The sequence below is a fragment of the Eupeodes corollae genome, chromosome 2, assembly GCF_945859685.1.
Source record: "Eupeodes corollae chromosome 2, idEupCoro1.1, whole genome shotgun sequence".
Taxonomy (NCBI): Eukaryota; Metazoa; Arthropoda; class Insecta; order Diptera; family Syrphidae; genus Eupeodes; species Eupeodes corollae.
In genome coordinates, this window is record NC_079148.1 from 67426634 (window position 1) to 67530471 (window position 103838).

The window sequence follows — 103838 nt, forward strand, 5'->3', positions numbered from 1 at the left end:
ATAAAACCTATTGAGGACTAGAAAGAGATGGCATTTTAAAAATAATTTCTTCCACCAAAACTACAAGAGGGAAAGAATAGCTAAGTAGGTGGAATCACTATTTTCTATGGGAATATGAATCGACTACCAGTGCATATCTCAAAGTTCGTATTTCTAGGTTAAAGTTTTGAGCTTTTCTTCAAAAGTCAACGTGTAACCTAACATTAAACAAAAAACCAACACAAGTTCATGAAAATAAACACGTCTAATACGTCGAACACACCTTCTGTCATCGAATTTACCTCCCCACTGTCATTCGTATTTTGACAAGTAACTTTTTTTTCCCAACGAAGTCACCTGGTTCACCTCTTTAACAACCCCGTTACCAATTTCTTGTCTTTTCGTTTCGATAAAAATAACTCCCCACTGCACTTTTATCCATATCCACCAGACCAGACCGACCACCACACAAATAAAAATTACTCCGTGCCGTGTGACCGTGTAAAAGAAAACGTGAATCTCACGCAGTGAAAAACTAAATCAACAAATTTTCCGCAAAATTAAATTCCCAATTATTGTGAAAACCCTTCGATTATACTCTACAAGGTTAATTAAAATTTCCCACTCGAAATTCTGTTGAAGCGAAAATAAAATTTTCATTTTGCATTGAATAAAAAAGATACCTCGAAAAGGACGGATAGTTGAGCACCAGCGCAGCGCCAGGCCAGCCACAGCGATAGCGAACGAAGATGACAGATAATTTTTTGATGCGTGTTTTCCTTTTTTAGCTCCCCGCGGCCCGCTCTATCTATCTATAATTCTGTTTCTGTGCTCTGTCACTCTGTCAGTTCTTCTCACTTTACTTCTCATTCGTTCTCCGTTCTCACTTGCTTTCAGCTAAGCTGAAGCTAGTCTGTCGTCATTTTTCGCCATCGTTGGTCAGGTCATTTCGTTTATTAAGTTTTTATTTTTCGCGTTATTGTTGTTGTTGAAACTCAATTTAAATTCTCAATTAGTTGTTACATCAAAATCCAAAAACCCATCGCTATGCGGTTCGCGAATTTCCAAAAATTGTGAATCCCATTTAAGTGCGTGACCGAGAAAACGAGAAGAAAAGTGCAAAGGAATTTCTATTTAAATAATAAAATAAAGTTTCAAAAAAAGAAAAAAGATACGAAAAAGGCAGCAGAGAAACACAGACAAGACACAGAGCAGCAGAAGAGAAGAAACAACGAAGAAATGTGTTGCCAGTGTTACCATCAATTTCTATCCGTTGTATGTCAAAACGAAGAAAAGCAAGAGCAAGAGGAAAATAATAAAATTTGTTATTTTGCTAAATAAAAATTGTGCAAAGTGTGTTATTAATAATAGTTAAGCAAAAAAGAAAATAAAACAAGTGCTTTGTCAAAGAAAATAAAACAAATATTAAAATAACACCTGTGTTTTTGAAATACGCGTTTTACGTCTTGGGTATAAAAAGAAAGAAAGAAAAAAAGTAGAAAATCTGCATCTACTTTTGTGGATTGTAACAAATTGCCCATAATGGAATCGAATGATTCAACGGGCGACGGGGAGGAGGGTGTTTATAATTCAACATTATCATCATCAGCAGCAGCAGGAAATCAAGACGATAGTCCAATGGCAAGATCAATGCCATCATCGTCGTCAGCTGCATCAGCGTCAGTTACAGCTTTAGCTTCAGCACCTTCATCGTCTTCAGGAGGAGCAGCTTCGTTTTCTTCAATTGCAACACCTGTTCCGAGCACCAGTCGTGGTGAATCGGACAGAATCGCAAACATGATTCGTTCGGCATCGCTCTATAAGCGTCAACACGAAATCGGAGCATTGGTCAATGTGGAATGTTGTCGCAACGGACCTACGCCCGATTTGGATGCGATTATGTATCATCTGTTCAGTCCCAAAGAACCCATCGACAATACCGATAAGATGGACTGGATACGTTGGCTTATTGCCGGTGGCAGAACACTTGAGGAATTTGTTAAATTTGGTGAGTAATCCGAATGGAGTATTTTTATCGATGTTATGATTGCTTTGTTTTTGTTGTTTTTAAATTCGTTTTTAATGCAGGGGTTTTTAGTTTTGTTGATCAGAAAAGTAATAAATACATTTTTCTGTGAGAAAAGAGCTTTCAACTTAACTAAAAATGAAAAAGAGCAAGTTTTGAATATTGAATGAAAATGAAGCAGAAGATGACAAAGTTGTTCCCAAGTGTTTTGGATATTAAGTAAAATAGATATATTTATGTCACTGATTGTACCTCGGTATGATAAAGCGATTTTCTTTAAAGATGTTGTTTATTTAATCATCTGTTTGGCATTGAAGCTATGATAATGAACTTCGAATTCTGTCGACATAAATTTGAAGGTATTTTGAAGATTTCACAAGATTACGTAGGTACCTTTTGTCATCTCATTTCTAAAAATCACTTTCAATATTTTAATTTATAAAAGAACAAGGATAAAAGATAAATATAATTGTGTTTGTTGTGTTTGAATGATGACATGTGAAGGAAGTTATGTTTGTGAAATATCTACGATTCTTTTAATTTATTGAAATGGTTGTAAATATGATAGATACTGCCAAGACTGCTTAATGAGTAAGATTCATCGGACATGTACACAATTTTCTATGTAATTTATATCTCTTTGTCGCAAAGAATTAGGCGCTAGGTATACTTTGAGAGCACTGTTGCGCGTCACCTGATCCGCGGTCTTCCTCTACTGCGCTGTCCTGTGGGTTCGGATTCGAAGACTTTCCGGGCCGGAGCATTGGTTTCCATGCGCTCTACGTGGCCCAGCCATCTTAGTCCTTGGACTTTTACCCTTCTGGCTAAGTCTACGTCGCTGTGCAGCCCGTACAGCTCGTCGTTCCATCTTCTCCTCCACTCCCCCTCGATGCATACCGGACCGTAGATCACATGAAGAACTTTTCTCTCGAATCGACCCAAAATGCTTTCATTCGCTTTTGTCATAGTCCATGCTTCTGGGGATGATAAGGGTCTTAGATAGCAACACTTTGGTCCCTCGAGAGAGGACTTTACCACTCAATTGCTTTCTTAGTCCAAAGAAACAGCGGTTAGCAAGAGTTATTCTGCGTTTTGATCTCAGCGCTGGTGTTGTTTTCTGCGTTTACAGCGGAGCCTAGGTAGACGATGTCCTTGACTACCTTAAAGTTACGTCTGTCGATGGTGACGTTTTGACCAAGACGTCGGTGTTGTATGTCCTTTCTTGACGACAGCATGTGCTTTGTTTTGCCCTCATTAACCGTTAAACCGATTTTTGCTGAGTTCTTCCGATTATGTCAATGTCATCAGCATATGCTAGTAATTGGACAGACTTTTGAAAGATAGTGCCTCTAGTGTTGACGTGTGAGCTCTGCACTATTCTTTCAAGCACGATGTTAAAAAAATCACATGACAGCGCATCACCTTGTCTAAAACCTTTTTTGACATCGAAAGGTTCTGTTAAATTGTTTCCAACCTTTATGGAGCAGCGTGAATTCTCCATGGTCATCCTGCACAAACGGACGAGTTTGGCAGGTATGCCAAAAGTAGACGGCTCGACCCTGTAGATGCTATCATATGCGGTCTTGAAATCGATGAAAAGATGGTGGATGTCGATTTGGTGTTCTTGGGTTTTTTCCAGGATCTGCCGTAATGTGAATATTTGATCAACTGTGGACTTTCCTGGTCTAAAACCACACTTATAAGGACCTATCAGGTTTTTGAAGATGTGCTTTAGACGTTCACATATTACGGCCGAGAAATTTTATAGGCGATGTTAAGTAGACTGATTTCTCTATAGTTGGTGCAGTTTAGAGGGTCTCCTTTTTTCAGGATCGGGCAAACAATACTTAGGTTCCATTCATCGGGCATGCTTTCTTCCGACCATATCTTACAGATAAGTTGGTGCATTCTCCTAACCAACTTATCTCCAGCTGCTTTAAAGAGCTCGGCATTCAAGCCATCCGCTCCAGCGGCTTTATTAGACTTCAACTTAGATATGGCAATCTTTACTTAGTCTAAGTCGGGAGGACGGGATTGTTGGCTTTCGTCGTCTATGTTGAATGGATCATCCTGCCTGACAGCGGATTTCAGTTCGTCGTCGCCTTTATACAGTCTGGTCCTTCCATATCCTCAGCATTGACTGTGATTCCACTATGATGTTTCCACTTTCGTCTTTGCAGCCTTCGGTTCTAGGTTTATATACCTGTGAATTTCGTTTCACCTGTTCATAAAACGTTCGAACTTCATTCCTGCTTTTAAACCTCTCAACATCTTCGACCGCATCGCCCAGGACTATTTCAATATCGTAGCTAGGACTCTGCTCATATGTTTTGTCTATGAGCTCGAAGAACATATTTTTGGTGTTGTCGTCTTTCTCTTCTGTGAGGGCCTGCGCGCATATTAGGCTAATGTTGCCGAATTTAGCTTTGATGCGTATGGTCATGAGGCGCTCATTGATGTACCTATAGCTCAAGACTTCTTGGCTAAGTCTGGCTCCAATGACGAAGCCGCATCCTAATAAACGCTATTGGTTTTTGTGGTAGCAGTCACCATAGTAAATATCGCAGTTTTTCATCCTCTTTTTGCCCGGCCCATCCAATCGTATTTCCTGGATAGCGGTGATATCTGCTTTATAGCGGTCTAGTGCCTCCGCTAATTCTTCGGCCGCACGTGATCTGTTAAGAGACCTAACATTCCACGTGCGTTGGTTGTCAACAGTAAATCCGTTCGTATCCGAGGCTTGTTTTGGCTTCGCAATTATGTAAGCTTTTACGTGGCCAGGAAGTCACCTCGACGGCACAACCCCCAACCTAGAGGGCAAGATCTTAGGTATAACTCCAAGAATGGGGAGCCGGATAAAACCGTTCCTTATAGGCCTGGGCACCGAATAAGTCAAAGTAGCCCTATAAGGTGTTCACTAAGTAGTTCTTACTGGTAGTAACTTGGGATTATTGAAAATATTACTTAAAAAGTGCCATAGCATGAAATGAATGAAGTACATAACTTTTTTGATTATCGGTCGTTGTGTCTATACAAAATAGCCAAGAAGTCAAATTATTCATACATAATTTGAATCGGTTATTTGAGAAACAACATAAGTCAATGAACATTAACTTTTCAGGAGCAACAAAAAACTGTTTTATATGATAAAATTCCACAACACTCAACATTTTGAGTATGCAAACAATTTGGCTTAAGTTACGTACAGTAGCTGTATAAACTTATGCTAGAGTATAACAGCATAGAGAAAGTGAACCACAAATGAACTAACACCATCTCTCCAATATCAACAAAACTAATTTGGATAAAGCTAGATGCTAAACGGTAACTTATTTCTCTTGGTAGATTACACACTAGCTCCACTGTTGGTTATATTTATGTAGGCCAGCATTTCGACTAAAATCTCCTGCAATAATGGATGTTTTAGAGGAGTATATAGTTTCTCATCTTTTATTTTCAGCTTTCTTATAAATTCCGACATCTGCTATGATAATAATTAGCTATAATATGTTATAGCCCCATACATATACTCTAAGTTAAACTACAATATTTAATACTAATGCATTTCGGCCCTTAAACTTCCAAAGGGATTAACGTGTAGTGAATATCCTTAGATTCATGTGATATCAAAACGCACCAAGTCTAATTGTTCGCTTTTTAATCTTATCTTTTCTTACCGTTTATTTCTTAAACAAAGCAAGTATATGAAAAAATTTAAAATAAAGTCTACCGCTCACCTTCTGATGGTAAATCCTTAGAATCCTAATAAAACGTTGTAACTATTAAAATTCTTATTTTTAAAATATAAAAGATAAAGTAATCAAGTTCACCATAATGCATTAAAAAACAAACTGTTGCTGTTCTCCTGTATTTCAAACTTACTCCAATAAATACATTCTAAGTACCACGCACCTGCAAAAAATTTGTAGTCTTTGTTCGTTTGTGAATATTGAAATAGAATCAAAATGGACACCGATCCTGATCAAATTACATTGCCAATGCTCTTAAATTTTCATAGAGATTTGGCATTGCAGAAAATCTATTGAGTACAGGATGTTCGCAGTTGACTTATAGTTTCAGGAAAACAAGTTGACTATATGACTATTAACAAGCAAGAAAGGAAATTTATTTATGAGGAAAAATATACAAATCCAATGAATACATGACTGAATAAGTTCTTAAACATAAAGTAGAATTATACAAAGTAGTTAAAGTGAGATGGTATACTTAAAGGAAAGTGTTGCATTAAATACTTCATTTTAACAGGCATATGCAATATTTCATTTTGGATCATATTTAGAGTCCTGAAAGGAATAGAAACAATACATTTTATTTCCTTTTAATGTCCCCAGATATGTTTTACCTATTTACAGGTCTTTCTTTTGATGAATAATTCGAAATGCTAAAACTATAATTGTAGATTTAATCAGAAAATGAAAAAGAAACCAGCATTCAAGCATTTTGCAGGTACCCTAAGTTTGTATGAGACCACTTCGAGGTTCGGATTGGTAGGGTCGAAAATCTTAATCATAGCGAGAAGTAGGATCCTACATAAAGATATCTACAAAACATAACAAAGGATATGGTAATGTGTGAGTAGACTGAATGAACTCGCTTTCTTAGATACCAGGACATTTTGGTGACCTTTACGGAAACAGATTCCTTAGCAAAAAGCAACGATATCATCAATGGGTACAGAGTCATATTTCGGCATAGGAGAAATGGTTATCAAAAACAAGATCAAATCAATGAAGGAGAACAGAATATCAGATTAAACTAAAATAAATAAATTGAGTGGCGCAGTAGTCCGTTGAGAACTAGGGCCTAGTGACTTACAACTCTCAATCATTCCTGTGTGCGAGTACTGGTGTCAGGGATGGAACGGACCTACAGTTTTAAGCCGAATTCGAACCGCTTATTTGAGAAAGCACTTTTCATGACAAGAATTACTCTTAGAGAATTTGTCAATTTCTCGCAAGAGGTTATAGTGGCTGTCCAAGATGGAAACGGACACACTTAGGCTAGTTTAATGGCCCATTGTGCTACGACATGAATCTTGAAGCTTCCTCCCAAGATCAATGGAACCAGCTTGAGTCCCATTACGAAACGTGAGAGGCTGATTATACCGATATGATTTAGATCGTTTAGATCGTTAAAGAAGAATTCTCCTACTTAATTCGTGCGTTTTCGAGCCAGAGCAGGGCATGTGCAGAGAAGATAAAGAACCGTTTCTTCCTCTTCCTCGTCCATACAGCTTCTGCAAAAGTCATTTGAGAATACGTCTATTAACGTGGCGTGCTTTCTTATTAGACAGTTTCCGGTTATGACACCTATTATCGAGCTTTTATGCGACCTGCTTAGAGAGAGCAAGCGCCTTGAACGTAGCCAGTGTTAGCTAGATGTTTTTTGTGACTTGACACGTGGTAATGTTGTTCCACCTGGTGCCTGCCCTCCTCACAGCGTTTACATTAGCAGCAGTTTACAAGTAGCGATTGGTATGCCAGTACTTGCAAAACGTGGTAGGATGGGCTGTACTGTACCGTTCCTGGCGAGTTCATCTGCCTTACAGTTACCTGGAATGTCTCTATGGCCCGGCACCCAGCAAGGGTAAATATTAAACTGTTGCGCCATCTCCATAAGAGATGATCGACAGTTATGGACTGTGATAGAGTTTGTAGAGACAGAGTCCAGAGATTTGAAAGCGGCCTGGCTATCAGAGAAAATACGGATATCAGATGTTGATATCACGTTTTCTCTGAGCCAGGACAAGACTTCCTTTATCGCTAAAAGTTCCGCCTGAACTACGCTACAATGATTGGGAAGGCGGAATGAGAGACTTTATTTCAGTCGTTCAGAGTACACACCACCACCAACCCCTTCCTTGGTCTTTGAGCCATCTGTGTAAAAATGGATTGACTCGTCCTCCAAGAATGTCCTATCCTTCAAAAAGATCTGGGAATTTCTGTCGAATTGTAGTTGGGGGATGGTGTAGTCTGTGTGCTTTGAAATTGATTCTTAATACCTTAGAATTACGGAGTGGCCAATGTTGTTGTTAGTCCACTGCGACGAAGCTTTGAGGCGAATAGCAGAGCTTGCAGCTATTCGTCTGCTAAATATGTCAAGAGGTATAAGGTAGAGCAAGGTGTCCAATGCCGCAGACGGGAACGTTGGACTTTATTTAGCTTATCCCACCATACTGCCACACCTTACGTTAAAATCGGTCTGATTACCGATGTGTATAGCCAATGCGTGATTTTGGGTTGTAAACCAAATTTATTACCAATAGTTTTTTTTTGGAAGAAAAGAGAGCTACAGTAGCTTTTTTGACTCTTTCCTGTACGTTGCGTTTCCAGTTTAGTTTTTTATATAAGACAAGACCCACGTATTTAGCCTCGTCTGAGAATTTTAATTGGATTCCTTTAATATAGGGAGGGTTGACAAATTGAATTTTGTATCTCCTCGAAAATAAGACCAGATCGGTTTTGTGTGGGTAAACACCCAGTCCACACCGATCAGCCCAAAGTAAACGGTGATTTTTTAAGAGCTTGAGAACTTTTTTTTAAAAAAAACGCATTAAATTTGCAAAATCTCATCGATTCTTTATTTGAAACGTTACATTGGTCCATGACATTTACTTTTTGAAGATAATTTCATTTAAATGTTGACCGCGGCTGCGTCTTAGGTGGTCCATTCGGAAAGTCCAATTTTGGGTAACTTTTTCCATTTCAGCATTTCGGCCGGAATAGACCGAATTTCTTCGGAAATGTTGTCTTCCAAAGCTGGAATAGTTGCTGGCTTATTTGTGTAGACTTTAGACTTGACGTAGCCCCACAAAAAATAGTCTAAAGGCGTCAAATCGCATGATCTTGGTGGCCATCGTACCGGTCCATTCCTTGAGATGAATTGTTCTCCGAAGTTTTCCCTCAAAATGGCCATAGAATCGCGAGGTAAACTGAGTGCGAAACTTTGTCACAATCGCATTAATTGTTTGCTCACTTGGTCGATTATGTAGACCATAAATCGGACGTAAAGCGCGAAACACATTTCGAACCGAACACTGATTTTGGTAATAAAATTCAATGATTTGCAAGCGTTGCTCGTTAGTAAGTCTATTCATGATGAAATGTCAAAGCATACTGATCATCTTTCTCTTTGACACCATGTCTGAAATCCCGAGTGATCTGTCAAATACTAATGCATGAAAATCCTAACCTCAAAAAAATCACCCTTTATTAGTCTGTCCAAGGCATTTTGTAAGAGTTCTTTTAGAATGTTAAGATGCTTTCCTGAAACGGCTATAGCAACGTCGTCTGCATATGCTATTACTCTGAAACCGTCCGCATACTGACTAGTTAGGATTTCATTCACCACTAGGTTCCAGAGGAGAGGGGATAGAACACCACCGGTGTCCCTCTACTAACGAATCGTCTGCTAGAAAAGTTGCCCAGTTTTGAGTTAATTATTCTGCTAGTAAGCATTAAATGAATTAACTCCCGAATCGAACTCTCTACATTTAGAGATGTCAGTGCAGATGTGATTGCAGATGTGTCCACGTTGTTAAAGGCACCTTCGATGTCAAGGAAAGTAACCATAGTGAAATCTTTATTATGGAAAAAATATTTGACGGTGCGTACTAAGGTAAAAGTGTAACGCTGTTTCCACCGATTTACCTTTACAGTAGGTATGTTGAGACGAAGACATAAGTCTTGTATCGATACTTGCCCTTAAATGGATATCAATCAATCTTTCCAAGGTCTTAAGAAGGAATGATGATAGACTTATAGGTCGTAGATCTTTAGGATTGACTTGGGAGCATTTACCTGCTTTGGGTATAAAAAAAACTTTAACTTCTCTCCCTGCCGAGGGAACATGGACCAGGTAAAGACAGTTGGTAAAAATTGCCTCAAGGATTGGTGCAAACCCGTAAAAAAAACTTTAGATGGCATAGGCAAGGATTGAACCCAAGACCTTTGGCATAACAGTCAAACGCACTAATCAGCATTCCACGGGTACTACTAGACAGGTTAAACTTTTATTTCTTAATTATAATGATAAACGATATCTACTTCGAAGTAGTTGGTATAATATAAAATTAATAACGGAATTTCTCACTGGACAACTCGATATTCCTAATTGTAGGTTTCATCATCAGTATGAAGATAAACCATTTAGTTGTGTTGGGTAAACATAATGCCATCAATCACAAACGTCATAGTATCTGGGGTTATCGATAACAGCTTTCCCTATGTCAGTATGTTCTTAATGCTCAAGTTTCTCGAAGGAACTAATTTGGAAGGCGTATTGTGGAATGAGCATACTCATCCAGGCTCTTAAAGGCTAAATAGATTTCAAGGTTACATTGCATCAGTACCACATTGATGTATATTTATTCAATATATTTAAGCAACCACTTTGGTACCTATCGATTAATTGAGTTTATCGTAACCGAATTAACTACGTCTTGATGACAGTTTAAAACTTAAGGTTAGGTTTAAAACTTTAGGTTCTAAGGCATTAGGCCCAAGTTCTTAACAGAACTGTTGCGCCAGTTATGAAGGTGAAATTTTTGAACGGGAAACTACGTTAAAGCGTCTTCTAACAGATTTTTCAAGTCAAAACACTAAAACTTTCCTTACTTCTACTTTTGACCTTTACATATTCTTCACCATTTCAATTGAAACTTGTTTGCAAAAGGATTCATGTTGCTTTAACAATATTTATACTTTATCAAATTAGGATCTTATGTATGTTAGTCTCAAGCAAACATTTTCCGAGAATTGTTTACCTTACCTTGAGTAGTATATGTACATACCTACATAAAGCATTACAGAGAAAACGAAAAATATCCTTGTATACCTATCTACCTATCTATCTATATATGTATATTATGGGTAGCCTACCTGTCTAGCCAATATTTCATTTTCTGTTTTCATCTGTTGACAAGTTCAAAAACATCATCAATTCTAGTACCTAAGTTATAGTTATTGAAATTGTCACCTTTTTGCACTATCAAGTATCGAGTACATAAATATGTATAAGATCTATCGCCTTCAATATAATATTTGCATCAACTGCGGGTAAAGTGAGTAGAGGAGCTAGGTACCTATTATTTGCAATTTCATTTAACTCATAGAATTCTCAATCGAAAAATATATCTATGTACATATATCTTTTGTTTTGAAGGAAATATTTCTTAAAATTTTGTCCTCCTTTAGAATAGAGATACATATACCTGCGGCAACTGTGCAAGTGCATCATTTTGTTGATGTCGATGTCGACGCCATCCACTGCCATAGGTCATTTCAGTTGCCAAAAAATATAGTAAATTGCACGTGTTTTCATAACTCAAACAAATTTTACCAATGCATGCATAGCTTAAAGATGTGAAAACCTGAGTGCCCATCATCATCATCGTCATCAAAGAAGAACAAAATGTCAACAAAAATAAGGAAAGAGAAAAGTTGTATGTCTTTCATACACATGAATCTGCTGTTGGCTATGAGCAGGGTTGCCTATAGTCAAGAAATTAGGAAATGGAAGTTTTATTCACAGAAGAAAGATTGGTGATAAAATTTAATTGTCGTTGCTAAGGGTTCCAGCATTAATTGAAGCATTTGGCCAGTTTCCGACAATTTCCATCACAGAGCAGAAGAATAATGTAGGAGTCAAATAAGCTTTGCATTCCATTTCTTTGTATTTGAATTGTTCGATAATGAATGGTTGAAAAATAGAATTCCTAAAAATTGACAACAAAACAAAGAAATTCGTTTTGTCTTCTGTCAGTTGTTTCAAAGGATTGAGAGTTAGTGCATAGAGCTGTTATGCTAGGGGCTCGGTTCAAGCTTATTAACTTCCCATAGGGAGTTATTGTACTAGGTCCGATTTGTCAAATTGAAAATTTTGACATTTCTCGACGTTTCTAGAAAGATGTCTGTGTGTACGTACGTTCGCGACGTTATTTTCTTCATCCATAACTCAAGAACCAGAAGAGATATCGACTTCAAATAAATTTTGTTGTACAGATAATAAGGCAGAAAGATGCAGAAAGGGTTCTCAAGAAAATTGCGTGGGTGATTTTTTTACCATAGCAGTTTGAAAAAGGTGAACATTTTGGTAAACCCTAAATATCTTACGAACCAAAAACGCTAGAGACTTGAATTAAATTTTATATAATAAACTTTAATGTGATATCAAAGAATTATATTTTTTAAAAAAAAATCCATTTAACGGTTTTTTTATAAATCAAAAAAACTGAAAGAAAAATTTTTCACCTCCAAAATTTTACGACTAAAATATGATTTCATCTCCAAAACAATTTCGTGCAACGAAGAATAATGTTTTTGACATCTGATAAAATTTTGAGAAAAATCGAATCGACAGTTTTTTTTATAAAAATAAAAATCTAAAAAAAAAAACATTACTCAAAGTTGGTAAAAATTGAATATCGATTCAAATATCTTTTCAAAAACTTGACATTTAGGCTTCAAACCTTTTCCATCTTATATGAAATATTGTTTTCAACATTCTGAAAAATGTTGAGAAAAATCGAATTGACAGTTTTTTTACAAAAAATAAAAACCTAAAAAAAAAATGAATAAAAGTTGGTAAAAATTGCCTTTCGACTCAAATATCTTTTCAAAAATTGTAGATATTGGCCTTAAACGACTTTTATCTTTCAAAAAATATTGTTTTTAACATTCGATAAAATTTAAAAAAATAGAATTGACAGTTTTTTTGCCAAAAATAAAACTTTAAGAAAAAAAACAATACTAAAACTTGGTAAAAATTTACTTTCAACTCAAATAACTTTTCAAAAAATAAAAATATTGGCTTCAAACTTATTTTATTTCACAGAAAATATTGTTTTCGATATTCAGTAATTTTTATATAAAAATCCAACAGTCCGTTTTTTCATAAAAAATAAAATCTACAAAAAATAGTACCCAAATTTGGTAAAAATTGATACGAGTACATATATAGACAAACTTTTAAGAAAGACAAATCGACAGACGGGATGGGAAGTTATCAGTGTGGGTCGCATCCCAGCCTCTTTTTTTTACTGGTACTGCTTCTTGCGAGATATTAACGAATCCCCCAGAAGTAATTCTTGTCACCAAAAAGTGCTTCTCAAATTAACTATTTGGATTCTGCACAAAGACTTTAGGTCCCCTTTATTCCCCACTGGAATGGTTGAGAGTTGTAAGTCATAAGGACCTGATTCTGTACGAGTTGTGCCAATAAACTTATTTAACTTATGACTAAACAAAATGCTGTGGACGATCTCTATTCTATTTAAGAATTGAAATACTTGACTAATTTTCTACAACACGGTAACCCTATTACAACAGAACAGACTTGTTCTGGTTCCTCAGGGTTTTCATTTCATCATCTTGGTATGGTTAATGGCTGAGTTTGAGTTTTAGTTTTAGTATGTGTGGTTGAGTGGAGAGTATTAGAGCATTGAACCTTCTGTTAGCTGATTTTCTTTACTGGAATTCTTCTTCCTCATAGCCATGTTTCGAGTTGAGATTGAGATAGCACCTGAGTTTTCGGGGTACACCATCGTCGTTGTCGTACTCGTATCGTATACAAAACCAATACACCTTGCTTTTAAATCTCTTTTTTTTTCGTCTTATTCTGTCCCTGTTTCTCTGCACCCTGATCTCTGACTGTATTTGTATTTTATTCTTTATCGTCTTGCCATTCTCGTTTTATCAAAATCTACCTATCTGTCCAGTTCATCCATCCTACAACCATCCGTTCCGTCTACCTGCTGATTGTTTCAATTTTTTTTTTTATTTCTTAAGCCTTTATTCGCATGTTGGTAGTTGGCACAGAACCAAAAGAAACCACCTATAAATGTTTTGACAAGCAGCAGGAGGGAAGTGACGCACGGCGGCGGCGGCGGTGGTAAGGCGGTTGATTTCTTTAGTTTTTCTATAGTTTCTATGGTTTTTTCTTAGATTTTCCAGAAATTACATTTGAGTTGCCCCCGAGCTCATGCGAACGTTCGTTAAGCCAATGTTAAGCCTTGTTTAAGAGGGGAAGGAGTATTGTAGAAATCCAAATCCAGGCAGTGTGTGGCTATTGATTTCCTTTTGACGACAGTAAGTAGGGTAGTAGTTGATTGTATGTTTCCACATTTAAATGGGACCTGTCATTGTCAGTATATTTGAGCTGTTGATGACCTCTTCACCATGTAGGTACCTAGGCATAAATATATTCCGGTCCGGACAGCTGCTGCTGCTTCTGATTCTCCGGTTGCCTTTGCTGCTGTTGTTGTTAAGAAGATTGAAATTGAAAATACATGACACATGAGTGTAGTATACGAACAGCTGACTTTTACCCACTTGGGATTAAAACATTGATTATATGTATGATAAAGATTTAAATTCCTAAAGAAACCTTGAAAAGAGAAGTCAAGGTTATTTTTATATACATAGATAGGGGTTAGGTAGAAAAATGTAGTAAATTACATAAGAAAGATGATAATGTTGGATAATAAAACAAAAAGAGAATAATTATTTGAGAATTATTTATGTAGATATGTCAATTCCATTCAAAATGTATAAAGAAATCTTAACGTAAATAATTGTGTTTGTCCACCATAAAAGTTTAAAACCTGAAAATATCGAGAGAACAGTCAACAACAAATTGTCCATAATTTTTCCAGTAACAACTTTAAAATTATTGCTAAGCACTAAATCATTTGGTCTTCAGCAGAGATTCCATAATTTAAGTTTAAATTATGTTTCTAACATGTTTTTCATTTTCGGGAAAATCAAGGGAATGAGTTCAACTAACCAAAAAAAAATTTGTGAAACAAGATCTATGAATGTTTCAAAGCCCAAGACTAAAGAGAACTACGTTCTAGTAAATATTCTCGTGTTGTTTGCCCCAATTTTTATTAAACCTATTAAAAATTTTTACAGGGTTCCCATTTTAGACATTGTATAAAAAATATACGAGTGGAACAAGGCTTTTCATCGTTTAAGAGAAAGTAAAATTATTGCACTTGATATTTTAAAGGCTTTGAATAGAGTTTGACATCAAGCTCTCTTATGAAAAATACGTGCATTTGTTATTGATGAATCCCTTCTTCGTTGGGTTAGAAACTACCTTTCGGAACCGTAGCAGTAAAAATTCCAAATTTTAGCTTGTTAATTTTCTTTATTAAAGAACTTGTAAATAGTGCTTTAAATTTCTGAAACATATATTAATTATACTCAATGAAATTAAAATTGTAATTATAGTTTTGCTACGTTTTATCCCTTGTGCTAAGAACGCAGATTTCAAAAGAAAGACTGGAAGGTTAAGTTTAAATGAGTGAATTAAATTACTTCATTAATAGCGATAGCATTACAAATATATATGTTCTACTCTTTCTTTTTTAAGTACGAATTGAACGTGGGGCATTGCCAGGTGCGGCAACACTCCCCCCTGGTAAGACGGACGTCTCGTTCGGATTACCAATTCCTAGCTGACCCACTTCGAGAACTGCTAACTTGGTGGCCTGGCGCGTGTAGACACCATCTTTTGTCTTAATAACAGCCGACCGTAGTTTGCCATCTAAGCTTGGTAAAGTATTTCTGGGACTATTTTCATCTACAATAATCACTATATCCCCCACTGCCTTTACCCATCGTTTCCAGAAGTGATTTCTGAAGTTTTCACGCGCAATCCAGTTCTTCCTCAAAGCTCCAGCACTGTCATCTATTTCACAGAAGTGTTTAATTCCATTAGAAGAGCCAAGAAGGAAATGATTTGGTGTTAAAGCCTCTTCAGTCTCGGTATCGACTGGGACATAGGTCAAAGGCCAAGAATTGATAATGTGTTCGACTTCGGCCACCATACTTAGGAGTAGCTCATCGCGAGGATGACTCTGGTAGTCAAACAGATAAATAGAACCTCCCAACGTTTCTCCAGACGTCTCCCCACAGCGACAAACATAGGCCCGAAGTAATCGACTCCCACATAAGAAAATGGGTTCGTAAATGTCTTGCAGGAGGTAGGTCGGCCATCAATGGAGGTTCAGGTTTTGCTTTACGAATTTGGCACACCTGACAGGCGAGTTCGACTTTTTTCACCGTGGCTCTAAGTGATGGTATGAAGAATATTTGATGGATTTCGTTGACAACAGTTTCAGAGAATCTATGCTGAAATCTTTTGGGGGAATCCGGTGATTATTAGGCAGGATGATAGGTCTTTTGCAAGCATTGTTGACGTGCTCTGCTGAGTCTATACGACCTTTAATTCTAATTACGTTGTTTGAGTCCATGCATGGGCTGGTCTTATATAAGGGGCTTGATTTTTCCAGCGTTATGTTTTTTGCGTTACCATACTTGTTTTTCTTGAGTACAGATCACTCTTTTGAAAACGATTGGGATTAAAGAGAGATTGGGATTGGGGTTAAAGAGACATCCTCCAATAGTTCCTTGCCCCATCTTGCGAGGTTAATAAAACGAAGCACATATGACATTGATCTCTTAAGTCGCGTCCATTTAAAAAATCTTTCACAGTCAATGATGTGTGATGGATCGGCGAGTTGATTAATAAGTACCCTAACCTCTTCATTTGTGGAAAACTTATAAATTGCTCTTGGCCAATTATCTTCTGGTTAGTATAGGAATAGAGTTCCCTTGTACCAACGACTATCGGACTAAAGATCAAGTTTGGTATGCCATTTTGTGGCCTCATCGGCAACATTTTCACCGGTTGGGATCCATTGCCATTCTTTGGGATTAGGTTCTTCTAGGATCTCACCAACTCTAAAAGCTACAAATTGTTTGAATCGCCTACAATTGTTCTTTATCCAGCGGAGTGCGGTTTTCGAATCTTGTTAGGTTGGGTTAGGTTAACGTTGCTGCGGATTTAGAATCCATACACTTAGGCCAAAAGAAAAGGCTCATTGTGATACCACATGAATCTAGAGAATTACTTCTTACTAGTCAAACTATTTGAGCTTTTTATAAAGCGAAGAAGATATATATCCTTTTTAGCTAGTTCACTGGGATTATCAAAAGAGTAGTATCCCAAATGAAGTTTGCGTCTTAGTGAAAGAGCAGGGCAAGTGCAGAGAAGGTGAAAGATTGTTTCCTCTTCTTATTCGTCCATACAGCTCCTGCAGCAGTCATTTGAGGCTACGCCAAGTCGTATTGAGTGTCTGCATATAAGACAGTGTCCCGTAAGGACACCTATTAGGGAGCTAATATGAAGTCTGCTTTAAAATAACAAGTCTTTAGAGCGCTTTAGGTCCATTGAAGGCCATATGAGTTTTGTAGCTGCGCATGTTGGTAAATAGTGCCACCTAGAGTTTGCTATCGCAAAAGCTGTTTCTTTTAGCAGAAGTTTACATGTAGCTACCGGTATACTTATCTCCTCCCTTTCAGGTGAAATAGGAATGACGGCACTCAACATAGGTGAATGTTAAATTGCTGCGCCATCTAAATAGGAGACGATCGACAATCGAGGGCCGTTTGAGATTTGGTTGAGACACCGTCATTAGATTTAATAGCAGACTGACTGTCAGAGAAGATGCGGATATCAGGAGTTGATATCACGTTTTCTCTTAGCCAGGAGAGAACCTCTTTGATCGCTAAAATTTCCGCTTGGAAGACGCTACAATGATTAGGGAGGTGGAATGAGATGCTTAGATTAAGCTTTTCTGAGTACATCTGTATAAAAATGAATAATCTTGCTATCCAGGAGTTTTTTGTCTTCCCATTCATCTCTGGATGAAATGGATACCTGGAAGTTTGTTCGAAATAGGGGTTTAGGAATAGTGTAGTCTATGTACTTTGGTATAGAACCAAAGAGGTTCAAAATGATGGAGTGCCCCATATTGTTGTTGGTTCCATGATAAGATGAGGCGTCGAGTCTTATCGCTGTACTCGCTGCCACTCGTTTACTGAAGATGTCAAAGGGTGTCAGATGACTGCAACCCCGTACATAAGTATTGGTCGGATGACCGATGTGTAAAGCCAGTAGGTTATGTGAGGTTGAAAACCCCATTTGCTCCTATGGCTTTCTTGCAAAGGAAAAGAGCTGCTGTAGCTTTTTTAACTCTTTCCTGAATATTAGATTTCCAACTTAATTTTTGTCCAATATCAGACCAGGATATTTGGCTTCATTGGTAAAAATGAGTGGTACACCTTTTATTGAAGGAGGTACAATTACTGGGATCTTGTATTTCAAGGACGAGGTCTGTTTTTTTGAGCATTAATACTAAGTCCGCAGTGATCCCAGTATATTAGGATGTTCCCCTGTGACGGCGATAGCAACATCATCGGCATATGCAACCTGTAGCTTTCCCTCTCAAGGGATACTAGTAGTTCGTTAACCACTATGTTCCACAGGAGAGGGGACAGAACACCACCTTGCGAATTGCCTCTACTGACAGACCTTTTTGTGCAAAAATCTCCCACCTTAGACTTGATGATCCTGCTTTTTAGCATTAGATTAATAACTCACAGATTGAGTATTCGACGTTTAAGGTCGTCATAGCAGAAGTGATAGCGGATGTGTCAACGTTGTTGAAAACGCCCTCAATATCCAGTATATTCCTTTTGCTTTGGGAGTATTCGATAGTTCTTACCAGAGTGTGCAAGGCTGTTTCTACCGATTTCCCTTTGCAGTAAGCATTCTGAGACATCGATAGTCTCTTATCAATGCTAATGATATCAATCAATCGTTCCAGAGTTTTGAGAATGAATGATGATAGGCTAATAGGTCTTAGGTCTTTAGGGTTGACATGCGAGCATTTGCCCGCCTTGGGAATGAAAACTACCCTTACATCTCTTCATTGCTGAGGTATATAGACCAGATTTATACAACTTTTGAAGATCATCTCAATGATGGGCAAAGTTATATCAATGGTATATTGTAGCTCAGGTGGTACGATTTGATCTGGACCTGGCGATTTGTAAGGTTTGAAACTATTCAGAGCCCATGTCAATTTTCTTTTGTAACCAGACCTTGAGGAAAAGTTAAGTTATTACCTGACCGAGGACTGTTTGTTGTATTAACGGATTCGGAGCTATCCGGGAAGTGGGTGTCTAGTAGCAGGTTTAGCGTTTCTTCGTAAGAGTTAGTCCATGTACCATCTGAGCTTTTAAGACAACTAGGCATGGTTGGATTTGTCGAGAGAATCTTCCTTATCCTTGATACCTCCGAGGATTCTTCTATGGATTTACATAAGGATCTCCATGAGGATCTTTTGGCTATTCTCAATTCTATAGGAATCCCAATCTTGGGGATGTCTAGTCTTTTTTGCTCGATTGAAAAGCCTTCTACAACCTTTCCTGAGTATTTCTAGTTCAGCAGCTCACCAATATGGTTTCTTCTTTCCCCGCACTGTTGTTAGGGGGCCGGCTGTTTCCATGGCTTTATTGAGGGCTGCTGTAAGTTAATCGACCTTTTGATCGAGTTCAAGAGCGCACAAGGGCGAATCAGAAAGTTCTGGTTTAATCAGATTTTTCATAGTCGCCCTATATTTTGGCCAATCTGTTTTCCTATAATCCCGGAATTGGATCGGTTTCGGGGTCCCTTCAATAAAAGTGAATTGGATGTATCTATGATCGGAGCACGAGTTCTCCTTTGATACTCTCCATTTCAATATTTTATTTGAGAGAACGACATCTTCTCCAGTTTTTGTCAGGCGGAGAAGAAGGGAGGCCGAAGCCGTTTTAGATGTAGTATTTGCAGCATTTTGGCTACAAAATAAGCAGATCAACCTCCACCATTGTTAAATCCAGCTCATCCAGATCAGACGAAGAGGAACCTAATAGTTCATCTAGGTGATAGCAGCACTGGGATCCCCTACGTCTGGCGACACAGCCTTCGAAGGAGGTTGTGGAGGCTCGCATGAAGCGTCTACCACATCTCTTTTATAAACGCGGAGCGTGACTAACTCGAAACCGTATGTTATCACGCCCTTATCTCGCGCCAGAGAAGCCACAGAGTCTTTATTGATTACGATAATCGCACTTCGATAAAGACCCTTTGGCTACTCCAGTTTCGCGACCTTCCAGTCGTGACAAGGGAGCTTCGGGTTGCTGATCCTGATCATTTCACTAATGTCATCTGGACAAGAGGGTTCTTTCGGGATCCATGCGCGAGCTCTCGGCCTGCAAGGAATATCTTCCTTTGCAACGACCTCGAGTTTTGCGCCTGGACAGACTTCTCCCACCATGCCGACAGCTAGCGTATAGAGATCACGCGACCTCTGATCGTTACAAGCGATGAGTTTGATATGACCTTGATGCCAACCCCAATCGCTTGTTACAGGTGGTGGACCCGGATGCTCTCTCATGACTTTGAGAAAACCAGCCGAGAGTCCCAGTTTCACCATCTTCCAACGGTCAGAGGTAATCGTGCCATCAATATTGCTCCTATCAATGACCGCGACTATGCTCTTTTTAAGCTCTTTAAGTACATCACTAAAAGGTTTAGTGAGAGTTACTCTAGCTATGTTGGGAGTGCTGGTGTTCTGCACTTTGGGCTTTTTAGGGACGGGAGTGGACTCCCCCAAAGACCTTTGTCGCTTTGACGTGTAGTCGTAGCGACTAGTTTTATCTAGAATGGTTTTCGCCCACTCCTGCCTCTTGCTAAGGATGGGATAATTTCCATCCTCCGATGTAGAACCAGTGGATTTTAGAATCCTCATCGCATAGCGCCGTTGTTTATAAGAGCTCCGAGGAGCATTCTGGAGAGGTTTACTCTCTTTAGTAGTGGAAAGATCATTGTTCACGAACTTTCCACTACCGACCTGAGAAAGCGTTTTCGTCAGTGATACATCCTGTACCGCACTAGAAGATGGGCTGTGACTTGACAAAAGCCCTTCTCCAGTGTTTGGCACAGGAGTAACGACAGCCGACGCGACGTTGCCGACGAACTGCCGTCCGGTGTAGATACAACCTGTACCGCACACGAAGATTGGCAGTGTCTTGGCGCAATTCCTTCTCCGATGTTTAGCACAGGTGCAACGACAGCCGACGTTGCCGCTGAACTGTCTCCCGGTGTAGCTGGAGTACCGGTACCGGTTTGACGTTTTTGCTTCGGGTTTCGGTTTCGGTTTCGGTTTTGTTTTTGTTTTAATTTATACACTAGATTCCCACTAGTAGGCGAAGTAAAGGGGGAGTCTATCAGTGCAGAGATTCGCCTGGTATCCGGATACTCCGTTACCGACTGAGCTATTTTTAGAAATTGGGCCCTCAGCCTGGCTGATCATCGGCACGGCTCATATAACACCTTAGATCCAACCCAATTGGGAAGTTGAAGGGAGGGATATGTTTTGGAAAAGCAGAGACGAAGAGCAATGAAGCCATAAGCGTTCCAGGAAGGAAATAGGGTATTGACAGACAGTGATGCACTATACATACAGTCAGGGAATAAGGAGCCATCAGCCAGCATAATAGCACAAAGCCGACGTAGAAGGCGGTAAGGAGGCGAGTGATCTTTGGTTTCAGGGCTCTTCTGGAGAAATAATTCCCGAGACTCATTGACTTTACTCAGCTTCTACAACTCGACAAGTTCGACGCTCAGGTAGAAGAACTTAAAACTCTTATAAAAAGGTATCCGAATGACTTATCTATTTGAGATTGAACGCCACCATTTGTGAATTTGGACTTTGAATTTGAATAAAATATTGGTTTTTCGTGGCCAATGAAACACGATGTGTGTTTTTGTTTTTCTTTGCCTCTAGAACTAGCTTAATACACTTGACCTCTAAAGCTTCTTACAAACACAAAAAGTGAGTTTCATGTACCAACAAATTTATTTAAAACTGCAACTATACTTAAGGAAGAATTATTTCTAAAATATATAAAACATTAGTAAAAGTGGTAGATTTTCAATACAAAATTAATACATTTTTTTGTCCAATGGAACGCGTCGTATTGACAGCTTTTAACTAAAAATAGATTTATTAATTTGAAATCATTTAACAAATATCAAATATGTCTTAGGCAAATATTTTCGTGCCAACTCATTAGCAAACTAGAAAAAATGTAATTTTTGATTAATTTGAGTAAAAATAATTTAGGACCAAGAATAACGTAAAGCGTTTCGTATTCGTCGTGAGGTGCGTCTACGATCTTCGCAAATCCAAATAGAAATATGCTTAGCTTATGATGATGATGACAACTGCACGAATAATACTAGGCTCTCAGCTGTGCTGATGATGATTCGTTTTTGCAGCCGATAGATGTGATGTGACTTGACTGCGATTGGCATAAATCTTTACCGAGAGAATTAACATGTTTATGTTTTTTTCATTGCCAAGACTCGAGTTACCCCTACATTTGTTTTTGTTGTTGTTTTATTGTATCTTTTGTAGAAACTAAATAAATGAAATATGCGCGAGGCCATGAGTGTTTTAACGAGTGAAACTTGTGTGTCTGATTTTTCTTATTTAAGTTGATTGACCGCAGAAGCATTTCTTTTTTCATGTTCCAGAATTTCGCAGCCAATTTTGATTTTAACATATGTTTATAGTCTGGTTATGTACAGTTACATTTTAAAATTGAAATTTATAAAGTTCAATTTTTTGACATTTAACAATAAATGAAAAGAAGGAGATAAAGGCTGGGTTTAATCTCGTGTTGGATAGGGTATCTTCGATAGGTGAATTTTTAGATACTTTTTTCGAACGAGTCGGATAGCTGTATTGAGAAAGCTGTCAAATAATAAAGACACATTTAAGCTTCGAAGTCAAAATTGTTGTAAAAAACTAGAACAAAATATGTCAATTTTGAAGTTTAAAAAAATAGATCATAATTATCTTCTAAAATTCGGAGGCAAATAGGTTCTTTGTATGTACATGTACATGTACAATGTACAGAATATCCTCAAATACAACACCATTTAACATTTTGTATCTTTTTTTACCAACATAATAGAAAAGGCTGAAATCAACTTTCAAGTTTCTTGAAATTCAACCGTGTGTTGAACCAGCTGTTCTGTCAGATACCTACATACCCCAGAAATTCTTGGATACCTTTGGATTCCTTTTTTGACATCTACATATCTGTCTGAGATTGAAAGCAGCCAAAGGCTCTTTCAATGGGGGCTTGGGAACTTTCACGGTTGATAACGGTCATTACGTTCGAGGTGCATCTGTCAAATTGGTTGTCATTGGGAAAATTTAGACGACATAAGTGTCTTCCAATCTAAACAGCTGGAAAGTATATCAAAATCTTTCTTACTATGAAGTCAAGTTTGCTTATGTCAAAATGTTAGCTGATCATTTTTCATTCAATTGAAAGCTGAACTTTATTACTCTGTGATTTATTTATTTAGTATACAATTTTATTTAAGGTTTTGCGTAAATGGGTTCCTTTTCATATTGGTTAAGGAGCAACGACATCGAACCTGTACAAAGGCCATATTTTTTGATAATAATTAGTAGATAATAAATTTGTTGGTATTTTCTGCCAGTAATAGTTTGTCAAGTAAAGTTACAAGTTTGAAATTAATGACATCTGAAAATTAAAAAGCTTTGAAGGTCCTGTGAATTAAACAAGACTAAACTACATGTCACACAACTCATGTTACAATTGATTTATTGTACAAAACGTTTGGCTACCGCATAGTTTCACGTTACGTGCCATTTAATGCCGCTAGCCTACACCGATAAGCCTTACAACGTTAACACCTAGCTATAAGCCTTCATTTGACGGAAAGTTCAAGTTCATACCACATCATCAGTGGTATGATAATTTAGTCTTTGATGAAGTGACATCTAGGGAAGATAACCCTAAAAGTGGTCGCCCGACACCTTGTGGGGTGCAATCAGTCGAGCTTTATCTACAATTTACCTACAGCATTCCTAAAAATGATTTTTAATTCCACTTCGGACTTCTTTAAACTTATATTAAATATCGATGACACTTAGTCATTCGATTTGAATATTTACTGATATTGGGTTTGTATAGTTTATATCAGTAAGTCAACCCCTGGCCCCAGAGGAAGGACAACCGTCCTGTGGTTACCATCAATCGTAAAATTTAGTTTTAGAAAGGAAGTAAACAGTAACTTGTTGCGTTCGCTCACAAGTTAATAATTTTTTTAGTGAAGTTCTAAGCTGTGCCTTTTTCAATAAATATGAATGAAGTATCATTCATCATCAAGCTGCACTGATTTCTCCAACTTGCTCCCCAGGAGCCGCCACGTGGAGGTGCAAGTAAACACCTCTTCCTTCCAGAATCAGTTTGACTCCCCCATTTCGAGGATAACAATAATCGCGTTATTATCGATATACGGACACAAACGTTGGAAAAGTTATCAAAAACTTGACCTCCACATTAGACTACGTCCGAGCCAACAGTGGATCAGTCATATTCCAAAAATCATGTTTATAATTAATGCCAGAAGATTATCTTCGAAATATCGGAGACATAAAGGACTTCGCAAAGCTCAGCAAAGTTTTATCGAAGGAACATTGTAATCCTTCATTTCTAAAAAAGCCTGATGGAACCTGGACAGCCTCTCCAGCCGAATCTCTTGAGCTACTGCTTAGAGCATCATGGATGTACGAACTTTCCGAGGAGCTAACATCGACTCGGACCACTCCTTCGTTGTAGCCAAGGTAGCACTTCGGATTTCCAGACCCAAGGCAAAACAGGGAGGAACTGGGAGAAGGTACAACGTCGAACGGCTACAATCGCCAGAGATCGCCAAATCCTTTTCCGACCGGATACAAGTAACCTCTCTCGAAGTTCTCTGCCGCCAACACAATGTATTGAAAACCAGTGGCAATCAGAGAACCGCCTCTGATGTGCCACCAACAAGGAACCCCTGGTTTGATGAGGAATGTCGCCGGCGAGGACGAGAGCTGCTCAAGAGCTCTATGAGGAGAAGAGGCGAGAGGAACACCGACTTCTCAGAAATAGGGTGCATGAGAAGCGTGCGGTCGAAGATGTCGATAGGTTCAAAAGCTGGAATGAAGCTCGAAAGTTTTATGAACAGGTGAAACGAAATTCACAGGTACATAAACCTTGAACCGAAGGCTGCAAAGACGAAAGTGGAAACATCATAGTGGAACCGCAGTCAATGCTGAGGATATGGAAGGACCACTTCTGCAGACTGTATAACGGCGACAACGAACTGAATTCCGCTGTCAGGCAGGATGATCCATTCAACAAAGACGACGGAAGCCAACAATCCCGTCCCCCCCCCCCCGACTTAGACGAAGTAAAGATTGCCATATCTAAGCTGAAGTTTAATAAAGCAGCTCTAGCGGATGGCTTGAATGCCGAGCTCTTTAAAGCAGCTGGGCACAAGTTGGTAAAGGTCATGCCCGATGAATGGAACCTCAGTATTGTTTGCCCGATTCTGAAAAAAGGAGACCCTCTAAACTAAACCAACTATAAAGGAATCAGTCTACTTAACATCTCCTATATGTGAACGTCTAAAGCCCATCGTCAACAACCTGATAGGTCCTTATCAGTGTGGTTTTAGACCAGGAAAGTCCACAGTTGATCAAATATTCACATTACGGCAGATCCTGGAAAAAATCCAAGAACACCAAATCGACACCCACCATCCTTTCATCGATTTCAAGGCCGCATATGACAGCATCTACAGGGACGAGCTGTATAGAGCCATGTCTAGTTTTGGCATCCCTGCCAAACTCGTTTGTGCAGGAAAACCATGGATGATTCACGCTGCTCCATAAAGGTTGGAAACAACTTAACAGAACCTTTCGATGTCAAAAAAGGTTTTAGACAAGATAATGCGCTGTCATGTGATTTAACATCGTGCTTGAAAGAATAGTGCAGAGCTCACACGTCAACACTAGAGGCACTATCTTTCAAAAGTCTGTCCAGTTACTAGCATATGCTGATGACATTGACATAATCTGAAGAACTCAGCGTGATGTCAATGGGGCTTTTGTGAGTATTGCGTCAGAGGCGGCAAATGGGTTTAACGTTAAATGAGGGCAAAACAAAGTACATGCTGTAGTCAAGAAAGGACATACAACACCGAAGTCTTGGTCAAAACGTCACCATCGACAGACGTAACTTTGAGGTAGTCAAGGACTTCGTCTACCTAGGCTCCGCTGTAAACGCAGAAAACAACACCAGCGCTGAGATAAAACGGTGTTTCTTTGGACTAAGAAAGCAATTGAATGGTAAAGTCCTCTCTCGAGGGACCAAAGTGTTGCTATATAAGACCCTTATCATCCCCGTCCTGCTGTACGGTGCAGAAGCATGGGCTATGACAAAATCGGATGAAAGCACCTTGGGTCGCTTCGAGAGAAAAGTTCTTCGTGTGATCTACGGTCCGGTATGCATCGAAGGGGAGTGGATGAGAAGATGGAACGGCGAGCTGTACGGACTGTACAGCGACGTAGACTTAGCCAGAAGGGTAAAAGGGTAAAAGTCCAACGACTAAGATGGCTCGGTCACGTAGAGCACATGGAAACCAATGCTCCGGCCCGGAAATTCTTCGAATCCACACCCACAGGACAGCGCAGTAGAGTAAGACCGCGGATCAGGTGGCGCGCACATGTGGAAGGTGACCTCACTTGAAGCACGAAACTGGAGACATCTAACTAGGAACCGAGCTAGATGGAGAAGTTTGTTGGGTGAGGCCCTAGTTCACACAGGACTGTAGCTCCACCTTAAGTAAGTGTATGTTGACGTAGATTATTTGGTGAAGGCAATTCTTGTGTGGTAAAGTCTTTGTACCTACATATATATCATAAACACTTTGGCAAAATGAGTAAGCTTGAGTGATCTAGTCTTGAATTTTGTATTGCCTTAAATTAATTTAAAAAAATCATAATGTGACTCAATCATTAATACGCCAGTAACAATGGAAATTCCCGAAATCACGTGAACAAGTTTGCATACAAAAACTTCCCACACCACAAATACAATGAGTCTTAAACTTATATAAGGTTGATCACAAATAATTCATCTATCTACAAATAATTCTAAACAAGTATAAAATTTCATCCCAATCGTTGGAGCTTTTCCATGAATCTATGATAATTTACATACATTCTCACCAAGAGTTCTTTTTTCGAAGAAACAAATTATTTCCTGTAATCATAGGACATAAGTCCTCCTTCGTTAAAGTTGCAACAGGTCAAATCGAAGTAAAGGAAAACTTGTATCGAACTAAAGTTCATTAGTCTCTTCGTCCATATTATCATTTTAACATTTTTTCCTCCATAGGCCTTGAAGTTGATGTTGGGTGTAAGTTTATTTGTTGTCTTTTTTTCCTTGAGAAATGTATGTTTTTCTTGAAAACTGATAATTACTACTATGAGAGCACGCTTTGTGTACACGTATTGTTACGTACCAAAAGTGAACGAAAAAAAGAACACATTTCAAAATAGAGCCCATGATAATAGGGAATTGTATGTGGTATACGCTTTGGCTTGCAGTAAAAATCGCGTGACGCTTTCTATAATACTGAAAACTGCACTGCACCTAAACCTAACCAAAGTAACCACTGTATGGTGCGAGAGCAAAAGATAAATAAATAATAGTTTACAACAATTAAGTGAATGTTTATGGTCTATATGGTTGATAGAGACTTAGCACGTTGGGTTTTTTTTTTAAGTCAGCTCATAGTTCAGACGACTGTATAGAACATAATATAAGTACTGCACACAGTGTGTAATCTTGCATTTTGTTTTACGGAATATTTTTATGGTCTACTGTCATCTAGCAATAATTTGCAGACACATTATATTTAGAAGGTAAGTGCCCTTGTGAAAGCTTTTTTTATTTTTTGTTTTTTTAATATACCAGAGTAGGTATATTATGTTTGCCCATGAGTCTTTTTTTTAACAGAAGAACTTATGTGTTCGGTTGCTAAGTGCAAAATTGTTAGATAACTATAGGTATGGCTTAAAAAAGATGTAAAACAGAAACTAACAAAATATCATTTTAGGGTGGTGTTACATATTTCTGCTACCTACCTTGTTTGGACACAAATCCCAATTCGCCAATTGGTTGACGTATTAATTATGTTGACTATTCGAATACAAATTTCCTAGGATTTTACCCGTCTGCGAAAATTATGTATTCATATTAAAATACGGAATTTTCAATTCTTCTTAGCTTCGCCATTTGGGCCAGACAACACCCGAAGCTTTGTGTACTGAGATTTTTAAGTTTAACCACCTTATTCAGTTGCTTAACGAGTCCACAAGTCCAGAAAACACTCTTGACTTGTTGATTACAAGTGACGTAAACTTCAGTGCTGATATGACCATGTGTCAAATTCTTTTGGAAATCAAAATGTGTTAAAACCATCGAAAAGGTTAGTTTGATTTAACCTGTAAAGATGTTTTTTCCCCTTGTTGTAAAGCCAAGCCAATCAATGATAACTGTAACAAGTTCAAACAATTAAGAAAGGCCTGCAACACATTACTCGATCGAAAATGTTTGCATGACCAAAAATTAAGTCAAATAATACTGTACCCGTGGCGTGACGGTGCGTAGAATTGTCATGCTAGAGGTCTTAAATTCAATACCTGCCCGTGTCACCAAAAGTTTTTTTTTGCACGGGAACTGCCAATTGCAAGGTATTGACAAATCCTCCAAGAGTAATTCTTGTCATGAAAGGTGTTTTCTCAAATTAGCCGTTCGGATTCGGCATAAAAAATATAGGTCTTTCCATCCCTGAAATGGCTCGCACACATGAAGGATTGGGAGTTGTGCGTCACTAAGCCCTAATTTATTTATTTAAAACTGCAATGTCGAAGTACGAAGAATTTTTCTTCTTTCAGGTTTTCAACGCTCATCTTCAATGACAGTCAATTTGTAAATTTTCTAAACAAGGCTTGCTAGTTAGTTCGCCACCAATTCAAGGACTCTAATTGACTTTCGAACTCGTTCGTAGCTAAAGTTCTAAAAGATCTTGACCCACACAAATTAGTTGATATAAAATCCACACAATTTTTCTGAAAAGGAGTTCTTAAATGTTTCAAAACCACTGCGTAAGCTTTGTCATCTATCCTACCCTTCAGTTCCCGTTCGAGTAGTTTAAAATCCCCATTTTTGAAGCTTATATCCGAAAAATGGTGAATTCTACTCTCCCTTTAATTATCTACCGATCAACATCTCTTCTTGAAAGGTCATGGAATCGCTTATCAACTATGAGCAATACACTTTTCACAGCAATAGTTCTATTGGTGATCTCATGAATGATGGGAAAAATCTTTACATTGTTTTGGGAAAAGTAGGATTATTGCACTTGATATTTCAAAAATATTTGTAAAGTTTGACATCATGCTCTTTTCTTTTTTGACTTACAGCCCTCATATGTGTGTTCAACTACATAACTTACGTGATATTCCGCCTTTAAAACAATTCATATATGCCAAGCCAGCCAACTCACTACAGCCTTCATTTTTATCACAATACTTACTTACTTACTTAAGGTGGCGGGGCGGACCTGGGCCTCAACCAATATGCGTCTGCAGCCAGCTCGGTCCCTAGCTATCTGTCTCCAGTTTCGCATGCCAAGTTGGTTGAGGTCCTCTCCCACCTGGGTGTACCACCTGAGTCGCGGTCTTTCTCTACTGCGCCGTCCTTTTCGAATTTTGGGATTGGAATCGAAGACCTTCCGGGCTGGAGCGTTGATGTCCATTCGCTCTACTTGACCTAGCCATCTAAGCCGTTGGACTTTAATTCTGCTAACTAGGTCAGTGTCGCTGTACAGCCCGTACAGTTCGTCGTTATATCTTCTCCTCCATTCTCCATCTATGAATTTTTCTCTCGAAATTCGTTGTCGTTGTTCAGTATCCTTTTTTGATGACAGCATATACTTGGTCTTGCCCTCATTGACCACTAAACCCATCTTCTTCGCTTCCGTCGCACGCTCCACTGACATTACGCTTTAATCTTCCAATTATGTCAATATCATCTGCGTATCGGAGTAATTGGATGAACCTTTTGAAGATTGTGCACCTAGTGTTGATGGTTGAGTTTTGCACAATTCTTTCCAGAACGATGTTGAAGAATGACAGTGCATCGCCTTGTCTAAAACCTTTTTTGAAATCAAATGCATCGGTGAGATCTTTTCCGACCTTGATAGAGCAGCGTGCATTCTCCATCGTCATTCTACACAAACGGATAAGTTTGACAGGGATGCCAAAACTAGACATTGCTCTGTAGAGCTCTTCCCAATAGATGCTGTCATACGCGGCTTTAAAATCGATAAAGAGATGTTGGGTATCGATTTGAAGCTCCTGGGTTTTTTCCAAGATCTGCCGTAGTGTAAATATTTGGTCGATAGTGGACTTTCCTGGTCTAAAGCCACACTGATAAGGACCAATCAGGTTGTTGACGAACAGCTTCAGACGTTCACACAATACGGCAAAGAGGATCTTATACGCAGTTTAAAGGATCTCCTTTCTTATGTATCGGGCACACTATGCTGAGATTCCACTCATCGGGCATGCTTTCTTCCGACCATATTTTGCAGATGAGTTGGTGCATGCTCCCTACCAAGTGATCGCCTACTGTTTTGAATAGTTCGGCAGCGATGCTGTTAGCCCTAGCAGTTTTGTTTGACTTCAGTTTAGATATAGCTATCTTCACTTCGTCAAGATCGGGTAGGCGGAATTGTTGATCTGCGTCGCCTAGGTTGAGTGGTTCTATCTCCCTTACAGCGGAATTCGGTTCGTCATCGCCGTTTTATAATTTGGAAAAGTGGTCTTTCCATATTCTCAGCATCGACTGCGGTTCTACTACGATGTTCCCCTGATCGTCTTTACAGGCTTCGGCTCGTGGCTGGTACCCTTTTGGTAAAATTTACGAACCTCATTCCTGTTGTGACATCCCTCTATCTCCTCGATCGCGCGCTTCTCATGCTCTCTTTTTTTCCATCTAAGAAGGTGGTGTTCCCCTCTCCTCTTCTGCTCGTAGAGCTCGCCATAGGTAAATTCAGATTAATGTAAAAATCGATTTTTTTGTGTCCCATGAAACATGATTGGAATTATTTTTGTTGTCATTGTTTCAGTGTAACTTAACCCTTGAATTCTTTAAGTAAATATTTTGTTTACGGATACCTTATATATATAACATATTAATTTAAAATCAGAATTACCAAATGAAAACCTCTTTAAAGATAATTATTATTATTTAAAAACTCTATGAAATCATAAAAACAAATATATACTTTTTTGCAATTTGTATGTACATACGTACGTTTGCTTATCGTTCTTTTTTGATTGGACTTATTGAAGTATTAAATGTGATTGCAATTTATATCTTTGCCTGATAAACCACACTTACTTATTGGTGTGGTCATTGAACTAACTTTCATTCTGAATATGAATAATATGTACATCAAAATACTTCAAACAGACTCTTTAACATTGAACGTAAATATTTACATTTCTCTCTTCTTTTTTTACAATTCTGAAGGAACTCTTTTTCAATTATCTGTTTTCAAAATGCGTTTTTGAAACGTCGATGTTCCCCCGTCGAGTATAATGTTCGAGCTCTGGTAACCACGCGTATACCTTTTTTCAAATAAGCTCCCTTCCTTTTTGCCATCAAAGCTTAAAGCGTAAAGTTTTATTCTTGAATTGTGGCAGACTTTTGACAATTGTCAACACACATGAAAATGTTGTAAATGTCTTGCATTCCCATCGTCACAATTTAGCTTCGATTGGTACAACCTGATGATGTAGTTTAAGCTCCTAATCTTAAAAAATATCTCAACTACTTTTTGCTTACGATTTCCTCTACATAAACTAAGTTTTCTTTCTTCTACAAAATATATTTAATCTAATATCACTGTTTTCTTTTTTATAATTTCAGTCCGAAGCTATGATAACCATGCTAAATGCGGCTTGGTTTGGGTGCCACACGTGGTTGCCTATCGATGTCGTACGTGTGGCATATCACCCTGTATGTCAATATGTCGTGATTGTTTCAAAAAAGGAGATCACACCAATCATGACTTTAATATGTTTCTCTCTCAAGCTGGTGGTGCCTGTGATTGTGGTGATACATCGGTAATGAAAGCTGAAGGTTTTTGCACCGATCATGGCATCAATAAGGGTGCCAACAAAGATCCAGTTCCTAACAACCTTTTGGCAGTGGCCGAAGCCATAATGCCAAAATTACTGTTTCGATTATTACAACATTTCCGTCAATATAGTGATAATGTTGGTACATATAATATGGCTGCACACGCATGCGAAGAATTTACCAACATGCTCATTGAACTGAATAATATGGGCGAAATAATGCGTAAGGTTATGACGAGAGCTCTTATCAATCCCGAGGTAAGAATAGAATGATTATAATTTTCATAATTTATCTACATACATACCACCTACCACATTAACAATCTCCTCCTTCATAGGTATATAAATTCTACAACGAACAACCCTGTCCAGATACAGAACATGGAAATTTCCTTAAAGCCAATAAAAAGAAGTACGAGGATGCGGTTAATCGATTTCCAAGGTGAGTGCCTTATCAAAGAGAATACATTTATTTTCTATTTGATATTAATTTCTCTTCTTTTTTTTTTTAATTCTTTGCTAATTTTATAGACCGGAACCTCCTGATGATTATAAACATTTACCAGCATTAGGAGAGAAACTCAACCACACTACATTGCTGGAAGAGTTTATATTCTGGACGTTTAAATTAGAGTTCCCACAAAATTTAGTGTGCTTCCTGCTAAATATGCTGCCAGACCAAGACTATAAGGTAGGTTCTTGGTTAGGTAATTTGAGAATGTAATTTAAGGTGCTTATGGTTTTATTACTCCCATGTGAGCAATGATTTATACCTCTGAACCGAATCTACAAATTTATTTCAGAGAAAAAGTAAATCTTTTATCGTTAGGGAAAAATGAAAGTAAACTAAATGCATCTACCAAGTTATTCATGCCAGGGCTAAGGATTTTAAGAAAATTTAAAAAAAAATCCTTGAAGATTTAAAGAAAGTTTTCCAAATGCATTAAGGGTGTTTAAATACAATTATGATTAAACTGCATATGCTTTAGTCGTGCTTTTTTGAAAAATTGAATTAAAGTTTAAACTTTCTCTTAAATCTTTCCGCAAAGTAATTTTGTATATTTTCACTTTTCTGCTAAAAATGTCTGTATTAATTTAAAGATATGCACCTTTTTAAAGTCTACTCTAATCAATTTATAAACAAAAGCCTACTTCATGGCGGTACGCGACGTGTTGAGTATTGGCTAAACTTTGAATAAAATAAGCTCAATGAGTTAAGCTGCAAATAAAATTTCAATGCCTAATCGCGAAACAGAATTTGTAAATAATCAGGCACTTAGTAAGACATATAGCAAAAATCTCTTTACGAAACAAAGTTCTCAAACTCCGCCGCTCCGCCCCCGTGCGGCAATTTGTTAATCTTCGTATACGGTTATGCCATTATATTATCGTCTGCCAAAGCTCTTATAAAAAACCCTACTATAACTTTTAAACTGCTGCGATGCAGGATCATAACGCACAAGGATTAGTGATCTGGATGTTTAGTAAATGGCACTACGACCTATTAGCCGCGAGTGAAAAGTCCTGCGGAAAATGTTTGGCAATGTATTTGAGGAAGGCTATTCCGGTGACGCTACAATTACGCTAAAAGAGCACGTTGTCAAGCTTGCATTAGTGAAGAGCGATTGGTTGAGAAAGAAATTATATGGTAGAGGAAAGCTTCATCTCTTCGGCGTAAATATAGTGTGATGCTTGTGAGATGAAGTAGATGATGTCGGTTAGGTGAAGAGAATTGTCGATAAAGTCAAGGCCCTGGTTGTAGGTAGGTAGAAATGGCGATCTCAAGGCAACGTAGCCTGAGATCCAATTAGCGCTTTAGTGCGCCGTTTTGATACCAAAAACTCGTTTGACCTTTGATTGAAAGGGAAAGATTGATAGAGAAGCTTCATAGCATTAAGAAAAAAGATTAGGTCTCTAATCTTTGTCTCAGATAGCTCATCAAGTTCTTGAAAGAATGCTTTTCCAAAGCATTTCATTCTGGTGTTTGCCAAAGTAGGACATTTGCAGAGGAAATGGATTATGGTTTCACTTTCTCTTTGGTCACTACAGCTACGGCAAAATGTGTTGTAAGAGTTACCCTGCATGAATTTCTAAAGGCCAATGTCCGGTACAAACCGCAACAATCCTGGCTATGTCTTGCCTTGGCCTGCATAGAAGATCGTTTGTACGGGTTTTATTATAGGTGGGCCATATCTTTCTAGATATAATGCAGTTGGGTAAATTGCTAGACCTTCGGTTTGATTCAGTTTGGTAGATAGAAAAGATTTTACCCTTCATAGCATCAAGAGGAATGTTAACCATTTCCGCAATTGAGCTATGAAGGGCCGATCCTTGCCTGGCTAGCTCGTCAGCCCATTCATTTCCCACGATACCACTATAGCCCGGAACCCAGATCAGGCTGACACCGAGTTAATATTCAGGTTCGCAAGCTCATCGCGACATTGTTGGATCAATTTAAATGAGGATATGGCCGAGTTAATGGCTTTGACAGCTGCCTGACTGTCTGTAAAGATAGCCACATTTCGGATTTGGTTTGGGTTTTGTTTAAGTATCTTAAATGACTCCCTTATTGCCAGCAGTTCAGCCTGAAAAACGCTAGCAAAGTCAGGAAGCCTAAAGGATTTGGCTACATTTAGGGACTCAGAAAAGATCCCAGAACCAACTCCGCACTCCATCTTTGAGCCGTCAGTAAAGATGGTTGTGTCGAAACCTATCGACACGATATCATCCTCCCAATCTTCTCTCGATGGGAAAATAACCTTAAAACCCTTACTAAGGTTTAAAGTAGGAGTGCAGTAGTCAGTGTCTACCGAGATAATATCTGAGGAAATCAATTTCGTTGTGTTGCTGTGACCATAAGGTTTTGACAACCAGCTGTTTGATTCCTTCAGCCTAATAGCGCTGCAGGAAACTATGTATTTAATAAAAAGGTCGATTGGTAGAAGATCCAAAATAACGTTTAAGGCGTCCTTTGGGCAAGCTGTTCTCTGAACCTTCTTTAGCTTATTAATATTATAGGCTTTGCTAAGAGCAGGCCACCACACAATCGAGCCATATGTTAAGATTGGGCGTACTACGGTTGTGTGCGTCCATAAAATCATCTTCGACTGAAGTCCCCACTTTTTGAGGAAAGTTTGCAGCAGGCGTAGAAGGCAACACAGGCCTTCTTAACCCGTACTTCAATATTTAGTTTCCAGTTTAGTTTAGGGTCGAGTATAACTCCCAAATATTTTGCACTTGAGGCCCTGGTTGTAATAATAAATAAATTTGTATTTGGGAATCAATTTCAAAGTATGCAATAATGGAAAATATTTTCAAATGATTCAAATTAATTCAATACGATTAAACAATTTTGAAAGAGAATTTTTAAAATAATGGCTGCAGTGTTATCGACTTGAATAAGGAAAGACAATCGTTTCATGATTTCCACTTTAACAAAAAAATTTAGACGAACTTGGCTTTTGTGTTCCTCAGTTTGAACCAGACTACAATTGAATTCATACTTTCGAAATGTTAGATATAAATGTCTTAGACCATAAGCTCAAGTCAACAAAAAAAATAATAATATTATACCAAGGGAACAATATTATGAAATTTTGTGTAATTCTAAAACAAGCTTACCGTTTTCATGGCTAGAGACAATTTTAAAAAGTAAACTATTTTGTTAAATTTTGATTCAATAAAAATTCAGACTTAAATTTAAGCTACGATTTTATATTATGTATACCCTTTACAATTTCTTCGCTTGCCAAGTGTAAGGTTGCGTTGCAGAAAATTTAAAAGAATATGCTTATAGTACCCGTGACAAGATAGTTAGCGCGTTGGACTGTCAAGCGAGAAGTCTTGTTTTCGATCCCTGCCTGTGCCACCTAAAAAAGTTGTATTCACGGTACTGCCTCTTGCGAGGAATTGACAAATTCTCCAAGAGTAATTCTTGTCATGGAAAAGTGCTTTCTCAAATTAGCCGTTCGGATTCGGCATATAAACTGTAGGTCCCCTCCATCCCAGAAATTACTCGCACACAGGAATATTTGAGAGTTGTAAGTCACTAGGTCTTGGTTCTCTACGGACTGTTGAGGCACCTAATTTATTTTTATTTGTATGCTATTATTCTAGAGTAGATGCAGGTCCCAATGTAGCCGTTAGTGAGTAGGACTGTCACGCAAAATATGTGCACATCAGCCCTTTCACTAATTCCATCGTAATCGGAATTTTTTACGAATCCCGAAATATATGTAAGCGGAAAACCTAGTACAATTTTGCATTGCGAATATGGTTCTTAGGAACTTGTAAAAGATTCCCATTATTTTGTATTAAAAAATGAAAATGTTTGAAAGCTTGCAGGCTTTGGGTGACTCAAATTTAAATATGCATACTGCATAGCTCTAGTTGTTGTTAATTTCATTAATTTAACCAGTTACTAAAATCAAGTTAAATTATAACGTCTTTAAAGCATAACATAGATTTAAAAAAGTTTAAAATATGTTTTTTTTGTATCTTTTTCAGGAGCATCTCACTCGTACATTTGTGATGCACTACAGTCGAATACCATGTGTTCTGGAAATGTCCAGAGACCCGGACACGCTTAGCAATCGAGTGGTTCATATGAGCGTTCAACTCTTCTCAAACGAAAGCTTAGCTCTTAAAATGGTCAATGAACTTTCTCTCCTGCACGTCATGATAATCAGCTTAAAACTGATGATGTCCAAGATACTCATTCAAAACACACTTCATGGTAAATTAAACAATAACAAAACCAACAACAACCCATCAAATTTATTTACTAATGTTTTTTTTATATGGTATTTCCCTCTCCCTTTTCAAGTAGATCCCGTCAAAAACTTTCATTTTGTGATCGACTGCACTCGGCAAGTTATGAAAGAACATTGCTATTGGCCTCTAGTATCGGACTTTAACAATGTGCTTTCGCATGAATCGGTCGCTTTGGTTTTCCTACGTGATGACAATCTAATTGATATGTGGTTTCAATTTCTGTCAATGCTTCAGGGTATGAATGTCAATGTGCGAGAGACAACAAGTCACGTGGAATTCGAACCAAGTTCATATTATGCTGCGTTTTCTTGTGAACTTGAAGCTAGTGCTTATCCAATGTGGTCGATTATATCTCACCTCAAGGATGGAAAACACGCCCCTTTGGCAAAAAAAATTCTAACATATTGTGTAAATACTCTGCACGAATGGTTGGATGCAATATATTTCTTGGAACCTAGGTTAAGCAAGGTGGGTGGTTGAATATAAATTATTATATTATTAAATATTGGACTTAGTTTGTTTACTTTGGTTATTGTTGTTGATATTTTCAGGAAGAAATGATGCAAGCATCGTTTCACTTTCCACTTCATCGCTATCTAGCAGCATTCTTGTGCCAAGCTGTCACAAAGATGGGAATGTCTTTGAGTGATATTTTACCATCGTCATCGTATATATTGCCGCTTCTTATGATACATCCATTGAGAGTCCAGGTAAGTTATTATTTTAATTCATGCAACTAGAATTTCAATACAAAAATTCAGTGAACATAGTCTATTAGTACACATTAAAAGACGTTTGCCATTATTAACAATTGGATCTGTTGTTCAAAACCGTTGAATAGGTATGATTAGCCTTTTCCTGTTTATTTGAATTTGAACTTGAATCGTATTATCTTAGAAAAATCTAATGGTCTTCAATTCTTGCGTTGAGGAGAAAATTTTGTAAGTGTCTAACCTGCAAAACAAGGACTCAAATATTTAGCAATTGACATTTTGTAATTCTCAGCATTGGACCAATGATTGTTTAAAAAAATGTATGAGTTTAGGTTTAATTTCTACTTCATTATTTAATGGATATATCTATGAAAAAGAAAAAGCCTTTTCAAACCATTACAAATTCACTTATTCCGAAGCATCTGTATCATCAATCATTGTATAAATTTTAAAGTCAGCTTTTGAATTTGTTCCTTGTTTATGCCAAAGAGAAAGTGCCAGCATACAAAAAAGGTTTGAGAAGAAGCGTCAAAGCACATGGTTTTGAATTCCTGAACTTTGTAATGACAGGCTAAAACCGGTTGTGGGAAGGCATTCACTTTTCGCGGCTAAAAAACGATTATCTGACTGACGAACAAAGTTAGGCTCGAGGGTTATTGATGTGCATTCTTGTAGGTGTGAATTTTGAGGTTGAATTGCATGAGAGGAGAAATGTGACGTAAAAAAAGAGCTAGACAAAAGGAACTACGAGGGTGTTCAAGAGACATAAAGAAATCAACGATGTTCTAGTTTCCAATAAATTGACCCGAAACAATGTTTGAATATTTCAGACCCCAAATATATCTCATTGTCATTCTGGAGGTGATACTGATGAAAACCCTTATAAACCTGCAACCCTGAACCGAATGCTTACACGGGCCATTAGTCTGTTGTCTGTCCCTCGAAGCGCACCAGTGTGAAATCAACGCCCTTATCTGAATACTGTCTAAAGGACTGAGGTAATTTACTGGAGTTGTTCTCAAGGTTAAGAAGAATTTAAGTTTAGTAGACAATATGTAGACCAGTAGGGAAAAAGAAGCATTTTCCATCGCCTCAAGAAACCCAAACAACTTGCGTTAAACGCTAATGATAGCGAGGATTTTAGTTTTCTTGATGGCAGTAACAGTGGCGTGATAGTGTGTCATGGGTTCAATCCCTACCTTGACCACTCTTAAAGTTTTTTTTGTCCTCGGTGAGGAATTGAAAAATTCACTAAGAGTAATTCTTGTAAGGAAAGATTTTCTCAAATTAACCGTTCGGAATAAAAACTGTAGATCAACTCCATCTTTAAAACTACTCTTTTTTGAAAATAATCGAACGAAAGTAAGACCCTGATACTCTACGAACTTTTAAGCAACTCAATTTAATTTGATGGAAGTACAATATGCATCAATGTATTTTGTTGAAATGATTGAATACGGAATCTTAGAAAATTGTATTCTTTTGCATAATACGAGTACTTTTCAAAATAAGTTATCTGTTTTCAAATTTAAATTTCTTTCACGACCACTGTCTTTAAAAAAGCCTCCAAAGGTATCAAAATTTTTGACGGGAAAATTGTCCTCTTATTTTGTTTCGCTTCTTATAAATTCCAAATATTATTGTTTCATCAATGCCTTAACTTAGTCAATCACAAAGCTGAATAAATCAACTTGTACCCATTTAGAAAACAGGATTTTGTACTAACATTGCAACATTCCCACTGCGGTTTCCAAAGTTACATGCAATTAATTATTTGTTGTATGAACAAATTTTGTATTAAAAACATTTACTTACTTACTTAAGGTGGCGCTACAGTCCTGTGTGAACTAGGGCCTCACCCAACAAACTTCTCCATCTAACTCGGTCCCTAGCTAGATGTTTCGCGCTCTAAGTTGGGTGAGGTCACTTTCCACTTGTGAACGCCACTTGATCCGCGATCTTCCTTTACTGCGCTGTCCTGTGGGTGTGGATTCGAAGACTTTCCGGGCCGGAGCATTGGTCTCAGCGCTGGTGTTGTTTTCTGCGTTTACAGCGGAGCCTAGGTTGACGAAGTCCTTGCCTACCTCAAAGTTATGTATTTCGATGGTGACGTTTTGACCAAGACGTCGATGTTGTATGTCCTTTCTTGACGACAGCATGTACTTTGTTTTGCCCTCATTAACCGTTAAACCCATTTTTGCCGCCTCTGCCTCAATACTTACAAAAGCCCCATTGACATCACGTTGAGTTCTTCCGATTATGTCAATGTCATTAGCATATGCTAGTAATTGGACAGACTTTTGAAAGATAGTGAATCTAGTGTTGACGCGTGAGCTGCAGTATTCTTTCAATTACGATGTTAAAAAAAATAAAAAAAAACGAATGGCAGCGCATCAACATCGAAAGCTTCTGTTAAGTTGTTTCCAACCTTTATGGAGCAGCGTGAATTCTCCATGGTCATCCTGCACAAAAACGGACGAGTTTGGCAGTGATTTCAAAACTAGACATGGCTCTACAGCTCAACCCTGTAGATGCCATCATATGCGGCCCTGAAATCGAAGAAACGATGGTGGGTGTCGATTTGGTGTTCTTGGGTTTTCCAGGATCTGCCGTAATGTGAATATTTGATCGACTGTGGACTTTCCTGGACTAAAACCGTACTGGTAAGGACCTATCAGGTTGTTGACGATGGGCTTTAGACGTTCACATATTACGGCAGAAAAGATTTTATAGGCGATGTTAAGTAGACTGCTTCCTCTTTGGTTTCTGCAGTTTCGAGTGTCTCCTTTTTTCAGGATCAGGATCAGATAAAAAACATTTATAAATATTAAATTATATTTCTTTATTTATATCTCGAATTCAATGCTGCCAGATTTTCTGACATTTTTACTTCAGTTTTTAATTTTCTTGTATAAATTATTAGAATTATTTCATTGAAATTTTTGTTTGTTTGATTGTTTAAATTAAACTTCATACAAGTTTTATTAAAGTAGGTAATTAAAAATACTACTAAGCGTATTAAAAAAAAAAGATAGAGAAAAAAAAATTATAAAAATTAAATTAACATTTCAATGTTTGTTTATGTTTAATTAGTCACATTTTTTGGAAACCGAACATATGATGTAAAATCATACGTTATCAACTTTGGCGCTATAAAACCACCGAAATTATTTCTACCTTTGTGGTATAATCCCACTCCGGACAATGGCACAGGCGGATTCGATGTAACCTCTTGAATATCTATAAAAGGCACTGTTGTCTGTGCTGCATCCCTGTCCTTACTGGTGTGAGTAAATTCAATATATTGGTTATGTCGAGATGTGGGCATTGATTTAACCAAAGTCCTTGTTGGTACATCGGGATTCTTCAGATGAATTTGCTCTCTTTTAAATAAAAAAAAAGAAAAGTTATTATTTACATTCAAATGATTTTTGAAACAGAAATCTCACCTTCTATCACCGCTGACATCTGTGTTATCGTTAGACTTCCAGAAACTGCTAGTCCTTGGAGAAACCAGCTCCCCACTTTCGAAATTGTATTCACTGAGACGTGCTTCCAAATTCAAATGGGCTCCAACAACTCGCAAACGTATTCCAGTCACAACATGACTAACATCGTCTCCTTCAATATCATCCAAGTCAATAGCTCGTTTATCCCAAGCGAGAGTATGGTAATCATAGCCATTCGATACACCGCGGTCGAATATTTGATAGTCCTCCACTGGCTTCCAGCTCAAGGTTGATTGATTGACATTGCCACGTGGAAGCAATTGCCCTTCTTGAATTTGAATATGGAACACACGCTTGTGTTTTACAAATCGCAGACCAGTTATTACTCTAAACAACAATTTACAGTTATTAAAGAACGTGTGCATTTTTGCTCTAATAATTGAAAATTTAAAACAAAACTTACTTGTTTTCATCAATGTTTGAGACAGATTCACGGAGATTGAAATAACGATCTGATTTGATTCCCTGCTCGTCACAAATGCAGAAACAATAACTGCAATGCCAGAAAACATAACGCCACCAAGAATCAACCTTGGTGGTTCCTCTGTAACACGCCTTCTTCAAGCCCATAGTTCGACCACTTTCATATTCAATGTACTCATATCGTCGAGTACTATTAGATGGCTGTATGCAAACAAAAATTTGTAAATTTGTTTTTAGTATTTTTGTAGGGAGATGCTTACCGCTGGACAAATCCACATATCCGAATCGACATATTCACAATTCAACAGTCTTCCAGAACATCTCTGTTGCCTGGCACAATAAAGATTCTTAAAGCAGCCATAACTCTTTGTTGCTTCATAGAATGCACAATTCTCCCTGCAAGTCTCCTCAGGGTTCATATCGACTTCATTTTCGATATATCCCTGCAGTAGACGCGTTACTTCATCATAGGTCTTACCTTTAACATGTTTAATGGGATCACTTTGCCAGACAATACGATCAGCTCTGCGCATTACTTCACGTAATTTAACCAAAGTTCGTTCAGTGCGTTTGGCGTAATCTTCTCGCATCAAATCCGATTCTTGAGTAAAGTTTCCTAAACCATAACATTTATTAAAGTAATATAATAAATTAATTAAATACCGAAATAAAATCTATTTACCTTTGCCATAAATTCGTAGTATCATCCATGAAAACTGCATCATAGTATAGCCCTTCAATTCGGTTAGGGCGATATCTGCATATAAGGAATAGAGGAATTGCTGAGATGATTGGCTAGTTCCACTAAGATGGTTATTGGAATCCTGAAAAATAGATTTTTGAGTTACAAATATTTAAAGTACTGATTTCTAAATTTGTATTTTTTAAAGGTCTTGAAATTAAAATTATTTTTGTAGATCCTGCACGAAATCTTTCTCACAATACTATATTTTTCTCCATAAACAAATACAATTGGCATCATTTCAATTTAATTCACAAAGTACTACCTTACTTTTTAAATTTGATAATTTAACGCTCGTACGTGACATTCCGTAATGTAAGCAGTTTTTATCAGATTATTATTTTTATTAATACATTCAATTATTTGAAAAATGTCTGTTTTTTTTGTTCGTTTTGTTTTGCATGCACGATCATTTTATTTCACTTTTAAATTCAACTTAGTGTCTAACTTTTCCCTTTATAATTCGTTATTCTATGACAAAAAAGATTCCATATCTAAGTTAAAAGCTTTGAAAAAGACAACAAAAAATGTATACCCTCTTCCAAGATTGCAAGTTGCATTATAAGATCTTTCGAGGATCCTAATTTGATAATAAGATTCCATGGATCGTGTACTAATTGATAAAGTTAATTTTAATTAATAAGTCTCAAGAGTCTACTAACTAACAAATATGTATCTAAGGGCCGATTTCTTGACAGGCTTTAAAGTTATTGTTATTTTAAGCTAGGTTTATTTTTAGGTTTATCAAAGAATTAACAAGTTCTAATTTTGTCTTAAATAAAGTCAAGTTAAGAGGTCTTTAAAATAGACAAGTTTTTCCAAAAGCAAATTGGTTTTTAAAAAGGATTATACTTTTTTTTTTAAATCATAGCTATGATTTGATTCTATGGTGGCGATAGTGACATCATTCCATAAGCCTTATGTTCACTTTCTTTAACTGCCCCATAAATAAAATGTTATTGCTTACTCTATAAATCATTTCCAATCAATCATAAAAAAAACAGTTCAACTATTTTTCTCTTGTTTGGATAATTTATATATATTTTTTTAAAGAGAACAAATATAAAAATTTACATCATAAACAATTCACAGTTTAGCTTTCATGCAAGTAATGATCTGAAACCAAATGGTTTTCCAATTTGTAACATACCTTTGTGTTAAGTTACTTATTTGCTCGTTCAATTAAGATAAGAAATTTAATGTGTTCTGTTAGACACATGTTTGCATTCTTTTAAGTTTTGTTAAATGCTATAGAACTAAAATAAAATCGCATTGTCATTCTCTTGTTTTAAAAAAGCAAGCAAAAATACTTCGCATTGTATCTTTTCCGTAAGGAAATCACAGGAAAATCATTTAAAACTTGTTTCTAACTGCAATGCATATAAAGCCGAAAAAACCAGGTGTTTGCGTCCATATTACTTTATCAAATGTTTTTAGTTTCCAAATACTATACGAAAACTTATCAAATTAGCTTAATTGTTCTTCCATACGCTAATGTTTCCATAAAGAATTACTACAGCACAGAACAATAGTTTTGAATTTTTCTTATCGACAATCCTTTTCATCTGGTGGTATTTAAGATGTAAAGCTGAATAGATTCATATTCACGTTTTTTAGTTGGTTAACTGTACGTAAAACCTCTTTTAAAATGTATTATAGCAGTCACTGTTTTTCGTCCTTAATTTTAAAATATCTACGCTTTGCAGTGTCATTTTTTTCTTTAAACTCAAACCTGTTGATAAAAAAATATACTCTTTTTCCAAAAGGAAAATAAAATCGCTATCATTGCTGTATTTATGAGACCTTAAAACTTATACCCATTAATCTGGGCAAAAATAAACTTTTCTTTTTTGTTTATTTAAATTCTTTGTATGTTTGACAGCAAATTTAAACACACAAATCGTGTAAACAAAATTCAAAAGCCTCAATCTTTAAATTTAATCTTCAATGAAATATTTTTCATATGAGTTTTATAATTGCGTTTGAACAAATCTGAATTTCAAAATATTTAACATTACTGATAAGCAGTTTCCGCACCATGTCTTCTCTGTGACATTCAATTAAACAAAAGCAAATAATGAAGCCTGGATGCTTAGTAGTTAGGTGTAGCGTGTTGTGAGAAACTCCAAACAATTGAATAATTTTATAATAAATATGTATGAATAATCCATTCCGTGCAATATAAAAACTACAATCAAATACCTGCACTAATAATTGCTTACATCTACGACGACGGAAATATCAACCCATTTAAACGTTAGGAAACAAATATTTTTTTTTAAATAAAACTAACCAATAAAGCTCGATAATACATGGCTTGTTTGACCATAATCAATTCAATTTGCTTGAATATCTTTTCGATTGAGAATGTACTATCGTTCCTCAGTACATTATCACACAAATCCAAGGCCGCTTGTTCATTATATTCTCCATTGATGGGATGTGTATTTAGAAACACTCTGAAAGCCTCAAAAATACTATTCAAATAAACCAAATCCGACTTCAGCATGATCCATTCTGAATGTTGAATTATTTCATATCGATTCTCATCGAATGTCCGTTGCAAATTGTCTCTAGCAAAATTCCTATGAGAATCATAGACTTTTTTCAGCTGAGCTTCACGAGTTATACGAGGCCTTGCAATGTATTTCCAGAGAGCCTTCTCTATGAAAACATATTCCGCATGTGACGTATCCACTTCTAGAGCCACATTTCTTTTTGCGTTGACTTCAACAAAGGTGGTGGTTGTTGATAGAAGCACAATGGGAACAACGAAGAGGAGGAAAAACCATGACGACATCACATCCACTGACATCGTTATTATGGTTCTGCTTCGTCGTTGAAGCATTTTATTTATTTTTATTTTTCAACTGTTTTGCTACCTATTGGATTTGCTGTCGTTTGCTTTTTATTCGAATTCGGAGCATTAATTCAATTTAAGCAAAAACAAAAAAAATTAAAATCACTAATATTGTTGTTTTAGTTGGTTTTGAATTGAGAAACAGAAACCCGTTATAATTTCACAAGTGAATTTGTTATTTTCTTTTGTTTCACTATTCACTTGACAAAGAATTTTTTTTAATTCTTATTTTACATAATCTTTGATCATTGTTTTTTATTAATCAAAGGTTATAAAAATTCGATATGATCTTATTTGCACAACACGGCAAAAATAAAGTTAATTCTACACCTTGGCACCTTATTCATTTATTTATTTATTTTTTCTCTCTCAACGTAAATATATTAATTTTTGCACAGATTGTATGCTACCGTCCCGTTCGACCACTGCTATTCAATTCAATTCATAAGTACGTAGGTACACCAGCAATGGATGGGGTTGTGTGGTTTTGATTTCAGTATTCAGAAGCCTGAATCTGAAAAAAGTCAGCCAACTAAAAGAGTGTAGGAACATGTACACCTCTGGTTAGTGGTGTAGAGTTTTTGTTCTTCCCCTTTTTTTTATTTTGTATTTTGTTTAATACTGAGTTCGGTTTTGTTGACGAACGAATGAGAGAAAGAGCAAATAATTGTCAAATAAATAAATAGAAAAAGAAAATTGTAAAAAATAAAAGATTTTGCAACCAGTAGACGAAATATTCGTATGTACATAAAACGAAGAGTGTTGGATTCTTTGGTAGCAGAGAAAGGTTTTATTTTAAGAGCTTTTGCTGGCTGAGATTCTTGAAAAAATAGGGTGTTTTAGTTCATAGTTTTGAGTATCGATTTATATAAGAAACTGATTGATCTCTAATGTTTCTAGCCTTCAACATTTGTTGACCGTTGAATTTTTTGCTAAGTATCTTAAACTAGTTCAAAAACAGTATGCAAATAGCTTGAAAGTTACAAATGCGGTAATGACAACAACGTTTCATTTTTCTTTCCTCACAAAAATTAAAACCATTAGAAAAAGTCAAGTGTAGCTTCCATATACCATTCCTACCTTAAGAAACCACTTCAATATTATTATATTGACTCTAAACCGGTTCTCGTAGGTTGCTTTTTTTTCATCAACATAAATTGTGTCAATGACCTTAAGATTTTAAAGAACAATAAAAAACACCGTCGTTATTCATTCTGTAACCTTCAATCATCCCCCTACTTAAAGGTCATTCATGTTGGACTATATCAAATGAGGGCATTCTTGTGTCTGGGGTAATTTTATATTCCCAACTTCCTTGACCGCATTCTACAAAAAAAAAACTTCCTATTCAACTATGTGTTAGCCATGTTGCAACTCTAAACTATTGTAAAGGTATCTAGTTAGCTACCAGCTCTCATATACGTTAGATGCTTTTAATGCAACGTGTTCAACATTGCATGCGCAATGCATGCTTACATATTTTTTCTTTGTTTTGTTTTGTTTTATGAAAAACAAAACCCCGAAGAAAAACCTTTCTCAATTTTTGAGTTGTCGACAAAAAATGAACCCACACATTTATTCGAATGTCTTTCTTTGCGAAGAAGAAGTTTTATATAGAACATATGACTTCATTGTTTTCAAATATGAACATGGATGCATTTATTTCAAAGAATAGTAGCTTTGTTTCTAAATACAAAGCGTCGTCAAGAGAGCTGCTAGAGATGTTAGAAAAATCTATAAATAAGAGAGAGGAAAAAGAACTCACATTTTACAAGGTGTGGGGATATTTGTGATGGAAGAATTTAGATAAGAATCCGGAATTGTAATTCATCTTAAATACAACTAAAAATATGAAAAATGTAACTTGCAGGGTTGCCAATCAAAACATAGATACCTATTTCTCCTGGTCAAGAAATAATAAATCTTCTGTTTTCAATTGAGAGGTTTATGAGAAAATGAATCCTTTATGAGCACCAAACATTTAAAGTTATCTAACTGTATTCTATAAATACCTTACACACAAATCTTACAAATAAATAAAATGATGCATATACATCCTCAAAGAACAAATCCTTGAAACAAAAATTTGGCTCAATTGAAACTGTTATGATACTGATATGTATTTGGAGTAAGAAGAGAAGTTCGGCCCAAAAAAAAAACAAATTTTTAACAAAGAAGCGAAAAAACCTCATATGTATATAATTTCTAAAGCAAGAATTTAATGTATCGATGTGTGAACGATTCACTCATGATCATGATCATTAAAATTATGCTGAGTTTTCAAGTGGACAAACAAAAACAGAGGGTAGATAACACTGTTGGTATTTATTTCGCTACTGCAAGCCCCTCAGTAAAAAATTGCTCTGGTTGCAAAACAAATGTATAATATCTCTGGTTCATGTGCTGTCATGATGATTTATATCGGATGGATTATATTATAGTCCTTCTCCATTGATTATCTCATTATGCAGATGAATACATCTACATATGTGTATGTTATTGTATTTAAATCTTGTCAGTAGTTTTGAAGTATGAATATCGAAATGCATTTTATGAAAGTTGAATTCGAAAATTTAAACAGAAACTCTCTTCAGTTTTTTTCTCAATTCAAATTCAATTTTGCATATCAAATACTTATGGGTCAGTAATCTTTAGGTTTTCATTTATTAGAGAAAAGAGAAAGCTCTATGCCTTTTTTGTGGACCTAAAAGCTGCGTGGACAGAAGTGCACTTTTTTATAAATTGTACATTATATGTCTATCAAGAAAATTTGGTTAGTTTAGGTTATAGTGGCTGTCCAAGATGGAAACGGACACACTTAGGCCAGTTTAATGGCCCATTGTGATACCACATGAATCTTGAGGCTTCCTCCTAAGCTCAATGGAACCAGTTAGAGTCCCATTACGAAACGTGAGAGGCTGATTATACTGATATGATTTAGATCGTTTAGATCGTTAAAGAAGAATTCTCCTAGCTAATGCGTGTTCGAGCTAGAGCAGGGCATGTGCAGAGAAGATGAAGAACCGTTTCTTCCTCTTCCTCGTCCATACAGCTTCTGCAAAAGTCATTTGAGAATACGCCTAGTCTCGTGGCGTGCTTTCCTATTAGACAGTGTCCGGTTATGACACCTATTATCGAGCTTATATGCGATCTGCTTAGAGAGAGCAAGCACCTTGAACGTTTTATATCCAGTGTTGGCCAGATGTTTTTTATGGCTTGACACGTGAAGATGTTGTTCCACTTGGTGCCTGCCCTCCTCGCAGCGTCTTGCATTAGCGGAATGAGAGACTTAATTTCAGTCGTTCAGAGTACACACCTCCACCAACCCCTTCTTTGGTTTTTGAGCCATCTGTGTAAAAATGGATTGACTCATCCTCCAAGAATGTCCTATCCTCCCAAAAAGATCTGGTATGTATAGAAATCTGGAGGTTTCTGTCGAATTGTAGTTGGGGGATGGTGTAGTCTGTGTGCTTTGGAATTGATTCTAAATACCTTAGAATTACGGAGTGGCCAATGTTGTTGTAAGTCCACTGCGACGAAGCTTTGAGGCGAATAGCAGAGCTTGCAGCTATTTGTTTGCTAAATATGTCAAGAGGTGTAAGGTAGAGCAAGGTGTCCAGTGCTGCAGACGGGGTCGTGCGAAGCGATCCGCTTATACATAGGCAGGCTGAACGTTGGACTTTATTTAAGTTATCCCTGTTTATACCTTTCTCTAAAGCAGTCCACCATACTGCCACACCGTACGTTAAAATCGGTCTGTTTACCGATGTGTATAGCCAATGCGTGATTCTAGGCTGTAAACCCCATTTATTACCAATAGCTTTTTTGCAAGAAAAGAGAGCTACAGTAGCTTTTTTGACTCTTTCCTGTACGTTGCGTTTCCAATTTAGTTTTTTGTCTAAGACAAGCCCTAGGTATTTAGCCTCGTCTGAGAATTTTAATTGGATTCCTTTAATATAAGGAGGGTTGACAAATGGAATTTTGTATCTCCTCGAAAATAAGACCAGATCGGTTTTGTGTGTGTTAACACCCAGTCCACACCGATCAGCCCAAAGAATTAGTCTGTCGAAGACATTTTGTAAGAGTTCTTTTAGGATGTTAAGATGCTTTCCTGAATTGGCTATAGCAACGTCGTCCGCATAGGCTATCACTCTGAAACCCTCCAGACTAGTTAGGATTTCATTCACCACTAGGTTCCAGAGGAGAGGGGATAGAACACCACCTTGCGGTGTCCCTCTACTAAAAATCGTCTACTAAAAGAGTTGCCCAGTTTTGAGTTAATTATTCTGCTACTAAGCATTAAATGAATTAACTCCCGAAGCATTTAGAGATGTCAGTGCAGATGTGATTGCAGATGTGTCCACGTTGTTAAATGCACCTTCGATGTCAAGGAAAGCAACCATAGTGAACTCTTTATGATGGAGGGAATATTCGATGGTGCGTACTAAAGTGTGTAACGCTGTTTCCACCGATTTACCTTTACTTGTATCGATACGTCCCCTTAAATGGATATCAATCAATCTTTCCAGTGTCTTAAGAAGGAATGATAATAGGCTTATAGGTCGTAGATCTTTAGGATTGACTTGGGAGCATTACCTGCTTTAGGTATAAAAACAACTTTAACTTCTCTCCATGCCGAGGGAACGTGGACCAGGTAAAGACAGCTGGTAAAAATTGCCTCAAGGATTGGTGCAATTATATCAGAAGCCTTTTGTAATTCGAAAATTTGGCAACTTGATTGAAAAATTGTATGAACAAACGACTTCTGCTGTTTGGGACGGTTACCAACTGTCCAATATTTTTGAAACTGTTACAGGTGTGAAACAAGGATGCAATTTAAGTCCAAATTAAATCCAAAACAATGGTGTTTAAAAAGGAGGTGGTTGCTAGGAATGAGAAGTAGTTTTTTGATGGACAGGAATTAGAAACAGTAAAGTCATATAAATACTTGGGAATAAATATCTGCTGCAACATGAACATGGAACAACACTTTCAGGAGAAGCTATCTTCATCTAAATCAGCTATAAGTGCCGCATCAAAAAACTGTCTGGAAGATTAACATATGTCGATGAGAATCAAATACCATTTGATTTTTCCGATTTTTCTTAAAGCGAATTTTCAAGCTTCCACAATCCTCACCAAACTATATGCTATTTGTTGAAACAGGAATCTCTCCACTATTCATAGAAACATTGCGACTTCATTTCAACTTCATTGCGAAAACTATGGTACTGGACGGAGAAAGGTTGACCAAACGAATAGCAAGTTACGTGATATAGAAGATAATGTTGTTTTATGAACATTGGAAAGCACTCGCAGAGTTCGCTCGCTGGTCACACTTTAAGGATCACTTTGGATAATATCCATCAATGGAAGGAAGAGTTCGATAATTTAATTAAAGCGGTAGATGAAAAAATGCGAGCGGAAAGCATTGAAAAAGCACTAACTTCAACCCATCGCGAAATATATGCCACCTTAAACCATAATCTTTGCGAAAACAACTATTTAAAAAAAAATATTCAACTGACACAATATCTACTGTTTTTAAGGCCAAAGGAGAAAGTATGGACCTTAACTTTATACCCCACAGAGAAGATTTGCAAATTTCCTGCACTATTTGTAATATGCATGAAAGGGAAAACATTTATCACTTCCTGGGAAGATGTCCTGTCTTAAAGGAGTTCAGGATTCATTTTTTTGGGAAACTAGAAATAAAAATGGTTTTAAAAAAACTGGGAAAAATTGCACAACTCTTGTCAACAAGCATCGAAATATAGAAGAGCTATAATTGAAGAAAATTTGTAACATACCTTTTACAATACATTATTATGTACATTTTGTTAAACTCGGACAGACGGCTTTTATAGTTATGTCTTAAAATTAAAGAACCATACTTTTTTGTAACTTAAATTTGAAAAAAAAAAAAACAATAAATCAATCTATCTATCTTTAGGTTTTCGAAAATTTAAATCCAGATCCATTGAAGTTTAGCATGAGCCATTCTAGACTCTTGAAAACTTATAAATTCGCCTTTTTTAAGTCGTCAAATTTAAATGAAGTGTAATTTCACAAAGCGCGACCCAAGGCTTTGCAAAACGTAATGAAGCTTCAAATTCAGGCGTTGAGCTCCAGCTTATGATATTTACGATCTAAAGCGATCGCAAAGCTTGAAGTAACATTTCTGATTCCTTCATAAGAGTCCATTATTTCTATTCAATGTGTCAAAATCGGCACGAACGAACGCGTAATTATGGTTAAGCTATAACAAACAATATCAAACATAATGCTAAAATCGAAAGTAGTCTTTTTTGATGACATCGAACCGACTTCCATTTTCCGGTCGTTGAATATAAAGAGCTTATTTTTCTCACAAATTAAGTTATATCAAAGAAATTAAGTTAATAAATGGACTCATTTTACTCACCAGTCATATTAAATATCAATGATTTGAAATTCAAGTCTTTGAAAAAGAAAAAAAATCATAGTATCCTAATATTAGTGAGTGATCAAAAGGCTATAGGGACAGTGGTTTCTATTGTTTCAATTTAAGAAAAAAAATTATTCATGAAAATATGGGAAACAAGTTTTTTTATGAAGAGAAATGCAGTGTACTCAAAACTGTGTAAGTAGGGTGTCTTGTGTCACAAGAAAGACAAATAATTGGAAATATCAAATAAAATAAGTTTTGAGTCACATTTCGAGTTCTAAATGTGATTTTCGAATATACTAAAAATTGCCAATGAATACAAAATTCATAGGTTCAATAAAGTTCAGTATAATCTTAAAATTCGTTTGAATCATTGCCTTAAATAACCATTCCTTTTTTCTCAATCTTCTGGGTATCAAAAGGAGATAATGTGTACCTCTTTCTTACACCCACTTATTTACACTTATTAATTCAATTTTTTGTTATGACAGTTCAAGATAAAATACTTGAACTGTGGTGTGTGACAAATACTTTTATTGCTTTAATGATTATATCTTCTCTGCTGTAGCAGGTCATTGTTTGCATTATGTAAAGTTTATTATACTATTTGAAAATTGAAACAACGATCATTGTCACCCATAGGTAAGGTAGATAGATATCATTTGTTTTTATCAAACAACGTGGTTTGCCTGGATAATCTTAACGGGTTTTAAATTAATAAATTCAGTAGTATCATTAAAGTCTTTGTCATTCATTGCTTATATCTGGAATGGTTGGCTTGGGAAGTCGATAAGTGGTCAACGGTTTAAATGAGTCATCCATTTACAAATGTTATTATTCGCCAAGAATTATTCTCAAACTTTCCCTTCAAGCCTACAGTGGAGTGATGATTTTGTGTGAAGTAAAATTAACTCTTTTTTCCTTTTACTTTAAACATTGACCACTCATGTGTGGAATAAATAAATAAACAAATAAAAAGAAACATAACAAATAAACCGGAAAACCAAGTTGAAGTTAAATATTCTCTGAACAACTATGACGTCATTTAAGAAGAGAGATTAATCCGTCTTTAACTACTTGAGACAAACTTGGTCGAATTAACTGTGTGCTAAACAAAAGAAAAAAAATAATTATTAACCATTTTTTTTACCTGCAATAATTCAGCAAACATTTCCAACACACTTTTCGATGGTGTTCGGCTCTCAGCCTCGTTTCCAATGAATATCAAATGTAATTGCTCCAGTAGATTATTGACTGCATAAGCATTTGGAGAGACAGACCATTCAGCAAATGTCACCAGCGTAGTCTGTTCCAATTTATCCTGGTTGGCTTCATAGCGTTGCATTTGATTGTAGCGTGTCGCAATTCGATTCATTATGTCGTCGATTTCGTGCATTTGCAACTCCAAGCGAGTATTCACTTTGGTGAAACTATTTATAGATTCAATCGCCCATTCTATGTTATTTGCGTACTGTAAAATAAAAGAAATTTTTAATAATTTGTTATTATATTCAAAATAAAAAGTTAGAAAATTATTCGTACCCTACTCTCGGAAAGATCGATTTTTCTAGACAACTCCTTCATGTGGCGAAGGACCTTCTTTTGTTTCTCTTTCAATATAGGCAATTCAACACTTTCACCGAAACTCGTCTGCTGTACAAAATCCCATGTTTTAAGGATGCCCGTTGCTACTTCCTTGGTCACATGAATAACATCGATTACGTCTTCGATTAGGGCATTAGCATGTGGGATACGACCGGCACAGACGACAAGTAACAAAGTAATTAATAATTGAAATTTATTTAATTGCATTGTTATCATTTTTTTTCTTTTAAGTTAATTTTGCATAAATAATTATTCTATTTTTATGGCAATGGCACTGGATTTTAATTTTGTTGAAGATCCCGTGGATTTATTTTAAACTTTTTATTATGTATTTCACTTGTTTTTGTCTTGACATTATTTTTATTTTATATTTTTGATTGCGAACAGAAAAAGAAAACAAGAGACAGCATAATAGATTGAGGTTGGATTTGGATGAATGGTTGTTGGGATTGGGACTTGAGTTTAGGTTTGTTGTCAGTCGAGTGAGAGCTAGTACACAAATGTGGTGTGGCGTGTTGATGTGGAAGGCAAACGAAACGCAAAGGCAGACAGACAAAGTAGGCAGCTGGTGAGCTGGGTAGCTTGTGTTGTGACTATGATTGAATTCTGTACAGGAGCGCAGTTACTATGTTTTCAGGCCTTGATGATACACTGAAGCTGTAGGTCGAAAACTGCAAAAGAAAGGTAGACTTCATTAAGAGCGAAGTTTTGGAGCGAATTTTCATTACCGCTGTAGCTTGAAAATTGCAAAAGAAAGGTAGACTTCATTAGGAGTGAAGTTTTGGAGCGAATTTTCACTACCGCAGTACGAGTATCCTTCTAATTTTGTTTATTTCTATAGTTAGGTATTGATCTCAATAGAACAGGTATAAAGTATTAAAGCGAGAAAACATCGTTAAGTCATAAAAAAAATGTTTTCTTTTTCGGATTTAATCTTATTTTTTTGTGATTTGTTTTTTTTTTTTGAGAAACTGTACAACAAGGTTTTTTAATGAAATAGTACAGCGTACTAACTGAGAGGTTTGCAAAGCCCATGCTTCGAACCCATTAGGTTTTAAGGCAGATGCAAGGTAGGGTTGTAAACGTTCCTTTGCATTTGAATAATAAAAATGTCACAATGCAGCCAATATTGCGAACAATATAAACACCAACAATCTTCATTTGGCAGCACTGTTATTTAAATTCTCTGGTATAACTTTCTTTTGAGACAAAAAAGGAGAGATATATCGGCTTCTCTCATTTTATTTGACAAAACTATGCACCATTTATGATGGCTACAATAGATGTGCAGCTAGTATGCACACATCTTTCAATGTTGTTCTGCATCCAAAATACACGTGCACACTCTTCGCCATGGAAATGATGCCTGAAAAAAGCTGCATATCTGTTTTAGCCGTAGTACCCGTAGCATGATGGTTGGTGCGTTGGACTGTCATGCAAGGGATCTTGGGTTCAATCCCTGCCTGTGCCACCTTAATTTAAAAAAAAAAATAATTTTCGCGGGTACTGCCTCTTGCGAGGAATTGACAAATCCTTCAAGAGTAATTCTTGTCATGAAAGAGTGCTTTCTCAAACTAGCCGTTCGGATTCGGCCTTAAATTGTAGGTTTTTTCCATTCCTGACAACAGTACTCGCACACAGTAATGGTTGAGAGTTGTAAGTCACTAGGTCCTGGTTACAACGGACTGTTGCGCCACCCCATTTGATTTTGATCTGTTTTAGCCTGTTTTACATGGCGAAGATTATGCACGTATTTTGTCTCAGATAATTTATTTGCAGTAATGCCAATTTACATTTAATTGTGTTTTTATTGTTCGCACTGTTGGCTGTAATGGTTCTGTGCATCGAATTTAAGAAAGATTTCCTAAAACGCTGGGCTGAATGTGACCTTCCTTAAGTTCTACTCTCATAAGAGCTCGTATTACTTACATAAATTCGCAGCATATTTTTATGTTTCACATCTGTTTCATTCAAAATTCAAGAGAGAAGTTAAAATTTGATGATTGAAATCTTGTATTGAAAGGAAATGGGGTCTTATCTGTCTTTTCAACTCAAAGAAGTTAAGGTGGTTAAATGTAAGTAGGCATTACCTACATAGAGAATTTGTAACTTTTATAAAGTAAAGAATTTTATTATTGTAAATTTAAATAATCCAATATTAAAACTATAACATGTAATTGTAAGTAGATATACAGCTGCCAGCAAAAAAAATAGCAGTGCATGGAAAATTATTTTAAATAAAACATAAAACATAAAAAGAGCTTTGGTGGTGGAAATGTTTTTAAGTAAAACTCCTTAAGATTCATTAAAATTAAATTTTTAGTAAGAATGGAATTTAATTTATTGCTAATTACCTAAGCAGTAATCCAAAAACAAAATAAAGCGAGCAAAAAAAAACAGTGATTTTCTTTTTCTATTAAATTAAAATAAAACAAGGGTACAAAAAGTTCTTTTCAACGGTATTTAATTAAATAAAAACTAGTATTTGGAAGCATGACCATAATTTTTTACAACTGCTTCACAGCGACTTTTCATTGACTTCTCAAGTCCCTGACATCTTGATGGTGTTATTGATTGCCAAGCCTGCTCAGCAACGCTCCATAACTCTCTGTTATTTTTTGGTTTTGCCTTGAATAATTCTTTTTTAATATCTGCCCAAAGATTCTCGATGGTATTGAGGTCAGGAGACTATTCAGGCCACTCCATGACCGAAATCCTATTATCTGTAAACGCTTGCCTGGCTGCTCTGCTGGTATGCTTTGGGTCGTTATCCTGCTGGAAGACCCATTTGAGCAGTATTTCTTATTCGGCATATCTAAGCATGGTGTTTTGAAGAATATCCACGTAAGAGTGCTGAATTATAATGATCTAGTATATTATAACTCCATAATAGGGGAAGCATCCCTAAACCATTGTACTGGATCCCCCATGCTTAATTATTTTTGTGGTGTATCTGAGGTTATATTGCATGTTCGGGGGTCTTCTCACAAACTGCCGAAATCCTTTACCACCATAGAGAACCACCTTGCTCTCATCGGTCCAGAGAATGTTTCGCAACTTTTCAGCAGCCCATCCTAAATGCTTACGCCCAAACTTTATCCTTTTAACTACATATATGGTTCATCTTTAAAAGCGGAACATTTCTTGGATTGATTTAGGTTATGCTCCCTTAGTATTCTCCTCACCGTATGCACACCGCACGAAAACTCAAGCTCGTCTGCAATCTCTGTAGCTGCTGATGTAGGATTATTCCTTGAAAATTGAAACACACGTTTTTTATAAGATGGTGTAAGATATTGTTTTCGTCCCATGGTTTCTGCTTTTCCTACAAAGGTAATGGCGTTCCATATCATCTTCGCCGCACAGCCAAGAAGTTCTTCATTCTTTTTATAGGTTTTGCCTTCCAAAACAAGCTTTTTTTATAATTTCCCGCTTCTCCAGTGTGCAGTGCTTGCCTCGACCCACTTTTAATTCATAAATTCAATAATTTTATTACAATTTTAATGGAAAATATAATAGAATAACAGGACTTACTTTTTATCACTTTTGAAATCAAAATTTAATTTAAAACACAATTATTTAAATTAAATTTGTCAATCACTGCTATTATTTTGCTCGCCTAAAATAATGAATCACACTACACAAAGCGCCATTTAAACAAAGCAATGAGAATTTACCCTTAAATTATCACTTGCAACTGTAAACACAATTACTCTGAGTACCAAAATACAATAGAGTTGCGAAAAAGTGGCTGTGTTATTGATTTATGAAAAATTATAGGTTCTTGCCTATTACACTGTAATATATTCTACACACATTCTCGGGTCAAACAGTAACAAACCGATTCGATAAATCCGCTCATGTTTCGAAATTGTTTTAATACACATACAAAACTATTATTAACTCTACATCAATACAAAAGCAATATTGTTACTTTTTATCCTACTCTGATCTGTCTCGCCGTCTCACTATCTCGTCCTCTCCACTGTGGAATCTCATTTTTGTTTGCAACTCAATAAAAATAATATAACTGTAGTCGTAGTGTGCTTTGCATTGCATTTATGTATGTATGTATGTACATGACGTATTTGTATCAAAGAGTAAGAGAGTGCGAATATCGTTTAATTTTGTGGTGTAAATGTAGAGTTATAAAAAATGTGATTTAATTGAGAAATGGAGATTCAAAATTGAAGAGAGTAAGAGACAAAGAAAAAAACATTTAAAATGTACTAATAATAAATAACAGGGTGTTTCACAGCAGACTTGTAAGAGAATGCAATCTTGCGTCAATAAAATATATTGAATTCATTTAACCTAATTTACAAATTGTGTAGTTTAATTAAAAGTACAGAAATCTAAAAAAAAATAAAAAAGTAAAAAGAGAATATACTTCCAGATACAATAAACTTGTAAACCAGGTTTGAAGGCATATGTAAATCCTTTGTTAAGTTGAAATAAAAATTTGTCAAAAAAAGACAGCCGAGAAACTCGCATTGTTTCTCTGTAATTATGAGTAAATGTATATAAATTTGTACAATTGTCATGTTTTTCCTTATCTTTAATATGCTTCATAAGTATGGAATTCCTATAACGAAATTCATAGAAAGCGTATTTAATATTTTGAACATAATTTCATTCGCCTTGATCCCAATGAGCTGCTTCCCGATGAATATCGTTTTCAGCTTCTTTAAACGCAATCTCTCCACCAAAGGAGAGTTAATAATGATTGAATATTTCTTAGTCAACTTATTAATGGTGAAATTGATGCATCTTATTTATTATCTTGATTTCATTTGAATTGCCAGGCGTATTACGTATTGACTTATACAGCCGTAACTATTAGAGGATTGAAACTCTAGATTGTATGAGCATTCTATACTCCCTCAAGTCTTAATTAAATCTAAATAGGTAAAGTGTTACGGAAATCTTTGTTTAGATCCAGTGCTCCACTATTGTAAACGTTTTCTTATATGTTTATATATTATGTATTTTAATTTTTTGAGTGAATAGTTCATGTTTCATGTAAGATATATTTTGTATATTGTGAGTTTTTTAGGCTTCTAAGGTTTCATGAACCTTTGACCGTAGTTTGACACTTGATATAAGCAAACTAATTTATATAATTTCTAAGTGAAGCACCCTGTATTCTAAACGAAAAAGAGCATCAAATCAGATCAAACAAAAACTCAAAAAGTATAAATATGGGCATTAGGGTGGTCATTATCATAATTCTTTTTTTTTTTTCAATGCGCAAAAGTAACACAAATTCAGGTTACTACAAAAGTAAACCCAAAACATTGTATACAAAATCAATAGTTCTCCCACGTAAAGAATCGATCGAAGTAACACCCAGGCAAACGTCAAGTATAGCTTACTCTAGTGGAGTTCGAAATCTTTGGAGTAGTATACATTTTACAAGCGATGACCTAAACAGTAATGAAATGAAGGAAACACTTTCGTTAAATAAATAACGAAAAAATCATATATAAGGGTTTTCATCCTTTTTTTTTAATAAATTTTACTTAAATATAAATTCGCATTAAAATTTAATTCTTAATTGTTGCTCTTTTGTTGTTAAATCCGATATATCATGTCTTTTTTTAACAACGGTATATAAGTTTGTGTGGAAATTTATTTTCTAAGGAAATGGCAATGTCTTTAAAAATAAATTAGAGATCTTTTTCTTAGAAAATCACCTCTTCAAGTTCAACAAAAAGGATATTTTGTTAGGCACTTACCCTAATTTATATTGGTTATTATAAATATAGGGGATTTCCCGTACTTTTATGAGGGGAAGCTGTGACCGGGGCTTTCAAATTATTAAAATTACAGTATTTGTACTGGACTTAAAAACTGACCTACCTTCAGCAGTACTATAACCAAAAAGAGGCTGGGATGCGACCCACACTGATAACTTCCCATCCCGTCTGTCGATTTGTCTTGCTTAAAACTTTGTCTATATGTACTAGTATCAATTTAACCAAATTTGCGTACTATTTTTTATAGATTTTATTTTTTATGAAAAAAACGGACTGTTGGATTTTTATATAAAAATCACTGAATATCGAAAACAATATTTTCTGTAAAATAAAATAAGTTTGAAGCCAATATTTTTAATTTTTGAAAAGCTATTTGAGTCGAAAGTAAATTTTTACCGAGTTTTAGTATTGTTTTTTTAAAGTTTTATTTTTTGTAAAAAACCGTCAATTCGATTTTCTTCAAAATTCTATCGAATGTTGAAAACAATATTTTCTATAAGATAAAATTAGTTTGAAGCCAATATTTTATAGTTTTGAAAAGATATTTGAGTCGAAAATCAATTTTTAACATTTTTTGTTAAATTTTTTTTAGGTATTTAATTTTTTGAACAAAAACTATCAATTCGATTTTTTTTTCAAAATTTTGCTAAATGTTAACAACAATATTTTTTGAAAGATAAAAGTAGTTAAAAGCCAATATCTACAATTTTTGAAAAGATATTTGAGTTGAAAATCAATTTTTACCAACTTTTATAAATTTTTTTTAAGGTTTTTATTTTTTGTAAAAAACTGTCAATTCGATTTTTCTCAACATCTTTCAGAATGCTTAAAACAACATTTCTTATAAAATAAAATAAGTTTCAAGTCTAACTTTCAAGTTTTTGAAAAGATATTTGAATCCATATTCAATTTTTACCAACTTTTGTTAATTTTTGTTCGGTTTTTAATTTTTTATAAAAAAAACTGTCAATTCGATTTTGTTCAAAATTTTACTGAATGTTGAAAACAATATTTTTTGAAAGATAAAAGTAAATTAAAGCCAATATCTCAAAGTTTTGAAAAGATATTTGAGTCGAAAATCAATTTTTACCAACTTTTATTAAATTTTTTTTTTAATTTTTATTTTTTGTAAAAAAAACTACCAATTCGATTTTTCTCAAAATTTTACTGAATGTTGAAAACAATATTTTTTATAAGATAAAATAAGCTTGAAGCCTAAATTTCAAGTGTTTGAAAAGATATTTGAATCGATATTTAATTTTTACGAACTTTGAGTAATGTTTTTTTAGATTTTTATTTTTTATAAAAAAAACTGTCAATTCGATTTTTCTCAAAATTTTATCAGATTTCAAAAACATTATTCTCCGTTGCACAAAATTGTTTTGGAGATGAAATCATATGTTAGTCGTTAAATTTAGGAGGTGACAAATTTTTTTTTCAGTTTTTTTGATTTAGAAAAAGAACCGTTAGATAGATTTTTTTCAAAAAATATACCTGTTTGGTATCACGTTACACTTTATTATATAAAATTTAATTCAAGTCTCTAGCTTTTTTGGTTCGTAAGATATTTAGGGTTAACCAAAATTTTCACCTATTTTTTAAACTGCTATGGTAAAAAAACCACCCACGCAATTTTCTTGAGAGCCCTTTCTGCATCTTTCTGCCTTATTATCTGTTTAACAAAATTTGTTTTAAGTCGATATCTCTTCTGGTTCTTGAGCTATGGACGATGAAAAAAACGTCGCGAACGTACGGATGTACGAACGTACGTACACACGCACGCATACAGACATCTTTCTAAAAATCTTTTATTTCAACTCTAGGGACCTTGAAACGTCGAGAAATGTCAAAATTTTCAATTTGACAAATCGGACCCATTACAATAACTTCCTATGGGAAGTTAAAAATATTCCATTTACCAAGATTTGAATGTTTCGTACGTTTCATTCTCCAAAACCCATTTGTTTACATTGTTGTATTTGTAAAGCAAAGCAAAAACAAAATGGGGAGGTTAATAAGTTTTTGTTTCAGGTTTGTCTATTTCCTTTTTGCGATGATAAAGTCAGTTTTTAGCTTTAGTTTTGAAGTCATTTTGTTGACAGCGAACCAATGTAAATTTTTGTTTTGGAAAAAGCATCTTTACATCAGTTTAATATAATTAATTCACTCATTTAGAGCAATCACTACGAAATTCTTTAAATTTCATAAATACCTTCGGATTATTGTATCAAAGATGCGTTCGAAGAACCATCAAGTTAAGGGTGCGAGCGCAATTTATTCTAATTTTAATAAATTTTCGTTAATGAATGGCCCAAATTTTTTTGCAAGTAATTAAAATCTGTATTGGTTTGTTATTAATGATTTAACCTTGCAACTATACATTTTGATTAATAAATATTAAATTAAAAAAAAAAGTTATAATCGAAAAATACCTTATCCATAACATTCTTCATTGATTGATGCAAGGAACTCCAATGTTTTTAAAAAAAATATTCAGAACGATTATAGCTAACCTGTTAAATAAATGCAGAGCAAATAAAATGCAAATTTTGACGTTCATCACAAAATAGAAACGTCAAAAAATCGTTCTGAATTCATGCACAACTCATTCAGTAGATAATGTAATTGACATGAATGTTTAATGTTGACGTACAGAAGTTTTTTTTAGTAAATTCCCACAGTTTAACGCAAAATATAATTTTCATTAATTCCTTAAAAATGTTAAGTTACCAAAGTTCAAGTTTACTCATCATTGTTTGAAGGGTATGTTTGGTAAAATTGCTGCTTATAATGAAAACAGATGAATGAGTTTTACGGATCTATTTTTTTTCTTAATATAATAAATACTACCCGTAGATTACATTTTATAAATGCAGAACATAAAAGAACATATACATAAACAATAGTTTTCAGATGTTAAGCAGAGGTTAGCGTAAAAAAATATTTTCGAGAAAGCCAATAATGTTTTAGGTATGTTCATTAGAGAAATTTCCGCTTAGGCTAACCTTCATCAACTTTTTAGAAACAAATTTAGCACTATTTATTTTAGCAATTTTATTTAGCAATTATTTCAAAGCATATTTAATTGTTCACATTGTAAAATGTCTAGAAATGTTCATATGCTACAAAATTCGTAATTCGTAAATTCGTAAGCATAGAAGATAACATTATTTAGTCGAGAAATATGGATTTTGGCGCGTTGGCCGGTTTTTTTCTTTTGGGTGTTCGGTTTCCCCATACTGGAATAAAAAAAGTTACTTAAATCTATTTATTGCACTCATTTATTTGGTATTGTGTGTAACCATATTACCTATTTCTATTCCTTAAAGATACTTTACACAAAGCAACTTATTTTAAAAACAAAATTCTAACTTTAACATAGTCCGTTAAAAAGAAATGTTCATTAAAATGTCTGCAAAAAACAAATCTTAAATTTGGTCTTGCAATTATCGAACTGCATAAATGATGAAAATACTAACTGTTCGCTTAAGATTGTTTTCCAATTGAAAACTAAGCCACTTAGAGCAAATAGATTTTTACTTCAATTCAAGTGACTTTTATTTCCTGTAGATATATAACATTGTATAGTTTGTTTTCTTAATATACTAATTTTGTTTTGAACTTACATTTAGTTTTTTCTTACAATCTTCTTCTTTTTTCTTTAATTAATAATTACAATAAGAATATCAAGTAGCTATATAATTGCGGGAACTTGCTCCGTCTCGTTGAACGTTTCTTCTCAAGTGAGGTTATTGCACATTCTCTTTGTCTGTGCAAAAGCAAGATGGCTGCGCCGGATATTTTCAGTGCTTACCATTATCGGCATTGCCAGATTTGACAATAACTAATCTAATTGAGGAATCTGAACTAGGTAATGTTGGCAACGGAACTTCACAAGTATGTTTCTCGGTGCATTGTCTGTACAAAATAATACGAAGATACCCGCCTACTGTTTCAACCTGAACTTCTTCGCCAAACAAAAAATGCTCTAAGCAAATTACAGCTGAAAAATTTTTCTGTTTTGTTGTTTTACAAAGTATTGAGTTACAGTTTTGTCCATTTTCAATTTTAATTAACCAGTTGAACAAAATACAGCACTAATAAATCATTAAATATGTATTTGGTCAATTTTATTTAATTTAATATACAATTACAACATTTATTTGGACTTAAAATAAAAAGCTATACAAATCTTTCAATTTAAGACCATGTCAGCACTTCAGATTCTGTTGGTCCAGTTTTTTCGTTTTTAAACGAAGGCCAAAATGAAGCATTTAGGTGTGCATGAGGACTAAAATGAAGAATTTTTATCTACCGGAACACTAAATGTGAGAATGTGTTTCGTTTTTGCAATCATTTCACTCACATTTAGTATGCAGTTAGCTTTTAGGCAAACCGAAATGTAAGTCTGAGATTCCCATCTTGTTAAATGGAGTTGATTTGTTAGTTTTGTATATAAAAAAGAAATGTTTGTTTGCCTTTCATTTCTACTCTTTTGTTTTCGATAAGTGTTTCACTTTCTCAAGCTTCAATTCTAAAGAATTTTAAAAGCAAGCATCTAATGGATGCAACAGATGTTTTTCTTAGAGTTGCAGTTTTCAATCTGGCAATACTTTTTTCGGAGAATCTAAATTAAAAAAATATATTTTTGCTCTGTACAATATGTGAGGGGAACTCTGCACATATTGGGTGTTTTATTTTAAGGGTTTCAAGAAGGAATACAACATTATGGCCAAGAATTAAGCTATACGAATATTATAAAGATAAGAGTATGTAATTCATTTCTAATTTTAAAATGGGCAAGTGGCCACCGAAGCTGGTTTAAATAAATTCCAGCTGAGTTACAACAATTTTCTACTACTTCTTTTAACAATTGGGGCTTATCTGCGTAAACAACCGACTTCGCATAACTACACAAAAAATAGTCGAGCGATGTAAGACATGCCACAGGCTCACCTAGTAAAAAAATTGCAAAAGTTATTCAGGAGTTAATCCATTCATTATGACCTGCAAACTGAACTGAGCTTATATCAAGTGACAGCTGTCAAAAAGACCAATTTGGAAAAACTATTGTGATGTTTAAAACCGCACGTCAAACAAAAAAACAACCATTAACTTCATTGTTTTTTTTGGCAAGGTTGGACTCTTTTAATAATTCAGTTTAATCTTTAATCATTTGTTTCTAAATGGAATCAAAAAAAATGTCCAAACAGCTTATTAACCTCTTTTGCACCATTGACATGAATTCATGACCGCAACTGCACAAAAAAGCGATTGCCTTAATTTCTTCCTCAGTTGATTCAAGCCATGGTTCAGATTTTATTTTAGGGAATTCCTAACAATTAATTTGTAGCTACACATTTTCATTTCTGATATTTCCGATCTTTTGAAGCTGCCTTAGATACCTAAATTCCCTCTCACTTCAAATGTAATAACTAATTGATCATTTCTTCTTTTCTTTTGTTTTAGAGCTTCTTTTATGAAATTCTAGCTGGAAAATGGGTTCGAAATGGATTGCAAATAAAAGGACAAGCAATGACCTACATCCAGGCAAATTTCTGCAATTCAATGGCAGATATGGATTTATTCTTCCTTCAAATATGCGCCACAAATTTGCCCGATTACTTCTTTTTGACCAATGCCATTGACCTATTCAGCGTTGGCCAATGGCTGGAAATGGCCCCACTCAAATCCCCACAGAAAATGGAACAAGCCTCAATGTTGGAGGGCTTTTTAACGTTTCTAGCCACCTTAGTGACATCCCGAACTAATCTGGGCAACGACGAAGCCACTCAATGTATCATAGAAATCAGTGCACTATTGGCTACTGAAAACAAAACGCATAGCCAATTGCTGGAACTTATGCCGGAACGTTCTGGAAACGTTCATACGAAGAATTTTGAGACGTTTCTTAAACAATTATCCGTTTACAAGGCACCTTCGTCGGGCTCGGATAACCTAGAACAGGGATTGTTCACTCCAATCGACGAAGTTTGGGAGAACTACTACGATCCGCTGCATGTATTGCTCCGTGCAGTACATCGACGTGATTTCCAAAGCTCGCTCGATAGGTTCACCAATTTTGTCAAGTCCAAAGGTAAAATGCCGGCAAGCGGAAATCTCTGGCCACCATTTAGACTTCCGAGGCCAGTGGGAAAGGCATTTGGTGACCCATGTCGGATTTTGAATTCCAGAGTTTTTCACTCGACCATTCTGTCGATATTCTTCCGAGCGGTACATTCGCGAGATGTATCCGAGCACTTGCTGGCCTTGGCTGTATTCCTTCTGGAGATTGCAGTTGAAGTTAGTGACGAGCCCAGCAATGGTGCCATTGTAGAATGTGAATCGGCCTATCAGCAAGCGTTTTATTCATTTTCGCGCAGAGATCCACCAAAATTATTGCAGTGCTTCCCCACAGACAATCTTTGTGAGAATCTACGCCATGTAGTTGACAAGTTATCACTAAAATCGCAGGAACCACAGGTTTCGCCAGCCAATTATCGTTCGAATCCTTTCTATAACGATATTGATTTTGACGTGGACAGCGAGACGCTACCCATGATCGTTGGAGGAGAAAATGAAGCGGGAGCATCTGTATCGAACTCTAATAACTCTCTGGCTGTCCTTTCCATGGAAGTCGCTTTGCCTCAGGATCTTTCGGTGGTTCCTGAAACTTCTCTTGTCATCCGAAGCATTGATGACGACAGCGACAGTCAAATTGAAGACTCCCACTCTTTGGCTCTACAGCCCATGAATAGTATGCCAACACGTTACACCCTGCAGCCCATAGCCCCGCCGGAATCAGGAATGGAAGTGGCCATACGTCGTGACCTGGGTCTGGCTACAACAAGTGATGGAGCCTCAGTGACTACTTCAACGGTAGCGAACCGCCAGCCGAGTGAAATGTTTTCCCCGACTACGCACATTGCTGGTGGCATGTTGCTGCCCTTCCAACGAGTACAGCCTGTCGCTGTCCCTAGTAGCAATTTAGACATTGTTCCCTCCAATTCTCTTGGTGGCAGTGGTAGTAGTGGTTCACGTCGAACTTTTGACTCAGGCAGCCGAATGAGGAACGTGGAACACGCTATCGGACTAAATAAAGACGAAGTAATCATCGAAGAGAGTATCCTGTCGTTGCTGTTGAAGTTGCATTCGCAACTGAGCGGCACGCTGGATAGTTTCTCGTTGAAAGACGGCGATGATGACAAGCCTGGTTCATCAACTATGGATGTTGACTGTGATGAAGCAGGTCCATCGCCGTCATCTTCGTCGTCATCCTGCTCGTCATCGTCATCTAGTCAACGGCACACCAATACTCGAGATATTCGAATATCTGATTCTCGGATCGGTGACGGGCCCTTCTTCATAGGTAATCTTCTGCGTAAAGTAGCTAAACGGGACGAAAAATGTGCACAGAACATCGAAGAGATTCGTAGCCGATTATGGCCGAACCAAAGAGAGAAACAAGCCGAACAAAAGGCCCGGGAAACAAGAGAAAAGGAGGAACGGTCTCGAAGAGCAAAGGAGCGACAACGCAAACTAATGCAGGACTTTGCCAACAAACAAAAAGAATTCATGCAAACTGCCGGCCAGAGCATGGAATGTGGCGACGACGAAGACGACGAGGAGTACGAACAGCCTCGTGAAAAGGAATACGATTGCATAATCTGTAATTGTACCAGTGCCAGTACAGACGCAAACCCCATAGGTTTAGTAGTTCTTGTCGAATCGAGTGGTATTGTCGGACATCGTAGGAAAGTGTCCGAACGACTACCACTTCCACTAAATCTTGAAGATGAAAAGAGGCTTAAGAACAGCAGTATCCTTGCGACTGACTTTAATCGACGCAACAGAATTTTAAGCGAAAAATTCGGTGAGGAATCTTGGTATCTGTCAAATAATTTAGGTTACGAAAACGGAGTGTATGTACAGTCGTGTGGTCACCACGTTCATTTGAGTTGTCTAGATGCATATCTGAAAACCCTGTACGCCACGCAACGGCAACATCTTCACGATCGGGGAGAGTTCTACTGTCCTGTTTGCAGGCAGCTGTCCAATTCGGTTCTTCCACTAAATCCCCAGTTGGATAGACCTGCGCCTGTTGTGCGATCGGGCACGCAATCTTTCGGGACGCTAGTCTTCGAGCTGATGAACTTAATCAAAGAAAATGAGAGACCACCGCTGAGAGTAAGTTCTGCTGGATATGAAACATAGCTCATTGATTTAAAATTGATTTCAGTCTTTTAACACGTTCCACTCTTTTTCACAGACGACGACTAAGCTCTCCGAAGCGATGGGTCGTGCAATGGAAGACATGACGAACATAACTCATCGCAAAATCAATCGATTTCCTCCGACGTTCCGAAGTCTGTTTCTGTTTGTGACGTCGATAGCTCGAACTAATCTAGAATCCGAAATAATTCAACGTGGTGGGACACTTTGTTCCAATCAATCAACGCGTTACAAGCCCAAGCGGGAGTGTATCGTTCCATTGCTGCACGTTCTATCTGTCCATGTGAGAGTACTCGTTGAGTGGCCGTTGTGGCGTTCTTGGGCGTCTCTGGCTGGTATGCCAGTGATCGACTCAGCACCCGTGCCTTCCCACTGCAAAGAATTCATCCCTAGTCTATTCGCTGACCCCATAGCGTTGCTCTTGAAATTCATCCTCTTGGCACCGCTACATTTAGACCAAGGTAAAGTATAACAAATTCATCAATCAAAATGATGCTAACTATAAATGATCTCGTCTCTTTAGTTTACTTTAACTGCATAGTGAAAGTTATGTACAACCTATTGTACTATCAGATCGTTGTTAAACTATGCGTCGCTCTGACTGATCTCGAATGTGACTTCATTATGGAAAAATACAAAACCCGGAGTAACACTACTCCACATCTGGGTAAAGCAATGGCACTTGTTCTCAGCCACACCGATAGACTGCAGAGATTGCGTCGTGATTGCCTACCGGCGTCAATTGATCAATCTGGACCCATCGAAGTGAATCTCAAATCGATGGAAACACAGTTGCAGACGTTATGTTTACCATTTTTGCGTATCGCTGCTTTGCTAAGACATCATTTGTATCGCCATGAAATGCCAGAGATCTCAGCTCCGCCATTAGAGTTCGTACGACTAGTATACTATTTGGAATTGGTCACCGATAGTATGGATTGGGAGTGTTTCAATGCATCAAAAGGACTGTCGTTCATTCCCGGTACTGAGGAGTCGTTGCCACAGTTCTGGTGCGAACAATTAGTTGATGTTCATCCACCAGTCGAAGCCATTCGTGATTTTGTGATAGTCAATCAGAATATTGCGTGGCAACAACCAAAGTTGCTTGGGCTCCCTAGAGAATATGAGCGTTTGTTTACGGTAAGTTTATTTTCTATACAAATAATATATGTTTATAATATTTGTATTAATTTTTAGTACTATCATGAGAGACCATGTGAAAATTGCAATAAAGTGCCAAAAGAGAGCTCCATTTGCCTGCTGTGCGGAGCAATAGTTTGTCTCAAGCAAAATTGCTGTGCTGAAAATGATTGTTGTGAAGCAGTTCGAGTAAGTTTCAATTTGTCTTACATGTTTTTGTAGGTGTTTATTTATGAACCTTTTTAGCACACAATTTCTTGCGGCGGTGGTATTGGCATCTTTTTAGTTGTCACATCGACATACATCATAGTAATAAGAGGTCGGAGAGCCTGTTTATGGGGATCACTGTATTTAGATGATTTCGATGAAGAAGATCGTGATTTGAAGTAAGTTGTTTTCTTTTATGTTTTTAGAAAAGCGCGTTTTAATAAATTTTGTATGTTAACTTTTAGACGTGGTAAACCGTTATACCTCAGCCAGGATCGATTCAATCTTCTGGAATCTCAGTGGCTCTCTCATAAATTCGCCCACACAAAACACACTTGGGTCTTTCATCGTGATCTGTTGTAAATAATAAATCAAATTACAAATACATACATCTCTTTGACCTTCGATGGAGGTTTGAGTTTTAAAATCAAAACGTGGATTATATTTCTAAATCATAAATAGAATAAACTGAAAATAATTAAAAATAATAAATATAAATGTTGACATTGGATTTAACCCTATAAATAACAACTATACCTACTTCTTATCACTATAAAACAAAGTTACTTACTCCTCAATACATTGTTATAATACTGAACCTACCGCCACTTTATCGCTATGAAATGTATAAATAAACAAAAACCGTAATAGATGAATTTAAATATGGTATATCTTTATATAGTTTATTATTAATCCAACCAAGAGTAACTCGAGTAATGTCTACAAATTTACATACGTCTCGTCTTACACATAACTCTAGTTAAAAATCCCTTATTGATGTCACAAAATCTTATCTCTAAAATGCAAAAATAAAATAAAAATAGATAGAAACCGAGAATGAAATAATTGACATATAAATGAAAATAACGGTTAATTCCCATTTATTTATTTATTAATTTAACAAAATAGATTTACATTAAAAGGTTGATATAATATTATAATATAAAAAGATGAATAATTACTGTTCATAGCTCTTACTTAAGTTGAGTCGTTTTTCTTTTGTTTGCACAAGTCACATTTTATTTGTGTCTTAAGCGTTTCTAATCTTACTGGCAGCTTAGTTTTTATCATTAAACGCAATCAAAAAATTCGACTTGCCAACCATAATAATTAATTATGAATAAGGGTTCATTAAAAAACAAGTATAATAATAATAATAAAAAAAGAATTAAAAAAATTGTTATTCCTCTGTGTGATATTCGATTTAATATTAAAACAAAATACAAAGACTTTTATTAAACATTTATTTCGCAAAAAAAAAAAAAAAAAAATAAAAATAAAAGGAAGACAAAATATAAAAGAGAACTAATACGTTTATGTCCCTCTGTATCACCGATTATTTTATTTAAACAAAATATTAAGTTTTCATTTTTGTTTTTTTATTATTTCATTTATATGTATTTCTTAGTTAAAAGAAATTTTAATATGAAGTTTTTTTGTTCTTTTAATTCTTGAAATTTAATTTATATAAAATTTTAAAAATCAAAATTGGATTAAAACAATTCTTATAACAACAAAACAATTTTAAATAAGACATTTTAAGAAGATTATAGATTGTTTTATTTATATATATATTTTTTTAAAATTGAGAATAATGTTCTGTTACATTAATTTAACATAAAATAAAAATAAAAATGATGTAGTAAAAGTATACATATATATATATAAATATATATTTACATTATATAAAAATAGAGAAGTAAATACAAAAAGAGAATTATGTATACAACCACACATTACAAATAATAACATTATTATATTTGATGTATCTACGAGAACTATGCCTAAGTATATAATAACTAATTCAAAAAATGAAATAAAGTCAACAAAACAATAATATTGTTACTCGCTTTAAAATGTGTTTTTTTTTATTTTCATCAATTGTTTCTTTATTTGGTCCTAATTAAGAGAAGCGAAAGTTTTTGAAATTACGCCAACTTTTTGAAAAAATAGATGTTAACCCATTTTAAAGTCGAAATTCATCCATCTTAATTAGCTCTATATTGGATTTCTCAAACGTTCGCTTTAAGTCGAATGTTCGATTCGCTTCTCGTAATAAGTTTTTAACGAATCGAGGGAAGTATCAGAGAACCATAAAGTGACATCTTTTAGAGAAATTGGAGACATTTTTGATTTAATCAAACAGTAGACCCATGCATGCGGTTGCAGAAAACTATGTTTCCATTTGGAAAGCGAAAGTTTTTTCCAACAAAATGTGATTCTTCTAGTGGGTTTTGAAAGCGACAGGCGTGATAGTGGCGGATTGCAACAAAATGTAAACAAAAATAAGTTTTATTTGTGTGTGTGTTTTTTTTTTAAATATATTAAATTAAAGATATCAATTAATTATTTTTGTTAAATATTTAACGATTTTTTTGTTTGATTAAGGAGTAACAAACATACCTCCACGAAGCAATTTGCGACCCTCGTAGAATTCCTAAAAGAGAATAGCGGAAAAGCAAAGGGAATTCTAAATGCTCCCGAATAAAAGGCCAATATCAGGGAGCTTTGCGATGAAATCACGGTTGTGCTTAATAGTCTTGGACCTCCAGGGGGTTATTATGAAAAACGAAACTCGTTCAAAATAACGCTTATTCGTTAAATTGCGATTAGAAAAAACGATTGTAAAGGCACTAAATCGTCAAATTGCGATTAAGAAAAACGAGAACCGTAAAAATGACGATACTCGTATTTTTATTTACCAGTGCCTTCAGCTCTCGTTCAGCTTTCGTTTTGGGGGTAGATGTCAAATGTCATTTATTTTTTTGTTTTTGTTTGGTTGGTTTTTGTTTTGTTAAGTGCGCAAAAAAATGTAAGTGAATAATAAATAAAATTGTCAAAAACTTACAAATAAGTTATTTCTAACCTTCTAGGCCTACAACTAATGCTAAGCAGTTGGATTTGCTGGTAGCTTTTATGGAAACCAATCCAAACATAGCAAAAAATTACTTGCCGACGAGTCAAGCCAAAGCCAAATCCAAAATTCTTTGGAAGGCTTTGACTGATAAGCTAAATGCATTCGGTCCTCCAGAGAAACCAATGGAAATAGTCGCAGTGAAAAAACATTTTATAGAATTTATGCAAATTACATTTATTTTTGAAACTTCCTCGACTTTATTTATATTTTGACATTTGTTAATAGGAAGTTAGTTGCTCACTGAGCTTTCTCTCAGTTTCGTGTTCATAATGAATACAAATTCTATTTGCATTGAAGGTATGGAAAGATTTTAAGTATCACATAAAGGATATATCGCGAGGAAACAAAAAATCCATGCATGGGACAGGAGGTGGACCGAACAAACAGCATGTGTTCTCGGTCTTAGAAGAAGACATTATTGCTTTGCTGGACTTAAACACCCAGGTGTGTGGTCTCAAAGTAAGGAAATTTGGAACAGCAGATGCTTTTCCAACCAGAGAACCTTTTAAAGAAAAAATCGTACAAATACGTCAACATCTTTTACCAGAAACCCGTCAACTATTTGAGGAATCTGAAATTTTACTGTCAGAAGGAATAAATGAACAACCGGAAAAAGAAAAATTCGACAAAGAAATGGAAGAGCATGCACAAAAGATACCAACTCGCCACACTAGAACTTCTGCGGCAACATCAAAAAATTGTTGGAGCTGAAAGTGAGGCAAAGAGGTAGTGTTTTTTTGTTTGAAATCATCTTTGATTTCTTTAAAAACGTACACAAATGCTTCTCGCGATAGTCGAAACAATTTTATAAACCTTATTGAACAAAAATCATTAAAAAAAATTCAATTTGGAAAAAGATAATTAAATACGCACTCTTTGGGGGGAACATCAAGAGACAAACCCCCCAATTTTTATATAGTTTTCTTTGAATATTTAAATAATTAGCTTCTTTTCGCTTTTGAAATTAACTCAAAGCGAGGGCGGTCGAAATTGAATTTTCGCTTTCAATGCGATTCGCCGCGCTTTCTGGAATCAGCCTATGGAGTGACGAATCGGAATTCAACCGGTTCAGCTCAAATGGCAAAAACCTCCGTTTGTCGTTTAAAAATAAAACTAAAGTGGGAGGCGCAACAATCCGTTTGAGAACTATTTATGTAGGTCCTAGTGACTGACAACTCTCAATCATTCCTATGTGCGAGTACTGTTGTCAGGGATGGAAGGGACCTACAGTTTTAAGCCGAATCCGAACGGCAGATTTGAGAAAGCACTTTTGATGTCAAGAATTACTCTTGGCGAATTTGTCAATTCCTCGCAAGAGGCAGTACTCGTGAAAAGACTTTAGGTGCCATAGGCAGGGATCGAACCCAAGATCTCTCGCATGACAGTCCATCGTTTTTTTTTTTTGTAAATTCATTTTTATTAATTCAGCCTTAAACCTATTTTAAAGCTAGACAAAAATTCATAAAACTAACCTTAATAACCATAACTTACAACTAACTTAATGGTCCCATACGGACACTCTAAGTCCAACAATAATACTCAATTCTAATGCCTTTCGTCCCTAAGATCTATTTTACTGTAATTCATTTTATTTATTTTTGTATTTATTAGAAAATTTGAAAAAAAAATAATATATCGATATTTTTTTTTTATTTTTACTTATAAACTATTTAAAATAAGGTCCTTGATATAAAACTTAAAGCTAACTTAAACTAACTATTCTACCTATAAACTACTTAAAACTAGAACAACCACAGCAGCAAATCTAACATTTTTTGTTTTTCATATTTTGTTGTTTTTTTTATATTCCATGTTTTTTTTTTCATTTTTTTAATTTTTTTTTGTGCAACCATGCCTATTCTTCTTAAAACTAAACACTAAAACTATAAAACAAGTGTGTAAGCCGGCCAAGGCTCAAAACCCCATCCCGCTCTGGCAATGTGACCTCGAACGAGTTTTATTACGAAATTGTCAATTCTGTTGATTCGAGCCCCGTTTTATAGGACCTCGTTGGAATAGTAATACACATAAGAAGAGGATGTTCGATATAAGCCGGTACAGCCAGCGTCGTAAACACTGCCGCTCGAACACCCGAAACTTCTCCATCTGGGAAGGGGCATTCCATCGGAATAACCATCATGCCCCGGGTACTACACGTTTGTCGTTTACAGGCTCAAAAATAGAATCCTAAATACACAACGAAGACGATGGAGCTTCATAAAATTCAAACTTGAAGCTTTGGGAAGGTTTGGCAGGTTCAGACGGCATAATGAACTTGAAAGTAAGGCAAGTTTCTATTTATTACCTGATTGGCCATCTGCCAAAAAATTAGATTTCAATTTAGGCAAGTTTATTGGAAACAGAAAAAATGTCTGGGTAAGGAAATTATTCTCAATGACAGAAATGTTTAATGAAGGCTATAAACGATCTACCGAAAAAATGCCAATTATTGGTTCTAATGATACAAACCAATGATAGCCATAACTGACCTCTAAAAACTATTACCCAGTTTCCAAACTGTCCTATTATTATTTGAAAGAATCATTATTCTATATTTTTAAGCTGACCATACACGACTGAGAAAATGAGCTAAAGGTGGCCATAGACGACGAACATGCTCGCCGAACATGCTCGTGCTCGCCAGATATTCGTCGTGTATGGGCTAGTTCGCGAACGGCTCGTTGTTGGCGAAACATTTCGATTTTCTCGTGTTCGTTGGTTTCAATGTTCGCCGTGTATGGCCATGTTCGCGAGCAAACCTCATTTTTGCTGTAAACTTCGTTGAGTGCACATCAAAAAATAAACACATGGCCACAGCCAGCCGCGATTTTATTGAAGAATTCATCGAATTCTTACGAAATGAGAGTGCTATATGGGAAGAGCAACGACTTGCTCCTTATCGCACATGATGTTTACTCTTTGAAGAATCGGAACGAAATGAATGTTCGCGAACAGTGTTCGCCGTGTAGGGGGAAATGCAAACGAGCATGTAACGGCCCAGAGACGAGCCAAAATCGACCGTGTGTGGGGAAACTGAGGTGACTTAATATGGCTCTTTCGATCCATTCAGATTTTCAGCAAGTCAATAATCAACGAATTCGAACCCGGTTTACCTCTGTCGTGTGGTAAATGAACGAGCCAAGTAGTTCTGTTTGATTACACAATTGGACAACTATTTAACTATCTATAGTTCATTTTATTGTTTTATATTTTTCTCTAGACAAATTTTCCGGAAGAAGATAGTAAACACAATAACCATTTTCAGTAATTTTTCCCAACTAAAAACTTCGTAATTTAAGTATGCTTTTTTCTAAACAAATAGCGGACAAATCCTTTTTTTAATAATTGTTTTTATGTTAATCAGCACAGGGATGGGGCTAAATGTCTCTGATACAATTGACTCGGTCGTATACGGCCATCCTTACAGAAAATAACAATTTTTCTTGCTGTTATTGTTATTTTTTTCTATTCAACAATGTCTTTTATTTTATTATTTCATCAGCTAAATGCTCTTCAAAAAAGTGAAAAATTCAAGTTTATCATGCATTTAAAAATAAATCAAAACAGGTAAAAGAAGGCATAGGACACCTTTTTTATAATTAAGAACTCCCATCTGAGTTGTATGTATGCTATTCGCCTCAGAGCTTGATGACAGTGGACTCGTTATTATTATTATTATTATTATTATTATTATTATTATTATTATTATTATAAGCTTTTTATTGCCTTATCATTTTAAATACATTTAAATACATCTAAAGATACAATTTTTAAATGTTTTAATTCGAATTTTTACAAATTATTTGATAGAATGATACAAATTACAAACATAGAATTATTAATTAGATAGTGGAAAAGTAAGATAATTGATATTTAAAAGGTTGGTTATTTATTTTTTCAATTTTTATTATTAGTGGTCCATAGGTCTCGAATTTTCGCCTCACTGTACCAATTTTCGTTTATTTGGCAAAGATCGTCGCCTGTTCGTCTCTTGCTTTCCGGTCTCCATTTTGTTGCCAACTTTGTCCATCTTTGAACCTGTAGTCTTGAAATATGTCCTGCCCAACTCCATTTTTGTCTTTTGGTTCTATCTATCACGTCAATTATTCGAGTACTGTTTCGGATGTCTTCATTTCTTATCCTTTCACTGCGTCTTATTCTGATGATTTTTCTTTTTGGATTGACAGATCCTTTTTGGATTTACAGATCCTTAGCTGGTCAAGAGATTTCGTAGTCAAGTTCAGGGTTTAAAGTCCATAAGTAAGCACCGGCAAAATAGCGGAGTCGAAGAGATATTTTCGTGTTTCTGCACTTTGGTTCAGTTCTAAAATCAGTTTGAGGCTCCAGAATTGTTTCCAGCTGTTTGTGATGCGTCTGTTGATTTCTTTTTTCTCTTGGTCCTTAAAAGATTTTAGTTGTCCTAAGTATATGCAGTCCTCTATGTATTCTATTTTTCATGATCCAGAATTATATCTTCTCTGATGTGGTTGTCATCACTTTTGTTTTTGATTTGTTGATTTGTAGTCCATAGTTCTTGCACAAGCTAGTACAAGAAATTGTATATGTTAAGCTTTTGTAGATATTAGTACTATATCGTCCGCAAATCTTGGATTGTTTAGAAGATGTCCACATATCCTTATACCATATGCAGTTCATCTTTTGAAAAATATCCTCTAAGACTGCACTAAATAGTGGTGATGAAAGCGGGTCTCCTTGTCTGACGCCTCTTGTTATTTTAAATTTACGTCCTGTACTCTCTGCTTTTATTTGTGCTACATTATGTTTGTATATGTTTTTGATAGTCCTTATAACGTTTGGGTCCATATTTTGATTTTCTATAGATGTCCATATTGTTTCGTGTTCAACGCTGTCAAATGCTTTACTGAAGTCTATGAATAAAAAGTATATTGGTTGTTGAAATTCTTGCTCTTTTCAATTAGTTGATTCATCGTCTGTAGATGGTCTGTTGTTGAGAAACCTTCTCTGAATCCAGCTTGTTCCCTAGGTTGTTTTAATTAAAATCTTGTTTAATGTTTCTGTATAGATTGTTTTTGAAAACAGCTTAAAAATTGTCGAAATGTTACTTATATGTAGGTCTATAGTTGTTCAAATCGTCTTTTTTTCCTTTTTTATGTATAAGTGTAATGGTTGTTTCTCTCCATTGCTTAGGGATTTGCTGAGTTTTTATGATTTCGACAGTGGACAGTGGACTTATAACAATAGTCACTCCGTAATTCGTAATTATCAAGAATTAATTTCAAAGCACACAGACTACCCCATCTACAGTGTAGATTACTACAATTCGATAGAAACTTCCAGATCTTTCTGCTATAGAGATGAATCAAAAACTAACGAATAAGTCAGGGCGGGTATTCTAACCGACTAGAAATAAGTTTCTTATTAAGCTTTCCCAATCGTTGTATAGTGTTTCATGCGGAACTTTTGGCTATACAAGAAGTCTTGTCCTGGCTTAAAGAAAACGCGATATCATCACCTGACATCCGTATTTTCTCAGCTCTGTCTACTAACTCGCTACTTGTAAACTAGAACGAATCGCTATATGGAAAACCTACGTCAGATGGAATACAATCACTACCTTTCAGGCAACGAAAAATATTTGCCCTACTCTAGATTTAAAGCTGTATGAACAGTTCTTCATCTCCTCTGTACATCCCCTCAAAACGTAAGACATACCTAAGAGAATTTTTCTTTAATAGAAAACCATCTCAACACACAAATATAATTAATCTTTCAAGTTTCATAAATACTCCAAGATTCTTGGCCAGTACATTTGTTCTAGTTATAACTGATGCTAGCTTAAAAATAATTTATGCTGGTGCCCGATTTCCGGGATCAGTCGACTAAAGATTGTTCCAAAGTAAGTCAAAAATAACATATCATTGATAAATACATTTTTAATAACAAATGTATCTATTTTTGATTTGTTGGTATGTTTTCAATCGACCAAAATTAATATGATTTAAGCTTTAACTTTAACCGTGGTTATTGACTCACCACAACATTTTGCCTTCAATAATCTCTTTTTATCTCTCAGTAGAAAGATCGTTAAGAGTGATTAAAAGTCGGTTTAGGTGCATATCACGTCAAATATCCACTACTCGCCTGAAAGAGCAGCTAAAATTGTTTATGGCATATATTTCGTGCACACAACGTGTATTTAATGGAAGTAGAAACGTTTATTTTTGATGTTTTAAGATTGTGAACAGTAATAATATTTATTTTCAATACATCAAACATATAAAAATTAGTACAATTTAATAACGATAAAATAAACTAAGTTTTTAAAAACAAAGTATCAAATCTCAATTTTCAACAATTTGCATTCTATAAACTTTGAAAAAATGCACACAAAATAACAGAATTGTAAAGTAAACGAACAGAACTTTGGTGTTTGAATAAATTGTTATTTACACTTCCGCTGTCTATCTAAATTTTTGTTTTAAGAACAGTATAGGTTGAGATTGTAGATGGCGTTAAAAACGATTGATAGAAACATAATGGAATGATTTAACAATACACGTATCGTAAGAAACGTAATATAAACAGTATAAAATATTGTTTAAATTGGATTCCGAATTTTATCAACCAGGACCGCAAACATTTGATTTCATTTGTTTTTTTCTTTAAATATTAAATTTATTTAAACATGAATTCAACTCCTCCTTCTATTTGCCACGAAGATATTTATAATTTCCCCTTTCCATACAAACTATGGATCGCAGTACACTCGGTGACATGCGAATTCATCAAATGGAACATTGACGGAACTCAAATTCAAGTCCATCTCATGGCATTGGACAATTATCTCAATCGACCAAAGTCAATATTCAAGGTCAAAAGTCGTTCTTCATTTGTGACTTATTTGCGTAGCTATGCTTTTCAACTGAACAAAACAGAAGTTGTAGATAGTCAAGAGGCTACTCCACAAGAATCTTCGGCATCTGTTTCTGTTGAATTCGAAGCTCCAAAATACAGTGAAGTTGTGATGCACTTCAGTCACGAGCACTTCCTCCGTCATCGAATTGATTTATTGGCTAGAATAAGGAAAACCAATGACATCAATGCGATTGCTGTAGGTGAAGAGAAACCAACTTCCTCCTCTGTGAATAATGGTGCTAATGGCTCAGAAGAAGATTTATGCTATAGGTGCATTGGCTCCAGTTCCCAATTGTTCAGAGCACATTTGAAACATCAATTGATATTGCATTTCTTATCAGAAACTAAAGCTTTACAGATCAAACTTAAAGCATCGGAAATGAAAGCAATGGCCAAGGAGAACATAGAAGGCAATGAGGAGGATTCAGTGATCGAATTGTCAGCCGAATTATTTGAAAACCCACATGATAGTGTTTTGTATATGGGCGATGAACATCGAACTGCTTATGCGGGCTTTTATGGTAACTGCACCAACGAACAAGTTTTCAATTTTTTCGGACCTTATTTGCCAATGTATGAAAGTGAGAACAATGATGAGGGGGAAAAGCAGATTGCTAATTTATGGTAAGTTGATACAACAATATTATTATATTATCCTTTTAAAAGTGAGTTGAAACATACATAATTACAATAAAAAAGTTTTATATAGGTTTTTTCAATAAGACATTTCATTTTCAAAAAATGAGTAATTTTAAAGCGAAAAGAGTGGTTGTTTATTTCAGTGTAAGGCAAAAGATATGCCATTAACACTGGAAAACGATATTTGTCACATGGCCACAATCCTATTCATAATATTTTAAATGCCATGTTCGTACATTTACTGCTATATGTCATCGATAGCTTACAAACTCCAACTTTAAGGTCTTGAATCGACTGTGGAGCATTGGCATAGACCTTATTTTTTACGTGTTCCTAAGGAAGAATATTTTAACGGCTAAATGTGATAACTTATTCGAGAAATATAAGCAACAAAAATATTCTTAACCACCAGATTTTGTATATTACCTTGTCTTGAATTTTTAGAAGCAAAGTTTGAACGCTTCTTAGTCGAAAATCCAGCAAATTTCATTTATATCTTTTTACCTCCATTGATAGAAAAGTTCTTATGGTGGGGTCATCTACTCCGAAGATCGAGTTTCCATGTCTGACTTTCTAGCTTCGAGTAAAACTGATAACATTGTTTCATTTTGTATTTGATTCTGTATCATCATCAGGTCCTCCAACCCCGTATGGGGCATATGGCGTCAACAAAACGTCTCCATCCATCTCGATCTGCAGCTTAACTGTGGCCACGTCTTTCTCTGGAAGTTAGCTTCCAATAGCACTGTAGATTTTCATGTTGTTCTTCGTCTTCCAACCCGCCGTGACCCCTGAGGATTCCATTCAAAGGACTGCTTCACAATATCATCGTTTGGTTTCCTCAGTGTGTGACCAATCCATTGCCATTTGCGCTTTCTGATGTCGATGTCCAAGCGCCTCTGACCTGTACTACGCCACAATTCCTGGTTAGATATTGTCTGTGGCCAGCGAATTTTAAGGATATGACAACGGTTCACAAGAGCCTGCGATTTTCTCGAGATGGTGGCCAAGACTTTCCATGTTTCACAAGCATATAAAGCACGGATTTCACATTGCATTCGAAGAATCTCAGTTTAGTGCTTAAGGAGACTTGACTGGATTTCCAAATTTGTGACAGAGCACCAAAGGCAACGCAAGCTTTATTTAATCTGGTTTTTACGTCCAGATCGGCATTTTAAGACCGCACGATTTTCCTTTCACCCGTAAAGTAAAGCCCACTGATGTTATTTTCCATGAGACATATATCAACGGCATAGTCTAAATGGCTAAGCCTTTCAAACGTTCTCCATTGAATACCTTGCCTCTCAGTTGTACCTACGCTGGCCGTCAGAACATCATCTATCGCCAGCAGAAAACGGATTGGCGATAAAACATCCCCTTGTCTCACACCCTGACGCACTTCGAAAGAGTCGGATAGCTGCCCATTATGCATTCTGCAGACTGCTCAAGAACAATGCGTTAGGTGTTGATATAGTCAACGCACGACCGATCGCTGCGGAAGCCAGCCTGATTCCTCTTGAGTGTAGTCTCAATTCTATCCTTTATCCGTTCGAGGATTAAAGTTGCCATTTTTGCACCTTAACAATCACTCCATCGTTTCATTCCCTGGGATAGGTTTCGTTTTCCCAAACAGTTTGTATAGGCGGATGCAAGGTACTAGCTGCTGTGGCGAGATCAGCTTTCAGGAATTCCGCTAGTTGGATCTGGATATCTCCTCTTCTTCAAGTGTTTTTTAGCATTATCAGCGAGTCCATCTATCCTTACCCTCCTGTCACGTCTCACACAACGATAGACCATCTTGTGTGCAATCCGATATTCGTTTCGCAATTCAGCCTTTCGTTGAGCGTCTGTTTCGGTGTTTATTTGCAGCTTCAACGACTTACGAAGCTCGATTTTTTCCCAGGTGTCTTGGGATATCCAAGAGTCACTAACTCTCGTACGCCTAGGTACAGTCTCGAATCAAGCTTCCATAAAAACACTTTTAATTTCACCCCACATCTCGTCAACATCTGAGTCAACACTCACATTTAATGACGAAGCTCTGTAGCTTCCATAAAAACACTTTTAATTTCACCCCACATCTCGTCAACATCTGAGTCAACATTCACATTTAATGACGAAGCTCTGTAGTTAAGGAAGTTGATATAGCTAAGTGCACCCATGTTACTTTGTTGCACGTCTTATGTTTAAATACAGTCTCACCAATTACAAGACTATTTGCGTTACAAAAGTCGACAAGCATGTCACCATTTTCATTACGTGACCCCAAGCCTTTTTTTCCATAACTCGAGCGAACCTTGTAGTCATTATTCTTTCAGATATTGGCGTCCAGGAAATAAGACTGCGCCCAGCTACTTCGTTCAACATAGTTCCAACACCATGCAGCCTTTGGCCACCCTCTCTTCCATCCTCTCCGGAATACAGCATTCTCGTTTGTCCAATCTGTATTCAGCTCTTCCTCTCCACTTTGTTTCACTAATGCCAATGATACTGATCTTAAGACGAAGCATTTCGCGCTCTAGCTGTTCGTATCATCCTTCGCCATTCAAGAATCGAATGTTCCAAGCTCCGATTTTTGTACGTATACCATAGCCAAAAGTATCCATTGCATTTCTTGAAAGACTTCTACTAATTGTTGACGATTCATTTATTATTATGGCGTCTTGATTGACGCTGTTGTATGAAAGATGCCGCACCCCCAAATCCGATGTGCGGTTTACTGAAGCCAAAGCTGTAGAAGGATTCTCCATAAAAACTTTACATCTTACGTTACTCGTTTCCAGTTGTTGTCATAATTCATGTAACAGCATACACCCTTCCACCATGGTGTTTTCCGAGATAAGATTAATAACATACGTAAGCTCAGATTCGACAGGCACTCCCGCCTTTTGTATGGTCGAGCACATGGGAAAACAGACTCCTTTTGTAGCCGCCCACTCTGGAATACAGACGCTACTTGCTGTTACCGTAACGCCTTCTTAAAAAGCTCATCCGCCACCAGACTTCCATGCCGTTGACCGCAAACTGCAGTTCCTCCGCCTTTAGGGAGATTTTCTTCAACCTAGGGACAAGTCAGTGCTCCATCCAGCAAAGCTGGGTTGGCAGTTGTTCGTTCCTCTTTTGCGTTAGCGTTACCCGCTCTCTACCGCGAGAAGGTGCAAACAGGGATTTTCCTTTCATTGAACCTAGGGCCACCGAAGTAGCGTTACCTAGAGCTCTCCAGTACTTTAGAGAGAGAGATTTTGCCACAACGTATCGCTATTAAGCAGGTTTTTTTTGCATAAGCTTATACCAAAACTAAATAGAGATTGAGATTAGACGCTCCCCAATTTTTTCAATTTTCAAAAAATTATAATTCAAGCAATAAAATTGTTTCATTCTTCACTCTAATAAAATATCTTTAAAAAAAATAAAGATAACTTAAATTGTTGTTTTCATTTGTTCTTATTGTTAAGATAACAAATACGTTATTTGTGATTAACGGAGAATTTCGTATCTTAAAAGTTAAGGAATCGCTGAACTAGACGGTATAAAATGAACTTAAAGCAAATTTAACACTCGGCTTTCGAATTTTTTACCCGATAACTCGACTAGGCCTTTATATCCTCAAATATGCCTATCAGATAATCATTATACGATATTTGTAGACTGACTGAGCCAATAAGCTTAATGGTCCCGAGTCGAGCCAAAATCGACCGTGTGTGGGGAAACTGAGGTGACTTGATATGGCTCTGTCGAGCCATTCGGATTTTCAGCAAGTCAATAATCAACGAATCCGAACCCGGCTTGTCTCTGTCGTGTGGTAAATGAACGAGCCCCTTCCTCAATGCGTACTTATTTGTAGGAATTAAGAGTGTTCAACTACGTTTTCTCCCAGGTCTATCTGATCCTTCGATCCATATCAAGGCCTCTTTTGGGGTATATTAGCTATAACTATTCTGAAACCCCATCGTCTGTAAGACGAACACTCGTTATTTTAAAATACTCTCTTTCATCTTTCCACACATCAAGCCTGTAATCTCGCAAATGTAAACACTTCTAGAAACAAGCTTTTTTTTTAATCAGACTTCTCTTTGACTAAAAGTTGGTTTGTTTGTAAGTTAGACTAAGGAATCAATGTAGCTTCAATTAATTTGAATAATTGGGGTTTTGCCTTCAATGAATAGTTTCTACCTCCTTAACCTAGGTAACACAAACTTAACCTTTCATTTTCCGTGACTTTCAAGTTCGTGTTTTTGTCGTTTCCTGGCGTCAATTAGATGCTCTTGAAAATGGCCAAAATTACCACAAATATCTTTACTCCTTAGCTAACGATTAACAAAACCATGATCCATAATACTTCGTTTCTTTCCAGTCCTACAGAAAAACCACCATCACCGCCAAATGGTTTTGAAGTAAAAACTATGTCTAACGAAGAACCAGCAATACCAGTTGAAAGTATTACACAGCAGAACAGCCCCATCTCTGTGTCATTTACAACAGTAGTTGATCTTCCATCGATACAGCAAAATGTTACTTTAACTTCGTCACTTGAACCGATTTTCATACCAGATGAAGACAAAAATGAAGACATTTCAATGGATGAATTCATAAAATTCAAAGAACAATCTGAAAATCAAGAATTGAATGAGCCCATCGAAGAGCAACCGAAAGTTAAAATGGAAGGAAACAGCTGCATTACACAAAATAATCAGGAAAATGAAGATAATTTTAAAAGCTTCTTCAGTCATTACCGAGAGTCACTTAGTTTGTTGTATGAGAAACAATAATTTCTTGATCTTAATTTTGTTTGTATTTTATTTTTAATTTATTGAAGTAACATTGTTCCTGTTTTTTTATTTGCTTTCTTATTTTTGTTTTCGTTAAATGTACAAACATGACATCAGTCTGCAGCGTGGTAGAAGAAGATTCTGATGTGCCTCATTATTATTATCGCCTCGTAGATTCAATATATATTTAAATATAAATATTCATTGATGTTGAGTAGAGTTTTTGTTTGTTTAATAATTGTATTTTGAAAATTTAATTAATTCTTTTAAAAATAACAATTTGCGCCATGAGTTGTTTATTGAGCCATGGCTACCTTTGACTGCTGTTTCTTTACTGCGGTTATGCACTTGGCCATTGTTGGAGAAGCCCTTGAAATTGCATCTGTCATGAAGTAGTCCTTGAGGACCTTCTGTTTGATGTCAACCTTTGTGTTTTCAATCAATTTAGGCTGTTAAAAAGTTTTTAGTTAGAAGTGAACATGTGAAATTATTTATAGTTTGGTAAAGCTTACCGCAGCCAATTGTTCGGCAAGTGCACCGAATGCTGAACCTTGTAGTTTTCCATGTCGGTTTAGATGTGGGGCGATATCTTCAATGCGGTTCCTCAGTTCGTCAAGTGTATCGTAGGGGAGGGGGGTTCCTAGAGAGATCCATTTTCGTAATTAGTAGAGAAAGATTTAAAAATATCTCAATTTGAACTTACCAACAACTTCAGACAAAGCTCTGATAATCTTCCAATCTTCACGAGCATATCCAGGAGGTGATACAGCGACAAGTGTCTGTTGGGCGCGACCTTCAGTATTCACATAAGTTGCTTGTTTCTCTGTGTATGCGGCTCCGGGTAAGACAGCATCAGCAATTGTTGCACCAGCATCACCATGATGTCCAATATACACAACAAAACAATCCTTTGGCAATTGATCACGTTTAACAACACCAGCATCGGCACCAAGCAAGAACAATACTTTGGGTTGAGCTTTGATAGCTGCATTAATACCTGGCTGACAACCAATATCCAAAGCTCCGGCCTGTGAGGCATTAGTTTGCAACACATTGAAGGCATTCCATTCCTTTTGATAGAAATTTTTTAAAGATCTCGTTTATTATTGAACAACATAAAATCTAAAAAAATCTTACTGGCTTGCTTAACTTCTTTGCATAGGAATGAATAGTGGCATGGATTCCAGCACCATCGGCACGCTCCAATAGATCAGCACCAACTATGATAGCTGGCTTCTTGGCGGCCTCAAGAACCTTCGAGAATGGATGACTTCCGTTGCATACTTGAGTGATCAAACTTGCATCGTCTCCCAAATGTTCGTGTTTGTATGACAAATCAACTTTAGGTCCAATCAATGCCAGGTCGAGTTCATTATGCACATAGCTTTTGCGAAGACGAGTATTAAGAAGTGGGGCCTCATAACGTGGATTGGTACCAACCAAAAGAACTGCATCGGCTTCCTCCAAAGCTAAAACAAAAATGTAGTCAAACTCAACTTCATTTAAACACAATTCTCAAAAAAAAAACTCACCAGCAATTGTTGAATTCAACAAGTAATTTGACCGCAAATCAATGCTGGATCCCTTGGAGCAGAAACCTTTCTCTGTGCAAAGTGTCTCTGATCCAATGCGATTGATCAAATCCTTCAATGCAACCATCGATTCAACATCAGCCAACTGACCAACAACAGCTGCAACTGATCCTTTTGGTGCCTTTTGAAGTGCCTTGGCCACAGAGATCAATGCACCTTCCCATTCAACTGCTTGCAACTCACCATTTGGCATTCTAACCATTGGAGCTACTAAGCGTTGGCGTTTCAAACCATCACAGGCAAATCGAGACTTATCGGCCAACCATTCTTCATTGATGTCTTCATTTTCGCGGGGTAAAATTCTCAATACCTCATTGGTGCGAGTGCTTACAACGATGTTGCTGCCAATTGCATCCAAAACGTCAATACTGCTGATTTTGCGAATTTCCCAAGGACGAGCTGTGAAGCTGGTAAAAAAATATAACAATTTAAAACAATAAGTTGTTGTATCTATTCAAGAAAAAGAAAGAAACCACACTGTTGGAACTCAGGGCTAGATCCACTTCGAAAAGAATGCAGAAAACTCTTTAACAGGGCGGAAGCTTCTAGAGGAATTTCTGACTGGAATTCATACAAAGAATCACTGAAGATATATAAAAAAAAACTGAGCAAAACCAAACGATCATCCTGGAGAAACTTCTGTAGCAACGTGGAAGATTGCTCTGAAGCATCCAGGTTGCACAAAATGCTTTCCAAAAATCCAATCATGCCAAGCTGCTTGAAAAACGCCTTTGGCCTCTGGACCAATTCAAGCGAAGAATCGCTCAACTTGCTACTAGACGTTCACTTTCCTGGTAGCTCTAATATTATTAATAACATTGTACCAAATAGTTGTGATAATACATTATATTCCCCCACAAGGTCTAGTCACTAGGAAAAAACTCAAATGGACTATTAACAGCTTTAAGCCATATAAATCTGCAGGTGCGGATGGTATAATTCCAGCTGAACTGCAAGAATATGCAAGTTTTCTAATACCCATCCTAAAAAACATCTTCAAGGGATGCCTTAAATTGGCATACATCCCGATGTCTTGGAGACAAGTTAAAGTCGTTTTTATTTCAAAAGCTGGAAAATCTAGCCACGTTAACCCTAAAGACCTAAGACCTATCAGCTTATCTTCATTCCTTCTCAAAACTTTTGAACGTTTGATCAATATCCACTTAAGGCCAAGTATTGATAAGTCCCTCCTTTCAAAGAGGGAAATCAGTTGAAACGGCTCTACACAGTTGCCTTTTTAGATATAGAAGGTGCATTTAACAATGTCTGCATCTGCAAATGCAAGTGTATTGACATTATTCGATCAGGGAATTGATTATGCTGATAAACAGGATTATCAATTAAAAACTGGGCGATTTTACTGCACAAAGGGGTGTCAGCAGAGGTACGCCACAAGGTGGTGTCCTATCCCCTCTCCTTTGGAACTTAGTAAATGAATTACTAATTAGTCTAGAAAGAGAGGGATACAGAGTGTTTGCTTATGCGGACGATGTTGCTATGGCAGGAACGGGTAAACACTCCAATATACTAAAAGAACTCTTACAAAACCCTTTAAATAAGCTCATCAGATGGGCAAATCGGTGGAGACTAGGCGTTAACCCACAAAAAACCGACCTTGTCCTCTTCACAAGGAAATACAAAGCCTGCCTGTGTATGGGAGCAGCACTTCGCTCTACACCCTCCGCCTCACTTGATGTTCTGTTCCATCTAATACCGCTGGGCATTTTCAGCAGGCAAACGGCTGCTAATACAGCCATACGGCTTCAAGCCTCCTTTCTGTGCATCAATAATGGAATTGGCCACACCACTATTTTGAACTCGTTCAGAGCTATAAACGGTAATATTGACTACACCATACCCCATCCTCAGTTTAATAACTATAGCTTCAATGTGACTATACCTCTCAGGTCTTCTTGGGAGAATACATCATTTTTGAACGATGATCCTATAAACTTTTATACAGACGGATCAAAAACGAAGGATGGGGTTGGTGGAGGCGTATACTCAGATAGACTAAACTTAAGCGCTAAATTGTCGACCATCTCTTACGGAGATGGCTACACCGTTCAACATTTACCTTTTCTGGGTTCCGGGCCATAGAGACATTCCTGTCTATCAACTCCTACTCTCACCTCCCAGTGGTGAACATCGGGCGCCTAGTACCTCAACTGGATATTGGGTTCTAAACTCAGTGGAAAGTTGTGGGGCAGCAAACGAGAGAGGGGGGGAGATGTTTCCACTAAGGCACCTCTCCTTATCCAGACGGCAGCGGATGAATTCTCGAGATAGAATCAATGGTGGCGTCTACAGTTCCAGTAAGGTTGAACTACTTAGTGAAAACCTTATAGGGCTTCTTCGACATATTCGGAGCCAAGGCCTGTAAGGAGCGGTTTATCCGGCTTCCCTTCCTTGGAGTTATACTAAGAATCTGGCCCTTTAGGTTGGGGGTTGTGCCGTCGGGTGACCTTCTGCCCACGTAAAAAATATCTTTAGTTGCGAAGCAGCAACAAGCCTCGGATACGGACGGATTCACTGTTGACAACCCACGCAAACAAAATAAGGTCAACGAACTTCGGATATGTACGTGGAATGTTAGGTCCCTTAACAGACCACGTGCAGCCGAACAATTAGCGGAAGCCCTAAACTGCTGCAAGGCAGATATTACCGCCATCCAAGAAGTGCAATGGGATGGACCGGGCAAACGCAAAATAAAAGACTTCGATATATACTACGGCGACTGCTACCGAGAACAAAGACCGCGTCTATTTGGGTGTGGATTTGTTATTGGAAAAGGAAGTACTGTGAGAAGATTCGACGTTAGGTAGAAATGGCGATCTCAAGGCAACCTAGCCTGAGATCCAATTAGCGCTGTAGTGCGCCGTTTTGAAACCAGTGGCAACATTGCCTCTCAGCCATCAGAGATGCCGCCTCTGAAGTGATAGGTTTCAAACGGCCACCACAGCGAAACCCCTGGTTTGACGACGAATGCCGGCAAGCGCACGCAGCGAAACAAGAGGTATACAAAACGGCGCTGCACAAAAGGACTAGAGCTGCTCGCGAGCTTTACGAGCAGAAGAGGAGAAAGAAACACCGGCTTCTTAGATGGAAAAAAGAGAGCATGAGAAGCGCGCGATCGAGGAGATAGAGGGATGTCACAACAGGAATGAGGTTCGTAAATTTTACCAAAAGGTAAAAAAAACCTCCCAAGGGTACCAGCCACGAGCCTGTAAAGACGATCAGGGGAACATCGTAGTAGAACCGCAGTCGATGCTGAGAATATGGAAAGATAACTTCTCCAAATTATATAAAGGCGATGACGAACCGAATTCCTCTGTAAGGGAGATAGAACCACTCAACCTCGGCGACGCAGATCAACAATTCCGCCTACCCGACCTTGACGAAGTGAGGATAGTTATATCTAAACTTAAGTCAAACAAAGCTGCTAGATCTGACGGCATCGTTGCCGAACTATTCAAAGCAGCAGGCGATGACTTGGTACGGAGCATGCACCAACTCATCTACAAAATATGGTCGGAAGAAAGCATGCCCGAGGAGTGGAATCTCAGCATAGTGTGCCCGATACATAAGAAAGGAGATCCTCTAAATTGCGCCAACTAAAGAGGCATCAGTCTCCTTAACATTGCATATAAAATCCTCTCTGCCGTATTATGTGAACGTCTGAAGCCGTTCTTCAACAACCTGATAGGTCCTTATCAGTGTGGCTTCAGACCAGGAAAGTCCATTATCGACCAAATATTCACACTACGGCAGATCTTGGAAAAAACCCAGGAACTTCAAATCGATAGCAACCATCTCTTTATCGATTTTAAAGCCGCATATGACAGCATCTACAGAGCTTTACAGAGCAATGTCTAGTTTTGGCATCCCTGTCAAACTTATCCGTTTGTGACGATGGAGAATGCACGCTGCTCTATCAAGGTCGGAAAAGATCTTACCGATGCATTTGATGTCAAAAAAGGTTTTAGACAAGGCGATGCCTTGTTCGTTCTGGAAAGAATTGTGCAAAACTCAACCGTCAACACTAGAGGCACAATCTCCAAAGGTCCATCCAATTACTCGGATACGCAGATGATATTGACATAATTGGAAGATCAAAGCGTGATGTCAGTGAAGCATTTTTGAGCATTGCGACGGAAGCGAAGATGGGTTTAGTGGTCAATGAGGGCAAGACCAAGTATATGCTGTCATCAAAAAAGGACACTGAACGACGACGTCTTGGACAAAACGTCACCATGGACAGCTATAACTTTGAGGTAGTTAAGGACTTTGTCTACCTAGGCACCGCTATTAATGCAAACAACGACACCAGCGCTGAAATCAAACGAAGAATAACTCTTGCAAATCGCTGCTTCTTTGGACTTAGAAGGCAATTGAAAAGTAAAGTCCTCTCTCGAGCATCTAAAATCACCATCTATAAGACAGTCATCATCCCGGTTCTCATTTATGGCGCTAAGGCTTGGACCCTGTCAAAGAAAGATGAGAGGGTCTTAGGATGCTTCGAGAGAAAAATTCTTCGGGTGATTTTTTCGTCCCGTACGCATAGATGAATAATGGAGAAGATATAACGAAGAACTGTACAGGCTGTACAGCGACACTGATCTAGTTAGCAGAATTAAAGTCCAACGGCTTAGATGGTTGGGTCATGTAGAGCGGATGGACATCAACGGATGAACTATAGCGCCACCTTAAGTAAGTAAGACAAACTTGCAAAAATCGGAACAACTTTACAACAATGCTAGCATAGGTATCCCTTAAGCTACATGTAAACTCATGCTAAAGCAATAGAGAAAACAAACTTCAGGTGGTATAACACCACCACCTGTTTAGCGACAAAACTAATTTGGCCTAATCTTAGCGCCAGGCGCTCAAAACAAATAATATCTCTGAGTAGATTGCACATTAGCTACGTTATAGATGTCCTGACTGGGCACTGCTTAATAGGAAGGCATGCTATTCGACTTGGTGATCCTGCAAATGATTTTTGTAGGAGTTGCATGGACGAGGAGGAGGAGGAGACAATCTCTCATCTTCTGTGCACACGTCCTGCCTTATCAGAAAGACGTAGAATCCACCTTGGAGACTACTACTTCAACGATACCAGCGATCTAAAAAATTAAAACATTATTTATCTCCTACGCTTCATTCGGAGCTCCAATTGGTTCGACGAGTTAAGCTGATCAACTGATCCATGTGGTATCACAACGGACCATACTTTGGCCTAACCTACTCTTGTCATGAAAAAGTACACAACTTATTATCTAATTGAATTTCACTTAGGGATGTATTTTTCTTTTACAGACTTTCAAATGTCTGTAAACGAAACTCATACGAAATAAATTCTCCAAAAATGTTTAAAAAATATTCCTAAATGATGTTATTTACTTATGAGAACTTCAAAAGTCAAATAAAATGCACGCATTTGTTAGATTTTAATCAATGCATTATTTTTTGATTATGACACGTATATAGAAATTTGAATGTTTTCATTTTAAAATGACTCAATTTCTGTCGATTCTTTGCGGCTTTCACTTTATTTTTATAATCAAAATATTGTTTTTCTACAGTTTTTATTACGTAGAACTCTAAAATAAATCGATAGTTCAAGGCCAAGAAGACACAAGGAAATATATTTTTTATTCTCGCGACGTTCAAACAAAAAAATTTATATTATTACATACCTGTATGGCTTATTGGTCAAAGCTCCGACGGGGCACAAATCAATAACGTTTCCAGACAATTCAGTAAGGAACAACTTTTCGACGTAGGTTCCGATTTGCATGTCATTACCACGTCCAGTTGTACCCAAATCGTCGACACCAGCAATTTCAGATGCAAACCGAATGCACCGAGTGCAGTGAATGCATCGTGTCATGATAGTCTTGACCAATGGACCAATGTCCTTATCTTCTACAGCCCTAAAGAAGACGACATCGAAAACATCTTATTAGGATTTTGACATAATTTCAATGATAAAAACAAACCTCTTGCCGGTGTGGTTGATGTCAACAAAACGAGAACGATCTGATCCAAAAGCCATAGCTTGATCTTGCAAGTCGCACTCTCCACCCTGATCACAAATTGGGCAATCCAAAGGATGATTCATAAGCAAAAATTCCATAACACCCTCACGAGCCTTGCGTGTTAAATCGGAATTGGTCTTAATGCGCCAGCCCTTCATAACTGGCATAGCACAGGCGGCCACAGGTTTGGGACTCTTCTCCACTTCAACCAAACACATACGGCAATTTCCAGCAACAGCCAAACGCTCATGGTAGCAGAATCTTGGAATTTCAACACCAACCATAGCTGCAGCCTAAAAAAGAGTCGAAAATTATTTTATATAATTAAATTCCCAAATGCGCATCGATCTTTTAAACTTACTTGCAAAACAGTGGTGCCGGGCAACACCTTCACTGGGATGTCATCAACAAACACTTCGATCTTCTCGGGTGCCTTGGCTGGCGTTTGGGCAACTGCTGCGCTGGTACGTATCGCCGCTACGTTGGCTACCCGATGAACGGGAGAGCCCGAGCCTGCAGCTAATGCCTTGACAAGCGGCGCACGAAACATTTTATTCTATTATAAAATAGACATAAACTTTTGGTTTATATAACAAAATTTAAAATAGTTTGTAATTTGTATGTAAATTAAATTTAAATTGTTTCGGTAACATTTTTCATTACATAAGCAAAAAAATCGAAGAATAGACTTATTTTCTAACCTAAATAAGACTTGTTTTGCGTATTATTTTTACTAGGTGAATAATTTATATGTCGAGGGGAATTATTTAAAAATGGAAATCTTATTTGTTTCTTAACAAACTATTAAGAATTTATAAACAAATTAAGTAAAATGTACCTTAAAGATGGAATATAAATTACAGATACCGATGAAATCGGATGGGAATTCTGACACTTGAGACGAAAAATTGAATGAACTAGCAGTGACAGCTGACAGATGTCAAAAGTGACAGTTATCGTAGTGTATAGTTTGGGAAGGAAACACAAGTAACACAGCAGTACAGAATTCCAGCTTTGGAATTCCATATGAATTTAAACAAGGAATTCCAACTATAGTTTGTATGTTTTTATGAAAAACCTCAAAGTGAAAATGTATGCAATAACAAAATGCTTAAGAGCTTATTTTAGGTTCTATTAAATTATAGATGCAATGTCATACAAAAGATACCGAAAAGCGAAATTTATTGTATTATGCCTTTTTGTAGTATGTAGCTTCGTTTATAAATACTAGTGTTTAAGTTAAGGAAACAAAGAGATGGGAATTTAAAATTATTTTTATTTTCTCCAAAAAACTTTCAAGTGTGTAAACATTTCTAAATAACACTTTAAAGGTTGATTTTCTATGAGAATCTTCTATTTCAATGCGTCAACCAAATCAAAGGAATCTTATTTCTAATGGGGACCTTAAAAAGGCTTTAACATATCTACAGTCAACTTCAAAAAGTGAAAACATCAACGAACTTTGAATTTTTGTCTCTCATTTCTATAAAGGTTAGGTTAGGTTGGAGTGGCTGGCCAAATGTCATTGACGCACGTAGACCTCAAGGGTCCATTGTGATACCACAAATGAGGTTGCTCATGGGAGAGTAATGAACTTAAACAAACCATTTTGTACTTTTAATAAAGTTAGAGAGACGTTTTGTGTAAATCGTTGCAAGTTCACTGATATTATCGAAGAAGGGATTACCTAGAAAGTTATTCCTTCTACTGGAGAGTGCTGGACATGTACATAGAAGGTATTGGACTGTTTCCTCTTCCTCCTCGTCCATGCAGCTTCTACAAAAGTCATTTGTGTAGACCCCTAGCCTCAGAGCATGTCTTCCTATTAGGCAGTGTCCTGTTATTACTCCAATTGTAGAGCTTATAAGTACTTTGTCTGCTCAGGGATGTCAAGCCTTTTGACCGTTTTAAGTCTATGCTTGGCCATATTTGCTTGGTTGCTTGGTCGGTGGTACTTTGTGACAATCGAGCATTTGTTGATTCTAGAGCATATTGTTTGAGAAGATATTTGCATGTAGCAAGTGGTCTTCATATGTTATGTTTTTGTCTAACATTAGGCAGAAGTGTTCCGTTTTTGGCGAGCTCATCGGCTTTGCAATTTCCCGGAAAGTCTCTGTGGCCCGGCACCCAAATGAGGTGAATATTAAACTGTTCCGTCATCTCATTCAGAGATGATCGACAATCGTGGACTGTTTTAGAGTTTGTGGAGACAGACGCGAGAGAATTAAGAGCGTCTTGGCTTTCTGAGAAGATTCGTATATCCTTACAAGATATAACGTTTTCTTTGAGCTAGGATAGTGCTTCTTTTATCGCCATAACTTCTGTCTGGAATACACTACATTGATTGGGAAGTCTATAGGATAGACTGAGATTCAGTTGTTCCGAATAGATACCACTTCTAACTCTTTGATTGGTCTTCGAACCGTCTGTATAGAAGTGTACCGCTTCGTCTTCCAGGGGTCTCTCTTCTTCCCAGAAGGATCTTGAAGAGATGGACACATGGAAGCTTTTACCGAATACCATTTTTGGGGTGGTATAGTCTAAGCGATCTGGGATAGATCTGAAACTGTCTAGAATGGTAGTATGTCCAGTACTGTTACTGTTCGATTGAGAGGTGGCTCTAAGCCTCACACATGAGTTGGCTGCCAACATTTTGTAGAAGATGTCAAGAGGTGTTAGGTTTAAAAGCACTGCGGTTGGTGTTGAGCGAAGTGCTCCTGTGATGCACTTACCTGCTGGCCGCTGGACTTTGATGAGCTTATTTAGATTTACCATCTTGTCCAGTGCGGTCCACCATACGACAGCTCCATAAATGAGAATCGGTCTGATTACCGATGTGTATAGCCAGTGGGTTATTTTTGGGGAGAAGCACCATTTTGATCCTGTGGCCTTTTTACAAGTAAAAAGTAGCCTTTTTTACTCTTTCATCAATATTTGCCTTCTAATTTAGGCCTAAATATTTAGCTTGGTCGGAAAAGCTTTATGGTATTCCTCTAATTTTGGGTGGGCTAATCTGAGGAATTTTACATCTTCTCGAAAAGAGTATTAATTCTGTTTTATGTGGATTGACGTCCAAGCCACATTGCTTAGCCCATTTTGTTAGCCTATTTAAGGCATTTTGTAGGAGTTCCGAGAGAACTTGGGGGTGCTTCCCAGATACGGCTATTGCAACTTCGTCAGCATAGGCAATCACCTTGAAACCCTCTGCTTTCAATAATGTAAGTAGGTCGTTTATTACATATTCCAAAAAAGAGGCGAAAGAACCCCACTTTGGGGGGTGCCTCGATTCACCGATCTGGTGGTAGTAAAACGTCTCATGCTAGAAGTTATTGTCCTGCTTTTGAGCATGAGACTTATAAGATCTATGAGTGATTTCTCTAATTTCCGCTTATCCATTGCTAATGACGTTGTTGAAAGCTCCTTCAATATCTAGGAACGCTACTACGAGTAAGTTATATTATTTGTATTCGATTGAATATTCAATAATACGTACCATCGAGTAAAGTGCTGATTCTACTGATTTTCCCTTAGAGTATGCACGTTGAGCTGTGGAAATGAGACATGGTTTTAAGTTATGTCTGATGTAAATTTCAATCAATCTTTCCAAGGTTTTAAGAAGGAAGGATGATAGGCTGATTGGTCGTAGATTTTTAGGGTTAACGTGTGGGGGTTTCCCTGCTTTAGGAATGAAGACTACTTTTGCCATTCTCCAAGCTTTGGGAATATATCTCAACCTTACACAGCTTGTCAGCATGATTTCCAATGGTGGAATGATCATATCTGAGCATTTTTGTAGTTCGGCCGGAATGATTCGGTCTGGTCCTGGAGATTTATATGTATCAAAGCTGTCTATGGCCCATTGCAGTTTTTCCCGCGTTATAAGATCAACTAAATCGCTTGTAGAAGCTTGAGACTCTGATGTTAAGTCGTTGAGTATGTTAGAGCCACTGGAAAGTGGGTGTCTAATAACAGATTAAGAGAGTCTTTAAAGCACTGGGTATTGTTGGATTTTTTGAGAATTTTCCTGAGTCTTGAGGCTTCTGAAGTATTTTCTATTTTACCACAAAAGTTTCTCCAAGAAGACCTCTTACTCTTTTTTAATTCTTTTTTATATCGCTTTAGAGCTTGTTTGTATAAGTCCCATTTTGAAGGAGATCTAGTGTACTTAGATCTATTGAAGAGTTTGCGACAGCTCTTTCTGAATGGTTTACAGAAAGGTCGAGTTCATCTTTACTGGAGGAGCTTTTAAGAAGGTTGTGATCATGCAGTTGTGCTAGTACCTCCATATATCGCTCCCAGTTATTATTACGGTGATTGCGAAAACCCGTTGATGTATTTGCCACATCTTCGAGCTCAAACTGAATGTATTTGTGGTCAGAGAAGGAATTCTCTTTTGAGACATGCCAGTTTGCCATCTCTATAAAACAAAAGTCAAAAGTTAGAACGGCGGCGTTAGCTTTCACTTTATTTCTTTTTCAAAACAAAAATGCATGTTAACAAAGCTGAAACAATTGAGTGATAGATGTCTCCCAGATCTATTAGTTTTGGTGAATACGCCTTTTTTTGATAGTACTAAATACAATCTTCGTACGCCTTTTTAGAGATAGATGTCGTTCCATGTGTATGTATGTGGCGGCATTGTACCGACAACATCGCTCCTAAGTTCGAAAAGTTGTAACAAAACATATTTTAAGTGTGTATCTTCTTTTAACTATCTAATTATTTTACTCTTATCATATCAGTTATTCATATTCAAAAGTCTTCCGAAACTGAATGTGTTACTGCTAATAGCAAACAAAGAGTTTCTTAATAAATCGTTATAAATATATAATTGTGTCTGGCATTCATTTCTTTTGTACTACCTTTATTGTTCATTTTTTTACTTTTTGCACATAGTTTTAGAATTTAGTTAAACCTTCGGTCCAGTTGTAGCTATCACTGAAACCTATCATTTTAATTTTTCAAAAGGTGGTTTATAGAGATCATTGAACATTTTGTTTCGTAATTGTTGTAACAGTTGTAGCTTTTTCTACTAAAAAATACATTGTTTAACTTTCCTCTAAGACCATTTTTATTTGTCAATGAACACCTTTAAGTTTTTAATGAACAACTGACAACTGATTTTACATTTTTAAAAATATAATAATAAGAATAAAAAAGATTTGAAAGATTGGTTTTAATTATGAAAAAGAAATATACAACTATTTGTAAACAAATTTTACCAATAGAAGTTTTTCTTTTTTAAGCTGAAACTAGGGAATTGTGTTGAGGTTCAGCTCAGTAAAATAGAATACTTTTTTATACAAGCACTTTCATGGTAAGTGAAATCTCTGAGAGCTATACTTCAAGTTTTTTATTTTAACAATTTTCAGTTATGTTCCTACCTTCTTGCATAATCAGGGCTGAATAGCCAGATCTGGAATAAATTTTCAAACAAAGGTTTGAGATGTAAACAACATTTTTGGCAATCCGATCCGTTTTTGAAGAAGTCAACTGATTCAAATTCAATTCGACTGCGGACACTTTGACTTTTTAAAGTATTTTAAATTGGCATGTTGAATTTGATTTTGAGTCAATTCTTCAATTGATTTTAAGTCATTAATTAAAATAACTTGTAACTTGTTGTGTTAAAAGATAATTTTAAACTTCGAGTTTTAACTTTCAGTTTAAAACAAAAATTACTTGATTTAGATTGACTTAAGTCACCAATGGAAAATGAACTTTCAAAAATATATTCCAAATTTTAATTCAATCCGTTGAAAATTGTTCTAGTTATGTTCGCGTATATATGTACTCTACCGGTCAAAAGATTTGTAAAAACCTTCAAAGGGTTGCTTTATTTGTACCTGGCGCTTGGGTTTATGAATGAGTAAAAGAACCCAGTGTTGGGTTTTTCGCTTCTATTTAGATTTCCCATAGTTTTTATTTTTTATGACTTTTTACATTCAATTTGGAATGTTTTTATGACTGGGGTAATATTAAAGCGTCAACAAATGTAAAATTTGAATACCTGCATATTCAACATTTTGTATATAATGCTCGGTTTGATCCAATTTAAATTTATTTGAGACTGTGGTCTTCTCCAGTAAACAAAGTGCGCATCATGGGAAAAGTTAAGGAATTAACTATTGGAACTCGATCTGCGATTATGACCCTTATTGAAGAAGGCTATTCGCAAAAGAGAATTCACCACAAAACTGAAGATATCCAAAGGAGTGGTTCACAGGACCATACAGCGTTACTCTAGCACCGGCGGTTTTAGGATAAACAAAGGTCAGGACGACCTAGAGTTACGACGAAAATCGAAGATCTGCATATCATCACCACAAGCAAGCGTTTTAGGAAGAAAACAGCACCAGAAATACGCTCCGAGATCAATGAAATCCAGGAAGAACCATTATCTGTATCAACGATACAACGAAGGGTACGGAATGATGGACTTTTCGGGCGCATGCAGTGCGGAAACCACTTCTACGACTCCAAAACAAGATCAAACGGTTGGAATGGGCCAAAAACCATAAGAATTGGACAGATGAAGACTTCAATAGAGTCTTATGGTGCGATGAGTTTTAGATATTTGGCTCAAATCGCAGAGTGTACGTCAGGCGCAGTGCTGAACAGAAGATGCTACCATACTGTTTGGTCGCAACTGTAAAGCATGGAAGAATGGATAAAGAAGTCTATAAAACGATATTGGAAGACTACGTTTTGGTATCTGGACTCCGATTAATCGGCGAAGGTTTTGCTTTCCAGCAAGACAATGACCCGTAACACACTTTACAACTTTGCCGGGGATACCTGAAACAAAAAGAAGATGAGGAAATTCCAAAATTAATAGTATGGCCACCGCAGTCTCCATTTATTAACCCCATTGAGCTCTTATGGGAAGAGCTTGACAGAAATGTCCGGAATCACCACATAACATCGGAATCTGCTTTTTGGGAAACTCTACAAAATTGCTGGAATAATATTCCACAAGAAAAAATACGAAACCTTGTAAGAAGATTGTCCAGAATCGTAAAAAAAATTATTGAATTTAAAGGAGGGTTTTTTGATGAAAATCTTTTATTGGTTTTTTAAATAAATAATTTATGTTTAGTACTAAACTAGTTTGTATTTTTCTATCATTTACAACTAGACATTCTCTTCAATTTTTTCACGTATTCACTTTTTTCCTTAAACTTCAATTTAGGGGTTAAAACTCAATATATTTCTCCAATTTCAGAGGTGGCCTCAAGCTTTTGATCGGTAGGGTAAATATGAGTCCAGCAAACTAAAAAAAAGCAGTATTGAAAATAAACGCGTTTGAGGTTCTAAATGCCCGGCAAAATCCTCATTCAAACCCTCCAAGTGGGTGCCAGGCGGGCAATGATCACCACAGTAGTCCTGTGAGTTTTTGGCAGGATGGTGATTAGCTAAGGTTGAGTTGGATCGCTGAATTGTTGTAATTGTTGTAATAGTGCAACGTTCGGAAACCCAATTTAATCATAGTTTAGAGGTTCCTAATTTCAGTGGTGGTGTGAGCGTACTTGTACGAAAACCGTGCCGAAGAATGAAAGGCTGGGGGATAAACCAGCCATTAACGAGCTCTTTCGGATGCTGTGGCAGGGTCCGTCATATTTCTGCCTTATCCCGGCAAGCGGCTCTGCCGGGGCTGACCGTCTTTCCGCAATAGTCGTGGGAATAAAAATGGAAAATTCAAATCATAAAAAATCAAACAAAACAATAATAAAACAAAAAAATCGCGCCATGGCTGCCAATGCGGTCACATCTCCTGAAAAGGCTGTCGAGCCAAATCAGGTGTGTGAACGTGTTGTCAACCCTGTGGTTGCTACTAGTGGCTAGAGTCCTTTTCCCTCTACTAGCCGCAACCTTTACTTGAAGGAATTACCCGTCAGTGGAACAGCTGTGACGCTCGGCTGTCCCAAGGGTGGTAATTCCACACCCCACCTCTTCCCCGCTCCTGCTAGGACGTCGCAAGCGACCCCAAGAAGGGACACCCCATCCGGAGAGACAAAATCTGCGACATGTGGAACTGACTCGAAGGGTGAGGGCACACCCGGATTGGTATCGGTAGCGACTAAATCTGGAGGTGGACCCACATCTGTGTCACACGGACATATGTAGCTCTGGGCCGGCCAAAAAGAAGTCCAAGAAGTCACAGGCCAATCGAGACCAACGCAATGCTGAAAAGATTCTAGCCGCAGTCAGTGTCATACCGGCGACGGAAAGAACCCCAGAGCAAAGGCGTAAACTCGAGTGGGCTACTGGCTTTCTTATCAATAAAGCTAAACCGACCTGCGGTGACTCAACGTCAAAGCGAAATAGGTCTTTCGAGGGCGACAAGCCCGAACCAAAAAGGCAGAAGGTGCTTTCCAACAGCAGTCAACAAAGATCTTTCCTTCAGCGACGCGCTCAAAGGTAAGATCATTGCCGCGGTCATTGACAGGAGTCATGTGGATGGTAACATCTCTCATGATCATTGGGCAGAGGTCAAGGCTCACCTCGGTTTCAGATTTGTATCTGTCATCGAGGAAAATCCGGGGCCTCTCCCAGACACAGCCGATGCAGGATGGTACCAAAATCGTATCAAACTCATCGCCTGTGGTGATCAGAGATCTTTCGATCTATACAGGGCTGCTGTCAATGGCTTGCCAGAAGTCTGGCCGGGTGCCAAGCTCGAGGTTGTTGCAATTGAGAATATTTCTTGCCGGCCAAGAGCACGTATAATGGTCCCGGCTCTTCACAACTGTCCAGACATGATCATGAAACTTATCAAAACAAGTAATCCGGGCCTGCCTACGCACGACTGGAAAGTACCAAATGTTTAGAAGGAGACAGTGGGTCACTATAGATCGTCTCTCGTGCTGATCAATAGGGAATCACTGGCTCCACTGGCCGCGACCAAAGGCGTGATTAGGTATGGTTTTGATGAAATCATGATCCGCATATATAAAAAAGATGAAGATACGATAAACACGCCCCCAACAGAAGCCCCTTCAGCGGAAGGAAACGCTTCATCGGCAACAATAATGAAAGTCGATGCAACACCACAAGTGGAACCATAACTTTGCAATCCAAAAAATTTAGAACCCAGGACCTCTAGCATGCTAGTAGTAGGCACTAAACATCACGCCTAGGGTTTTACCCAGCTATAATCTTTTTTAACAACATTATGAAGGTACCAGGGAGCGACTTGAGCTAAAAAAAAATCTTTTTTTTCGAAAATTCTAGGGTTATCCAAATCCTTGTAAAACTTTTAAATTGACAGTTATTTGCAATATTCCACGATTGTCATGTAACGCGAGCATAATTAAAATAAATTCTCAGACAATGTTCAAATTTTCTAAAACTTAAAAGTAAGACTTTATTTTTAGACTTCGTTAGCATATTATCTGATTTGGCGACATTTGCAGATCTACCAATGATGTTCATTTAGCCCTAATTGAGCCAGTTTAGTGTTATTGAACATAAATAAAGGTGTACAGTATTTGAAAAAACTGGACTGTTAGAACTCACTGCTTTTACACCGAAAATGGTTACTGAATACTTGTTGAAATTCTTTTCATTTTTCTAAAAGCTTTTAAGAGAAAGAGCAGACACAATCCCTTCCGATTTTCGAGCGTGGTGAATTTCTTTAATTCTCTTACTTTGTCGTCAATCTGGGTTTAAAATAAATAAAAAAAAAATATTACTGAAAATATTTAAACACAAGAGAGACGATGAACATCATTAATTTTTATTATTGACTGCTTCATTTTCATCTAATTTTAAAGTTTGCTTAAATCTTCCAACATTAACTTTTTTCTCATTAAATTTATCATCCGAATCTTTTACTGCCTTTTGTTTAAACTATTTTCTCATCCCAGTTAAAATTCGCAAACGATATTTGCAAAAATTTGACAGACTCTATAAACTACGGGAAGTGTTCATACTTCAAACTAAACACGAGAAAGCAATAAGATTTTTCTATATGATTATCTAATGTCTATTCAGTTTTTACTTACGATTAAGAAAATGAAAAATAAGTTTTTACAATCAATTAAATAGATATATGCAATACGAATAATAGATCTTAATCAATCTAATTAAGGTTAACATGTGTGGTAAGGAGGGACTTTTTTTATTTTTACAAATTCACATTACTTCATCTTTTTCATAGGTTGCTCGGAATTTCGCGGCATGATGTATGGAGATATTAAACAAATCGCTATAATCTTTCATAGTAATTAATTAATTAACAACAAATTATATTCCATTTTATAATTATAAGGTTAGCTTTAGTGTTTGTTTACAACGACCTGTCACTATGAATTTCTATAACATAAATTGTATCGCAAAACATGCCTAGGGCGACTTTATTACTATGCGCATTTCAAAATACAGCAATTAATTTGAGTTTTGTTACAAATTCTTTTAAAAATAAAATTGACATCATAAATTGGCATATTACGAGTGTAACCAAGAACAAGAAAACAAGAGACTGACACTGACAGTTGTTCTCCACTATATGAGATATTAATGCCTGTCTACACTACAATTGCTTTTTTGCGATTGGCACATTGAAGTAAGCGGATCTTGATATAAATACAAACGCGTTCATTTTCCCACAATATACAAATCTGCGTACTGTGACTATGACGCGCACCAATTAAAAATGTCAAAATTGATTCGAATTGAAATGCGATCAGCGTGATCATCGAAATGTCATGATTGCCTGTTCCATCACATTATGATCAGCTGTTGGATTAGCGATCGCAAACAGACATGATCCAATAGAAATTATCGATCATACGCACGTAATGACTATTGAAATTTTTATCGTACGAGAAGATTGTTTAGTCGTATGGGTTAGGCTTGTTTCTTTAACTAACTTTGTAGTTTGGACGTGATCTCTTGATTAAACCAAACGCTTGATATCCAGATGCTAGCTTTATGTCTATATTCTATAGGCGAGTAATTGCATTCGCATTTTGATCTGATGCTATGATGACGACGATGACGCGACGTCATGGCGGTGGCGGTATCTAATAAACCTTACATTATAATCTCATAATCCCATTTTGTGTAGGTTGTAGGAGGATAAGAAGAGGGGAGTGTACCACGATAATGCCCACTAAAGATATAGCGGCATCAGCGATCAGCCAGCAGTCGGTCGGCGGCAACTATGGCAGCGGCGGTGGTGGCGCGGCATGGCGGCAAAGTTCCATAATACAATGCTCTACGTTACGAGTACGACTACGAGCTACGATGGAATTGATGCCGGCTGAGATTGTTGTGCCACAAGGGTTCACACAATTCACATCCATCGTCTCGCACTCGTATAATGGAGTCATGTATCAGGGGACGCGGCATGCGTCGCGCTTCATGCTCATGTAGCTGTCATTAGAATTAAATTAAGTAATTGCCTTTTTGTGACTCGATTAATTGCTTGTTATTGAACCTTTGACTGTGAGCGCCATAGAGTTTCTCTTGACTCTTGAGGTTGGCTATATTTATATTTTTGTCTGGCTGACTGGCTGGGTACGAGGGGTGTTGTGTCAGATTTAATCGATTTGGAAGATGTTGGCTGCCAGTTGCCAGTTGCTAAAGCCACGCCAAAAGCATGGCAATGGGATCTTAATGAAATGAAAGTCGCGTCAGCTCGCCAGCCCATCCATCAAATCAATCGATTACTTTGACTGGGAATTGATCTTTTTGATGGGTATGGTGCGTGCAGTGTGGCAGTGTGGGCTTACTGGCGCTTAAGGGAGGATGACGGGTGGAATTATATGACATGTCGTCGCCGACATCCCTAGGCACTTTGACACTTGTGGCGCGACATTGCGGTGTGGTCGTCTTGCTTGTTTTCATAATATGTATTTTTTTTTAGGTTTGTCAAAGTCGATAAATAATTTGACAGATTATCTTAGGTGTGACAGTAAGTTATAATTTATATGCATTACAGGTTGGCAAGAAAATTAAATTATTGCTAAATAATGTAAGTGCACAATGTTAACAACAATAAACATCTAATTTGTTATTGAAAAATATTCAATACACACATAGATATTTATATACGATAGTAATGTCTGTTTTGAATATTAACCAATCTATATTTTATTTATTTGACAGTTTCTTCATGTTTTAATAATATTTTACTTAACTAAGATTTGTGAATGTCGCATTTAAAATATTTCTATATGACTAAAGTGATGAGAGGTTTGTTTTATGACTGCGAAATCGACTCCCAGTATTTCAAAATGCTGGATTAAACTGATACATAAACCTAGACCCGAAGGCTGCAAAGACGAAAGTGGAAACATCATAGTGGAACCGCAGTCAATGCTGAGGATATGGAAGGACCACTTCTGCAGACTGTATAACGGCGCCGAAGAACTGAATTCCGCTGTCAGGCAGGATGATCCATTCAACATAGATGACAAAAGCCAACAATCCCGTCCTCCCGACTTAGACGAAGTAAAGATTGCCACACCTAAGCTGAAGTCTAATAAAGCCGCTGGAGCGGATGGCTTGAATGCCGAGCTCTTTAAAGCAGCTGGAGATAAGTTGGTTAGGAGCATGCACCAACTTATCTGTAAGATATG

The 103838-nt window shown here is 36.7% G+C and overlaps 4 protein-coding genes across 9 annotated transcripts; 2 read left to right on the plus strand and 2 right to left on the minus strand.

Annotated features, from left to right (window-relative positions):
- The first annotated feature begins 394 nt into the window (after positions 1–394).
- LOC129947565 (E3 ubiquitin-protein ligase Ubr3) lies at positions 395–70253 on the plus strand. 4 transcript variants are annotated; one of them, XM_056058175.1, is made up of 14 exons: positions 395–585; positions 996–1987; positions 31795–32264; positions 32345–32448; positions 32538–32697; positions 36513–36741; positions 36832–37247; positions 37331–37489; positions 64287–67004; positions 67057–67510; positions 67573–68189; positions 68247–68378; positions 68436–68575; positions 68642–70253. In XM_056058175.1, exons 2-14 carry the CDS (start codon positions 1522–1524, stop codon positions 68757–68759), a joined length of 6183 nt encoding a protein of 2060 aa, XP_055914150.1. In that variant the 5' UTR covers positions 395–585; positions 996–1521; the 3' UTR covers positions 68760–70253. The 4 variants fall into 4 exon arrangements, with proteins under 4 accessions (XP_055914150.1, XP_055914152.1, XP_055914151.1 ...); XM_056058177.1 differs by lacking the exon at positions 395–585 and having other exon boundaries at positions 592–1987; positions 67087–67510; XM_056058176.1 differs by lacking the exon at positions 395–585 and having other exon boundaries at positions 592–1987; positions 36835–37247.
- Positions 40318–53549, minus strand: LOC129947566 (uncharacterized). 2 transcript variants are annotated; one of them, XM_056058180.1, is made up of 7 exons: positions 52996–53549; positions 52604–52924; positions 42107–42248; positions 41685–42040; positions 41405–41625; positions 40942–41328; positions 40318–40875 (listed from the first exon to the last, which is right to left on the minus strand). In XM_056058180.1, the coding sequence occupies exons 1-7, from the start codon at positions 53272–53274 to the stop codon at positions 40578–40580; spliced, it is 2004 nt and encodes a 667-aa protein (XP_055914155.1). In that variant the 5' UTR covers positions 53275–53549; the 3' UTR covers positions 40318–40577. The 2 variants fall into 2 exon arrangements, with proteins under 2 accessions (XP_055914155.1, XP_055914156.1); XM_056058181.1 differs by lacking the exons at positions 52604–52924; positions 52996–53549 and adding an exon at positions 44460–45491.
- A 7658-nt stretch (positions 70254–77911) lies between the features above and the next one.
- Positions 77912–83835, plus strand: LOC129945678 (uncharacterized). Its single transcript, XM_056055532.1, has 2 exons — positions 77912–78834; positions 83204–83835. The coding sequence occupies exons 1-2, from the start codon at positions 77981–77983 to the stop codon at positions 83616–83618; spliced, it is 1269 nt and encodes a 422-aa protein (XP_055911507.1). The 5' UTR covers positions 77912–77980; the 3' UTR covers positions 83619–83835.
- Positions 83619–92202, minus strand: LOC129945677 (NADH-ubiquinone oxidoreductase 75 kDa subunit, mitochondrial). 2 transcript variants are annotated; one of them, XM_056055530.1, is made up of 9 exons: positions 92090–92202; positions 91613–91807; positions 91213–91544; positions 90910–91146; positions 85151–85617; positions 84756–85087; positions 84322–84688; positions 84131–84258; positions 83619–84067 (listed from the first exon to the last, which is right to left on the minus strand). In XM_056055530.1, exons 2-9 carry the CDS (start codon positions 91799–91801, stop codon positions 83915–83917), a joined length of 2205 nt encoding a protein of 734 aa, XP_055911505.1. In that variant the 5' UTR covers positions 91802–91807; positions 92090–92202; the 3' UTR covers positions 83619–83914. The 2 variants fall into 2 exon arrangements, with proteins under 2 accessions (XP_055911505.1, XP_055911506.1); XM_056055531.1 differs by lacking the exon at positions 92090–92202 and adding an exon at positions 91953–92081.
- Positions 92203–103838: the final 11636 nt, after the last annotated feature.

What these genes read in the sequence shown, in the direction of transcription:
- LOC129945677 (XM_056055530.1), bottom strand. Translation starts at nt 91,801, where the DNA reads ATGTTTCGTGCGCCGCTTGTCAAGGCATTAGCTGCAGGCTCGGGCTCT. An exon ending in ATCAACCACACCGGCAAGAG is followed by an intron (nt 91,147 to 91,212) that starts GTTTGTTTTTAT and finishes CGTCTTCTTTAG; the next exon opens with GGCTGTAGAAGATAAGGACA. An exon ending in TTGACCAATAAGCCATACAG is followed by an intron (nt 85,618 to 90,909) that starts GTATGTAATAAT and finishes TTTTTTTACCAG; the next exon opens with CTTCACAGCTCGTCCTTGGG.
- LOC129947565 (XM_056058175.1), top strand. Translation starts at nt 1,522, where the DNA reads ATGGAATCGAATGATTCAACGGGCGACGGGGAGGAGGGTGTTTATAAT. An exon ending in TGGAACCTAGGTTAAGCAAG is followed by an intron (nt 37,248 to 37,330) that starts GTGGGTGGTTGA and finishes TGATATTTTCAG; the next exon opens with GAAGAAATGATGCAAGCATC. An exon ending in GAAGAAGATCGTGATTTGAA is followed by an intron (nt 68,576 to 68,641) that starts GTAAGTTGTTTT and finishes GTTAACTTTTAG; the next exon opens with ACGTGGTAAACCGTTATACC.
- LOC129947566 (XM_056058180.1), bottom strand. Translation starts at nt 53,274, where the DNA reads ATGATAACAATGCAATTAAATAAATTTCAATTATTAATTACTTTGTTA. An exon ending in TCGATCTTTCCGAGAGTAGG is followed by an intron (nt 52,925 to 52,995) that starts GTACGAATAATT and finishes TTTATTTTACAG; the next exon opens with TACGCAAATAACATAGAATG. An exon ending in TGTTTGCTGAATTATTGCAG is followed by an intron (nt 42,249 to 52,603) that starts GTAAAAAAAATG and finishes TCTATTTTTCAG; the next exon opens with GATTCCAATAACCATCTTAG.
- LOC129945678 (XM_056055532.1), top strand. Translation starts at nt 77,981, where the DNA reads ATGAATTCAACTCCTCCTTCTATTTGCCACGAAGATATTTATAATTTC. An exon ending in AAGCAGATTGCTAATTTATG is followed by an intron (nt 78,835 to 83,203) that starts GTAAGTTGATAC and finishes GTTTCTTTCCAG; the next exon opens with TCCTACAGAAAAACCACCAT.